This window comes from Podarcis muralis, chromosome 4, assembly GCF_964188315.1.
Source record: "Podarcis muralis chromosome 4, rPodMur119.hap1.1, whole genome shotgun sequence".
Classification (NCBI taxonomy): Eukaryota; Metazoa; Chordata; class Lepidosauria; order Squamata; family Lacertidae; genus Podarcis; species Podarcis muralis.
Genome location: NC_135658.1, coordinates 100,038,253 through 100,182,431, shown reverse-complemented (window position 1 = coordinate 100,182,431; position 144,179 = coordinate 100,038,253).

Here is a 144,179-nt window from a genome sequence, read left to right as displayed (position 1 = left end):
TAAATTTTTTTGTTTTGACTACGGCAGACCAACATGGCTACCTACCTGTAAATAAGGGAGCAGACAAACTCCAGCTGTTTGGATATCTGAATCAGTCATTTGTGTCATAAGGTTTGGGTATAATTCTTTGTGTTCAGATAACAGATGTCAGATAATGAATGTTCCAATAGTGGGACCTGCACGTATAAAGCTGTTTCATGTGTGCACATAGACAGTTCAAATATTACATTTGAGACTTCTGGGTAGTGCATAGTATGACTGTCTTACCAACTTTTCTAGCATCTTTGCTGAGTGAATTGTGATTTGTTCCTTTCCTTAGGATAGCAGTTAATTGATAAGCTGAGAGTGCATTTCTTTTATAAGCTATTTGCACATTTTATTGGGCATTAAATGACATCATGGTACCGAAATGAAAATGAGCATTTGTAAATATGCTTTGAGATTAAATAAAAGTGCCGCATTAACAGCTTAAATAAATTACCTGTTTCTTTTTAGAACATTCACGTGAGGGCAAAAGAGGTAGCAGATAGTGACACTGAATGTCAAATCAGTCCTGCAAGTGATACATTTCATGCTTTTTGTTTTGATGCCGTTACATGCTCCCCACTCCCCTAAGTGGTAGGGGGTTCCGGGGCAACATTACAAGGTTTAGAAGTTTCCTTTGTATGAGAAAGCCTCTGGAGAAGATGGGTATCATTTTTAGAGCAGTTGCTTATTTACAAATATACAAGCAGAGCATCTTGGAAGCAAAGATGCACTCCGACAGCAGGCAGTGAATCCCAGAATCGCAGCACACTACACAAATTTTCATGGCAATTTCCAGCCAGCTCCAACTAGAACTCTCTCTGTGTCAGTTCAAATGCCAAACCTACAGCCCCCCCCCTCTCTCTCACACACACGCAAACACAGTCTTTTTCTCAAACCCCACCCATGCAGGTATATTGCCCATTTGGAGAACTATCAGTAGCCATTAGCAATCTTTTGTCAACACTCTGATCACCATTTTCCATTGTGACCAGGCTAGTCGAATTCACAGCAATACTTAATTTTCTTCAATCTTTTATTTTCATTTTCATCAAATTATGTCTTCTGGCTAGCTCAGGTCTGTGCAACTTACAGCTCTCAAAGTTGAACTCAGCCCATCAGCCATATTGTGTGGCATTCCAAGGTCCTGAACGCTTCTCACAACCCAAATCTCACTGTATCTCACTGCTAGGAAGGCAGCAAAAGCTCCTGTTGGACAAATTTTGTGGTTGGTGGGTCACAAATTATGCAAGTCTGAAATAGGAGAACCAGGCGTTGAAGACTCTGAATGAGACACTTTCCATTACTGCAAATGGAAATGGAATATGTGAAGCTATTGTGATTCTGAGGACTATGGTCAAATCCAAACAAACCAATAGGGAGATAGCTTGTCTCTAGCACAGGATTTCAACCTGTCATTTCTGAGTCACAGTGCTTGCTGATTACACTGAAACTGCTTTTAAAATCCCTTCACTGGACAAGGTCCAAAGGCTGAAGCTCCATGTATGTTTCTTTGAGGACCAAGATGAAAAATGGTGAAATATCTTTAAAAATGTAGTAAACAGTAATAAATATTTGTAAAATTAAAGTAGGGTTTGGATAGGTAACTTTTGTTCCATAAAATACTGTACCAGCTACCTGACACAAACTAGGGAAATGCTATCTAAAATCCCAAATGATTTTTTAAAATTTAAGATATTTGTTAGGTGTGTGTGTCAATATAGATCTTATGGAAGAGTTATGTGTGTGATGGCAGGTAGATAAAGCTGCTAATTCACATGCCTGCCTCCTGCAAAAGTCCTACTAGTCCCAGAGAGCTGCTCTGTGTGCTGCAGTCATAAGCAGTGCAACACTGATTTCTCTAGCCTGGTACAGTTGTGCCCTCTCCTGCTCTGCTCTTTTAACAAACGAAGTTGTCTTTGTGACACTGGTTCACCTTTAAGAAGTATGTGCATAGCGGAGGTGATGTTGACTTTGTATAACATAGCTAGTTAGATCTCCTTCTGGCTCCTTCCATCTTCAAGATTTTTCTATTATTTATCCCTGACAGGTAGGCTTGATTTTGTTCACCCTGGCACAATTAACATGTAGATCCTGCTCACATCCCCACATGCAAGTCACACATCACAAAATATAAGTAGAATTGCTGTCTCAAACCTGGGACCTTTCCACCTGTGGTTGAAGCAGGAAAGAAAGCAGCCAGAGTTCTTCCAATCTGTTCCTGCACTGAACCTGTTGTCCAGATCCATTATTGCTCGCTGAGATGGGCATCACCCCAGGTTACTCCTATATAGCAAGTGACCAAGGTATAGTGCTATGGCCCAAGGTTAGTCATTCTGCATGTATAAATTATGTACATTAATCATGTACCTTTGGATTATATGTTTCAAATCTGTATCTTTTTAGAGTTTTCTTCCTCTCTAAATAGTACCAGAAAAGTTCTCTACTGGAACATGATAGTGGTCCATCTTAATTTAAGTGGGAAACAAACATCATAAACTTTGAATTAAGAACCCCGGATTCAACAAGGATAAATTAATTACCGCATACTATAATTCATAGGTAAATCCATAGTGCCCTACAATTAATGTACACAAAGTATTGGAGGGTTACAAAGGGTACAGACCATGAAATTATACTCATATACTCAATTAACACTCACATCACAGTTAATTATGGTGAGGACATTTTAACAATGCCCTTTTCAACCACCCTGTGAAGGTTCCTTGATATGTGTGAAATAAATGATCCCCCAAGGGTGATTAAGGAAGGTCTCTCTTAAGTTTGCCGATGCTGACAACTTTTCTAATGGATGTTATCAAGCATGGAATGGCAGCATACGTCCATTTGACTGGGTGGAGGGATCAGCCAGTCCTTCAGCATCGATTATCTGCTTACTGGCATACACACATAGAAGAAACATTCTTATGTAGCAGAAGCTTTTAATGACCTGAAACGTGAAGTTCCATTGATTAGGACCTATTAACAGAAGCAAATTGAAAATCTGAAGGTGGATTGTGTATGTGTGCTTTGAATTGTGCTCCTGGAAAGTGGTTGGAGAAATGGCTTCCATGAGAAACGACAATTCACAACTCAATCCATGCTTGTAGCATCATATTGAAAAGTGCTGAAATCTGTGAGTTGATAAATGGCATTGGCCAGGTTAAGATGGTGAAGCAGCCATTTCCTCCTTCTATGATGGCCACAATTTGGCCTCATTTCACACTTTTTTGTGTACTGGCTTTACTTCTTTCCTTTTATAGAGGCGTGCTTAAGGGGGTTTGCCAATTTTAGAAATGTTTCCTTCATTTTTCATTTAAATGTCACATGAACTCTAAATCATTACCCTAACCCAAAAATCTAATAGCTGGTGTTGGATAGCAATTTAGGTTTTCGTACATTTTGCGATAATTTTATGAATTCATTAAATCAATGACTAGTTTTAAAAAGCAGACATGTTTATGTCTAAATCTGATATCATGTGCCAAAATCCAGACTGCAAATATTGTGAATTCTTCAAATTAAAATTTCTCAAAATACGATTAGAGATCGAAATGTAAATGGGTATGACAAGCAAATACAACAGCAACAAACACATCTGTTTATGTATGAATAGTAGGGGTGGGGAAAATTTGGGTTGCACAGTTCCTGGAAAGGTAAGCGAATCAAAGTGAAATTTTCACTTCTTTAGTTTTTGTGATACAGTTGTGTACAGTGTGTGTGTGTGTGTGCCCGTGTGTATATAACACATACAAAATTGCATCATGTTAGGAGACATTGCTTGCAAAAATGTGGATCTTAGGCAAAAGTGTATATATACATAAATGTGTGTATTGGGGAAATGTGTACTACAATGTTGATGATTATTTTATGAGGAAGTTTTTTTATTGAAAAAACCCCCACAAAAATCAGAATGTGGGAAACCGGTGACTGGAAAATTTAAGAACTGGGAGGAACAAAAAATTGTCCCTCTGTGGTGAATAGTACATAAGGTAAAGGGTAAAGGGACCCCTGACCATTAGGTCCAGTCATGACCGACTCGGGGGTTGCGGTGCTCATCTCGCTTTATTGGCCGAGGGAGCCGGCGTACAGCTTCTGGGTCATGTGGCCAGCATGACTAAGCCACTTCTGGCGAACCAGAGCAGCACACGGAAATGCCGTTTACCTTCCCGCCGGAGTGGTGCCTATTTATCTACTTGCATTTTGATGGGCTTTCAAACTGCTAGGTTGGCAGGAACAGGGACTGAACAACGGGAGCTCACCCCATTGCGGGGATTCGAACCGCCGACCTTCCGATCGGCAAGTCCTAGGCTCTGTGGTTTAACCCACAGCGCCACCCGCGTCCCAGGAATAGTACATACATGGGTCCAAAAAACATTTCATCCTTACAACTAAGTTCTCAATTGCTCTTTATTTCCATTTTACACAAGGAGAACCGAAGCTGAAAAAAATTAACTTACCTTGTTTCTACCTGGGAAATTGTGCCTCTGTTGTTTTTTCAACACTTGTCTCCCAGCCAAAATCTTCCAGATCTGTGTCTTAGCCTTCACATTTCGAATCCGTCAAAATGGACCCCTTTTTTGTTCTCTGGAGTCTTGGAAAGACTTTTCATTATGCCATACATGCTACAAAGGACTACAGGAAGTAAAGTCACCTGCCAAAGAGGCTAAAAAAGGAGAGTCTATTTTGTCTTAACAGATGCTGCCGGTGATTAATTAGCTCCTTTCCATAGCTGTCAAGTTATGCAGTTTGACTCTATGACACATGACTTTGAACCTATTCACCTGAGTATATATGCACAGCTCTGCTGTTCAGTTGATATATTCCTTTCTTTTTCATTCTTGTGAGAGAGGGGAAATGAAATGAATATTTTCATCAAGGTAATGGCTTACAGTTCATGGCTGGCTTGCAGAGGTTGCACACCTGACCTATTTTCCAATAAGACTAAAAGCAAATAAGGTTCTTTAGTCCTTCAGCGCATGACAATCATGCAAAAGAGTATCAAATCGATAACAGGAATCTAATAATTTAATTGACTGTAGGCAAAATGAGAAAATAAAAATTTCCAGTTTCCTTTGTCAAAATTTTGTGAGGACAGTTTATGTTTCTACATTAAAAAAAAATAAAAATCAATATTTTCCCCGACAAATGTATTGAGCAAATCCTCATTGGAGGGAAAAATGAGACTAACAAAACAAGCAGCCAACATGGAGGTTGATAATGAAACCAGTCACACTTGTCATAAAAAAAAATATCAATCTCCTTTTATCACTAGCATGATTTATTATATGTAAAACCCTACTAAGATATTTTCCCCATTTAATAGCCTTCAGTTTTCACTGAATTTCCTCAAGGTGAATTTCTGCTCAAGCTGACTCACCTTGATTTGATTATTATTATTTTTTAGGCCAGTGATATGCAGGACCTCACCCACAAAGTTTCATTAGTTTGATCAAACATCTCCCCAAAAGTTTCTCTCAGTCATTTAAAATGAGGAAGAATCTCTGTATCTGCCTCAAATTCAGTTGGAAGGAAATGAAGTGGTAACTCCAGACAGAAAAAAACTAAGTCTGCTCCACGAGCAAATAGTGTAGTTTGGGCATTTATATCAGCACAGAGTACATACTATGGAGAAGAATTGCTAAGAGAAATACTGCTTGACTCATAATACAGCAGAGAATTACAACCCGGACAAATTCATATATTGAACCAGATATTAATCAAATGGTGTTGTGGCCATCAAATGATAAACTTGCATGTGTGAACCAGGCATTAGTCATTGGCATTTCTATTTCTGAATTTTCATGCAGCGCAGCAGCATTGTGAAGAGATGATATCTAGTGGGAGAGATTTAGAAAAAGCAACCAATAACTCAGTGGCAGATGGAAGGCAGCAACTTCCAGGAAGTGACTCAGCTCAACAGCAGGGAAAACAGAAGAGACTCAGAGCAGAGGAAATTAAGTATGAAATGAACCAAATAAACCTTTGCTTCATATAGGGATGCGTCAATTCACCTCAAGGGGGCTCAACTCTTTTTCGTGCCTCAGACAAGGGTGCTCAAAGGACCAATGATTTGCTGGAAGACACCATGCTCAAAATGTTGGGGAATCCCCAACTGCTGGCCACTGAGTTCTGCAGCTGCTGTCTCCGCATCCTTCCCTCTCAAGGGCCAGCAAGGGGGTGCTTCTGGTGCCAGTTTCAGTGAGAAGCACATTCAGCCAGGAGCTGGAACTGCTTCTGTTGCCTCCTCTTCCCTCGAGTAAGTTGAGAGGCTCCTTGCTCAGGTGATAGCAACTGTGGAGGCACTGAGGGACGCTTGAAGTGCGGTTGACTAGGACTTGGAGCATAACGCTCACCAAGCATGACTATATTAGGCCCATAACTCCCTGCAAACTCCTTGATAAAGTAGCTGTGATGTCCCTATCTCTCTATAATTCCTGAATTATTCTTGCAATATGAATAGAGCATCTGCGCCCTCTCAGCGTGAAGAGATTCCGACTGCCTTTTGCCTTTTGTTGTTAGTCAGGCTGGAGCTGAGAGGCCTATCTGTTCCGTTCTGGGCTTCTTCTCCTTCCCACCAAACACAAAGGCTAAAGGAAGTCAAACTTAAGAGTTCAGTTGCCACCTCCCTGCAAGGTTGAGGAGGGATGGCAGGGAGAGAAGCTGCCAGAGTGGACTTAGTAGGATCTGCATCTGTGTCTCCTAGAATGGAAAGTCAGATTGGTAATAGCCTGATAACGGAAATCATCAAAAGTTCCTAAGAAGGAAGCTGGGCTTACTAATGCATGGCACATTGCTTTATTGGAACATATGTTCAGACAAAGACACACAGCTTAGGGTGAAGCCCAATCAGAAAGTCTGGGTGTGGACTGATTTCAATTTTTAAATTATATAAATAGTGAGAGTCATGTAAGTCCTCCTTCCGTGACTCACTCCTTAAAACAACCAAAATGCTTGGGCTGCATAGACCCATCTTAAAATCTTGGCTATATGTAACTGCACCTCTGTAATTTGTTTGTTTGTTTATGATAAATCAATAAAAAAAATCAAAAAATAGATTGGAAATGAAGAAGGGGAAGTCAGAATAGATTTTTTTAATAACAAAAATATATATCATCATTTCTTTCATTTTCATGGGAGTTCGCATGCTCATAAGCACACGAATTTCACACCTGAAGTTTTTCATGTGGATAGAACATAGGATCCTGGGAAGGAATTTAGCATTTAAATTTCTAACCCACTAGGAATATGTCCCACTGTTTCTATGACACCGATTAATGACACTTTCAGATAATTACAGCTAAGCTAAGTTCCCTTTCTCTAGCACGCTTAGCAAAGGGTTCATCAACCGCTTCGTTAGTGGTGAGAGGAATGATAGATTTGTATTCCATTATTCAGACTCCCAGAAAACTTTTTTAAAAATAATAATAATAATAATTAAAAAATAAAATCTTGATTGAGCCTGCTCACCCCTCCTTCAAGATCTCACAGTATCCGGCCAATTCCCCCCCCCCCCCCAATCTCTGTAAGCGTTACAGAAGTTAGCTTACTGGTGCTGTGTGATTTTACATGCAAATCTACTTTAGCCATGAACTTCCAGATAGCAGTTTGCAAAGCTGTAAGAAAAGATAAACAGTTTATCCAGTTTAATGATATTTAATGCAGATGTCACCACAATGGTGGCTGGTTGGATCTGTGTCATTAGAATCAAAAGATATGCATGGAGGGGTTTTTTTTTAACTGCTCTCATTACTGATGCTAAGTCCAAAGAGTGTTGATATTACATTGCTAAAGCAGAAACTAGAAATGAAGACTGGGGTGGGGGGTGGAATGAAGATTTCAGTTAGAACCTTAACATAAACTAAAGGGAGGGAGGAACTAGCCCAGAGCCAAAGTTAACCTTTTGTCTTTTAGTCATTCCATTGTGGCAGCTACTGCTATACAAAAATCATTTCTTTGGATTTTCGATGTACTTTTGAAATCTAGGCCGTTGTATTAGAGTACAAAGAAGGTAATAAACAGCAGCTTTATCTTTCTGTTTTTTACAAGAAGTAAATGAAGTCCTTTGAAATTAGACATATGAAAAGCAGCATCAAATACGTGCCTTTTGTGTTTATGTAACCCAAGACTTGATGTAATTTGCACATGAGCAATTGCCTGTACTTTCTCAAGGTCCTTCTATTTTAGAATGTTCAGTTTCTAGAGATTTGATAAAGCTGTTAAAAGATGTCAAACAGCTTCTTATGCAACTTGAATGCTGGAAAGATGAATAAGAGGCAAACTGCAAATTGCATAAAGTTTGGGTTCAAACAGGGTGCTTTGAAGTCCATCTGGTTGCAATGTTCAGGACCCTTGCAAGACATTTCCTTAATCTGCTTGAAGTTCTTTTTTTTACTCCCCTCTAAGATCCTCTGAATTTATTTTACTCTCCCCTCCCATAAATTCACCTCAATATTTTGATTTAGGAGAAATTCATTGGTAATGTCAGGATGTTGCTCAATTCAGAACCTGAGGAAACCTCTGCGAAAGTGGTCCTGAAAAACTAGAAGAATCTGGCATAGTTTCAAGGCTTAATCTCATGGATGTCTCACCTACAGATGTAAAATTTCTGGAAATGTTGAAGCCGGGAGGAAAAAAAGCTTTGGGTTTTTCCTGGTACCTTGGTTTAAAACCATAATCCGTTCTGGAGGTCTGTTTGTAAACCAAAACAGGTTGTAACCCAAGGCACGCTTTCGCCAATGGGGCCTCCCAAAAAAATTTGTTCGTAATCCCCCCAAAATGGGTTGTAATCCAAAAAAAAGGGTGCAAACCGGGACACGCACTTCTGGGTTTGATGTGTTTGTAATCCAAAACGTATGCAAACCAAGACGTATGCAAACCAAGGTACCACTGTATATGGAAATTTTCAGAAGAAGGGGGTGGGGTGGGGTGCAATCTTTTTTTAAAAGTACTCTTCACACATAAAAAATCACTGTTACTTTTAGAACTTAAAACACATTCTGTAAAACTTGGTTTGCTTTACAGTTATCATGTCTGGTATATTAAAAGTCCAGTTTATTCTATGCCAAACGAAGTGTAGAACTTTGGAAGCAACTTAGAAGAGGATATTTTAAAGGTCTGACAGCCTAAATTTCCACACTTTGCTGCATGTTTTGCGATTTTAAATCTCTGCTGGGGCTCTCTCTAGGCAACCAGGGAATTCTCCTTTTATTATAGCTAGCACTGATACTTTTAACCAAATAACAATTACAAAAACCAACAACAGCAAACAATGGGGTGTGTCTGAGTTTTTGATCAGCTGACTTCCACTGGTGCTGGGTGGCCTTCTATGCTGATTCCTCCTTTCCTCTGCAGCTTCCTGCGCTCTCTTAAAAACTGCTCTGGATGTGGTGCAGGAAGAGGGGGGGGCTGCAAGAAGACAGGGGAGTTGGCAGAAATCACCACCCTGACCCCTTCCTTCTTGAGAAGACTGTTGGATCCTGGTTCCCTGCATAAATGGAAGTAGCCTTACCATTTGCTCAAGAGGATGGCTGGATCCCATCAACTGGTTATTCAAACCAGGTAAGAGAAGAAGAGTATGTGCCTGCAGCATGACCCCGGTCTTTCAAACCATGATTTGGGGAACTGGAGATGTCACATTCATGGGAATTAAATGTTTTGGTTTAGTTGGGTCACTATGAGCTATTGGCTATGTGCACTTATTTATGATAAACTTTTTAAAAAGTTATTCCACCCAAAACTTATTAGGAGTTGTTACCCCAAAAGTCTGCAAAAAAAAAAAAAAAAAAAAAAGGCTGCTGGAATTCAACTGTATATTTCCATTGAAATGTGGAATAATTAGTATCCATATAATACAAAAGGCCCATTTTGTGCACACCTTAAAGCAAAGAGATTCACAAAGAATAAGTTTGTAATTTGATACCTTAGGTAATATACTATTGCCCTACTTGTTACTATTTTTCCACAAAAGCATTTTTAAACTCTTCCTTTACACATCAAGAAGATTAACTCCCAAATATATTTTCAAAATCACAGATAACTTCTTCTTCTTCTTCACCCAAATCACAGTTATTTGAGACGAAGGGGAGAAAATGAAAACTGCATAATAATTATATGTAGATTGAAATCTCCTTCTCATAAAATTGTTAATGCTTGAAGAGAGACAGAGCTTATTCTTGGGAAGAAAAAGCACAGAAAATCAATCAGTCCAATTTAGTAACAAAGTTCCTTATCAACTCCTACTTTTGGAATTAAAATATATAATACCAGTCAAGCAAAACTAGTCAATAAAGATTTGTAGATTCCTTTTCTAATTGCACCAAGGCCACAAAGAGCCACCATACATGGATCTCTTAAACACAGGATAGGGAATGGCTGTTGTCTGTGAAAAATTGATTGTGCCCAGTCCATTCCCAGAGCAAGCACACAATCCGCACCCGCTACCTTAACTGTTTTGTTACATTTAGGGGTATGCCAGTGGTAGAGATGAACAAATCTGTCAATCTTGGTTCATCTCAATTTCTCCTTTTTCCAATTTTAAGTTCAGCTCTCCACATTTCCGCGGCACTTTCTGATTTTTTTTTAACGTCCTCGTGAAAATTTATAAGTGATTTACTGCAAATGTCTCCTAATACACACATTTGTGTGTACAATTCTGCTCAATATAAACATTTTTGCAAAGTAATTTCCCCTCATGTATTGCATTTTTGCATGATATTTTCATTTGTTGTTGTTTAATCGTTTAGTCATGTCTGACTCTTCATGACCCCATGGACCAGAGCACGCCAGGCACTCCTGTCTTCCACTGCCTCCTGCAGTTTGGTCAAACTCATGCTGGTAGCTTCAAGAACACTGTCCAACCATCTCGTCCTCTGTCGTCCCCTTCTCCTTGTGCCCTCCATCTTTCCCAACATCAGGGTCTTCTCCAGGGAGTCTTCTCTTCTCATGAGGTGGCCCAAGTACTGGAGCCTCAGCTTCACGATCTGTCCTTCCAGTGATTAGCATGTGCATTTTTAGGCACAATTTACCCCAGTATATGATTATTGGTAAACTTTGGTTGGGTGACAAACAGCATTGCAAAATTAGGAGAAGTGCAAATTTCAAAGGATGGCTGTATTTCAGTTCTCATATTGTTTCAGAAAGTGCAAATTAGATAGGTTCACTTTTAAATGTGAACTGAATTCAATTTCTCCTCATCCATAGTCACGACTAATATTACATGTAGGTGGAGCTTCTGGTTTAGCCATAATTTGGAAACAGGTAGAAACATCTCTGAAAACCATGGTTTATAGAAATCACATTTAGGCCTATCCATGCCTAAATTTATTTATTCATGTTATTAGATTTTGTATACCACTCAAATTAATATTATTATTATTATTATTCCCTGGTTCACATTCAGACTCAAGCCAAAAGCCTTCCCAAAGGCCTTCCATCCCTTAAAACAACGCCTTCCTTTTCTTTCAAGTAGGGAGAGACAGTGTGCATGAGGAGTAGATTTGAGAGAGGTTATTATTATTATTATTTCTCATTCTTTTTGTCTGCCATTCTCATGCTTTGAATAATGGAGGAGAAGGGTGCCAAAGCAGGGATGCAGCTGCCCTGAAGACTGCTGCAGGAGCTTTTAAATTGGAAATTGGCAGTATATATAAAGTAAGATTCCCCTTCCCACCCGCCTCATTTGCAGATGAGCCCTCCAGAATGGAACAGAAAGACAGACAGTGGAAATGGAATACAAGTTATTGCTAGATTTCTGTGCGATCCATGTAAATAAACATGGATTTTGAGGAAGTTCTCTCCACATGCAGTGTGTGTGTGTGTGTGTGTGTGTGAGAGAGAGAGAGAGAGAGAGAGAGAGAGAGAGAGAGAGAGAGAGATACCATTTGTCTCTGTGTCACTCAGGTTTCCAACCCAGAAACTGTGGAGTTTACCACTGTCATTGCTAACAAAAGCATCTAAATTCAGAAATTCTAAAAAAAAAAGAAAACCCCACAGGGCACAATCAGGAGTCTGTAAAGACTTCTAGCTAATTCCTTTCCTTCTTTTCAGCTAGCAGTGGCAATGCATAGTTAAATGATGAAATTTGCTGCTGCAAGATGTGGTGAGGACCACCAGCTTAGATGAATTTATATAGAAACAAACACATGGCAATAAAGGCTGTTGACTACTGTTTATGAGGGTTTTGTACTAACTTCCTACGGAATAAGAGGCCCCATGCCTCTACATACCAGTTACTGCATAACAACAGCAGGGGAGGCTATTAGGGGCTTCCTATGGGCATCTCGGTGGCCACTGTGAGATACAGGATGCTGGACTAAATGGACCTTTAGTTTGATCAGCGGAGCTTTTCTTAGGTTAGCACCACACCTGCCAACAGTAAATGTTTGATGTTCCTAGTCACTTCAAAATCAGTAAGCAGTGGACATCTTCAGATTGTTTTATTTCTTAAACAAAGTTATCTGACACATTTCAGAAGATAAATAAGAAAGCACTTTCCAATGTTATCTCAACTATATTTACACTGATTCCAGGTAGTAAAATTCAAGGTTTTCAGTATCAAGAAAAGCATCTTAACAGGCATCTATCTGCCTGTTAAGACGGTTTTGTTTTCAGAACTCTTCTCTGCCTCCGTGGCACTTCAATCAGCTCTCACCCCAGTTGTGTTTTTAAGGAATCAGAACTCTGTATTTTAATCTCCCACATTCCAAATTCAGTCTCTCTTTTATTCAAAAGAAGATCACCACTGTGTGGTCCAAAAACTCATGGAAAATGACTTTCTTATTACAGGTGAGCATAAGTATTTGATTAGTTAGAACTGCTGGGTTCCCTTTCTCTGTGGGCACTTAAAGCTGCTGAGTGACATTCAGAAAAGAAACAGGCAAGCCCTTTTCTTAGAGATATCAATACTTTCTCCGTATGCAATACATTTAGAATGATGCATTTACTCTCACAAAGCCATGTGGCCTAAAGGAAGAATGGTTTTCCATGATCGTGTATTACTAAGATTTAGAAAACTTTGAACTTATTCTTACCTACTCAGCCTCTAAAGGTTTATTTCTTTATATAAAAGACAGTTGTGAATTAACCATTGGATTTATATTGAATGATTAAATGATAAGATTTTAAAATATTTTTTAGCAGAACTGAAAAAGGTGGAATATGTCATAACTGAAGATACCTGCTATGAACTGGGAGGATCTCTGATGATTCAGAAAAAATATAATTTTAAGCTGTTTTTCAGTGATGAGAACTTTCAATGAGGAGACACATTACTCATATGCTACTTATGTGCAGGGTACAATTGTGTTTATTTATAGTGAGGCAGTGCTTTTAGTCCTGTCCTGGACTTTGTGTCTCCTTTCTCAAAAAAACACATACTAGTTTGATGTGAAACTGCAGTTGCTTGAAGCGGAAGCTAAACACATGATCTCTTGCTGTCACGTAGAGTCTCTGCATGATCAGGACACCTGCACAGAACACCAGGATCTCACGTGTTGGGGTCTCTACCGTTGTTTGAGGAGATCTGACATTGAGGAGCAGGGCTAAAAGTGCAGCCCCACTCCAAGGAAGCAGACGTGCACCGTAGATGCAAGCAATGTGTTGGAAAACTCCAGGGCGGAGGTGCTAGGAGACTTCAACCTTTACACTGAGGCTTCCCTTACTGGCCTATCTCAGGACCTCATAACCTCTAGGACACGCATATCCAGCTCCCAAGAGACTGTGATCTACTTCCCAGTATAAAAAAACTGGCAGTGATCTACCCATTGTCTTTGGAGGAAGGAGGAGCGTTTGTGGGGTGGGTGGATTGCCCAGAGTTGTTGAGCTTTTGGGGGGAGGATTGCACAGAGCTTTTTTTATTTTTCCCTGTAACTTTTTGTACATGATAAGGATCCCACGATCTACTGGGATCAGCCAGGGATCTACCAGTAGATCACAATCTACTGGTTGGACATCCCTGCTCTAGGACAACTATGGTGCTCTTTCAAATTGATATCCAGAAAGTGAATGAGACATGTTACACTTTCTCAAATTGCCCCAGGGCTTGATTTCCTAAAGGCTGGAGAGTGGATGTGGAAATACTATTTCCTAGTGAGCTCCCGTCTTTCAGCACTAGTTGCCCCATACCCTCTCCTCAACCCTCAGGCATGAGCGTTCAAATAAAATGGTCAATTTCTGAAGTTCTTCGAATCTGATGGATTCTTGAACTCTGGGGGATTTTGCAAATTCTGCCTAAACATTCTTACAAGTCTTCCTGGAATTTGGAACCCTGCATGATTGGTCTTCTTAGTCATGAGTCTTTTAAGTGTGTTCATGCTAGCAAGTGTCTTCAGACCTTGCCGGCCAACATGGAAGGGACAGGCTATATACCCTGAGTCTTCTACACATTTAAAATCTTCAGACTTTGCTACGTGGAACATGCATCTATCTTGGGAAGGCTCCTCACCTGGAATGTTTGCTTTTTGCATTTTGATGTGAAGGATAGCCCTACTTGTATTTAGCTCTGTCCTGAAGGAAGATTGGCCACTTTCCACTGCTGCAGCACTTCAAATGGACACAAAATTGAATTGTAGACATATGTTCTCAACTCAAAATAATGTAGACTGAGGTTTGGTGATGTGGAAACAACATCCCTGTACATTCCTCCTGCTGCAGTTTAAGTGCATGTTCATACTCTAAGAAACCAGTAGATGGAATCAGTGGTTCCAGTGGTTCCATCTCATGTGGAATGGGACAGTGCTGCAGGGAAGAAGGAGAAGGAATGTTTTTCTTCTTTCTGTTGCTAGCAGGGGCGAAAGAAGGCTAACCGGCACCTGGTGCAGGGTGTCGGAGGCGGGGCAAACCACCTGGTGGTGCATGTGCGTGCACCGTATGTACGGCAGATGCACGGTGCTGCTGCATATGGCACATGCACATGCGCCGTACATAGTGGCTCTGCACATGCACCGCTGGGTGGTTTGCTGACGGCACCACTCGAGCGCCATACAGACAGTGGCGGGATCCTCTGCTCGCGGCTGCAGTGGCGGGATCCTCTGCACGCAGCTGCGGCAGTGCAATGGCGGCTCACGCTACCATGCCCGGGGTTGGCGGGCAAGCCTCCCACGAGGTGCCTTCTTGTCATCCCCTCAGAGATGGCTCCCATCCCCTTCCTCCGTCACTGGTTGCTAGCACCTCATTTGAAGTTAAGGAAAAGGGGAAATCTGTAAGGGGGGGGCAGATAGACATACAGACAGGGAATGGAAGCTAGGTCTGTATTATAAAATACCTGTGCCTGAAACAGATGTTTCACATCAGTTCTTCCAATATCAGCTGCTATGATTACCTTCCTCCTGGATATCTTAAGTCCTTCTATGGGCTACCAATGTGAACCTTGTTTTAGCGCAAAGTCATGAACGGCATGTGTTGGTATACTCATAACCAGCATTCACTTTCAGTGTAAACTTTTGAAGAAAATAGACCACCACAGAGAAAGAGACTAGATAGGCCTTTTTAATGAGATCATCATGATTACATTGAAAAGGTTGGGAAGTTAATTAATCAGAACAAGCATAACAATGCAAAGCATTCAGGAAAATCAATTAGAGATTAGGAGAACACTAAAGTAGACCCGTAAACCGCTTAAAAGCCTGGATGTGAGCTGAATCCATGAAAGGTGAAACTGCTCTCTGCCTTTGGCTATATCAACCACCTTCAATGAAATCTACAAAAGTCAGAAAAATAAAACATTTAAATATAAATGTCATTTTGTGCATACATGCTATGGAGATACCATCAGCATTAACATATGAACACAAAAAGCTGTGGTATAATACTTTGTCCCATCTAATTCTCTCTCTACCCTGCTATATTGCAACCAGTTCATTTTTTAAAGAACATTATTTCTTATTATATCAATACAAAATAATAATATTAGCATTATAGTTATTGGTTGCTTTAGTCGCAGAAATGACTCAAAGCAACTTACAAACATGATAGAATCATTAAAACCAATTACAATAAACCACCAATAAAAACCTTCAAAAATCAATACAAATAAAAGACAGAATTAGCAGATCCTGCTCTACAAAAACAGGCAATAGCTACTTGAAAGGACATCAAATCAATGGCCTTTTTTCTTGGTGCCTAAAACTACACAAAGATGGTTCCACGCAAGCCTCCCTGGAGAGAGAATTCCATGAGTGGGGAGACATCAGTGTAAAGGCCTTTCTCCTACTGCCAGCTTCCAGGCCTCTTATGGAGAGGCCCACAAAAACAAGGGCCTCAGATGACGATTGCAAAGTTCAGGTTGGTTCATGTCAGTAGAGACAGCCTTTGAGATGGTACCACAAATATTAACAGTACTAGATTATTTCTAGTAAGCATAATACAGTGAACGTCTGAATGACAGAGCATTATGTTGTTGTTTAGTTGTTTAGTCGTGTCTGACTCTTCATGACCCCATGGACCAGAGCACGCCAGGTACTCCTGTCTTCCACTGCCTCCCACAGTTTGGTCAAACTCATGCTGGTAGCTTCAAGAACACTGTCCAACCATCTCGTCCTCTGTCGTCCCCTTCTCCTTGTGCCCTCAATCTTTCCCAACATCAGAATCTTTTCCAGGGAGTCTTCTCTTCTCATGAGGTGGCCAAAGTCTTGGAGCCTCAGCTTCAGGATCTGTCCTTCCAGTGAGCACTCAGGCCTGATTTCCTTCAGAATGGAGAGGTTTGATCTTCTTGCAGTCCATGGGACTCTCAAGAGTCTCCTCCAGCACCATAATTCAAAAGTATCAATTCTTCGGCGATCAGCCTTCTTTATGGCCCAGCTCTCACTTCCATACATCACTACTGGGAAAACCATAGCTTTAACTATACAGACCTTTGTCGGGAAGGTGATGTCTCTGCTTTTTAAGATGCTGTCTAGGTTTGTCATCACTTTTCTCGCAAGGAGCAGGTGTCTTTTAATTTTGTGGCTGCTGTCACCATCTGCAGTGATCATGGAACCCAAGAAAGTAAAATCTCTCACTGCCTCCATTTCTTCTCCTTCTATTTGCCAGGAGGTGATGGGACCAGTGGCCATGATCTTCGTTTTTTTGATGTTGAGCTTCAGACCATATTTTGCGCTCTCCTCTTTCACCCTCATTAAAAGGTTCTTTAATTCCTCCTCACTTTCTGCCATCAAGGTTGTGTCATCTGCAGGTGTCATCTGAGGTTGTTGATATTTCTTCTGGCAATCTTAATTCTGGCTTGGGATTCATCCAGCCCAGCCTTTCTCATGATGAATTCTGTTTAGCTTAGTGGGAGTTAAATGCACACCATCTTACATCAGGTTTTCCATATACAATAACAATAACAAATAGAAAATATGCTAATAATTTTAAAACTTTTCACGAAACATTACGTGAAACGACAGTTATGGGAAGCCTATATCCCATATTATTTTATATGAAACTTTTTCTTTTGTTTTTGCTTCAGAATTTAGTATTGGTTTATTTACTGGTGATAAGGCAATACATTTTCTAAAGTCACTCTGAGGATTCAAGTTCATAAAATGTTGCCATTGAGGAAGGCAGCAAAGGAATCCCCCTCCCTGTTTTGTGATTATTGGGGGTGGTGGGGGAATCAAACGTCACTGGCTACAGCAATCCCTGTAAAAACCCATGGAGAACTTTCCCATTATCTTTGAAGGTAGCCTGAATTTTTCAGGAATAGTTTCAACAAAGAAACAGAGAACAAAATATGATAAGTACCTAAAGTATCAGATTAAAGAGCCCTCCATTCATATATATATATATAGAGAGAGAGAGAGAGAGAGAGAGATTTTCCTTGTTTACAAAAGCACATGCACCGTCTCTTTCTTCAAGTTGTGTTTTCTACAGATCAGTTACATTTGTTGTGAGACATTGGTGTTCTATGCACTGTAGCGAAACATAGCAAGTGAATAGAAAGAGAACCTACCTAAGTGATACTGACACAAAAACCCCATGCATACTCTTACTTACATCAGCTTCACCACCCCACCCTCTCTCTCCCATCCCATAACACTTGTCCTTTACTGAAGCCCATGCCTATTTCATGGGTGATTGTTTTATGATCAGAGGTTGCTTCTGATGAAGTTGATCTTTGATTTGTTTGCTTGTTGTACAATTCTTTCAGAATTCAAGCAGCCCTTCAACACCATCTTGACACGTACTCATCTTTAGAAATGTTCTACTGAAAATAGGCCAATAGTACATCAAGCATCTAGGAAGCTTATTAACTGAAGTACTGACATGCAGGGATACCAACAGGATTTCCCAGGCCTGGTATAATGATGGATGCTAATCTGGACAATTCACATGGTTTATATCTATGGATCATGGCACTGTAACAGCTGGCATGAATTTAATATAAAATATATCCCTTATGAACTATTTCTGATCCTGGTATTTGTGATCTCCAGTGTGACCTGGAAAGATCAGCGAACATCCTGACCCTAATAGTTGCAGGAAAAAATCAGAGCACTAATCCTTGTATTTGCAAGGAAAGTCTGTTTACTATTTCTCAGCCTCCTGTAAGCAGGAACCAGACTCCAAACAGACAAGTAAGAGCTCTTTTAAGGTAAGTTTATGAGTCAGGAATTACAGAGATAAAGTCATTGTCTTCCTTAAATCAGGGCATTGTACTCTTTATTTTAAACTTAGACCCTAGGTTTTCAATGATTAGTTACCGCACAGCTGAAATGGGACGCCTCTTTGCTAAACTCTCTCAAGGATCAGCCCTACATGTCTCTGAACCACAGACACAAAGAGCGGTTGAGAGACTCTGCTACGTTGCCATCATGGGTGTTTTTTTTTTTTTTAAATAATATTTATTAGAGTTTCAAATAGTACAAAAAGAAAAAAAGAAAAAAAAGAAGAAAGAAAAAGAAAGAGAAAAGAAAAAAAAGAGAAGAATAAAGATTCAACCTTTACAATCCAAATTTTCAATAACTTTTTTCCACAACTTCCCCTCACCTCCCCTTCTTGTATTCCATGTCCAAATATTTATTCAACAAGTTCTTGTCCCTAGATTTTTAACCTTAATTTGTTATTATATTTAATTCAATTTATATATCAACCTTTAGCTTATATACATCAATCATTTATACTTAAAAACCTTTTCTAAGGTCGACCCAGTTTCCCTTCCACGAATTCCCCATTTTTATACTAATAACAACACAAAAATAAAAAAAGAATAGAAAAAATCAGCCGCCCTTTGGATTTCCAAACCCCACCCTCCCTTCCCCGGTTTCGATCCCCAGACCATTGTTCATTAGTCCATCTACCATCAGCCTGGCAACCTCACGTCTGAGGCCCTTAAATCTCTCTCAGTCCCTCTCTGCCGGTTTCTTTGGAAGTCCTTTATATTTAACACCAAGTCTTGGAGGGGCACTATCCCTATAGTGTCCATGTTCCTTCCAGCCAGACCTCCATATTTAAAGGTGGAGCTCAAAACTTGTTTCTTAATCCTTTTAAGTCCAAATAACCCAAAGGCTCCAACTTCCACCTTGATCAGATTTATAGTCCATAGATCTTCAGATCCCCACAAAAGGAGATCTTTCCATTCCTCATTTTTAAATTCAAACCAAATTTTCCTCATCCAGTCCTTATTTTCTTTTATATCCATCTTGACAGGCCTCCGGCTCTCCTTTGCCTTCTGCTGCATTGCAGCCCCTCCTTCCTGCTCCTCCTGTTCAGCATATATCTCTTTCTCCACTTCCTCAATTTTCTCAAATTTCTTTTCTTGTTCAGCTGCCTGAGTTTTGTACATCAAGTCCTTTTCCAACTCAGAAGATACATTTGCTGTTGACTTCAAAGTTATGGCACATGTAGACAAAACATGACCTTGCTCATGCAACTTTCACAACTTTCCCAAGAGAAAAGCAACCTCGTCCAGGTCAGCTAGTATTTTCCGACTATTTCCATTCTTGTAATGTCCCTGAACCCCCTCTAGAGGGATTCTGGTTATTTAGTATTCCTTTCACTTCCAACCCAAAAGTCAAGTTAATTTGTTTCAGTTCTTTATTTTCAACAACTTGTAGCTATATTGTATCTAGTGTAACCGGCAAGAACATCAGAAACAAAGTTCTCTATTTTTCCGACTTTGACAGCTAATTTGACAGCTGTCAAAATCTTCTGTGTCTCCTCAGCAGGCTCCTCTCGCGGATCACTCCCGTTCCCGGGAGGGGTGGCACTTTAACTCAGAAAGTTAGCTCTTATCCTCCAGCACAATTACTTATACTATCAATCCGTGCAATTAATAACTTTTATCCAATAAAGAAAAGGCTCTTCTCTCGACCTTAGTTGTCAAATCCTTGCTTTAAATTGTTTACAATGGGGGGGAGACGGACTTCCTCTTTGCACCTCCCCCGCTCATACCGAATCCAAGAAAATTTTTAGTCCAATTTCCAAATTACTCACAGGTTGTTGTTTTTAGTTTTTAGTCCAAATTTTCAGAAGAAGAAGTCAGCGCTCTCCGTCGAATGGCATGCGGCTTCGCTCGGCAGGGGAAGCAGAAGACTCACAGCACCGCACCACTCCCCGTCCCCCACTCCGTAGCCTTTAAAAAGGCTCCTTCGCGGGTTGGGGGGGCGCAAACAGTGCCCGCCGAGTCACCAGGTCCACGGGCTTCCGCGCCCGTGGTTTTTGAGGGTCCTCGCGTCGCCGGCGCGGCAGGACCCGACCCTTGCCGAGCAAATTCCCTCCGGAGCTCGGAGGGAATCCGCCATTCAGCGATGGCGCCAACCCGGAAGTCGTCCTTGCCATCATGGGGTTTTGAAGGGGGAGCTTAACTCTCACAGAAGACACAGATCTCAGATCCATGGCTTGCTTTTTCTACTTCGTGGTATGACAAGTTCTTTATTAAGCATAAAGGTTAAATGTGTGTGTGTCTTCTTAATGTACACATCCTGACTCCTTACAAAAGGCTCCATAACTCTCACTTGTATATGTAGGATTTATGTGCACAGTGGACATGCATGTGGGTTTAGATGTATACCTTGCAATACTGGTGTAGAACATGAATTGGGCCCCTTGCATACACACCCAGCACTGTGTTGGAAAGAAACCAGGGTTGGCTCCAGTTTTCTGGGGGTCCTTTGGCACTGGGTATCCATGGGCCTAGACAGCATCTTAAAAAGTAGAGACATCACCTTGCTGACAAAGGTCCATATAGTAAAAGCTATGGTTTTCCCAGTAGTGATGTATGGAAATGAGAGCTGAACCATAAAGAAGGCTGATTGCCGAAGAATTGATGCTTTTGAATTATGGTGCTGGAGGAGACTATTGAGAGTCCCATGGACTGCAAGAAGATCAAACCTATCCATTCTGAAGGAAATTAGCTCTGAGTGCTCACTGGAAGGACAGATCCTGAAGCAGAGGCTCCAATACTTTGGCCACCTCATGAGAAGAGAAGACTCCCTGGAAAAGACCCTGATGTTGGGAAAGATGGAGGGCACAAGGAGAAGGGTACGACAAGGGACAAGATGGTTGGACAGTGTTCTCGAAGCTACCAGCATGAGTTTGACCAAACTGCAGGAGGCAGTGGAAGACAGAAGTGCCTGGTGTGCTCTGGTCCATGGGGTCACAAAGAGTCAGACACGACTAAACGACTAAACAACAACAACAAATCCATGGGCCCCTTGTTTCCTCCTCAAACCACACGCCTCCTCCATCATGGTCTCACCCTTTTAAAATAAAAGAAATCTTGACCAATATGGTAATTCCTGCTTCTCAGGGAATAATATAAAATTTTGAAAATCTTAATTCCTTGGGGTAAATTTATACAGAGGAGTGGAGAAAGGGTCTGGGCCCCAGAGAGACAGTGACCATTGCTTCCACTACTGGCTTTCTCGAACAGGGCTGGGCTGGCTTCCTCCTGCACACAGCATTTAGCAGGAAGATGCACTGGACCCCTAGAAGCTCCTTGGTCCTTGGTCCACAACTTATAATTTACTTTTAAAAATAAAAGAAAGCTAAAAGTCCAGGCCCTCTGCTGGTTTGGAGCCCCGTAGAACTCTCTCCATTCTGCCTGTTTGTTGCGCCATGTCTTTTAGCATCCTGTTGCTATTGTTTCAAGCACAAATGTAAAGAAAAACCCCTCATTCCATTGTCAGTTGACTGAGTTTGTTTTCTACACCCAACCAAAGATAACAATGCTGCCCCTGGCAATTCCTCTGTGGATACAGAAGTAAGGTGAAGGCCACCTCAGTCTAACTTCCATCCCTGGCTGTAGGCCTTTAAAGGCTGAAGGGATGTTGCATCCCCTCACTGCCAGAGAGAAAACCTGCAATGGGAAACAAGCTCCCACTTGTGAGTCAGAGGACTAACAAAGGCTCTGTCACAAAGCAATGAGGTCATCCGCACATGGTGACACCTTCCTGATGAAAATCATGTGATACCAGTAATGGAACACTCTTGCAGGCCCCATGGTCCCCTCCGGCAACTGGAACAGCTACACAGCATTCCCAGGAAGGGGTCCTGGTGTTCTGGGGCTCACAGCTGCTCTCTTGTGAGCACCCGGTCGTTGTAGAGTAAAAGCAGCGCAGACGGAGGTGAGGAGGTATCTGGGCATACCTACTTTATTTCTACTAATTACAGATTAAAGAACATAACAAACATGTATGAGAGGAGCAGCTCTCATATGGACATCCTGTCTCGTCGCAAGACAGAGCAGAAAGGAAAAATACAATAGTACCAGAGATGGAGGTCACACAGACAGGCTTCCTTTCTCACAGAACAGAAAGTAAACAATAGGATCAGATGATCCTTGCAATAGGAGGAGTGAAATACTAACAACTAGCTGCCCACTATATTGTCAAGAACTTGGGCTTCGTGAGGAATTTTGTCCTATCTGTGATGGACAACTCTAGGAAGAGAGGTATAATGTGTTAGGATATAGTTCCATTCCACCTTAAAAGGAACAGGCATGTTGTGTGTCACATGCCTGTTTACTTCCAGCACAGTCTGCTGGGAATTTCCGTTTTGTGGGCAGGTAGTGCCTCCCCTGCCTGGCCTGGTCTCCTTGGCAACACTTCCCCCAGGTGGGATTGGGCAAATGACTGAGGTAGGCGGAGACCTCCAGGTATCCCACCTGAGGGAAGGCAAGGCCAAGCCTATGCTGTTGGAGCCGCTCCAGATCTAGGGGCTGCACGCGTCCACGCAAAGGGTGCCCCCCGTTTTAAGCGGGGAGTGGTCATTGCTATATTGCTGTGTGCTTGGACACAAAGGGAAGCAGACATGTTTTTTCCTTTGTTCCTGAACTATGCTGAATAAACGCCTGTAAATAATGCTTACACATGTCTCTGTCCGCCACTTCTGATGTGAAGATTTATTCACTCTGCTGATAGAGCATGCTCAGGTTTCTGAAGGCTTCTGAAGCTATGAGTTGCTGACTGATGCTGCTCCAAGGGAGACCGGAGTTCGTCCGGCTGCCGGCCGGTGGCTGGGGGCCTGCCTGATGCAGCATCCCAACATGGTGGGATCTTTAGCCTTCTTTCCATATTCAAAGTGCATAGGCTAAATGGACAGGAGGTGAATGGAAACACTCTGAGAGCCAGTGTGGTGTAGTGGTTAAGAGCGGTAGACTCCTAATCTGGGGAACCGGGTTCGTGTCTCCGCTCCTCCACTTGCAGCTGCTGGGTGACCTTGGGCCAGTCACACTTCCTTGAAGTCTCTCAGCCCCACTCACCTCACAGAGTGTTTGTTGTGGGGGAGGAAGGGAAAGGAGAATGTTAGCCGCTTTGAGACTCCTTAAAAGGGAGTGAAAGGCGGGATATCAAATCCAAACTCTTCTTCTTCTTCTCTGGCAGTTCTACCATGTTGTTTCTAAGGACAGAACACCAGCAAGACATAAACTGTGTGTGTATAGGATTCTCTCTGCACATTTGGAAACCATGTTTTTAAAGAGGTAAGGAAATGGGACATTACACACAGACCTACTTGCAGGCCCATGTTTTCATAGAATGTGTGAAAGGAGTGCCACTCATCTCATTTTTTACATTTGACTTGTCCTACCCGTAGTCCAAAATGGGATTTATTTTACTGCATCCAAAGCAGCCGTCAGATAATCTCTGTGTTTCCAGAATGTGATAATATTTGTAATGTGCTAGATCATGAGCATTTAAATGTATTTTCCCTTTGACCTACATTAATCCTAACATAATGCAATATACAATTTTGAGAATTTTGTAGAAAATGATCACCCAATTTAGATGGGATAAGAAAAGTCAGAGGATTATTTATTCCTCAGTAAAAGTGGTGTTTTATTTAATTTCCGTTAACTTACGGCTAAATTTTGGAACCAATAGTCATTATGTTTTGTTGTTTGAAGTATGGGGAGTGTTAAAAGATTGAAACAAATGTTTTATCTCATTTCAGGCATGGTTGACTAAATGTTGTGGGTTACTGAACTGAATGAAAAAAGTCAGTGTCTATCAATCACATGCAGCTCTTAATGAACCAGATAGTGCAGAAATAGCAAAATGTGTGAATTACATTTTGGGGATACTGACATCGTAATGATACAATCTTATTAGAAAGTTGTTCTAAGAATGTAAGAATGTTGTATTTTGTTATTAGAGGTTTTGTGTTGTTGTTTTTAAAACAATTTAAAGAATAGGCTAAAACTCTGCCTAAGGAGGAGGAAGTGATCCTGTTCTCAATCCTTCTGCTGATCTTTATTAGACATTCAGCCACTTAACAATAATAGTTTTAGAGAGTAATCAGAACGAAGGCCAGGGCCAGTTGTAGTGGAAGCACCCCTCTCTGCCTGGTTTATTAGAGGACAGGGTTGCTCTCCTGTAACTAGGCTGCACTAGCTCTTGACAAAGTGGCATTTGGTGGCAGAAAGGGTGGCAGAATTCACCAACACTAAAGCCTGGGTGAAGAAGGGTTTGGGGGAGAATTCTGCATTGCTATCTTCATGAATAGGAAGCTTTGCTGAGGAGAGACAGTGTTTGACTGGAGCTACTGAATTAGGCAATCCTTCCACGGTCTTTAATCATGGAAAACTCAGTTGCTATTGCCACAACGAAAATTGTCCTGTACTCTATAGCCACAATGCACAAGTCTAGTGACTTATATTAGCCCAATATTTGAACACCTGGAGTGATGATGACTGATTGCTGTACACAACAAAATGGTTCCAGGTACTCAGTAAGCGTGCCAAACGCTGAAATCCCTTGCTTGAATTTTCAGTGGTAACGTCAGAAAACTGTATGTATGAGCACAGAAGGGCAAGATTGCATTTCTGGTGATGGACTGTGGGTGTGAGTGTTATTTTAATTTGATGAAAGAGATATAACCAATATATTTCAAATTAACATTCACATCCTCAGGTGGGCTCCTGAGTTGCTCGTCTGGTTGGGCACTTACCTCCTGTGCCACCATCCCACCAGTTAAAACTAGTTTTCAGGTTGTTTGGTCTGTGTTGATGACATTGTTGCAGCTGTTATAGGGTATATATAGTAAATGCTTTTGACGTAGGTACAATAGTTATGGCAGAATGATTGCCTTTCCTTGGGTGCTCTACTGTTTTATCTCCCTCACTTCTGAGCTGGTGGCTTTGCAGTTGCCCCTCCTCCTTCCCTCCCCTTCAGCAGATGCCTGAGGCGCCACATGCATTTTGAGTCTCTAATCACTAGCACATATTCAAAATGCATGATGAAGTATGTTGAGGTAATGCTAATCTGCATTCATGATTGTGAGAAAATGTTCTTGACTGGCCAAAAGAACAAAATTTATATGCTTGGAGGGAGGGGTAGGGACACACGCATGCATAACTTAACAGCAGCAACAGCAGCAACAACCGAAAAACCTTTCACAGTGGACAGCCCTGATCAAAACTTTGTGACTAACTCAACAATTAATACACGAATAAATCTTATTAATGTTTTCTGCTCCAGTTAAAATGATATACTTTCTGGTAAAGCAGGTGTTGGAAGAACCAAAGGGCCATAATGGGGTAAGATAAATCCCTTCTTTGTTTTCCAGTGATTAATGGGGATAGGGGGAATTATGTGGTGAAGGGAAGCAGAGACAAGAGAGTTAGGACTGTCCCCTGACCCTCTTCCTAAGCTGGAGGAATAACGTCTGATGCATGGAGTCTTCTGGTACTTGTCAAGGCTTCCTACCTGGTTTAGAATTCCGATCTGATGTTGTGCCACGTAAGCACAGGTCCAAGCTTTAAAGCTCTAGGAATATCCACACTTCCTCTTGTCTTCCTGCTTTTCCCCAGGGAAAACCACTCTATGGCGCTCAGTTGGAGCCAACAGCAATTCATATTTTCTCCAGCTTAATGTTGGCTCCAACCTAGCGCTAAAGGGTGGGTTTTCCTGGGAAATGAGTGGGGCAAGGGGAAAGGCACTTGGACCCATGTCTAGAAAGCATGTGTTAAGCAGAAAACAGCTTAGTCCCATGCTTTCTAGGGACAAGCAGAAGTGTGGATGAGCCCACTGTGCCCAAGCATATAAAAGGTAAAGGTACCCCTGCCCGTACAGGCCAGTCTTGACAGACTCTAGGGTTGTGCGCCCATCTCACTCAAGAGGCCGGGAGCCAGCGCTGTCCGGAGAAACTTCCGGGTCACGTGGCCAGCATGACAAAGCTGCATCTGGCGAGCCAGCGCAGCACACGGAAACGCCGTTTACCTTCCCGCCAGTAAGCGGTCCCTATTTATCTACTTGCACCGGGGGTGCTTTCGAACTGCTAGGTTGGCAGGCGCTGGGACCGAACAATGGGAGCGCACCCCGCCGCGGGGATTCGAACCGCCGACCTTTCAATCGGCAAGCCCTAGGCGCTGAGGCTTTTACCCACAGCGCCACCCGCGTCCCTGCCCAAGCATATGTTTAAGCTTAAATAATCATCTTTTCATCTCTTATATTGGGTGACTCCTCTGTTGTCATTTTTTAATTATTTGTACTTTTACACTTTTGTATGAAGATGACACTTTTCTGGTGATTTCATGCTAAATCCGTAGGAGTTTATCACCAATGTAAGGTTAGCCTATAAACATCATGTTATTTAGTGCCACCACCACATGTCGGCCATTTATGTGTTTCCAGAATGGCCATAAAAGGAAAATAAGATGAATAAAACTGTAAATTGGTGAAGTTTCTCTTGAATTTCACAGTGGTGGCAAAAATAACGATTGTTTTGAGAATAACATCCAGTTTTTTTCTGTACGCAGGTTTGCGAAGACAAAGGCTTAGAAATTGCCTGTCTTTGCTATAAAAGAAGATGGCAGGGAATGAAATTTTCAAATGCACTGAGCACCCACAACTAGTCGAAGACTCTTTAAACTAGGTCATTTGTAGCTTGCTTATGATCACACAGAAGCTAGGAAGAAACTCCAAATTTCCAAAGTCATATTTCAAATATATAACCATGGGCTCATTTTACCTCTTTTGCTGCAGTACCACATCAACTCTATCATAGTCTGCTCCCTGGATAATAACACCTCCAGGAACCATAACTGCAGCTCTGCTCTTTAAAGAACTCACCACCACCACCCCTTGTTTGTAAATGTTCTTAAAATATGGGCAATTTTAAAGGGGGAGCAGAGAGTCCATGCAGAACCATCAAAGCTGTGTTAGCAGAGGGCCATTTTATTAGCAAGAGAAAGCTAGACATTTCCTGCAGGAATATTTGCCCTAACAAAAAATGTCAAGGAGTAGGGGAGATAGAGATGAAGAAATACAAAAGGAAGGTTACAACCCTATACATGCATATTGTACACTGTTAACTATGAAAAATGGCTTGCAACACAATTTTTATGAGTGTGTGTTTACTTCTAAAGAAACTGAGAATCCGACATAAAGTCATTCTTGTTTAATTGAAATCCCCTTTTAAAAAAGAACATCGCTAATGCACACTTCAAAGCAAATGCAGTTCACTACCTCGATATTGCAAGTTGGAAGGGACCATGGCCAGGTGATTTACAACAACCTTGCAGAGTTGTCCAATGGTATTTAAAGCCTACGGCAGGTTGGGCTGATACTGGGAGAGTAGCTTGCAGCCTACTGCAACCATTTTAGAGAGGCTCTGCATTTCACCAACATATGAAGTATGGCTGGTGTTGATGTGGCACAGGGCCTTTTTGGTTGTGGTGTCTAAACTCTAGAACACAGATGGGGAACCTCAGGCCCAGGGCTTCTTTATCTTGCCTGTGGGCAAGATGCACCCTCTTGAACCAAACTGCTTTGCCTGGCTGAATTGTGCCTGGAACTCTGATAAAGCTTCTTGCTCACCTGGATAAAGGACAAGGAAGTAAGTGTGACTGTGAAGACGCGAGCCTACCAGAAAAATGATAACATTCATTGCTCTGCGCAATTTTGTATCTGGCCCTGCCAACCAATGGCATGTGCCCCTTCAATATTTTTTTTAATTGCCCCAAAAGGCACAACAGTTCTCATGCTAGAAAATATTCCTCACCCTTGCTCTAGAACTCTTTCTCTTCTGATTCTCCACTAACCATTTAATACTTAACGACTAGAAAAATGTGAATGCCATCTTGTTTCAGCAGGCTTTTAATACCAGATTATGGGTTTTGCTGCCCGATCTTGTAGCTGATTGTGCTCTCTTCTGCATAGCAAGCTGTTGATTCCTTATTGTTTTTGATTATATTTTGTCTTTTATGATTGCATGTCACTTTGGCTGAAAAACAATGGATATATTTGAAAAATAATTTAATTTTAAAAAACTCCTAGCATTTGCTTACCCCATGTGGAGACTGACAAACATAGCATGCATAGAGGCAGAAATGTGAGACTGCATCAAGAGCTTAGCATTTGCTATTGTCTTGTCACGTGACTCGGGTATTTCCCCGTGGGGGGGGGCATACAATTAAATGATGTATAGGCTGACTAGGTCAGGCACACCTTGGAAGGGAGGGCATACCACAGACCTTGCACTTTGCAGCCTTATCTTTGCACTTTTCATAACATTCATCATATGAGAAGGAACCTCGTACTTCTGCTGAATCTCACTTCAGGCCGCACATCAATAGAAATTCTAATTTTAATTCTGCTGCTTGTATATTGGGAAGTTAGTAAACATTGTGCTTTTGGGGGACAAATACTCTCTCTCACACACAAGACTATTCACTTCTTCCCTGGTCTGCTCTTTAGTTTTCTGCCCCCGTTTTTAAGAGGACCTGATGCACGGGAGAGAACTTTCAGAGATACATGAAGCTGAAGGCATAACCTCTGCATAGATTTCTGGAACAGAGCAATTATTCATTGCAATAAATGGTTGTATTAACATTCATTGTACCAATTGCGGATTTGAGTGAATGATTTATTATGCTCACTTGAACTGTGCGTTAAGACATATATACATGAAGTTAATTAAGAAAATAAGTCAAATAAGAGGAGGATATTTATAGAGTAATGGTTGTTGCAGAGATTAAATAGATTTTCTCTCTCCTTTGTATAATTTAAAAACTTGTGGGTTATGCACTGAAGTTAAGTGGCACAGATTCAGAACAGAAATTATAACTACTGCTTCACTCAGGACACCATTCACGTTTGTTTATTGTCTGTACTTACAGCTCCCCTTCACCAGGTGGCCCTAGGAGGGCTTACAAAAATGTCTCAGTTAAAACAACTTGCATTAAAATAACAAAACCACAAAACTACTAATGACAAAAAACAAAAACCACCAGCAGCATGGCTGCTATGGGGGCGGGGATGGCATAGCACATAATTAGAGTGTTACAGTCATGGTTAAACTTTTCCCGTAAATGCTAGTAAAGGCTTAACTCGTTGACTTATGCTTGTCATGCAACTGTGAAAGGCACAAGAATCCCCTTCCCTCATGCCAACCCAGAAGTTTCAAACTATTTTTTCAGGGGAAGAACCACCAATATATTTTTCAGGGCCCTCCTGTCCAGGAGGTGCAGCTACATGACAAGTGACTGGAAGTTCTGCAGCACATGTTAGGTGAAAATGAAGTGATGGTTGATATACGTGCTTTGATCCTAATACGTGCTTTAGTCCTCGGAAAAAAGTGAAGCACAGAATGTGATGGTAACACTAAATGAGTCTCCTTTCAGCACCATACCTTTTTATACGTTCAAGACTCTGAAGATTATATTAGTTTGAACTATAGATTCACTTGTAAAGCTCAATGGTCTCTGCACACAAGTTTAGTACTGACTTCTAGGGCAGTATCTTCTCATTCTGGCTCTATATTTATAAGGCTTTCTACTGGGAAGGAAGCCATCAAACAGCATTTCATCTAGCAATAGATGGGTTGTAACTTATGTTCCTCTTCTGTCAGAGTTCATCTAGGCCTTGCAACACTTTCTTCCTGCCAAATATTTATAGCTGAGTTATAAGAGTCACTGACAGGAACTTCAAGCTTCCTCCAAAAAGTCCAGACAAGGGTATATAGAGTTGAGGTGTCCTGAATCTTCACTAGTTTCGTGTGTTTTTATGTTTTTTAAGAAACCAGCACTTTGGGTACATAGAAGTATTTTCCATAAATTAAACGGGGGCCCCAATTTCAGAAGTTTTGTCTGACTACCAGTTGCTTAGTAGACACCTAATTGAGGGAGGGCTGATGCCTCCATATCCAACTTGTAGCTTCTAGGTAAGAAAAAGAGGATGCAACTTTTTCCTCACCGAGAAATGCTGAAATTTTTTAAAGCTTCAGCATGTCTTTCTGTTTTCAGTTCTTACCAAGGATTGTTTTAAAGAAGGCTGTCATGGCCACGATGGGGTTACCATAGAGATAAGGTGCTTGCTACGTAAAACCAGTTGTTCCATCATTGGCTTTATAACTGACCTGCAAGAAGAAAGGGATAGAGTGTAGGGGTTTGAGATGTATGGTAGCTAGATCTATTTGATCTGTGTATTTAAGAGCTTTCAGCGGGGCGGAGAAAGTGGTGTTGAACAATCAGAGCTACAGAAGGAGTATAAGCAAGCACATATGGGGATTTCATTCCTTCCCACTGCTGATGTGTGATTGTTTTCATCACATGTCTGTGTTGACATTCCACACTGTTGGAGTCATGAGAACATAAGCTGAGTTAGACTGTTCCGTTATGTTATGCTTTTGCATTTTCTGTTCTCTCTCGGACGAGAAGGAGATAAGAGCCATGATTTCTTTGTTCTGTAACACTTGATCGTGTACATAATAAATTAGCTTAGTATTCTACACCTCATGTCCAGCTTCTCCTTTGAACTCGGCTATGTTTGTGTGTGCATATATCTTCAGATATATGTCGCAGTAGCAACTCGGGACAGAAGAGTGATGAATCATCCCGAGGGCTGCTTCGGAGGGAAAGACGCAGTTCCCTGGCATTTTCCTAACAATGGGGAGCTGAGTTTCTAGAAATGAAGCAACAAAGCAGACTGGAACCAGGATTGCTGAAGAACTAGGTTATGGCACCCCCCCCCCCCCCAATTTGAGGAGTTGGCACAGAGAGCAGTGAACTTCCTTCCTCCCCTTCCTTGATTGCATAAATGCACCTGCCATCATTCAGAATATGGGGCCTTGCTTTGCAAGCTGCTTCCCTCCAATCACTGGCAGAGGAAGGAGTGTGTGGGGGGGAGCACACCGGCCCTGGCAGCGTGATCCCTAGGGTGCCATCATGGCTGCTCCCCCACCCACGCTGGGTGCCCCGCCCCCGCAGGCAGCATGCTCCACCCATGGGACGCGCGCCAGCCCCGCCCCCGCCTGCCCTCTGCCCCCCGGTGCCGGAGCATGAAGCTCCGCCCCTGCCTCCAATGATGGTATCTGCTGCCCTGCACTGAGGTCATGCAATTTCAGGCTTCTTCAGAGTCTGAAAACAGTTACTGAAAGGTGGTTGCATTGAAATGGATAGGATTCACTTTCAAGGGCCGGCGCTAGGTGTAATTAAAGTTAGAGCTGTAAATCAAAGAAGCTTCAGTTGACCATCTGGCGGGAAAGTTCCTTTTAAAAAAGAACTAGTTTCATCCTGTCCAAAAAGGAACTAGTTCAAGTTTGTCCTTTTGCAGAAAAACCTAGCATTCCCACCCCCAGAAATCAGAACGTTACAAGCTGCTGTGCTAAGGTATAAGGTCCTAAGGTAAATCAGGGAGCTCACAGAGGTAATAAAATGTCTGACAGACATAATGCCAACTGGTGAAGCTTTCCATATACTGTAGTATTCTAGTATTTTCATACTAGAAAAGGCTTGCCTTGTTTAATTTGCATTAGCTACACAGCTTTTAAAGGCACAACATATTGTTTGTTTGTTTGTTTCCTGTACCTGTACTTGCTGCAAGTGGTTCCTGTTTGAAGAGAGTGAAAACCTTCAGCAGGAAAAATGTTTCAATCCCAATTAAAATAACAAAGTAATGTGCCTACTAATTACAATTTATATTTACTGAAAACTGGTTCCCACCAATGAAGGATGTGACATTAAGCAGTAGAGAGCAATAGTAAGAAAAAGTGGGCTGGTGGCATATATTTTTAGTGATTAACATTTTCCTGCTCCATTTAAAATTCCATGTTGATATTTCTTGTTGATGTATTTAAAATCATTTAGTAAATCCTAAGTTGAAAACAAGGGTAAATTTAATATTACATGCTCCAGATTCAAAGGGCAAACCAATGTAACTGCTTGTATATGTTTTGCTATCTGGGGTTTTGTATGCATGTAGGAATATAAAATACATATTCATGCAAACATAATTTTGAGACAATTTACTGGAGAGAAATCTAACTTGTAACAAAGAATTGCCTTGTGTTAGAATGCCATACGTGATGCCCAAAGGTCATACCATAATTTGAAAACCAAATTAATCCAGTGGAGTACTGTTACCTTCCTTATTAATATGATTTAGTGTGACCTTGTTTCACCATTGTTTCAAGATAACTTTGTTATTATTCCTCCTTTGCATTTTTGCCTCTATGTTCCCACCTCCCCCAGACAAGAACTAAAATTCCAGCTGTACCCATCTGTTGAACATTTGGATTCATTTGCTAATACTGGCATCTTTCGTCTGCAGGGAATTTTTCCTGCCAAATGACCACTTTCCCCCCACACATCATCTTAAAGGTTAGACTCCTCTGTGGGCAGTCAATCTATTGGATACCATTTGTGTTATTTACTTTAGTTCGGGAAACAATGCTTGATATAAACAACTAGGCACTCAGGATTTATTAAGGCTTACCATGCAGATAAGTGCATGTCAAAGCTAAAGCTACTGAAAAAGATTGCTCCCCGTCTTCTGTCACATAAATCAGAATTGCAGTGGCTTCTCTTGAACAATATTAATAAAATTTGCAGTTAAAAAATAATCAAAGTATGTGAGAAGCTGCCGGTTTAAAAGCCTTGTTTATGTGAAGTTACAGTGACCTTTATTTGCTGCCCTCACAAAAGGGCCTCATTTCCCCCTCTTCTGTTAGTATTTCCCTCCTCACACCCCCCCCAGTAGGACGCATACAGGAATCATGCAATGTTGTGAAAAATATTGTTGAATATGTACTACAATATATATGGAATACTAGGCATGAGCAAATCATTTTGAAAGTCTTCAGTGGACAGAACGGTGCTTTATAGAACAGCTGAGCTGCCATGGAAAAGCCACGCCATGTTCCCCCTTTGTTCCACATTATGAAGTCATTAAATCGAGTTAGTCATTAATTAGGTTGTCAAGCCAAATTATGCAATGTTGTCAATGGTGAATACCGGTATTTATTTTATTTGAAATATATTATTCAACTCATAATTTCCAGAGCAAATTCCAACAACTAATAAATGTAGCAATGCCATTTTCAGTGGTAAGAGGCGGTATTCAGCAGAGAGTTAAAAATATATATGTGAGGGTAAAAGTCTGGGGAGATATAAAGGGTCATTGCTGGAGCCTAAAAAGCATCTACATGGGGGCCAGCCCCTCTTAACCACCTACCACAAACTCTTGGTGTATGGTTACCATTTGGTAAAAGTTGAACTCAGAGTATTGATAAGAAAACACAAGTAAGTTAAGTCGCATGACAACTTTTATGTCAGATTGGGGCAGAAGAAGTGTGATGCTGTAAAACTCAGGTGTGGAAAGTGGCTGCATTGGGTAGTCGGCGGTTGCGGCCCCTTGTGGGCTGCCATCCATTCCTTGGTAGCAAGGAGTCACATACTATGTAATGAAAGCAAAAGGTGCAGAAAATGTCTTTTTCCACAAATGGAAGGGCTGTTTTACTCCCTGCATTACAGCACAGTGCAAGTACAACTAAACTCTGCAAGGATTTTATTCCATTCTCACAAGAACCTATGCAGTTGAAACAATGAGAAATGCTGCAAAATCTACCTGTTGTAGCGATGTCTGTCCTCTTGTGCAAGCTCTTAAGAATCTCTAAAACAGTGCTATAAACTGTTCTCCTCCATTCACAGAACTTTGAATCTGAACCAAAGTCTTTGAACTGGCCTGACTCACCTTTTTTTTTTTTTTATTTAGAGTTGGAAACCTTGCTGAATTAAATTGCTAGGCAGATCGACATCTTGGGCATCAATTATTTAGCAAAGGCAGTGAGTAATGCTTAGCTTCCATAAAAGCCAAATCTAAATGGTTGCCATGTGTAGGCTATGAATATGGTGATGTATCGTCTAATGCAACAAAACAGCCTGACTTTAGTCAGCCAATTTGTAAAAGAATTAATGCTTTCCAGCTCATTTCATACAGCTACGGCACATGGATATGACAACTCTAGCTATTTCTTTAATTAGGGAAATTGCTACTGCTATTCAAACTGTTTGCCTTGTGTTCCATTTCGCTAAGGTGACCCAGGAGACTTGAGAAAACAGAGAGACCCCATGGCACCCTCCTAAACAACTACATACAGTTCTCAGTTGAATTGAAATACCTGGAACTGTGTGAATCGTTTTGGAGGAGGAAGATAAAAATACGCCGCACAACAATAAAAGATGAATTACATTCAGTTTTGCTTTCAGCTAACAAACCTAGAATTACTCGCGCTGACGAGGCCTTACCTTGAAATGAACCCATAGAAACAGCATGTATGAAGGCAGCCAGGAACTTAAGCTATCAATTATCTAAGTACAAAACACCTCAATGCAGCTTTAATACCTGGATAGGGCATTTAGAACTGGAATTTAAGGCACAGCATGCTCAGTTTAAACAAAGTTTAAATGTAGATTTGGAAGGAAACACACCGCTGATGATACTTCAATGATTACGAATGTAGCTGGGAAATAAAAGATAAGCTTGACAATGGGACAGTAGGCAGTTGGAAGAAAGGAGAAAAACACTTTAAAAGGAAAGATGGTATAGAAGACTACAGAGATTTAAAGCCACTGAGGGCTGGACAAATAGGCATCAATATAGCCTAATTATATACACAGAGCAGCAGATGAAGCTTATACAACTCAACCCCTGAAGAACTGGGCCACCTATACAAGCATTATTGAAGCAAACATAGCTACAGCTTCTGTCTATTCTTTTAATGCTATATTGAGAACTGTTGTGTAGATGTTGTACACAGCATCTGCTGATATTCAGTAACCAGCCTTCTGTAAGATCAAGTTGCAGAAGTCAAGTTCTAGGCAGAAATAAATCGCAACGTGGTCCAATTCCTTTGATCCTCTACACCACTGAAACTTTGGATATTGTTTTGCTTTTGAGGCAAAGATTGTACAGTAGTCTTTTCCAACCCTAGAAAAGATGCCACATTTCCTGAGTAATAGCAACGTATATGACTCTTAAACCAAGACTTTAAAATCTTTCCTGAATGATTAATTTCTATTATCTGTGAATATGTATAGCCTAAGTATGTTTTCTCAAAGTATGGCCTAGTTCTATTACTGTATGCCCTCTGACTTGCGTTGGAGAAATTTAAAAGGGGGTTTCCAGACTGGAGCGTACACTCACAGAATCCCAGAAGAAAAGGATGCAAGCTCCAAGTGAAAAGATAGGTCTTTATTGAAATGCAAATGTGCACAGGGACAGCCTCAAAAATAAGGAGGAGGCTGCAAAGAACCCCATACAAAGCAATTTTTAAAAATACATTACTAGAATACACATATCATTTCTATTCACCAATCAAAGGATCACAGCAAACTTAATACTTGCAACCCAATGTCATCATCCTGAACCAATCAAAATCATTTGGCTCTTCAGATCAGCCCTTATCATAATATCATGTGACTACATATAACCATTTTTCAGTGTCTTTATTTATTAAGACTTTGACTAATTTTCCTGTTCACTACATGTCCCCCCAATGTCCTCTTTCATCTGTCTACAAAACAATTCAAAAATAATCACAATTATTTTTTATTCTCTTTTCATGCTTACAATAGCCATCATAGAGTCTAACAGTTTATTTTTTTCAGTGTTCTGGATTAGACATTCACTATATACAGTACCTGTTGTCTTTGTCCATGGAGTTTTCTTGGCAGGGATACTGGAGTGGCTTGCCGGTTCCTGCTCCAGGTGGATCATGTTTGGTCAAAACTCTCCATTATGACCTGTCCATCTTGGGTGGCCCTGCACAGCATAGCTCATAGCTTCTCTGAGTTATTCAAGCCTCTTCGCCACGGCAAGGCAGTGATCCATGAAGGATTCTACTTTCTTGGGCTCCATGATCACTGCAGATGGTGAAAGCAGTCACGAAATTAAAAGACGCCTGCTCCTTGGGAGAAAGGCGATGGCAAACCTAGACAGCATCTTAAAAAGCAGAGATATCACCTTACCAACAAAGGTCTGTATAGTTAAAGCCATGGTTTTCCCAGTAGTGATGTATGGAAGTGAGAGCTGGACCATAAAGAAGGCTGATCACTGAAGAATTGATGCTTTTGAATTATGGTGCTGGAGGAGACTCTTGAGAGTCCCATGGACTGCAAGAAGATCAAACGTATCCATTCTTAAGGAAATCAGCCCTGAGTGATTACTGGAAGGACAGATCCTGAAGCTTAGGCATCAATACTTTGGCCACCTCATGAGAAGAGAAGACTCCCTGGAAAAGACCCTGATGTTGGGAAAGATGGAGGGCACAAGGAGAAGGGGACGACAGAGGATGAGATGGTTGGACAGTGTTCTCGAAGCTACCAGTATGAGTTTGACCAAACTGCAGGAGGCAGTGGAAGACAGGCGTGCCTGGCGTTCTCTGGTCCATGGGGTCACGAAGAGTTGGACATGACTAAACGACTAAACAACAACAACAACAATATACAGTACCTAAAAGCAGCTCATTCTGTACTGTAAAAGGCAGGTACAGGCCCTTTTAGTTTATCTAGGTCAGAGACTCAAGAGAAAATGGAATAATGAAAATACAGTTTTATGAAATTATTATTTTCTCCAACATTTGTGACTCTCAGAGAACATAAGAAGAGCTGTGCTGGATCAGTGTAATGGCCCATCTAGTCCAGCAAACTGTTCTCACAGAGATCAACCAGATGCCTATGGGAATCCTGTGAGCAGGACCTGAGTGTGACAACCCTCTCTTGGCTGCATACATCTTCAATTCATCAATCACTCCCCACCCCATACCACTCATCATCACTAGGACATCACTATTCTATGTTATCCAACATAAAGAGAAAGCAGGGGACCATTATGCAGCTCATTAGCTACTGCCCTCACGGTATCCTAATCTTCAGTGAAAGAACTGGGACTGAAAGACCAATAAAACATGGGGATGTACTGGAGCTAAGTTATAAGCAAGCACAATATGTGAGTCTGCATAATCTATTTTCTGCTTCTGTTAAGCCGGGGGACCTTAATTTATAATTACTGTGCTTTTTGGAGAACACGTCATTCTGTAAGCACCTGATCCCTCCACTTTAATCCTAGGTATTTTGGTCCTAGAATAACCTTGGTTTCAGTTGAGTTAGAATACTGACAAAGTGTTAAGCTGAATTTTCCCATCGAAACAAGTGCATTAAACTATGCAGTGAGATGCAAGAATAAACCACGTCAAAAATATTATTATGATCCATGGGCTTTCATATTATAGGGACATTCACTTAAAACAAAGAGTAAAAAAACCCCAAAACTCTTCAGAACAGGATGTACTGTATAGTCAAGGAACTATCTTGAATATAAACACTATTACTACGATAGATTCTGTTTGTGAAACTGGATCACATTTGAGCCTACTCACAGCAAGTAAGACCACGCCTTTCTTTCGATCACCTTGTTTCACTAAATCATTGTGTTTTGTTTTTGAGTACTAGAAGCCAGCTTTAAAGTTATATATATGTAACCACTCTTCAAGCTTAGGTTATGAAAACAAAATTAAACCTTGAACTAGCTGTCATGCTGATGGTTACCTCCTTGCAGCAGTTTATTGGCAACTGCTGTTGGCATGGAAACAGCTTAGTTGAATGCAAACATAACATCCTGATATCATTCATGATGTCACAAACAGTGTAAGCTCCAAGTCTTGGCAAAGTCTGATATAGCTAACAGTTGGACCAAGTCTACACACTGTCATGATGGATGCTCATAGCAGGTGATGAAGGGGCTTATTTTGGAGCTATATTAAGTTTTCATATGGGTGTAGTTTTGATCTGATCTGCAGATTGGTTTGTCAGCCAGTACCCATAAAAACTGAGGTCAAGGTCAATCAATACTAAAAAGCTTTGCCACTGATTCAAGACATAGCTCTGCCAATGTCATGGAACAGTCAGTGCAGGAACAGTTACCAGCCCATATTAAGAAAAGCTGGAAAGGAAAACACCTTTATGGCTATCTCCTATCAAGGCTATTACTATTAAGAGAGTTAATATGGACAAACAGTGGGCAGCTTACAGGGAATTGCTGTGGGACACAAACTGAAATCAATGGAAAATATAAGGAGCCATGTTACGGACTGGTTACAATATCATCAGTTACACGAAATGTTTAAATTAGATAGGAAAAAAATGATTTTTCGGACCAAAGCTCACAATTCAAAAAAGAACTTCTACAAAACAAAGAAAGGTTTTTGTCTAAAATGTATAATCTGTTATTAGACTGGGAAACAAAAGATGGGCAATAGATATAGGACACAATATAGATTTTAACCACTGGGAAAAACTCTGAAAAAGTGACTTGAAGTTTACAGCATGTTATTTTTTGAAGGAGAACTACTTGAAAATGATTCACATGTGGCATTTAACTCTGAGTAGGCTTGCTAAGATGTATAAGACTGAACCAGGTAAGTGTTGTAGATGCAAAGAGGTGGAGGGAACATTCTTTCATATGTGGTGGACTTGTAAAAGGGTAAAAGAGTATTGGGAAATGATCCATAATGAATTGGAAAAAGAATTGTTTAAATGTACATTCCCTCCCAAAATAGAATCCTTTCTGTTGGTGATAATTCAGACTGAAATTCCCAGGTGTCAAAAAAGGTTATTTATGTATGCTACTACTGCGGTCCGTGTTTTGTTAGCCCGAAGATGGAAAACAAGCGAGGTCCCTACCAAAGAAAAATGGCAACGTAAGTTGATAGAATATGAACAACTTGCAGGCTTAACATATAGAATAAGAGAACAAGAACATATGTTTAAAAAAGATTGGGAAAATTGCTAAAATGTACAAAACAAATTCTAAAATGTGTTGGAAATGTAAAGAGAAAGAGGGCACTTTCTATCATATGTGGTGGACATGTACGTTGGTAAAGGCTTTCTGAGAAATGATATATAACGAGTTAAAGAAAATATTTAAAAATACATTTGTCAAAAAACCAGAAGCCTTTTTACTAGGTATAATAGGTGAAGAGTTCCCAAGAGAAGATAAAAAACTTTTTATGTATGCAACGACGACAGCGAGAATGCTACTAGCCCAGAGATGAAAAGAAGGAGAAGTACCAGCAAAAGAAGAATGGCAGGTAAACTGATGGAGTATGCGGAAATGACAAAACTGACATTTCTAAAGACTGGAGTAAATTTGTAATTTATTTAAAAGGCCACTGTAAACAGTTAAAATCTTTGGCAGGGATGTAAAGAAACTTATAATGTGAAATTTAAAATGGTAATTATGGTTACATAATAGACAAGGGTAAAGGATGCAGTAAATTTAATATTAAAGATGGAACCCATGGAGGGAGGGAAGGAGGTCTAAGGGTTTGAAAGAACTCTGTATTTTAATGTTTGACATGGTTTTGTTTTATATGTATAATTTTTTTTCAAAAACTTAATATAAATTATTTTAAAAAGGAAAATGTTTATTGAATATATGGGAAATAATTGTGTACAGCTGAAAACGCTGGCAGCATTAAGATAAATTCAACAGTATAAATAAGTTTTGATGGATTCAATAATGGAATACTGAATGGTATAGCGTTTGTAAAATATGCAGGGATTTATGATATGTAAAATGAACCATGGAAAGAGAAGAAGGGAAGTCACTGATATCTTAAGGATGTAAAATGAGTATTTAAAATTGTAAAACAGAATATATATATAGAGAGAGAGAGAGGAGAACAGGAAGTATGGAGAAAGAACTTGCTTAATTCCCCATTGTTCCAAAACAAAGGTGAGCTGTTTTAGGTGAGATATTCAGGGAGAATGAGCTATAGGACTGTTATGAGTTTCTCAGATACAAATGACATAATATTGTATATACAAATAGTTTATGTTATATATATATATATATATATATTCTTGAGGAAAAAAGAAAATGAAAAGTGAGAAAAATAATTAATTCACAATGAGTTGGCAGAAATGTCGTCGTCCCCCCCCCCCCGCCCCCAAGTGCGGCTGCAAGCATTTTGCAGCTGTCTTATCTGTGTTGCTGGTCAAACCTGCATGTACCACTGGGTAGAAAAGAACTCCAGTTACAGCATTCATAGTCGGGAAGCACAGCAAAATCTGTTGGAGATGGGAGACTGATGGAATGACCCTGTGAAAGCATGGAATACTTTGTGGAGAGCTTGTCTGAGGGATGCTGGACAACTTGCAAGACTTCTGGACTCAGAGAGCCAAGGCAGCTGCAAAACCTAGCCACCGGGCTTTGCACTTGCTGTGTGGACTAAGGAAGGACTTTGTAAACTAGAACCCTCTCTGGGCTCAGAGAGTAAAGCCTTGTAGCAACTGTAAATAGTGTGGATTATAGCATCTGTGTTTCTGTTTGCCAAGTAAACACCACAGTTGCTTCCTGTGGTGAGCTTAACTGCTTGACTGAATGTCTGTGATGCCAACAGGCCATTCTGGGCAGCCAAGCCACTACCTGAAAGGGCAGCAAGACTTCTTAAATGGTGGTAGAGTGGAAAACCCTTGACTGCCTTATATTTATTAAAGGTGAGACAGGTTTTTAATGTTTTAATTAGTTTTTTTAAAGTATTGTTTTGTTGCTTTGTTGTTCATTGACTGGAGCTTCTTTGGCAGGAAGGGAAGAATAAAAAAATTGATTGATAGATTTAAAAGGTATTTAGATTCTTGCCGTCTGCTGAAACCCCAATGTTCTCCTATCCTTGCTACTTACTCTCTGCCTGCCCCCACTGAAAATTCTTCAATATCTAGTGACTGACATAACCAGTGGCTAGAAGTCAAGAAAAGAAAAACTTCCTTAGGTGGCAGGCTTCAACCTAGTTATAACAAGCTGTAATGAAATAAAACAGTGAAATCTTTGCATTACATTGCAATTTCAATCAGATGTAACCTAATGAGTGAGTTGAGTTCCTCGGCACCAGTGAGGATCAGCTGAGCTTCAATTAATGCACTGATTCAATTAAATAAAGCTTGAAACTCAGAACGTAATCCATGCTCAACCCTTGAGATTGAGTGGGAAGAAAACTAAATAAATAGTTTGTAGCTCTTGGAAAGAAAAGTAATTAATTGAATGTTAAAGGTGATTCTTTCCTACCTTGGCTTTTCACAACTTTAAAGTTACATTTAGTTGCATTTGAACTAAGTATAATCGTGTTTCAGATTACACAGAAAAGAAGAAGAAACAGCAAAGATTTATGCAAGATGAGCTGATTGGCCCAATTCACACCCATCAGTTCTACAAGGGAAAATGAATTGCTGTTCAATTACTATTGCCACCAGTTGAAGGAAGGAAAGCTGAGGCTTCACTTTTAAAATAAATATACTGATTTTGATGTTTTGAAGTAAAGCCTTTCCCTACAACTGCATAATTTTTTTTAATTTTTTTAGGAGCAATGCCCCAGAAAAAAAAAAAATGGAAAAGGCAACCCCCCCCCCCAAATGAGGCGAGAAATACTAACAATTTTAAAGCTATTATTAAGAAGACACTTCAGCAGCTGATGGACTTTGTAAGTGGCTATTAACTTTTTGTCTCTGCTAAAAGGCTTTTTATAAAAAATGGAGGCAGAATAAAGCGAGAGAAGAGTGATGAAAGTAACGTATTAGAAACTACCTAAGAAGCAATGACTAGCAATGAAGGGTCATTTTGAAAAAAAGCAAAGGTTAACAGACTCTCATCCTCAGGTCCTTGCTTTTGAAAATTTGAAAACATTTTGACACCGTCGCCCCTGCCCCCAACTCGCTTTGCATAGGTTTCACTTCACTCTACTATGGGTTTACCGTTAGTTCCTTGTGTAAAGGAGATTTTGGCAAATGAGGTCTGTAACAGTTGTTGATTTCAAAACACCTGGGAGCAAGGTGAGCTTACTGCAAGCCTGCATAGCTTAGAACCCAGTGACACTAGTAGCTGGTGGCATGTTATGGTGGAGATGCTAACTTCTCAGGAAGGTTGTGATGGTGCTCATTTGGGGAGGAAGGCAACCACAAGGTCAGCATGGTGCAAACACAGCATTGCAATCCATCCGGCACTCTTCCTAATGCTTTTCTAGATTATTATTTTCTTTTGCGGCGAAACAGAAAGAGAACATTGTGAAACCAGTGGGCACCAGTGCAGATCCAAACCAGAACCTCACTTCTGCCTCTCCACATTCTTAATGAAGGCAGGGGCTGGAAACCATTTTTCCCAGCACAGGACAGGTTAAAAGAAGGTTATCAGATATTTTTCAAAGAATCCGGGGACACCTTTTTTAAAAAAAAAAAAAGAGAAAAAAGAAGTTATTTAAAAAGTTATTTTTTAAAAAAAAAATTAATAAGTAATACCTTCTCTTCTGTGGTCTCCTCTGTTGCATGGCCTTCTTCTGGGCCCTGGCCTGCTCTCTTGGAGCACTAGCTGCCATGGAGTAGGCTCGGGTCGGGCCTGGGCTCAGCCACATGTCCATGCCCTCCCAGTGCTCTCCTACTTCTCCTCCTCAGCGGCAGCGGTGGCAGTGGCGTGGCAAGGTTGGGCCCCCCCTCTTTTTTCTCCTTCATCTTTCTCTCTCTTCCTTCTCCTCCTCCTCTCCAATGTCTCCCAGCGTCGGCTCTGGGCTTTTCCTGGCCCCGGAGCACCACTGGGCAATCGCCGGGCACCCGGCTCAATTTGGGTCAAGGGGGGGGGTGCCAGCAGTTCCCCCAGTTGATGTGCCAGGTGTCCCTGGTTCCCCCTCGCCAGTGGTGGTGGCAGCGGCACCCTCAGCAGCCCGGAGCCAGCCTGGTAGCGCAGTTGGCTCTGGCTGGCTTCAGGAGCTGCTCACTGCCATGGCGCCCACCATTTTGCCTTTCCGGAAGTCCCCATATGATGTGTCTTGTGTCGTTGAACCAATCACGCAACATTCATTCCCAACTAATAAATCTACAACACTTAAAATATTAATCCGGGTGATATATAATGAGATGAAAAAAATGTTGAAATATACATTTATTAAGAAACCAGAAGCATTTTTACTTGGCATTGTAGGTGATGATATAAACAGAAAGGATTGTAAGTTATTTTTATATGCAATGACGGCAGCAAGAATATTATTGGCACAAAATTGGAAGAAAGAAGAATTACCAACAAAAGAAGAATGGAGGACAAAATTCATGGACTATGCAGAATTAGACAAACTAACAGGAAGAATTCGAAACCTGGGGGACCAGAGATTCTCAGAAGACTGGAGTAAATTTACGGACTATTTGAAAAGTAATTGTAATGATTAGATTACGTTAGTAGGTTTGCAAGTTTTGTAAGGTGAATTATTTGAAATATTGCAAAAAAGACAATGAGGAGGATTGTTAGTCAAGATAATTAAAGGTAATATGAAATTAAGAAATGCATAATAAGTGATAAGAACGGAAAATCATCAGAGGTGTATACAATAAAAAATGTTGTATAAGATGAGAAGTTTTGTTGTATGAATGATAATTAATATGCTAAAAACTAATAAAAATGATTTAAAAAATAAAATATAAATCCGGGGGCATTAAATGAAATCCGGGGACATTCCGGGGTTGGATTTTTCCTGGGGACAGATTTGTAAATCCGAGGACTGTCCCCGGGAAGCGGGGATGTCTGGTAACCATATGTTAAAAGGCAATTGAAAGTGATATGTTTGGAAAATAAAATAGTATTTTCTGCTTTGAAAGCTATTACTCTGAAGCATATAATGGCAGACATGGTGATGAATATATAAAGACAGCCTGAGAAATGTGATATTTAGCCCTCATTATATACCTGCATGAATGGTGTCACTACAGAATGTAATATTTTAGTGTTTATCAAATTGAAGTGTGGCGTATGCTCAAGGGCTGTTTTGTAAAACAAATCTTGTTATTGCTTTTCACTTAGCATCTGAATCATTGAGAAGGCACTTCAGATCATCCTAAACATAGTATATTTCACAAACCATGAACATCCTCCTCTATTATTTTAATTTGTATGTTGAATGCAAATCAAAGATGTTCAATAAAAAATGAATAAAATATTACTCAAGAGGCTGGAATTTCAAATCAACACTTTAAAGCAGGGATGGTGATCCTGCAGGCCTCCATATGTTCTTGGACTTCAACTGCCATGAGCCTTGACCAGTATGGCCAGTGATCAGGGATGCTGGGAGTTGCAGTTCGGTAACATCTGGGATGGTCACAGGTTTCCCATCCCTGCTTTAAAAGATGCACATTTTTCATAATAACAGGGTAAAATAAGACAGGGCAACAAACAATGAATTGGACAACTTCATATTTTACTTCTTCCACCCATAACAGTAGTCGAGGGGCTGCAATTGAAAGAACTGAACAACAGGACACTGGGAGTGCTGGGAGTTTATGGAGCCCTCCCCAATTTGTGCCTGCAACCATGAGAGATAATTCAAGCAGGATTCAGGCGTATTATACATGCCGGTGCTCTTGATATAGAACCATAGAGGGGAAGAACTGTGGAACTGGAAAGAGATCCAGTGATAGAAGGTGGAGGTTTTCAGACTTTCAATTGTTTTGTGAGACCCCTCCACACAAAAACCACCCACCCTTATACACATTTCTGTTTGGCCCTTATGCCCTTTAAGCACCTGGCAATCTTATCTTATCTGCATGGTGACAGGTAAAGGAGGGATTGTTCAAAGGACAACCATGTGTGAAAAGGGTGGTAACCATAAAAGCTGAGGAGGCTGGGAAGAAACATACCATTCAGGGCTCATCCAGACTTAGGTCTCAGCTATACAGATGCAAATAAAACATTGAAAGTTTGTTGTAAAGTGCATTATACAAATGTGACACTAGATGGCGATGGTGAGCTATGACAAATTCAATCTATTTTTCAAAACTTTTTTTTAAAAAGCATTTTCATCGTGTTTTTTATATGTGTCTAGATTCCACCTTACACATGTCCCACCCTTTTCCCTCTGGAAAAACCCAATCTTCACCATTGAATCAGAGCAATTGTCAACTGGGTTTTCCATGGGTTGATGTTTGCTTCGATTCAGCGCTAAAGAACAGGTTTTCCCAGGCAAAGTGGAAGTGCAAACAGAAAACCACTCGAACCCATGCTTTAAAAAAAAAAAAAAAAATTTATTCAAGATTTTCAACCACTCGAACCCATGCTTCCCAGGCATGGGACTAGCGGAAGTGAGGACAAGCCCTTAGTCACCCATTGTAAGTTTGGCAGGTTAAAGAGACGCGGTTGTTAAAAATAATCACCCTTTTAAGTTTACTCATTCTTCCTGTCAACTCCTTGCAGTACTCACAATCGTATTTTAAGAGTATGGGATCCTTCCTTTAAACAGGTGATCCTAGGTGGGGCTCAGGGATGGAATATGGATTACTGGCACGGGGATGGGGCACAATATTGCACTGATAACTCTCTTTCTCTTTCCTATTCTAAGGCCCAATTCTCGAAATGGAAACCCTTGTTTTTGGAGCTACAATGTTTTGCAATTAAAAACATGCCTCCGTTTTGTTAGTCTCTGTAATGCATATATACCCCCCGCCCCATTTTTACAGTGGGAAAAACCACTGTTCCACGTGAGGTGAGGTGGTTACATCCACTTGTCCTTCCCCAATTACAGCCCTGCATCCTACACAGGATTCTATTAATTAAAAATTGAACCTCAGTTATCAGGCAATTATGTAAAATGCATTCATTGCCAAAGGCAATTGGGGGAGAAACGTAATTTGTGATAATGAGTCTTTCCACTTATCACCTATGATTAATAAACACAATAGAAATATCATAGGTCACTAAATAGCATCGGGGTGTTTTTACAGTAGAATGACTAGCAATCTACAGGTGAGGGGGAAATGCTAAAAACTGAAACCTATTCAAGTGTCACTCCACCAGGTGAATTACAGTAATCAGTGAATTTTGAATTTGGTCTTTATGTATTTGCAAGGCCTTAAAGAGGAACATCTTGCGGGAAGAAAAGATTTCACACAGAGAGCAAACTCTGAACGAGGAAGGCTTAGAAGTAATCTGCAGACTGCTGATCTTTAATTGCCACACAGCGACACACAAATGTTCACAGAAACTATAGATAATTTTGCAAATCTCTCTTTTTTCATTCTCTTCCATTGTACCATCCTTAGCAAACTACAGCTCCCATAGTTCTATGGGGGAAACCATGGCTATTTTAAAATGGTACCATAGTGCTTTAAATATATGATGTGGATGTGGACAGAATCTATCCACCCTTTCCCCTTACTACCCCCTCTTGGGCCTCCATATCACACATAGATGTATGCTGATGGCACCCATCTTTTCCAAGTCCCCAGTATGCAGGCTATATATCTCTGTTTATATTTCTGTTCAGGCAAAGTATGTGAGGCTGGCAGCGAAGAGAATAAGAGAATGAGCAGGGTATTTCCTTTTGCCTGTACAAGTCTTGCTTTGGGATGCTTGAGGAATCTGCACAGCAAAAAGTCATTTTCAGATGTTATGAATTTACACTATATGCAATTATCCATGAATCAGACTGTCTATTCCCACAAGTCCATGTGCCATTTCAAATCCTAAAATGCAGTTTCAGATATCTGTGGTTAAACTATACCTATATAATAGTGCAACAACAATAAATCGTAGAATTGTAGGCCAACGATGGTCATCTAGTCCAACCTCCTGCAATGCAAGAATCTTATGCCCAACATGAGGTGTGCACCTATGACTATGAGATTACCATAAGAGTCTCTTGCTCTACCAGCTGAGGCTTGCCGATCAGAAGGTCGGCGGTTTGAATCCCCGCAATGGGGTGAGCTCCCATTGCTCGGTCCCTGCTCCTGCAGTTCAAAAGCACATAGTGCAAGTAGATAAATAGGTACCGCTCTGGCGGAAAGGTAAATGGCATTTCCATGTGCTGCTCTGGTTCGCCAGAAGTGGCTTAGTCATGCTGACCACATGACCTGGAAAAACTGTCTGCAGACAAATGTTGGCTCCCTTGACCAATAAAGCGAGATGAGTGCCGCAACCCCAGAGTCGTCCGCGACTGGACCTAATGGTCAGGGGTCCCTTTACGGATCTTCAAAGACAGGCCTTTGGTTACACTAGAAATTATCAGGTTAAACCCATTGAGAAAGGAGGCACCCTAGCTGGTCAGGAGGAGAGGAAGAGAAAACAGGAAATGCAGAATTTTATTCAAGGGCATTCAATTTGATTCCTTAAAAGGAGGGAACAGGAGAGAAGAAAGTTAGAGAGCCAAGGAGGATGCCGGATTGAATCAAAGGAGAGATCAGGATTAAAAGATGGTGAAAATACGTGCCTATAAAAACGTGTTAATTATTGCACAAGGTTTGTGTAAATACCATGCATATTCAAATATAGTGGTATCTCCGGTTACGAACTTAATTCGTTCCGGAGGTCTGTTCTTAACCTGAAACCGTTCTTAACCCGAGGTACCACTTTAGCTAATGGGGCCTCCGCGCCCCCGGAGCACGACTTCCGCTCGCATCCTGGGGCAAAGTTCGCTACCAGGAGCATCTACCTCCGGGTGAGCGGAGCTCATTACCTGAAGTGTTCGTAAGGAGGACGGTACGTAGCACGAGGTTCCACTGTAGATGTAATGAAAAGGAAGAGATTGGTTGATCCGTACTCTGGCTGAAGGCAAGGAAGAAAGAGTGAGAAATGGCTTAATAGCATCTCAGTTGGGATCCCCCCCCCCCATGCACTGCTGGCCTGTGAGGAGATGCTTCACCAGCCACCTTTTGACTATTGGAGATTTCAATAGCAGCTCTTGTTCTTAAGCAATGTAAAGTGGAGCTTAGTGAAGGACACTTTCCAGTATTTGTGCTCCCATAAATGCATCCTTCCAGGTGCCTTTCAGCCTTGAGCTGAAAATAAAGCATTTGCTAGTCACGTCTTTCACTTCTAGGAACAAGCGCAGAATGTTTATCACAGTGTTGACATCTGCTCATAAACTTGAGGTTACTTCTTCAGAGATGCCTGTTTTGGCTCTCTCAGTAGAGTCAGGCTGTTTGTAGTGACCACCCCATTCTCTCACTCGCACTCTTACCTGAGATTCACGCATAGCTGTCAAGTGTCCCTTATTTGAAGGGACAGTCCCTTATTCCAGCGCCATGTCCCGCTGCTGTCCCTTATTGATGGATGTCCCTTAAATGTCCCTTAAATGATGTCCCTTAAATTTCAAATGAAGCAGCTTCTCTCCCTCCCTCCCTGCCGGCCAGGGAGGAGGGAGGCTCCAACTGTGTTGCTTGGCTGTGTTGCTCACCCAATAAGAAGTCTAAAAACGACTGGGGGGTGGAGCTTGCATGCCTTGTGTGTAGCTAGTTAATGCAAGCTGAGGGGTTTTTGAATGCTGGACGCCATTTTGTTGCACATACTGCTGCAAACTTTGCAGTGCAAAGCCAGGCCGGGGAGCCATCTTAAGTTGAGGCTGCATAGGCCTTGTGGTGCATGTGATTCAGATTCTATTCAGTTGAACCTCTGGTTACAAAGTTGGTTGGACAGTGTTCTCGAAGCTACCAGCATGAGTTTGACCAGACTGCAGGAGGACAGGAAGACTGGAGTGCCTGGAACAGGTTAGGCTGCAGGTCCCTTATTTTGGCTGCTGGTCCCTTATTTTCAAGGCTGCTGGTCCCTTATTTTCAAATCTATAAGTTGACAGCTATGGATTCATGCACCACACTGCAGACTGGCCCTGCGCTGCTCATTAGCACTTTGGTGCAAAGTCCTGGATTTTTAAAATATTTATTATGGAAAGGTTTCATAGCTAGAACAGAGGACCTTGATTCCTGGACACATATCGTTATCCTCACATATCTTGCAACAGTACAGTGGTACCTTGGTTTGTATACATCTTGGTTTGCATACGTTTTGGATTACAAACACGTCAAACCCAGAAGTGCGTGTCCCAGTTTGCAAACTTTTTTTGGATTACAACCCATTTTTTTGGATAACAATTTTTGGGGGAAGGCCCCATTGGTGAAAGTGCGCCTTGGGTTACAACCTGTTTTGGTTTACAAATGGACCTCCGGAATGGATTATGGTTGTAAACCAAGGTAAAGGTAAAGATACCCCTGACCATTAGGTCCAGTCGCGGACGACTCTGGGGTTGTGCGCTCATCTGGCTCTATAGGCCGAGGGAGCCAGTGTTTGTCTGCAGACAGTTTTTCCGGGTCATGTGGCCAGTATAAGTAAGCCGCTTCTGGCGAACCAGAGCAGCACACGGAAATGCCGTTTACCTCTCCGCCGGAGCGGTACCTATTTATCTATTTGCACTGCGTGCTTTTGAACTGCTAGGTGGGCAGGAGCAGGGACCAAGCAACGGGCGCTCGCCCCGTTGCGGAGATTTGAACCGCGACCTTCCGACCGGCAAGCCCTAGGCTCTGTGGTTTACACCACAGCACCACCTGCGTCCCCAATGTACCACTGTACTAAAGAAGGGCAAACTTCTGAATGTTGCCGTGGCTTTTGCCTCACCAAAAAAATCCACATATGGCACCCTTTTATAAAAGGAGAAGGCACGATAAGCTCAGCAAAGCACACAGAGCTGGAGTGGGCAGTACAGGAGAAAGCTGTATTTGACTAGAACTGGAGGAGTTGCTGAGTCTTCTCCCAATGACACGAGAGCAGCACACATGCTGTTAGGCAGCAAGGTGAATGCAATAAAGTTTAAGTAGCATTGGTAATGGCCGTGTAGCCCTAATAAATCCTAAGCAGACCTTCAGGTTCGTACTCTGATAATGATGTTACAACTACAGTTACGGTTTATTTATTTAACCAAGGGCAAAGTTGTTGAGTCAGAGTTTCATTTTCAAGAAAGGCCTGACAAGCCAAGTGGCATTAATGATGCCGTACATAAGGAAGGACTTTGCAAAATCAAACAGTCATCACGTACGTCTTTAAGAAAACAAACAAACAAACCAAAACACCCTCACCTTAAGAAGGGCACTTTAGTTTTAAATTAGGATAAATTGAAGTAATGCAATGTGGAACATTAGGGCAGCCATTAAACAAGAAAATGAAACAGGCCTGCACACCTTGGGCCACATTCAAGTCAGGCATTTAAAGCACTAGGAGGCCACCTTAAACAGTCATGGCTTCCCCTAAATAATTCTGGGAGCTGAGAGTTGTTAAGAGGCCCCTATTCCTCCTGCAGAACTACAGTTCCCAGAATTCCATGTGACGAGGTGTTGCTTGTTAAACCGCTCTGGGAACTGTAGCTCTGGAAATGGAATAGCAGTGCCCTAACAAGTCTCAGTGAGGGACGCGGGTGGCGCTGTGGGTTAAAGCCTCAGCGACTAGGACTTGCCGATCGAAAGGTCGGCGGTTCGAATCCCCGCGGCAGGGTGCGCTCCCGTCGTTCGGTCCCAGCACCTGCCAACCTAGCAGTTCGAAAGCACCCCCAGGTGCAAGTAGATAAATAGGGACCGCTTACTGGCGGGAAGGTAAACGGCGTTCCGTGTGCTGCGCTGGCTCGCCAGATGCAGCTTTGTCATGCTGGCCACGTGACCCGGAAGTGTCTCCGGACAGCGCTGGCCCCCGGCCTCTTAAGTGAGATGGGCACACAACCCTAGAGTCTGTCAAGACTGGCCCGTACGGGCAGGGGTACCTTTACCGTTAACAAGTCTCAGCACGCTTAACCAACGGCAGCACTCATAATTTTTTAGAGGGAAGGCATGACTGTTTAAAGGGATATCACAGTGAGATAATGTACGGTGTGACCATGGCATTGGTGACTCTCCAGTTGAATTGTGTGTGGTGACTCTGCCAGATGCATGCTAGGACTCTTGTTTTCCCAGTTCTATTCAGCAGAACAGGAAAATTCAATATCTAGTTTTGTGTGGACCACCATATATGGCAGGGATGGGGGTTGAATTTGTTTAATTTCTCTCTCCCCCCCCCCATGGTGGATCGATCTGATTCAACACTCCCAAATGTGCTTGCAGATTGGAACACAGCATGTACTCAAATTATGCACTTCTCTGGATTTTGCAATGCAGTTTCAGTGTGGGGAAAGTGTTCACAAAAATATGTATTTTATCCAAAAGAGCCAAATGTAAAGTGGCATAGAAATTATATAAATAAACAGAACATAACCAACTCTTGATGACAATCTTAAGAGATTTGTTCATTTATCTACATACCAGCAGATTCAACCAAGTTAATCACCGAGGTACCTTAAAATTATTAAAACAATGCAATATAAAATAATATGAACATGCCATGATAAAAAAGAGCAAAAAATAGAAGCACCAGAACACATACTCATGGCAGGGGAACAACACTTACATCATCCCAAAGGCTTGGTGCAATAAATATGTCTTTACAATTTGCTCATAAATCGTTACAGATAGAACCAATTGGGTTTTCGTGGAGAGAAAGGGATTATCTATTGTTGCACAATTGCAGCAAGGAAAACAATAGGGGGTGTGCTAATGATATTTAAAAGTGAGTTTAAAATAAAAATAATCTCTAAGAGTTGTATATAACAAAGCCATTATGCTTGCAGAACAATTTCCAGTTGTGAAACCAAATTTATTATCCCACGCCTCCTCCTATGCCCTGCTCAAACTGTTGTGGAGGGCTGGGGCGGGGGAACCCTCAAGCAGGGAGAGGAGAAGGAGGGGATGTTTTGTTGCATGAGGAGAAGTTGTTGCACAAGGTCAATTACTTTCATGGACACAAAAATAAAAGTCCAAAGTGTATGGGCCTCTCAAGAGAAAACAAAAAGGGTTTTCACTATTATTTAGGAAAATGGCGGGGGAGGGGGGAGATGGCTAGGTCTCAATCTTTAACAAACTTTAGTGGACAAATTTATCTAGCTAGTGAGTTCACTAAACCTCTTGTTTTTGCTGTCTAGGCTATAATATATGGCTGGTAGGTTGTGTTTTGCTTGATGGGACCCAAGTTAGTTTGATGTTTACACAGGCCTTCGAAAGCATTTTGCCAGCGCAATGAAGGGGTGCTGATTTCTTATAAGAGCAGACTATCCCCAGTTGCCATGGTAAAAATCCCCAGGAATCATTTCTCTTTTCTACAACCAGTTTGTTGTATGATAACATCTGATTAGAAATTCCACCACCTTCACCAGTGTAAATTTTTAATGTAGTCACATTTGGCAGGATTTTATATCCCTATATGCATGCATACATACATACATACAAAATACACAGGAAGATAACTCTGATGCTGTTGCAGATCTGAAGTCAATGAATCTCAGAGATTTTGGGGAGAAGTTAGGTGAGAAAGAGAATAAATCCATGAATTTTACATTGAGTTCAAATAATTTATATGCTTCCTAGAGTGCTCAGAACCTTCCACTCAGCCTAAGCATGACTCACTCAACAGAGCCAAGCTAAATAATTTCCAGTGAATAATGTATGTGGTGAATTGCAGTTCTTTCTCGGTTTGTAAGCTGTGAGCAAAAAAGAGAAAGAAAAGTTGTGATTTTCCTCATTTTATTTCAGTGTAGTGCTTAGAATCTGATTCCCAGGTTGCTTCCACCTTTCAGAATTCCTCCATGAATTTCTGCAAATGCTGAAGAATTTTACATTTTTTTTCCAAGTAGCAGGAAAGTCTCCCCTTCCATTGTTTTCTTACCCCATAAGCAGTTTAATAAGAGCATGGTCAGTGCACACAACCCTTTGACAGATTGCATGCATGCATAAATCTGTTATAGTTTATTATTTTCCATTGTAGACCAGACATAAAAACACTCTGACCTTTGGTATGAGGGGCATTTTTGAGAAACTTCCTAAATTTAACTGTAAAGTTAGATTGAAGAGTGTGGTGTTCAGTTTTTTGGTTCATCTTCACAGCTGGGGGAAGTACTGAGGGAAATTTGAGGAAGGAGTTTTTGCAGTGCTCGAAATGCACCTCCCCCCTTTTCACTCATTTGCGTGTTCAGACCCAGAGACCTCCCCCCTAAATAAAGACACGTTTGACTCAAATTTTAGTTTTGGTTTTTGGCAGAATTTAGGCTACAACTTTATTGATTACAGAAAAGTGAGTGGTTGCATAGGCTCTGGTTCGACTAGCTCCCTAACCCTTGCAGGTAGCGCTGACCCAGAGCTCTATCATAGGTCAGCCAAGGGTGAACACCTGAGGCAGGTGAAAAGCCTGGGAACAGACTCTGTTCACTTCCCAGATGCTCCCCTGGACTCAGGCATGGGCACAACCCCCTTTTGGGGGTTGACCAAACCAAGTTGAGTCCCTGGATTCCTTTAATGGAATGCCCTTCACATAGGGATGGCGAGACCGTTCTCCCATCCCTATCACATGAACCAGTGCCTATCCGCAACCTTACAAGTTGTGATGAATTGCTACATGGTAGGCGAGACCCAAATGGCAACAGCCAAGTGGGGAAAATTCCTGCCGTGCCCCTGTCCCAACGACAGATGACACACAATGGCATAGCAAGGTCAATCGCAAAATGCCCTAAAATTAGGGAGAGGTGGGCAGGTGTTCCGAAGCACGAGCTGAAAGAGGAAGCTCTGGGACATGTGCAAGGGTTTATATAGGTCCCTCAATCCATTTAGACTGTACCCCATTGGCCAGATTAAATCCAGCAATGAGGGACCTACCAATCAGGTGTTGTGGCTATTCAATAGACCCACCCACAATCAGTCTGCAGGTCTCACCGCAACACGTGCCCTCTTTTAGGGAGGATACGATTTATTAGGGAATACTCGAAGTGGCACCAAGAGGAGAAAAGGGGCAAGCACATACCCATTGCCCTAGAGAGACTTTGACCCCAACACATACAGAGTGGGGCTGAAGTTCTGTGGCAGAGCACTGGCTTTTCATTCAGAAGGTCACAGGTCCTGTCTAAATCCCTGGAAAGCTGCAGCCAGTGAGCAGAGACAATACTGAACTAGATGGACCAATGGCGTGACTCAATATAATGCAACTTCCTCATTTCCTGAGAGAGTTAAAGAGCATAGCAGAAGGGCCCATGTGCATTTATATACTGATAACCCTGTGTGATCTGAAGAAAGCCCTATGCATATACAGGGGGCTATGCATTATTTCTCTGCAGATGTTTAATTGAATGCATTTAGGTCAGAGGGGTGGGCCTGCTGCCCAGATCCTCTTTCCCCCTCTATGCACATTAATTTGCCATAATTATATCATTTCAGTGCTCGGTGACAGAGTGCATGTTTCACAGCAGAAGGTTCCCAGCTCAATTCTAGGCATTTGCAGCTAGAGCTGGGAAGGTTTCTTCTCAGGAAAGAATATTCTGACATGTTTTTGAAAGTTTCGCTTTTTTGTGCTCCTTCACCCCTGGAGAATATTTAGTGAAATAGCTTTACCTGTTTTGCCATCTGTGAATTTTGGGTTCAGTTGAGGATTCATTTTCAATATCTTCCTATATACATAAAAGTGTAAGGCTGTCATCGCACAGCCCCCATTGGGGAATTTGTAGTGCCACATCACAGTACTGGATTTGCATGAAGTCAGAGCATTGCTCCCATTGGATAACCTGCAGTGCTTCATGACAATCCTGGATTTGATGCAGGAAGTTACCATGGAGGTGGCTTGTGGGTAAGGGGATTGCACAAAAGGAGTAGGAGGCATAGACATGGAGGTGAAGGTAGAAATGGGTGCAAAGTGAAGCTGCTGAAAAGAAAGGAGAATTGGCTTCAGAAATGGGATTGAGAAGGGAAGCTCTGGTGGTTTAATATAGTGGGGGGTGGCAGGGGTTGCTGAGTGGAATGAGCAGGGGCCCAGCCCCTAGTTGTTTAGTATTAGTGTAATATCATTAAAAGGGATGCGGGTGGCGCTGTGGGGTAAACCACAGAGCCTAGGACTTGCCGATCAGAAGGTTGGTGGTTTGAATCCCCGCTACGGGGTGAGCCCCTGTTGCTCGGTCCCTGCTCCTGCCAACCTAGCAGTTCAAAAGCACATCAAAGTGCAAGTAGATAAATAGGTACCGCACCAGCGGGAAGGTAAACGGTGTTTCCGTGCGCTGCTCTGGTTTGCCAGAGCTTAGTCATGCTGGCCACATGACCCGGAAGCTGTACGCCGGCTCCCTCGGCCAATAAAACAACCCCAGAGTCGGTCATGACTGGACCTAATGGTCAGGGGTCCCTTTACCTTTACCTTTAATATCATTAAAATAAGCATTAGGCTTATTTTCTCTTTCCTCCTTCCAGTCTACCTCTCTCAGCCCGTTGCTTCCTCGATCAGTATAAACCTTGGATATTTAATCCCATCTCTATCTTGTGTCCATTTTCAGTGTGCTCAGCCATAGGTCTGTTATATTGTATTTGGGGGGGGGGTATGGAAAATACATTTAAATTGAACACATTTTATATGCCATTTCCCCCTAAAATACTCATTCTTGTAAATTTATCAATATATTTCCCTGTGAAATTCACATTTTTGTGTACCGTCTTCAAACCCAAACTTGAAGACTGGTGAATCAGGTCTGTTTGCTATAAAATTTGGACAGGGCATATTTGTCCTCTGATAAGTGAGTTGAAATTTCTCAAAAGAGAATTTTCCGAGGGGGGGGGGAACCTATTGGAGGATTATACCTTCTCCTCCCTACCAAAAATATTTGTCAAAATGCTTTCTAATTTTGCAAGGAGAATGTTTTGAAAGGCATTTTTGTTCAGCCCTGCTTTGAACCATTGAGAAAGGCAAAACTGTTGTGCCTCCCATTGAAGTCTTTCTGCAGTCTCCTTGGGTACCATCCTCCCAGCTTGTTAGGGACAGCAAGATTATGATTTTAGCCACATCGTTTGGGAGAGAAAATAGGGATGAAAGAGCAGGGAAGACGGCCGGGCAGGCCACAATTTAATGACTCCTGGGAGCAGGCCCAAGCGTTCCTATTGGCCACCACCAGGCAAACACCCGTCCAAGGTCTGCTGGCATTGGCTAATAGTCAGCAGCCAGATGATCCTACCTGCCAGTTGCTGGATCACTTGCATGGCCCAATACTTGGCCGCAACACTGCCCACTGTAGATTGTGAACAGACTTGGAGGACAGAGCCCACCTGGCCACATTCCTTCTGCTGCTGCAGAGGATTACGCAATACATTTGGGTCTTGAAAGGTGTTTGAGTCACTGGAGAGATAGCATAGTCCTTTGCTCCTTGGCTGTTACTGCTGCTTATTGCTTTAGTGGATTTCGACTTCGTTGAGGTTTTCATGGCTGTATTTTATAGTGCAGTACTTTAAATGCCCTGTTGGTTTGAGAGCCTGGTGTAGACATGTAATTAAATAATTAACTAACTAATTAAAAGGTATCATGAAACGACTGTGTGATCACTGGTCAAACCGGCCATTTCCCCCTACTAAAGAATCCACTTGCATAATATAAGCAAGATGTAAGTTCTGAAGATCAAAGAACACATTTCATTTGCTTTGATGTATCTTGGGATACTAGAGTCTTTATGCTTTGAACTCACAAAACTCCTACTATTAAATGTGGAGGGAGAATTCTTTATTTATTTATTTATTTATTTATTTATTTATTTATTTATGGAGTTCAAGTGTTATACCTTAATCTTGTTGGTTTCACAGCAACAGTAACTTGAAAGATGGGAAACATTGCTAGCTATTGTGTAAAGGAGAGAGAAATAGTAGTTTTCAGAATTCACAAAGCACAATGAATGAAACACTGCTGAACACCAGGCACTAATTAGACTATAGTTCCAAAACAAATCTAGGTATGTTTAAGTCCACCAGTTTCAGCAAACTGATATGTGACTATTAGGGCAAGTGACTTTTGGGGGGGAGGGTGGGTGGAACGGAACAAATAACCAAATGTAGACAAATTGTCTTTTCCTGTGTCCTGTCTGGCTTATGCTAGTATGATGGAAGGGGGGGGGGCATGTCTTTTACTGTTCGTGTGTGTGTGTGTGTGTGTGTGTGTGTGTGCATGCATGAGAAAAAGTTTCTTTTCCATTTACTGTACTTTTCCATGTACAAGACTAGGTTTTGTTCCTTAAAAATCATTCTAAAAAGTGGTGGTTGTCTTATACATGGGTAGTGCATAGGGAGGACGTTTGATTGGTTGCTGCCATGGCTTTTAGAGGCTATTGTGTGTGTTATTGGTTGCTGCGTCAGTGGGTGGTGTTGATTGGCTGGTGCTGCGGCAATTGGGCAGGCGATTGGCAGCTTCTGCTGGTGAGGGGACAGACAGGAAGCAGGTTTTGTGACGCGTGTGCGTGAGTGATTTGTGGCATCCCCCCCCCTTAAAAAAAACTCAACAACCCTCGGTAATCCACCCCAAACAAAACTCTGGGCAATCCTCCACAAATAAAGCTCAACAACTTTTTGCCATCTCCCCCCATTTTCTGAAATTCCAGTCCCCCAAAATAGGGGGCGTCTTATACATGGAGACGTCTTATACATGGAAAAGTACGGTATTTCAATAAGGGAAAGATATTACACCAGCTCTAAGGCTGGTAAGTCCCAGCAGTACGTTGAGGAAAGAGAAAGACTGTGAATACCTTCTTTGCTTTCTTTCTGTTTGATTTGTTTAGACATTTTCACTGGCACACTTAAAGAACAAGAGAATTTGGGCTTGCAGTGTTCGAAACCTCATTTTATATTTGAACTACAACCTTCCAACATCATTCTTGCAATTACATATATCAGTTAGCTCAATGAATATGGACCGTGAATACCCCACTGACCTGTAATAGGAGGCTGTGTGACATTTGGCTCTGACCTTTGCTTGCTTGCTTGCTTTCTCCCCCTCCCTCGGTGAAAAAGAAATATTCACCAGCCTCAGCTGGACTTCCACTGAAACAAGAACAGAACTCAAGCAGATAGTTGAATGAGCCTTGGGCAAAGCCAAAATAAACTGCAAGGTCTTCCATCTTCTAAGCCATTGCTTTATGCAGTCTTCAACTTGCACCCTGCTGCATCCAGTCTCAGCCGCCAGTGATGGAGTGACTACCTGCCTAGAATTGGATGAAATTACCTGGGGCATTCTGAGGGGTACATCTCTGATAAAAAACAGTTGCAATGATTAATGATTATTTTATGGATAAATAATAGATTGGGCACCATTGGATACACACAGAAAAATTAATCCAAAATGCCCTTTGGCTATGGTTCCTGGAAATATAAATTACTGAACTATTGGTGTTAGGAAAGGTTGGCATTCTTTTGAAGATAAGTTCATCGCTATCTATCTTCTGAATAGAATGTCATCCTCAAACTTGTCTCAGCCGCTGCCAAAACTAAGAAGTGTCACTGTGCTTATAAAATGAGGAACCTTCACCAGTTCTCATGAATATCTTGTGCTGCAGCCACCAAGTATGAGGCAAACACACACTGCCTTCTGCACAAGGCAGGTTTAGGAATTATTCCATGGCAAATTATGGATATCAGTTGGTCAGTTGCTTGAGTAAAAAGTTAAGGGAACAGAGGAAGGAAAATAATATTTTCTGCAAAAAGTATAAAAAGTTTTTTGTTTTTTTTAGGTCAAGATCAAAACTAAATGTAGTTTGAGTAGTTATTATTTCAAGATCCTTCTGTGAAAAGCTTGGATCTATGAAGGGATTCAACCCTACTCATCTACCCATAACAATGTAATGTCACTGTATTGTGACTTCTCTACACCCACCCCACATTATTGGCTTCCACATGGTGGACACACACAGGTTGTTCAGGCAATGTCCTCATGTTCTAGATCCATTTCATTGTGGTTTCAGACATACTTTTGTACTGAAGCAACTTTTGCTATCCTATTGATGACTTGAGCCAGGGGGAATGTGACCCACCAACTGCTACTGGTGTAATACTTTCTTATAACCTGTTATCAGCAGTTCACGGTGGGCTTCACAGAATATGAACTGGCAGGTTTGTACTTGATGCCCACATGTGTCTTTTAAAGAGCCCTATACATGGCTTACTGAGTTCAATGGGTCATTCTCCCAGGGCCTTGTGTATAGCACTGCAGCCATAGAAACCCTTTCTAGGAGTCCACCAACATACAATAACAATTTTAACAAAAAGGCCGAAAGCGGGCGAGTAATTCACTAGGGAGCCATCAAAACGTCAATGAAGCGGATCCAAAAAGAAGTATTTTACTCTACTAATTAGGGTGCCATGTTTTAAAACTGTTATTCAAGACCAAACACAATTGACACAATCAAACAAAACAAAAAACTATTTTGAAAATTAGTACATTTGCTTCTTACATATTTCCCTAAAACATTTCTAACTGACTTTTACACAAATATATACAATATATTTTTTAAACAAACAAACAAACACCAAAAACAAAATAAGTAGGAAAATGGGGTTATTTGTACAACAATTAAAAAAAAATAAAATCCAAACAGTAATTAGCAGCATTATAAACATCACAAGAAAATGGTGTTTCCATGGTACCTAAATGACACCAAGTTCATCTCTCTGGGGGTGGGGAGCATGTTATGTGGCACAACGGAAGGACTTCTCAGGGCGGAGGGAACAGGTCCTACTCATTCAGCCTGGTGGTGCAGTGGGTAGAATCACTGTGCTTGTAACCTGAACTCATTGGAGGGGGAGAAGAGAAAGAACAAAGCAGTTGGTAATGCCATTGTATGTAGAGTTGCTTTGGGCTTGAGACCCAAGGGAGAACCGTGATGCTAGGTGAATGGGCAAGGGTGGATGAGAAGGCAGTGCTGCATGTTGTAAACATGATTGCAGTTCAGAATCAAGTAATTGCAGGTTGTCCGAGCTTTCACAAATTCATTTTGATTAATTAGATATAAAGGAGTGGGAGGAAAGTATTACACCAGCAAAAAGGATTAACTTGTAGGCTTCCAAATTAACTAACCCATATTATAAATATGAATAGTAAGCTGTTTTGTAAAATCATACATGGATAAAAGGATAGATTGCAATAAGTATTATCTTAGAGACAAAACAATTTACTTAAGAGGATAGGCATTATTCTTGATAACAAGGCAGAATTGCTTGCTATAATCATAGTTGTTGTTCCACTCAGAAGGACTATTGAAGAACTATTAAATGAAATGAAGTATCAGAATTAGGCAATGATGGGGTAAGCCATTTGGCCAAAATGAAGTAGTAAAACAACAGGCATATCCCAATAATTTTTTCCTATTATTTTCCCTGCTGGAAAAGTAAAGATTCATGTAGAGCAAAGCATCATTACTTCAATGCATCCTTCCTAATCTGCCATTTTGCTGGTGTGAGCAATCAAGAAAAAATAAAAATAAAATAGTTCTAATCAATAAAAAGTGAGAAAATTAAACTATATGCAGATAATGTGGTAATGACTTTAACTCATAAATTGAAATTGAGATACATATAACAAAATATTGATAAAATGATGATGAAACAGGCTTTTTAAAGCCTTTTTGGAACATAAAGGTGATATATAAAGGAAATAAATAAAGAAATAAATGCTAACAGAGAAATGTAACCATCAGCATGTGTTGCTGAGACCTGAACAGTTGAGATGGGTGGGCTTCAGCTAACTCAGCTGTTCCCACTAAGATATGCTTTGTAATACCAGTCCTAACCAGAGGGTCAGGGTGGAGGCATAGCCATTGTCCACAGGAGTTCCAGTTCGATCCTGGGACAGATTTAGGTAGTGTTGGAACATAGAGAGAGATTCTGGGGAGAAGAAAGTTAAAAGGCTGGGTAGCTGCAAACCGGATTTTTTCTCCTGAAGGTCAGTGTATAAAAATATACACAGAGAGAAATACTACCCTATCTAGAAACAATCAGGTGGGGCAGGAAATCTTGGGAGGAAACCAAGGGAGGTGATGGGCACCATATTGACGACCCCAACAATAGTCCATGCAATTGTTGGGTGCCCTGCTTTCTTTAATACAGAACATCCTATCAGACAATATTAGGTTGCAGTAATTATTCATGGCCTGCCAGGTATTTGATACCAACTGATCAGTTCAGATCCAAACCCTTGCTACAAAAATAATTATAGCCTTCCTTCCTAGCCCATTCTTGAGAATAATGAACACTTCTTATATTGGAATAAATCTATTATAACAACAGGTAGAAGAATACAGTAGAGCAGATATAATGATCTTAAACAGCCAGATACTGTAACATATGGAGTAAGTTCATTGCTGATGATCTGAGTTTTGAAGGGATTAATTTAGCAATGGTGGTGGGTAGGTGCTGCATTGGCACCTAATGGGACCTTTTTTCCTATCGCTAACCGCAGTGTGGGGGCAATTTCCATGGAAATCGTGGCTGGTGACAAAAGAGGAATATCATTTCTCTGCATGCTGTGGGCTTGATAAAAGTTTCCTCCACTTCCTAGTAATAATTAAAACAAATTAAAACAAAACCCTGATGGCAGCATTGCATTTAGTGTCGTGAAGTTAGGCCCTTTAGTTTGGCCTTTTAGTGTAGTTAGCTATATAACACTGTAAAAAAACCCTGAGAATGAACAAGTAAACAAATTCAAAACCTAGCCTTGAAACTAAAGCATGTCTGGAAACTCAGAACCAATTCATATTCCACCCCTTTGAAAATCAGTTGCAGGATTGATTCCAGGTACCCTGAGGGAAGCCTTAGAATAGATTTGCCATCATTTCTATACAAGCTGTATTTTTCCAAAATGGCCACATAACTAGGAATGTCCTAAATAACAAGCGAGGCTCCTTGAAGAAAGAGACCTGCTTTGTTGGAACAGGGCCAGCTCTAGATTTGGGGAGAGGCATCCTCTGCCCTCTTCCTCGCCCTCCTTTTGTCTCCTTGACGCCACAGGGCAGGCAATGGTGGCAAAGAGATACCTTCTCTCACTTGCCTGCCTTCTTCCTCTGAAAGGTGTGGCAGTGAGGCTCACCCACCCAAGGGGGCTCCATACCTCTTAGGTGCCAATGTTCATTGATAGGAGTGCTGGCTGCTCCCCAGGCACAATTTGCTAAGAGCCTCCTGTGAAGCAGTGGCGTAGCGTGGGGGGTGCAGGAGGGGCTGGCTGCACCGGGCACAACATCTGGGGGGGGCACGCTCGCCGCCTCCGGAGTCGCCGAAGAGCCTCGGGCGCAGGCTGTAGCAGAGCCCCATGTCTCGCGGAACCGACGAGCTGGCAGCGGCTCTCAGCGCTTGTCGCAGTCCCCGTGCGTCAGGGCCGTGGAGGGCGCGCCAGGCAGCCCCTCCTCACAGCCCCGCGGCGGCGGCGGCTGCTGCAGCTGCTGGGCCATGTTGCATTTTCCTCACCTCTCTGCCCTCCTCCTCCGGGCAAGTGGCGTCGTTTGGGCGGCAGCGCCAGCGGCAACTCGCCTCAGATCACCTGACACGGACCCGCCGCCGCGGCTACCTTACCCTAAATACCCCAGCCCAGGCAGCAGCAAGAAGAAGCTGGCAGCGGCGGCAGGTTAGGGGTTAGGGGGCGCAAATTACTTGCCTTGCCCCAGGTTAGGGAGCGCAAATTACTTGCCTTGCCCCGGGTGCTGACAACCCACGCTACGCTGCTGGAAGCAGCACATCCATGCTTCAGGTCTCTTCTCCTTTGTGAACTTCCTAGCAAGCCTTAAGCAAGTCACTCTCTCTCAGAAAGTCATGCTATCTCAGTCCCTCACCTGCAACACAAGGAGAAACAGACTCACCTATTTTAATAGGGGTGTTGTAAGGATTACCATGAGGTAGCCCATGTGAATGAACTAAAGATTCTAAAGTGCTATATAAATGCTGATCATTTTTGTAACTGTCCAAATAGCTGTTCTTCTTCGCACAAGGACAATTTTCAAATGGTTTTTGCTGCTTTCGTTTTATATATAGTGAGTCAGTGCTTCAGGGACTCCTTGAACAAATGCTGTTTGTGCACCCAAGGTATTTATCTGGTGGACATTCTAGCAAACCTATCAAATGAAACACTTTGGAAATTCACATAGCCATAATACTGATCAGCAACGGTCCATTTACTGTCCTATAATTGCAGAGAATGTTTATTCATTCTTGCCCCCGTATTTTACTCAATCTTCTGTAATGTTACAGGTCATTGCATGGGTAGAGCTGGGATTCTGGAATATTTGTGAACTTAATTGTGCAAACAAAAGCTGCTCAGGAAACAAAACTGTTTGAAGGGCAATAAGGGTAAGGTTAGAACTTAGGAAAAATAAATATTCCATGCAATAGTGAAGGCTGCTAATTATTACTGTAACATTTAAAATGTTATTGTTGTATAGGACCCTGTTGTTTCATTGAGTTAGACAAGTATATCACTTGCAAAATAGTTTTACTTTTTTAAAAATAGGAAAATACATTTTACAGTTTGAAAATGAATTATGTTTATGAAAACTTGGAAGCATTCGTTTGGAAATATGTTTCTTGCTCAAAAGCAGGGTCTTTTCAGTGGCAGCACTCTCATCGTGGAACACCCATTACCCAAAGGGCTTATAATCATTTGTATTTAGAAAATTATTAAGGTCTTTCTTCATTTTTTTTTTATTTTGCACACACACACACAGAGAGAGAGAGAGAGAGAGAGAGAGAGAGAGAGAGAGAGAGAGAGAGACTTGAGGGTCTTACTTAAAAGTTACCTTAATCCTGTTGTGAACTTCTTTAGTGTAATTTTGTACATGCCCTTGACAATTTTACTGCTGCTTTTAACATCTCTTCTAGTCTGGTTGTGTGTGGGGTAAGTTTGGGGGCTGGGGTATGATAATATAAACTGATGTGAGTTTTAGTAATGTGTATTGTTTGAAACACCTGCTATTAACTTGGTTTTAAAAATTGTATTATAGATTATTTATTTGTGTATATTTTTATTTTAAAAAACACTTTGGGAAATAGTTGGGAAAGTGGTTTCTAAAAATGTAAATAGGCAAATGAAGAACAGAAGAAACGAACTTCTTAGTGCACTGGCAAAAATTGAATGTGATCTCACATATCAAGGTATTAGTAAATCCTATCTGGACTCCGAGAGACACAGGTGGCGCTGTGGGTTAAACCACAGAGCCTAGGACCTGCCGATCAGAAGGTCGGCAGTTCGAATCCCCGCGACGGGGTGAGCTGCTGTTGTTCGGTCCCAGCTCCTGCCAACCTAGCAATTCGAAAGCACAAAGCGCAAGTAGATAAATAGGTACCGCTCCGGCGGGAAGGTAAACAGCGTTTCCGTGTGCTGCTCTGGTTCGCCAGAAGCGGCTTAGTCATGCTGGCCACATGACCTGGAAGCTGTCTGCGGACAAACGCCGGCTCCCTCGGCCAATAAAGCGAGATGAGCGCCGCAACCCCAGAGTCGGTCACGACTGGACCTAATGGTCAGGGGCCACTTTACTTTTCTTTATCTGGACTACAGATATGTGAGCTGGGGCATTACATTTTGGTGACTTAAACTGGGAGGTGACCACTACAGAAGGGAACTGAGCTTGGCTCCTGTTCAAAAACAGCAGTACAGTCTGTTGCTGAAAATGGTGGTATGGCCCGGGCAGTAAGGGGCCCTTCAGAACCATGGCCAGTTCCTAACCTGCTAGTGCCTGATCTGCCTTCCTCCCTTTCAGTGATTACACAGATGGAGAGAAATGCAAGGGTGCATGTTGAGGTCTATCAAATAGCAATCAGAAGGCAACAGGCAGTGATCCATCATTAGGTAGCTGTGCTACAAGCCCAGACATCAAAGTACTGCAGAATAAAGTCTCATATTTGATGGGGAGTCCTTTACTGCATTCCTCCTGAGTGTCTTTATTTTGCACCATGATCAGATATGAGAATGACCTGCTGAGAAACACTTTTTAATCCCTGCCATCTAAGGCATCTCTTGCATCTTTGAAAGCATCCAGATGAATTTATTGCAGCCTTGGGTTGTAGCCAGGAAGGACATGCAATTGCCTCAGCTGGTGTTTTGTGATTTATTGTAGTGGCAGGCGGAGGGGGGGGGAACAGTTCACTGTTTCTAAGTAATTTTAGTTAATGTGAAGATTTCAGAATTTCTAAGAGAGTTTCGTTAAAAGAAGCATGACCGTGATGGTAGATTTGATGTGGGTGCAAAAATTGTTTTGTTTTGCTTTATATTACTTTCGAAAGAACCAATACCACATGTGGTTCTGTAGAAATGAGCAACTTGTTATGATTGTCAGACACTCCACGCTTCTGCCTCTATGGCAGTGATTTTCATTTAATGGAATTGCATATTCCACTTTGTAATTGAGTGTTCCAATTTGAATGTGTTGCTCTTGGTGGAATACAATATTAGGAATTAGATACTTAAAGGGTTATGATGATATACCTTTGGATTCTGGCTAATGCCTTGTGAAATTATTTTCTTTTGCTTTTATACCATAGGGCAGAACAGGAGCCTAAAGGTTTTAATTGTATTTGTAGGGTTCCTTGTCTTTCATACGGAATGGCAACGGTTCAGTGGTAGCAGAGCACATGGTTTGCATGCCTAGGGTTCAGTCCCCTACATTGCCAGTTAGGAGCCCATCAACCACTTTTAACAATGATGAGTTTTACCTAAAGCAGCTTCTTATATTCCAGACAAATGACATTAGTTCTCTGCTTAGTGGTAAGCAAAAGTTCTGAGATATGGAATACCCAAATCAGATTGAAGGATGTGCTACACTACATATAGAGGGGCTGGGATATATATTGCCCAACGCATGATATGTGTTCATATTAGGGGTCATTTTAGGCTATTTCAAAACCGCCACCTTAAATGTGGAAGGTTAGAAAGCCTGCCTCATATAGTCCACACACTAAGAACAACTTTGTAATCTTTCTGAGCCAATGGAGAATTTGGGGGAAGAGGGTAGCACTTAATTCATAAATCATTCATGCAATATAAGCCGGTCAAATTCATTCTATAATCCAGATAATTGTAAATATTTGTGCCATGACGGGTTCATAATATTAGGTAGCTACATAGCTGGCATCAATAAAATGTAATACCTAAGGACCAGTTGGAATAATAATAATAATAATAATAATAATAATAATAATAATAATAATAATAATAAATCATTCCATCATCTAGCTTTATGGAGTATTCAGTGTTTTCATATATATTGTCTCTATGATACTAACCTAAACTCTGCATTGTGCATTAAAACTATTGTTTCCATATTGCAGATAGGAGGTGGAATTGATAGTAGCCTCAAGTTGATAAGAATATTGCTCAAGGCCACTGAATGAGTTTCGTGGCAGAAGGGATGTTCTGGTTCACAGCTCAGTCTCTTAAACTTTATATATTAAAAAAAGCCCATTCTAAAACATGGCACATTATAAAGCTCATTAAAATAATTTGTCAAGAGACTGGAGAAACCTTCCCAAACTACACTCAACAGAACCATCTTTTACTTTCCTCTGGAAAGAGTTTTGGTGTTGTCTATTTATAAATCAAGGGAAATAAAAGTTTTTTAAACACACACACACACATCCCTGCAGGCAGACATCAGAACTTGAAAGCAATAGCTTGAACTTGGTCTTACATCAAGTAACAGACTCTGCAAAGTGCTTCTCTCACTTGTATCACATATTAACAATTGTGCTCAGTTGTTCTGGCTGCAACTTTAATTATGATCTTGGTAGTTTTAGTAACATCTTTCTCTTCTCGTCTTCTTCTCTCTTTTTTTACCTCAAGGTTGATCATTTTCCAAAAAGCTCTGTAAGTAGCAATGGGGTGGACTTAGTTGTTGTCAAGCTGTGAGAGCTTTTAATTACACAGAGTTCATTAGGTTTCCTCCTTTTAATAGAGGAGAAATCAGAGGAGGAGAGATTGATACAGGTTTTGGATTCATTGCTGTCTGGGTAGAAGCATTTTTCATCCTAAATTAATTTGAGCCACCACACTGATGGATACCTGGCAATGGAAGAACATATTAGAGCTAATGAATTCAGAATAGGTGAAAACATTTGCATTATTCTGCTCAGAGTCTACGTAATGATATTTCTGTGCTTTAACTAGCACATATTCTTCACATGCATGTTTGTTGTTGTTTAGTCATTTAGTCGTGTCTGACTCTTCGTGACTCCATGGACCAGAGCATGCCAGGCACTCCTGTCTTCCACTGCCTCCCACAGTTTGGTCAAACTCATGATTGTAGCTTCAAGAACATTGTCCAGCCATCTCATCCTCTGTCGTCCCCTTCTCCTTGTGCCCTCCATCTTTCCCAACATCAGAGTCTTTTCCAGGGAGTCTTCTCTTCTCATGAGGTGGCCAAAGTATTGGAGCCTCAGCTTCTGGATCTGTCCTTCCAGTGAGCACTCAGGGCTGATTTCCTTCAGAATTGATAGGTTTGATCTTCTTGCAGTCCAGGGGACTCTCAAGAGTCTCCTTCAGCACCAGAATTCAAAAGCATCAATTCTTCAGCAATCAGCCCTCTTTATGGTCCAGCTCTCACTTCCATATATCACTACTGAGAAAACATGCATGTTTACTCAGAAGTAAATTCCAACAAGCTTACTTTGAGTGACTTCTACACAAGCATTATTGGGATCAGTTAGTACCGTTGCTCGGTCCCAGCGCCTGCCAACCTAGCAGTTCGAAAGCACCCCCAGGTGCAAGTAGATAAATAGGGACCGCTTACTAGCGGGAAGGTAAACGGCGTTCTGTGTGCTGCGCTGGCTCGCCAGATGCAGCTTGTCACGCTGGCCACGTGACCCGGAAGTGTCTGCGGACAGCGCTGGCTCCCGGCCTATAGAGTGAGATGAGCGCACAACCCTAGAGTCTGGCAAGACTGGCCCGTACGGGCAGGGGTACCTTTACCTTTACCTAGTATGGTGAATTCAGGTAGTACGGTGAATTTTTGTTTGAATTCAGTGTTGTGAAGAATGTATTGTAACTATATCTGAAACATTAAAGTAGATGGCAACATCATATTAGAAAACCTTTCTTATGCAATTAAACAAAAGGTATAGATTTCCCTTGTCTGGTTATAAAAGTCAACTTCAGGCAACTACACAGGCCTTCACTCTCTTCAGTGTTTTGTTCTTAGACGAGAGAAGAAATAGATGGTGTCCATTTCTGTTTTGCTGGTGCTCAATCACAGGTCTTTTCCATCCCATTTTTGCAGATTTCTGAAAGCACTCCCCAAAAGTCCATATTTAGAGTGCATGCATTTTTATGAACTTTTAATGTAAAATATACGTTATCAGTGCTTTTCAGTGCATTCCTTCATAAAAGATACATTTTGTATTCATATTTTATGTAAAATCCATATTTGTGCGCCCTTTTTGAATAATGAAATGGCATTGCATAATCTAGAGACGTGAGTTGGAAGTTGTGTCCAGATCCACAAAGAAGCTTAGGAATATTGGGGTTCCGTGTTGGTCTGCTGCAGAAAGCAGACTGAATGAATTTCCCTACAACCCTAGGCTAGAGTTTCTGCCTTTTATGAAATGGACTCTAGGCCTTTCTTAGGTACAGAAGCAGCAGCAATAGAAAAAGCTGAAGCTTTTTCTAACATGTGCATCTCCATGCTGGGAGATCCTGCAAACCTACTTACGATCAATTTGTACACTTATAAAAGTCACTGGATTTTTTAAATTTAAAAATATATCCACTAGACTGTTCTTAAAATATACTAGTCATTAGTAGTCTCTTTGTGCAGTCAGCAAATCTATGGCTGGTTGAAAAGTTTTTACGTCAAAAATAAGGAGCAACCTACCGTTTAATGGAAGGGTACTGTTAAATCAACATATAACCCTATTCAAAGGGAAGTTAATTCAGAGGAGGTTTGATCCTGGCTTGTAATGTGACTGAGATTTCTGAATCAGAATTTCCTCCCCCCAGTTCTGAAATTGGTCACCACCACTAATTAGAAACATTAACAAGATTTGTAGGAGAGATTGAGTTCACCAGTGCTACAACACTCCCACAATGCCACCCCACTCTGAAGTCATTGCTTTAGATGATAATTGGTAATTAAATAGATGCATCTCACCAAGATAATCAATAACATTAAGTGAAAATGTGTATTGTTTAGCTTACATTATGAACAACACCAGTGGATATTTATTTCAAATGAATCTTGTTGAACCATGTCCCAATGGGCTTATAGCTAAAAGGTGGAGAGCTTTTATCTTGTTCAGGTTAGTAGAAAATAAATTGCTGAAGTGTTGTCAGGTAGTCAGCAGTAGGGAATGCTGTTCATTTTAAGGGCACCGTGAGCTAAATTGCCCAGGTTAATGGCATTATCTGCTTGGTAAACCTAGAAGTGATGGTAGAGGGCTTTAAAGTGTTAACACTGGCTGAATGCAGATACTGGATGCAACAATATGATTCTGTTTAAAACACGCACGTTCGTATTCACAAAACAAACACAAAAAGGCATATAAGATAATGAACTGCATTATACTGAGTTTATCCATGCTGTTTATCCATCAAGCTATATTTTGGGTGGAATTAAATGTTGCATTGCGTGGCGAGTTCCCGCCCCCCCAGCGAGGAGAAATAATGACACGGGACACCAAGTATTAAGGTTAAATGGGCGAATTAGGCCACAACTTTATTGATTTCAGGAATGAGAGGTATTGGCTTAGGCATTGGTCCTATCAACTAACCGGCTCCAGCCCGATTGCATGAAGACCGGCATGGGTTAACACCAAAAGGGGGAGTCTCCTGCTGAGGCACGTCAACTAGGAGCTCCCCCGGGTCACCGCTCAGGGGCATGCCTTAGGCCCACACCTCCATAGGTTTAGGACAGGGCCATGCCCCCCCCCCCGAATCCTCTAACGGACTACCCTTAGCTTTTGGGAGGAGGTGATGGCGTTTCCTCCCCCCCATCCTCTTAACCCCTTCTTACCAATGCCTAACCGCCAAAGCCGAGGAGTTGTGACAAGTTGCTACAAGGTAGGCGAAAAACCGATCGGCTGAAATTGCCAATTGGGAAAAATTCCTACCAGGCCCCTTGTGGCGATCGACCAAAGCCCATAGCAAAGTCAGGAGCCTGCCTAAAGGGAGGGAGGGTGGGAAAATCAGCTGGCTGGCACGGTGAAAAGAGGGCAAGCCCCGGCTGTGCCGGCCCTAAATAGGGCAGGCCACACCCCCAGCTACCTGATTGGCTGGCTGGGTGGGTGATGCGGCTGGGATTCCTCATTCTCGCGGGGGCTGAAGCCAGCCCCTGCGCACGTGGGGTGGGCGTGAAGCCCGCAACCCCACCTCCTTCCCAGGTTCAGAAGTGGCTCTATTATGAACCTTCCATTTGTGCAAGCATTTCAGCTTGCCAGGTGGAACAATCCTCTCTCCCCACCATACAGTGTTCTAGAGGTTCCCCTGACCCCAAGAGCCATTGGGGGGGGGGGGGGGGAGAAGCGCTGATGAGCAAGTGAAAGTCCTCACTCAGGACTTACTCTGATGTAGTTTCTTTGGTGAATCCCACCCTTTCTCTTTGCCAGTGGCTGTGTCGCTCTACATTTTTCAGGTAATTATCTTTCACTGCTCCTACATCCTGAGCTCCTTTTTAATGCAAGGTGTGAGAGCAACCTTCTCTAGGTAAAATGTGTGTTCTGCAGCTAAACCTGAGGCAAAACTCCTTGATTTCCTCCAGCAACAGGGGAGGGACCACTAAGTCTCATGGTGGTCTCCGTGAGGCATGCCAGCTTGGCCCCCTCACCCATAATGAAGTCACAGATGAGTCATGTTGTATCAAGGCATGGGTAGGCAAACTAAGGCCTGGGGGCCGAATCCGGCCCAATTGCCTTCCAAATCCGGCCCACGGATGGTCCAGGAATCAGCTTATTTTTACATGAGTAGAATGTGTCCTTTTATTTAAAATGCATCTCTGGGTTATTTGTGGGGCACAGGAATTCATTCATTCCCCCCACCCAAAATATAGTCTGTCCCCCCACAAGGTCTGAGGTACAGTGGACCGGCCCCCTGCTGAAAAAGGTTGCTGGCCCCTGTATTAAGGGCTGAATTGGCATTCAGCAGCAGATTGGAGAGTAAACTGAGATGGTATTACTACTAAAGACTCACAGATTCTGGAGTGGAGTAGAGAAAAAAATAGGTACCTCTCTTCTCCAATAGTGGAAGACACCCTGAAAACCATATTTACCCAGAACCTGTGCCTAGAACTGAATCAGGAAAATTCAAGGACTGTGAGGCTGCCTTGATTCCAAGGCTCAGGCTTATTAACTGTGTCCTATGCATTAACTCGGCGACTATACAATTCTCTAGATTCTGAAAGGCTTGTGCATGTGTTTTTACCCGAGCAGTGATTCCCCCCACACAATGTGGACAGAAAACAGAAGAACACCTGTAGTTTTCATCTGTTCAAAGAAATGTTTTCTTTCAGTACACATATAAATTTCATCACAAATATTGTAATTTACAAAAAAAAATGTTACTACCTCTGGCAAAACATTGCCTTGGACCATATGCAGAGAAATATATGCAGGGAAACCTTCAACAGAAATCTGGATTTAGATTCACACAAAGGTTGTTCAATTCTGTAGCAAACGAGTAAAAATACATGAGCAGATTACTCTGTCTGAGCCTAAAGGTTTTTATGGACTTGTATAACCCATATTTTACATACATATGTGTTCACAGAATTATTAATATATAGATCTATGCTGGAGACGAGTGTGTTCCATAGATGTCTGCAGTGCACATTCTTAGCTCAGTATTACCTTGAGGAATTTAGTCTCAACAAATGCCATTATGAGCTTGCTTAGTGGAATTAGCAAGAACCATGCAATTGTTATGATTAGAATGGTTATTTAGACAAAATATATGACAGAGAGTAAAAATGGATTTTGTGGATTGGTAGATTCAAGTACCAGCACAGAACGTGAAATTGCACTATTACTGGTTTTCACAAATCACATAGGCCAACCACCCCACGTTGCCTGGATCTTATGCCTGATCAACTCCTAAAAGAGCTGTAGCAATAGATGGAGATATGTCTGATCTGGGGCTCTGTTCTGCCTGCTTTTGCATCTGCCCTGTGCCTGAGAAAGTTTCCAGAAGGGAATGTGGCACTCGGGTTTAAAGGGTCTTGTGATGTGACATCCTTTATTTTAGTACTTCTTAAAAAGCATTTCTAAACTGCCTAATGTTTAAAATTGCCTGAGCAGTGTTAAAAATAATGCAGCATAAAGCCAGTAAGGCAGTATCATAACAGACATACAACATAAAAATAGTAAAACAGTATTATAAAACAGAATATAGCCACATACTGAACTGTCTCAGAGAATTTGTTGAAATTTCATTTTAAAATGGAGAATAAGACACTTAAGTGAATGTTTCAACAAATGCCACTAACTTTGTGCCCCAGTCTTGTGGAAATATATAGTGCAACATCCAGTTGCCAGCAATAAACATAAATGCTCATTTGTCCTGTTGCATTCAGAATTGTGTTTACAGATCTGCACCTTAGAGAAGTGCCTACCCAAAGCATTTCTGTCAATTGAGGGAATGTATACATATAACATGAACACTGTAATCTTCCCAACTGCAGTATCAAATATTTACCTTTTCTTTTTATATAACTGCCTTTATTCCCCTCACCCAAGGATGAATAAATCCCTCAGAGTCTTCTATGTAAAGACGCCATTAGAAGACTTTCAGGAAAATTACAGAAAATAATGAGCATGTTTCCATCTATAACCAATTCTGTCACTTGTTCTAAGAGATATATAATAGGCCCAGGTTATGGAAAGCTTGGGTAGCCCTTTCTAATGGTTGTCTTATAGGTGGAAGGGAGACAGAAGTTTTCAGGGAAAGAAATCGAGAGAGAAAGGGTGGGGCAGAGACAAAGACTCCCCAAAGGAAACATCCCCACTGGAGCTAAATAAAAGATGTGCTGTGCAATCCCACACATGCCTATTCAGAAATAATCCCAGGGAATTAAATGGGAGCTATTCAATAATACATGTGCTTAGGACTGCAGCCTTAAACTCACATTTGCAGAATTATTTTTGGAACCCTGGGAAGTAATTTTCTCTTTTTCAAAAACCACACACAGGTGCAAGATGAGAGTCTCGGGACTCTAATAATGCCTATTATCTGTCAAAAGGGGAAAAAATGAGTAAGATTATTTCACTATAATTTCATGCTGCGTCCATTGCAGGCATTCCCGAGAGCTCTTTCTCTTCCCCGATAAAGATCTCATGAAGAGATCCCCAATTGTATTGGCTTATCTGGCATCCACAATGGTACACTGAGGGCAGTTTCATGTAGTCAGAATGTAAAATGTTTCTCAGTTCAAGTCAGGATAGTCTGACCACAAATGCCCATGCTCTGGTAAACTCCAGGTTGGATTACAGCAATGCATTTTATGTGGGGCTGTCTTTTGGTTTATCCAGGGATCTGCAACTCGTGCGAAGTGTGGCAGCTCCACTGCTCACTGTTACAGGAAATCACCACCACGTTATGAAATAATGGCACAGTTAGCTACCCAGCTAATTGGTATATAAAGTCCTATACAGCTTGTGACTAGGATACCTGGAAGAAAGTAAAGGTAAAGGTATCCCTGACCGTTAGGCCCAGTCGCAGACAACTCTGGGGTTGCGCGTTCATCTCACTCTATAGGCCGAGGGAGCCAGCGTTTGTTCGCAGACAGCTTCCAGGTCATGTGGCCAGCATGACTAAGCCGCTTCTGGCAAATCAGAGCAGTGCCCGGAATGCCATTTACCTTCCTGCCAGAGCGGTACCTATTTATCTACTTGCATTTGACGTGCTTTCGAATTGCTAGGTTGGCAGAAGCTGGGACCGAACAACGGGAGCTCACCCCGTCATGGGGATTCGAACTGCTGACCTTCTGATCGGCAAGCCCTAGGCTCTGTGGTTTAGACAGCGCCACCTGTGTTCCTTGTGATACCCCTTGTAGACCCAATCAACTCTGAAGGTGCTCTGAAGGCCTCCTGCAGCCACCTCTTATCAGAAGGTCCATTCTGCACACTATAGGAATCAGGCCTTTCATGTTGTTGTGGCAGCTCTCTGTTCTCTCTTTGGTGTCTGCTGAATACCTTCCTCGTGTTTTAATCATCATTATATTTGTTTTATCATTTGTTTCTTTGCCACCCTGGAAGGAAGGGCAAGATATTGATATAATGAGTAAATAAATAATTTACTGGAGATATTGCATAGACTAGCATGCACATTGCAGAGGAGGACTTTACACCTGGACTCTGGCTCTGAAGGGCTTTGGGTAGTTTCCCTCAGTTCTGCAAAGCCTGATTGGAGATCTCAAAGTGCCAAATGGTGCAGACTGTTGCCTTTGTGGAACTGATCAAGCCTTCTGTGCTGCCTCCTAGGAGAGCAGCAAGGTAATAATAATAATAATAATAATAATAATAATAATAATAATAATAATCCCAGTCCCTGCCTTACAGGTCACAGGGTGACCAGACACTTCTAGACTTCAAGGCCAGGCAATAAAATCATCAGTCTGTGACTGTGGCTAGACTTGTCTGGCTGAATCAAGCATAAATGACAGCTACAGAACAGGAAGAATGCAAAGCAATGTGTATTTATTATTTTATTTTTAAATAATAATTTATACCACTTCATATAGATGCTTCCCAAGTGGTTTACTTTGAGAATTTATAAGTGGGGCTTGAATCATGTCAATGTTTCCTGATTGTTCTGGATGATAGCAGATTCTGATTGGCTGGAAGTTCTGACAAGTTGGGAGTGAACTGACAGTGAAAGAGATAGTTGGGATTTGTCACCGGAGGAGTTTAGGAAATCTGGCATGAGGTAAAAGCCACGTAGAGGCTCATGTCAGCAACATTGTCTGTTAAGTCTTCAGAAACATCAAGCACCCTAGATGGACCAAGATCGGACCTGTTTTAAGGCTACTTCCTGTGTCCTTATGTCTTTTTCAGAAATAAATAAATCATAAAAGTTCATTAGATGCACCAGATTGCAAATTCATATTTTTAAAAAATAATTTTTATTAACCAGCCAATCAAATCAAATTAAATCACATCACATAAATTCCGAATTACAAAGCCAAATTTTAAATTTTGTTGGGGGGACCCATATTTCAAGATCCAGATTGCAAATTCAAGCCCATTAAAGTATTGTAGCATTAATTATCCTGGATTTCTAATCTGTTACATGTCAATTGAATTGACCATGTTGACAACGCAGCGCAGTTTCCGCCATTGGCTTGCCTTTTAAAATAAAAGTAGGGGCAAGTTCTTTGGAAGAATGTGTAAGAGTAAACAGATGAACAAAATATGCTTGGTTTTCTATCTGCTTCTTACAACTAGCTGGATTTAATCCTCCGTCATTATATTCAATTTTGAAAGCAGAGGTCACACAGTTGTGCAGATGTTTCCAAGGTAAGCTACCAGAGCATAAAGTTCTTAATTCTTGAGCTGTATTTCATGCTACTTGTCTAGCTTTTTATTATGTTCTGAAGTACAAATGGTTGATGGCCACATTGAAAGAAATGTAGCAAGCTCAAAGTGACCTTGTCAGTGGGCTCAGTGACTTCAGAATTTAATCAATCAGCCATTTGAAAGAATATGACAACCACGATCTTTTTTGGCTTTGAAACTGACGCTGTTATAAACAGAGAGAAAGAAGCAGAGGAGAACTGCAAAACGATAAATACCACCCGAGCATTTTCAACTGAAAGAAATACTTAAAACATACTTTTCAATGCACTGAAGTATTTTGCATAACTTACACTGTCAGCATATCAACCTAGAATCTGTTAGTTTATAACCTAGCTGACATTAATGAGCTTAATGCACTTGGTCTCTTGTGTTTTACATCTCGGGCTGCGAAAAGAAAAATAGGAAGATAAAAAGGCTAGTAAATAGAGAATAAAAATGGAATGTGACTGGAGAAACATTTTCAAGAATAGATTTATGGCTGAAATGCCCATAATTATAGCACTGCAGCTGTTGTTTTCCATTATGTTCAAGCAAAATGCACTAACCAAGGAGAGATTTCCTTTTCCAAAAATTTGCAACAGCAAAGCAACTGCACTATGTCACTTTTGCCCATTTGCAAAGTCTAGGTATTAGTCATGCCTTCCCCTATCTCTTAATCATAGCAGTCTAATCTTCAACACTTATTTATAATTAAATTTTGGGTGGTGGGTGCATGATATTGATTTGGTTACACCAATCCACCCCCACATTTGAAACTGTGACTGCTCCCTGTCTTGGATAGTTAATATGGTTGCTGCTTAATGAATCCAAGTGTGATTGGAAAATTGTAGAGAGTGTGGGGAGAAAACGGGTTTCCCATTAAGTAAGTTATGCTTGGGGGTAATTTGGCCAAGGGCACTCAGTGACATTCATGACTGACGATTGGTTACAAGCATAGCTGTCAACTTTCCCCTTTTCTTGCGAGGAATCCTATTTGGAATAAGGGCATTTCCCTTAAAAAAGGGAAACCGTTGACAGCTATGGTTACAAGTATGTAAATGAATTCCTGTTTCAAAAAAGTGCTATAAACAGTGAAAATATCAAACACAGCACAATTTTGAAAAACCACACCACTCCAGAATGCGTTCTAAACATGGAGAATGGTATCTAACTGAGTTTTATTCAGAATAAAGGTAAAGGGACCCCTGACCGTTAAGTCCAGTCACGGACGACTCTGGAGTTGCGGCACTCATCTCGCTTTTATTCAGAATAGCCCCATTGAAATTATTTAACCTAATTTAAAGGTAAAGGTAAAGGTACCCCTGCCCGTACGGGCCAGTCTTGACAGACTCTAGGGTTGTGCACCCATCTCACTCAAGAGGCCGGGGGCCAGTGCTGCCCGGAGACACTTCCGGGTCACGTGGCCAGCGTGGCATCGCTGCTCTGGCGAGCCAGAGCCGCACACGGAAACGCCGTTTACCTTCCCGCTAGTAAGCGGTCCCTATTTATCTACTTGCACCCGAGGGTGCTTTCGAACTGCTAGGTTGGCAGGCGCTGGGACCGAACAATGGGAGCGCACCCTGCCGCGGGGATTCGAACCGCCAACCTTTTGATCGGCAAGCCCTAGGCGCTGAGGCTTTTACCCACAGCGCCACCCGCGTCCCCTTAACCTAATTTAGTCATTTGTTAAATTCAATAGGTCTATGCTAAGTAAAACTTAGTTGACTACAACTTAAAATGTTTTCACCACCTTTTGGCATGTACAGTGGTACCTCGCAAGACGAATGCCTCGCAAGACAAAAAACTCGCTAGACGAAAGGGTTTTTTTTTTTTTTTTTGAGCTGCTTCGCAAGACGATTTTCCCTATGGGCTTGCTTCGCAAGACGGAAACGTCTTGCAAGTTTGTTTCCTTTTTCTTAACACCGTTAATACAGTTGCGGCTTGACTTCGAGGAGCAACTCATAGAACGCGGTGTGGTAGCCTTTTTTGAGGTTTTTAAAGACTTTGGTGATTTTTGAAGCTTTTCCAAAACTTTCCCGACACCTTGCTTCGCAAGACGAAAAAAATCGCAAGACGACAAAACTCGCGGAACGAATTAATTTCGTCTTGCGAGGCACCACTGTAACCAAGGACAGAGCAAAACAAGCAGTTTGTCAGACGAGTTTCTATAGCTGTATTTCCAGAAAGCCTTTCCCTTTGTAACAAGGCAACGTGACCACAGAATGGCATGTGGAGCCTATCCCCCAAAGATTCAAGAGTTTGAGGGAAGTCATATGGGCCATGGACACTTCAGTATGTAGACTGTTAAGTGTACATGGAAACACCATTGTTTCCAAGGGATTTATTTGAGTGAAGCCATGCCTAGTGGCAAATCATTCAGACATCTCCTGGAGTTGCTCTTCCCTGCTTCCATTTTTATTTTACTTCCATTTTGAATACAGGAAATATAGATGCAAATGGTGACAGCATCATAAAATGTGCAAAACAACAACAGGTTATGCCAGGTAATGAGATAATTTTAAGCCCTAAACAAACTAGAAAACCAGACAAAGAAAACAACTGTCTTTAAAACATCTCACTGCGGGCATATTTTTCCGTGTCGTTACTGTGCTGAGCTGACATAATCATCCTGGCTAATTATTCCCAGAGTCCCTTTCTGAAAAAAGTGGATGGAAGGCCTTTAGAGAAAACTTGAAAAGCAGGTGTCGACAGAAATCTACTGTGCCATGGCATCTCGAGATATAAGCACTTGCATCTATTTATCCAAATCCAAACTCTTCTATTTCCATGTCTAGAAAGTTGGAGCTGAGGTACACATTCCACGAGTAAGCAGATGCATGTACAGTGGTACCTTGGGTTAAGTACTTAATTCGTTCCAGAGGTCTGTCTTAACCTGAAACTGTTCTTAACCTGAAGCACCACTTTAGCTAATGGGGCCTCCTGCTGCTGCCGTGCCACCGGAGCACGATTTCTATTCTTATCCTGAAACAAAGTTCTTAACCTGAAGCACTATTTCTGGGTTAGCGGAGTCTGTAACCTGAAGCGTATGTAACCTGAAGCGTATGTAACCCGAGGTACCACTGTATAGTACATGTCTCTGTATATCATGGGAACTCCCAATGTTTCTTATAATATTTGCTGTCTTCCCTTTATGTGTGTACACTGTGTACCTCTATACCCAATTAAAAGGATGACTCTAGCTGGCCCTGCTGGAGCATTCAATGCCCTCACATGATGACAACCACATGAAAGAGAGTGGAGATGGGTTTGCTCTCTTCCCTCTCTCCATTCCATCATCATGCTAGCCTCTTGTCACCCTCAATGCATTGGAGGGCAAACGTCTGCAGCAAGGAGACAGCTGTGCTTGTGGAAGCTCCCATGCAATTTAGATCCCTGCACAATCTGCGTGCCAAGTCACACAGGGAGCACCCGTGAGTGCAGCCAGCTCCCTGGTGCAGACCGCTGCTGTTCCATGACTGTGATGGAGCCATTTTATGGAATAATGGTTTTACAATTGTAGTCATGGTTTTACTGGTTTTGGAACTGGAATCTTTGGTCATGTTATATCGTAAAATAAATACATTGGTTAATTAATTTAAAAGTGTGTGGAGGGCAGCAGAGACACCAACAGGGATGGCACTGCAACTACCTAGTTCTTCCCTACTTCCCGACTTATCAATTCAGGAGAAAATTGAGATAGGGCTATTGACTCAAATACATTATAGAGAGAACAGCACAACAACCACATTTTATAGAAGGTGTTTACTCTAATTGCTATAATGTGTTAATTAACCCACATGGCTGCTTTATTCTTGACATTTTGGAAGCAAAACTGCTATTCATTTCCCTATTCCTAGTCTGGGACTCGGAGTGTAATTAATAGTGTTGGTACTACTGGCAGAAGCCTTTTATTTGGGATAGGAATATTTCAGATTACATAAGTCTGTTCTTTGCTGTTAAAGCCATATCCAGCCTGGCAGCAGATCAAAGATGGTGGTGTACATGATGTCAGACATCTCAAGTGCTTGTTGTAACTCTAGCTGGGTAGCTCTGACTTTTTGAAGATGGTTCAGAAAAAATCTCAATGGCGCTTCCTGAATAGCATACTGTGGAGAACAAGTCCTCTTTTCCAATTTACTTTCTGTGAGACGCATGCTTATTTCCAGGCCATTGATTAACAAGATACATGTTGGAAGACTTCTTAGTACTTTGTTTAAAAATGTTTTGAGAAAATATTCTTTCCATGAAGACATTATAGCCTCTTTCCAGCCCATCAGAACCTAGTACTCTGTGAAAACTGAATTCATCTTTTCGACTGCTATTTGGCTCAGCTATGAAGAAATTACTGTCAAGGTTAATTATCCTATTCAAATCTGTTTTCACCTGAAGGCTTTCCAAAATATTTTAGAAGTACCAACGGTATTTTTTTTTTTTTTGCTTTGTTTTGCTTTGTTTTTGCCAGACAAGATGTGTGATAGGCAAAAAAAAAAAATATGTTGGAATGCAGAAGGAAGAATATCTGGCTTCCTAAAGTTAATCTTTCATATACAAATTGAAGGCACAGATTTTCAATATTTTGAGCAGTTCATAATGTAAGGTGAGGATGGGCGGGTGGATGGATGATGATGATGATGATAGCCTTTACTGAGCATCACTGGTGTTCTGCTAATAACTCAGACATTGCATAGTCCACATTCATTTGACTTACAAAGTAACACAGATGGCACAAAACATTCACTGTAGTAATGAATGGGAATTCCACAGGCCTTTAAAAAAGTTGGCTTCACCCAAACAAAAACCTCTCAATTTGCCTCATTTGTTTTGCTTTCAATCAAAAGACTACTGCAAAGTGCTAGTGAGGAACTTTCAGATGTTCTGCCTGAGGAGGTACCTCCAAATCTGGTTCAAATTCTATTGAAACAGCAAGGTGCTAAGGAAAGGTTATTGATAAGAGATAAAAAAGGTAAGCCAGCAGTGCATGATGTCCTCATTAGGCCTGACAGGCTTCCACATTTGGCCCACACTGCCACTTTTGCTAAGCAGTGCCTACTTGTTCCAGCAGTGGCTCCAAAGCCTTTGTCTCAGTGATCAGCTGATTGTTGGTGTTTGCAAAGCCCTTGATTGACATGTTACTTGGCTTCAAAGGAGCTCCCTTGTAACCGCCAATCAGCTGATTGCTAGCCACAGCTTCAGGGCCCATTGGACTCAAACTGTGCCCACAAATGCATGCATATCTTGTAATCCATTAAGCCGTCAATGGCCCAGGAGCCATCAAGAGCTCAGTAAATACCCTCTTTTTCTTACCTTCCACAAACATGCATGGTGGTCTGTGTTTGGCCTGTTGGATCACAAATTGTAAAGACTTGATTAATATAATGTTATGTGTTGCAAGGGGGGTTCTACAAAGAAAAAGAATGTTGCTTGACAGAGTTGATAACAAAACAAACATAGAGGGGATTCTGAAAGAAGAAAGTTTTCTATTGCTGTACCAGCTAGATGCTGTCCAGTCCACAGATCACATGAGCAACTGAACAGCTATCTTTATCCCTTTGATGCCAAAAATAAGAGCAATAAAACTCAGATCAAAAGTGATAAGGATGCACGTGTTGGAAATAGCATACAGCACACTGATTGCACTAAATGATTTTCTGATCATGGTGATGGTGGTGATGGAAAAGTTAAAGGAAAGTTATTGCCTTGGTGAATAATATGCTGATGGAAACCAAGGTCAGAATTTAACTCTGGACTCAGCTAGATGGGGAAAGAAAAATCATTTTATATGCATTCTAACACTGTGGCAGCAGAAGGCGATGTGGACTTTCATCTTTGCCAACATGATTTCTCAACAAAGTTTACAACATGTTTTTCTGAAATGCTTCTTTGATGTGTCTAGATCCAGCCTTGGACAACAAATGAGTAAAATGGAAATGCAAGAGGACAAAGAAATAAGTTAGAGATGAACTAATACATGGTGGCTTTTTTAATCCCATAAGATAGAAGAAGAAATAACTGAGTAAAATAATGATTTTCACTTGAACATAACTATCATAGGGGAAGAAAACGTTGCACTTTATAACAACAACCTGTGAAAATAGTGAATGTGAACATTTTCTACTTTGACCATGCAATTAAAAAAGCAATGATTCATACATAAAAATAAAATTAACAGATTGAGTGTTTCCCTCTCCACTTGTAACTTTTCCCATTCTAAATTATCCATGTAACATGTTGAACTGACCTCATATTTCCCGCCCATTCAGCCTTGAAAATTCATCACAGCTGCCTACAATATGCCTTTAATGTCCTCATCTTATTCTTCTGACTTTCAAGACATTGTAAAGAAACCGAGGCTTTCATATTTTTGTTAAGGATTCACATACAACACAAGCAAGAACAAATGGCTCTTGGCTTTTGTTCCTTTTTGTAGTGTCTCTCCCCCCCCCCCTTGCAATAACATTTTCACGACAAATGTACCCCCACCCCGAAGTTCAGCTGATACCTGTGCCTTGCGTGGGCAGGTTGTATTTCCATTATTTCTTGTTATTTTGTCTTACTTGGCTTCTCCTTGAACTCCCATCTTGCATTTTTTATAAACCATACCCTTTACTTGGTCTCGAAATGTTTATCCTTTACAATTACGTTGTTGCTTCTCTGCCCTGACTATTCTTTCTTTCTCCATTTTCCCTTGGTTTATCTAAAGTTCGCAATTCTTGGGATCAGTGTTTTGAACTGTCTTTAATTGTGTATTTTGAATTGTTGTGACCTTCCCTGGGTAGGGTAAGGGGCAGCAAGTTAATTAATTCATACTTGCTTGATGGCTGAAACATCAAGTGACAATTTACATTTGGGAATGGGCCATCACGGATTAAAGGCCCAAGGCTGAACTTCTATACTGCCTCAAATGTTTGTCATAATCAGAGTAGACCCATTGACATGGCTAACATGGCTCCACTGATTTCCCTGGGTCCAGTCTGAGGAGAATTTCATTGGACACAGCTGGAAGAGTTACAATGGAGTCACTTCACACATTCAGGTGTGAGAAAATGTCAACTAAGCCAGTGTAGAATATGAATAGATGCAGAAAATACAAGGTCGTTTCAATATGAAACCATTACTTATTCCTGCAAATTTTACCTTCATGGTTTAGAGTAGGAAAGGAGCCACATTTCTTTGATTCTGCTCGGGAAGGTAGATTTTGACTGAGAGAAAAGAAACTCTTTGATGGTTTGACAATGGAATCTATTACTTAGCAGAATAGTGGGTTCTCTCTTAAAGGAGAGAGCCTTCGGATAGAGGCTGGGCAGCCATTTGTGGGGGATACTGTAGCTATATTAAGTGGGAGGTTGGAGTAAGTGGCTTAACAACTCTTTGATTCTACCATGGACTGCCTACATGAAACAAGGGGTTGGTCAGTATGGTCTCCTCTAGTTCTATGATGGTAGATCATTTGAGGCTTCTGGTGTTGATTTAGTTCTCACAGACAGCAGCTGAGGTCTTAATTATGTGCCTGGTTTCTCCCTCTTCCAACTGAGGGTTGGAGTACATATCGCTGAAGACTCCTTCATGAAAACATTCAGTATACAAGTCTCCCACCTTATCCACTTTTCTGAGCACAGGAAGAAGCTGTGCCAATGTCACTCAGGGAGGGGCGTTTAGCTGCAGCTAACATTTGCCATTGTGCCCATGGTTTGTGAAGTGCTTTGCACCTATGGACTACTTAGCAGAATAAATACCACATTAGGTTTTGTCCTTTGGTTGTTGGGAGAGCAGCACAGGGCTATAAAAGAGAACACACAGACATAGATGTAAACACCACATGGTTATTCCCAAGAAAGCTTTTGGTTGTAAGCAGTTCCTGGTAAGAATGCAAAGGAGAAACCACCCAAATGTGCTGGTTTCATAATATTAAGATTGACAGCTGCCTAAAATAGGAACCAAGTTAAAAAGGGATTCATCTCAGCGGCCCACATTTATGGGCTCCTATGAGAAGTCCCCCCCCCCACCTTTGTACATGAAGCTAATATCTCCATTCATGAATACAGAATCTATTTCTAGTTCCCATAATACTGTTACTTGTCTGTATGCGTCTGCAAGAGGCATGTTTATTGATATCTAGAGGAATTATTTGTAGCCTTTATTCATCACAGCTTGGGAAAGGAGCTCAGCAGCCTAGTATTTAAACTCTCCATTCCCCACAGTGGTTCAAGAGTCTTTGTTTTCATCAGGCACTTGCACTATAAGTAATACATACACGCATGAACACAAACAAATAATGCCACCTGCAGTCTTCTGGTGTGCCATTTCTATCAATAATGAGGTCCAGTGAATTAGACTTTCCTAAAAAGGTAAAGGTACCCCTGCCCGTACGGGCCAGTCTTGCCAGACTCTAGGGTTGTGCGCTCATCTCACTCAAGAGGCCGGGGGCCAGCGCTGTCCGGAGACACTTCTGGGTCACGTGGCCAGCGTGACAAGCTGCATCTGGCGAGCCAGCGCAGCACACGGAACGCCGTTTACCTTCCCGCTGGTAAGCGGTCCCTATTTATTTACTTGCACCCGGAGGTGCTTTCGAACTGCTGGCGCTGGGACCGAATGACAGGAGCGCACCCCGCCGTGGGGATTCGAACCGCCGACCATGCGATTGGCAAGTCCTAGGCGCTGAGGTTTTACCCACAGCGCCACCCGCGTCCCATAGACTTTCCTAGCATTCTCTTAAAAACAAAACAAAAAATTGGGCTTCATATTCTTCCAAGCCAAGGTGACAGAAACTGGATTCATAAGCATCACTGAAATCAATTGGATTGATTGATTGATTGATTGATTGATTGGACATTTGTGTTCATTGCATATCACACATGACCCAAAGTGGTTTACCTGCAACAGTCACAACAATAACACCTGCAGAATTCATAAAATACCACTCAAGCCAACAAAAAAGCAAATTCGATATAAAATAGAGTAATGGCTGATATTTATTCATTTCAAGTTATCCAATTATATTAAATTTATATTCTGCTGTTCAGCCTGAAGTTTCTCAGGGTGGCACATGACAAAATATAAAATATGTAATACCAATACAACAGTATAAATCAGATATTAAAAAACTCAGAAACATTAAAAAGAACAAAACCAGAAATTACAAGGAGTCCACCAGACAGTATTAATCTAAACACGGTATCTGAGAGCTTGGGAAAACAAGTGGCTTTTCATCACGTGATGGAAACCCATTGTAGACACCTATGTCTCTGAGTGGAGGGGGTTTTGCAATTGGAACACCGCCGCAGAAAATGTGCTAGTTTGGATCTTAGTCTAGGTCCCCCAGTTGTAAGCAACGCTCATCACTGGGATCACAAGCAGCAGCAACACCTTCCACTTCAGAGTATAAGATGTTTAAGACTGTGCTGTAAACTAAGCGGACAATTGACTCCAAGAACCTCCCAGGACTGGCTATCAGGTCAGGGGCCAACAGAATCTTTGTTCTGGGTAGCCTTTGAGTGCAGTCGGGGGAACAGAACTTGATAAGTAGTAAAAAGAATGAATCCTTCTACGAAAGGAGACCTGGGCTGCCCTTGCTGTGTTCAAGCTGTCAGCCAGCCAGTGTGGTAACTGGGCTCCTACTCTGAAACCCTGCGCAACTGTCAAGTAAGGATGAGGCCAGGAGATTCTGTGGGAGATTCTTAGGCCAGGAGATTCTGTGGGAAAGCATCATGTTGTGAAACCACTGATACACAGGGCAGCCCTGTCATTTCCTATGGAAGACGGAGTGTTTGATGTTGCCTAAGAGCGGCTACTGGGATTCTGTCCTGAATGCCTCACTGCAGGAGTCAGAGCTAAGCAAGGCAGGCAGTGATTTTAATGACCCCGCTAGTCAAGGGAAGCTTAAAGCCTTGAAAAATGTGCCACAGCCAAAACATTTGTAAAGTGGCAACCTTCGTCACAAAAGATTGCAACTTTTAAATGGAGCTGTGTGTAGGTTAGATATTATGAATGAGTTTACCTATGCAATTTCATGATATGGACATGGGCTAGGGGAGCAACTTTCCTATTGCTTGCAATTAGGATGAGGAAGAAATTTGATTCAGTTTGCCTTTAAAAGAGATCCTACCTTTTTCACATTAGGTGAACCGAAACAGAGCTATCAAAAGTTGAAACTCTCCAGATGTTGCAACGCTGATCTCTACAAAAAATGCATATGCTGAGGTAAAGTGTGCCCAACAATGCATCATTTAGTGAAAACAGCATACAAAAATGTATTATTTTAGGGGGAAATGCTTTGCAAAAATATAGTAAAGGTAAAGGTACCCCTGCCTGTACGGGCCAGTCTTGACAGACTCTAGGGTTGTGCGCTCATCTCACTCTATAGGCCGGGGGCCAGCGCTGTCCGGAGACACTTCCGGGTCACGTGGCCAGCGTGACATCGCTGCTCTGGCGAGCCAGAGCCGCACACGGAAACGCCGTTTACCTTCCCGCCAGTAAGCGGTCCCTATTTATCTACTTGCACCCGGGGGTGCTTTCGAACTGCTAGGTTGGCAGGCGCTGGGACCGAGCAACGGGAGCGCACCCCGTCGCGGGGATTCGAACCGCCGACCTTTCGATCGGCAAGCCCTAGGCGCTGAGGCTTTTACCCACAGTGCCACCCGCGTCCTGCAAAAATATACATTAGGATAAATTTGCCCTAAAATGCTGGTGAATTTTCATGATGACTTATTATTACTTTTTAAATACAAATCAATGAGGAAGTGTGAAGAACCAAATTTACAACTGGAAAATGACAAATGGAGGGAGCTCAAAATTGACCAAGTCACTTATCCCTACATATATTATGTAAATTAAAAAACTGGATTTCCCCCATCAACTGAAGCTAAGTAAATGGCTTTATTTCTGCAGGGGAGGGTTTCAAAATGTGCATGCAACAAATGAAGACATAGAACTGTGATTCCTTGAGATGCATTGACTCCCTAGCAGCAAAGTTCCTTTCCCATTACTGTGACTTCTTACTATAGACTTGCCCAGCTTATGAACTACCAGCCATGGATGGTGGACTGCAGCAGAACTGTAGTCCCAAGGCAGCCAGTAACAAGAGGCTTATTGAGATTCCAGGGGACCACTATTCGTGGTTGGGAGATGGTGTTCAGTTTGATGAGACACAGCTTGTGTAGACATATCTTATTATAACAAGTAAGGTAAAGGTAAAGGACCCCTGGACTGTTAAGGCCAGTCAAAGGCGACTATGGGGTGCAGCGCTCAGGCCAAGGGAGCCAGTGTTTGTCCTCAGACAGCTTTCCAGGTCATGTGGCCAGCAGGACTAAACTGCCTCTGGTGCAACGGGACACCGGACAGAAGCCAGAGTGCATGGAAATGCTGTTTACCTTCCCACCTTAGCGGTACCTATTTATCTACTTGCACTGGAGTGCTTTCAAACTGCTAGCTTGGCAGGAGCTGGGACTGAGCAATGGGAGCTCACCCCGTCGCGGGGATTCGAACTGCCCGACCTTCTGATCAGCAAGCCCAAGAGGCTCAGTGGTTAAGACCACAGCGCCACCTGCTCCTTACATTATAAGAAGTAAGCCCTTTTCAGGCATTGCCTCCATATGCACAGTAAATTTATGGAAGGAGAAGCACTGGCCTTCCACTGACTGACATTGTTGCCCTCTGCTGCACATGGAATCCAGTGCGCTTCAGACAAATGAAAACATGAGCAATTCACCTTCACCTTTTATATAAGACATCACCGTCCCAACAAAAAAGTGGCAATAATTGAGCCATCTATTTATCAGGGGTGTTCAATTGGCTTTGGCAACAGCCAAAAATAATCAGATAGTAATACACAAATGATATGACACCAGAGCTATATGCTCACTCTAAAGAAACCTACCGTACTGTACAGTTGATTGACTGTAATCAACTAAAAATAGCATGTGGTGGGTGAGGCTGGTTCCAGTAGTACGAGAGCCACTGGTTGCGAATTAGTGCCTTCAGGACTGCCCACCCCACCCCCTGACATATTGTCACTATCCTGCAATGGCATTTTGTATCTGCCTTTGTCCATTTCCCTTTTCTGCCCTGAAGGGAGCCATGCTGAACACAAACCACACAGTTCCCATCTGCGTATAATCTGAACTGTATTCAACTGCTCTCCACAGCTATCACTTTTCTTTTCTCATTTCCTTCACAGCTGAAATTATTTACCTCCTGGAGGTTGCATTTTGTTTTGTCTGATTTTAGCTTGTCTTAACTGACTTTGTAGATTTATGCAGCTTAATGATTTCTGTATTGAAATGTAAAAGTGTATCCACAGAAGGCAGGAACCCACAGGCAACCGTTGCATTATTAAGCCTTAGGTGAGCCGGGGCAATCAAATTTGGAGTCCAAAATCCAAATAGCTCCTCCAACGAAGGACTCTGATTGTTTAGCACAGCAGCACTCATTGCAGAAACTCTTAATGACAATCTAATAGGTGGCACAGGTTGTGTGAGACAGAAAATATTAAAATAACAAATGGATGCCCATAATGAAACTAGGGGGGAGGGGGTTAAGTTCCATCCTACTGTGTCCCAAGCAAGACTAAACACCTGTTCCTCTTATTTCCCTCTCTGCAGAAGGGTAGAGTAGCTTGATTCCTTGATTTCTCTCATGTAAAAACTTCCATTCATCTTCATACTTCCTTGTACAAGAAGGGGAAGGGAGCAATGCACCAAAGTACATCCTGTCAGATATCCCTGGTGGTGTCATCATCCTCCACCCCACTTTTCTTCCTTTTTAGAAGGCCCTCCTAAGACAATGGCAAAGACAGCATACAATAACGCTTCAAAACAACCTGAAATTAAAAATCCATTAAAAAATCCCCTTCAAAACAATTCAAAACCTTGAACTTTAGAACATTCCAAAGGCTAAAAATGAACCAGCACATCTGACCAGTCACTCTGGAAGCGGCAGAGAACAAGTGTGACTTTAGATCTCACTTGGAGGCCAGTTCCATAGATATAGGGCCACCACGGTGGAGACTCTGTCCCATGTGCCCATCAGCATTCCTTCCACAAGGCAGGCACCCACAGAGAGCCTTTGCTGTGGATTAGAAGCTATGGACAGGTTTGGCATGAGTGAAGCCTTTCAACTGACTCAGTCCCACACAGTTTAGGGTGGGTTTTTTACGTGCTATTCTTGCTATTATACACTTCCCAGGAATACAGACATATAACAAGCAATTTAGGCATTTAATAATAATAACAATAAACAAATTAGCTAACAAATTTATTATGGCATAAACACTTGTGAACTACAGCCTACATTGTTAGATGTATGATTTGCTATCCTTAGATGGCAGGTGCATATTGACACTGCAGTTTACCAGCTTAGCTCATCCCTTTGCTTATGGCGTTCTATCTGAATCTCATTCCCACATTATGGGAAGAAGCTAGGAGATAAGTGGTTTCTTCCCTTCTTCTCACACCTTATTCTAGAGCTCCTACGGATGCACAATTTTCTCATGAGAGACCCATATATATATAAACATAAACAAAACTATCAGAGAAGAAACAAATTCATTATGGCCTCAGCAGCAAGGTGTTCACATCCCGAAGCAAAGAATTTGATTAGTTTTACCTTCTTGGGCACTTGCTAATGTTGTTACCTGTAATACAATCTTCCATTCACCTCATAAAAATAAGTTCAAATTCTAGCTATGACCTCCTTCCCCTACTTATGGAGTAAATTCCATCAGCCAGCTACAGGCTGTGCAAAGAGCATTTCTCTTTAATTTGTCTCAAATGCTCTTGTCATTAATTTAATCAAATGCCCCCTCTTAGAGATTGGTCTGAAAGCACATGCTGAAGAGAGAGGGGGAAATCAAGGCTTCTTTTGCAGTACAGTTGACTATGGCTAGATTTTTTAAAAAGACAATTAAGCACTTCTTGGAGCTCTAGACATCTCTTTGTTTGCTTTTTTACAGCCTTTTTATGTCTTTAACTAGATGTCCTTGGACAACCTGAATCAATTCAAGACAGCAGGCCCTGATGGACTTCACCCCCGGACCTTGAAGGAGTCATCTGGGCAAATAGTGCTGCCACTACCTATTATATTTGAGAAGAACAGGTGTACTCCCAGATGACCAGAGAAGAGCAAATACTGTTTCAGTTGATCAGAGGATCAAGGGGGAATCCCAAGGATGTAAAGATTCCTTAGCAAGCCTTTAATACTGGTAATGTATAAGTTCCACCATGGCAAAATTAATTTGTAACAACTAACTTGGTGGTTTGTGCCTAGCTGTTGAATCTTGTGGTGGTTTTATATTTTAAACATATGTCCTCTTTCAGGGGTGGGGCCAACATGTGCTTGGATTTTTCCATCCCTTACCACTTTTTGGGTTGCCTTTATAAGACTGTGCATGAGCAACCAGCATCGCCAGGAAACTGCTGAGATATGTTGTGCCGCTACAGCTGCCTGCGCCCCAATCACCCCCCGTGAAGACATATACAGTGGTACCTCGGGTTACAGACGCATCAGGTTACAGACTCCACTAACCCAAGAATAGCACCTTGGGTTAAGAACTTTGCTTCAGGATGAGAACAGAAATCGCATGGCGGCAGCAGGAGGCCCCATTAGCTAAAGTGGTACCTCAGGTTAAGAACAGTTTCAGGTTAAGAACGGACCTCCAGGATGAATTAAGTTCTTAACCCAAGGTACCACTGTACTCTGCCTCGGTCCCCTGTGCGGCTGCTGATTGTGCAACGTATACTTTGCTAATGGAGAGTTGATAGGCAGCAGGGAAGAAGCACAATGTCAGGAGCCCAAGGAAACTAGTTGCTAGGCTTGAGATGATGCAATGTCTATGTTCTGTCACTAGGTGTCACTATAGTGTGACATGTAATGGTGGAGTTGAAGCACTGGTTTTCACATGGGGATATATTGATTTAGCTTCCACAACTCCTGCTCTTTCCATTATTTATTACTTTACTGTAGGGATGGATCAAACAATTCATTTCTGTCCTCTTTCAGTTTTGCTGACACAGGTCCATTTCATCCCACTTCAATTTTTTTCTTACGGACACACAAAAAGTCCACATTTATATTGTGTGCATTTTGTGCACACTTTTTATGTAAACTACAAACATTTTGCATAAAATACAAGCTTTGTTTCCTCAATGCAATTTTCGGTACAATACCTTTCATTTTAAAAAGAAAGAAAAAAAATATGGTTTGTTTTTGTGTGCACTTGTAGTGCCCCCAAACTTACAAAATCCAGTAACCAAAATGGTTGTTGTGCTCCAAACCACAAGCGAGTTTGGGAGCCTTGGTTTGAGTCAGCCCACTGTGAAAATGTGAACCATACAAATTCTTTCTCCACTCCGGCTTGAAGAAAAATAAGAAGTTCATTTTATACAATCAGGTACTGTGGGAAAGAAGCAGAAAAAAGGAATTGTGAGCAAAACCTTTTCTATAATGCTCAACATGTGTTTCATTATTAGGGTCCCACATGGAATAGAAAAACATCCCTATGCGTCTATTTGTTTGTATGAAGACTCACTCTAAAAAAACTTGAAGAGTGCATTAGAAACTCTCTTTAGACTTCAATGGCCCTTATGGCATCCTTCTATAAGAGCTTTAAAAATATGAGCAATAAGGGCCTACCATAAGATGAAAACAAAATGGTTGGGGGGAAATAACACTTAATACAGTATTAATTAATGATCAGACTTGACAAAAATAGCAGCAAATGGCTTACTGGATTCAATTTTCTCTGACGTTTTCATAGATTGCTTTGACTGAAGAATAGGACTGTACATTTATTCTGTCACATCGACACATAATATAGAATTGGGAAGGGATGCAAATATTGTAGAGGTTTTTTTAAAATGAAATGAAACTGGTAACGTGACAAAGTTAGGAGGTGGCTGTAGGTTAAAAAGCATTTCTGGTCGAACACAGTAATTTCTAGGTTGTTCTGCACCTACAAATATGATACCAGTTCAGTTTTGACATTTCTTCATTGGGTGCTGTTTTGGGGACCATGGGCTCAAATAAATGTGTGCAGCATAGAGACTTTGTAGACTTGTCTGGTGTATTGTCCCCGCTGTTGCACTCTGATGGACATTGTGGCAGATTTGCAGTTTATTTGAGGTAATCTTAATGGCATGCCTTAGTTTTCCTTATTACTTAAAAGAGGCTTCTGAGCACTATTATCAAAGATTTAAAAAGTATAGTGTAGATATGCAGACGGGGTAGCTTTATTATACAGGCTTTTAAAAAGTTGTTGGGTGAGAGTGATGTGTTGCAGCTGCACAGCAAGGGACTCTGAAGAATGTTAAAATAAACTTTTTAAAAGGAAGTCCCCAGAACTATTTGGGAAGTGCAGAGTAAAGGAGCCATTGAGTTACCTAATTTGGTTCAAACATTACCCTCCATGTATCCCCATAGATGGGGCAAGATAGTGAAAGCATGTTTGACGTGAAAAAATCATGTTGGAAGCTGCCCATGTTCACCTGAAAGGGGCAGTTTCCAGTGTGGTCCCTCTAGATTAGACATTACTCCTTCCACGTCATTATGGCCATGAAGATGCTCAGTTTGGAATGTTTTCAGCATTGGTGCCAGCCATGCCTGTCCCAAATCTGCACTTACCTATTGTTACTTGGGTCTATGTGGGTCTATGTCATTCTCATTACTTCCCATAAATTTGTCACTCACAAGAACTAGGGATGAATCACATTCAGTCACTCAGCACATGAGATTGTGATGCAAAGAAGTAAAGAAAATGGATTGTGTCAAAGACCCCACAAAGCAATGGTGAAGAATCATAAGAAGGATTATGAAAACATTGCACATTAGCAGCGGCTATGACCTAATTGCATTGACCTAATTAACATTCACTGCTAATTAACAACAAATATTTCATGCATAATGGTGCCGCCAACTATTGCTAGGAAAACTGTTACATTTCTGGTTGACTCTGGGAATATTTAGATAGTATTGTTTTAAAAAATGCTTGGCACCTGTACAACTTACTGTATCTTTGAATCTCTAAACTGTTGCTGTAATAATAACAATAATAATGCGCCACTAATCCTCTGAAAAACCAGAGCTGACAAGAGATGACCCTGAAAACTGCCATGTAATTTCCAAAACCGCTGCTATCATCAAAGGGTATTGAAAAGTGGTTGCCACTCAGCTATAGTTTACTCGGCAAAGTACTGGTATGATTTATATAATCAATTTCAGACTGGCTTTCATCCAGTGCAGAATATGGAGACATTTTGCCGGCAACTTTGTAATGACCTAGCTTGTTGTGTCTGCTAACAGGAGTGACTTTCTGACTTTCTCCTACTGGACTAATCAATGGAATTAGCTGGTCCCGACTGTGAAAGTGTCATTGCACTTTGCAAATATTGTCAGTCAAACTCACTTGTTTGCCCAGGCTCTGTAAAATCCAAGTTTGATGCTTGTTCACTGAACGCCTATTCCAGCTGACTTGTATGAACAATTTTAAAACCCAACTAGAAAATGAATCACTATTGCATACTGTGCTGTGTAACAGTCAAAATAAATAGTTTAGTGTGATAAATGCCAGCAACATATGAAGATCAGCAGTGGCCGATCCAAAGAGAACCAATTTAGACAGACTTCATTGGCATGTTTTAAAAGTATTGTTGGAATTAGACTCATTAGTATTTCGTTCCAATTTGTACAGTGATACTAAATGATTTGTGCACCAGTTATAGGTACACTATCATTATAATTCTAGTATATACCCCAAAGAGAACAATTTTGACTGAAGTGCATTGGTATAAAGCAACTCCAACACAATATATATCGTGGGTTACTCATTGCAGTGCCCACAGGTGGTGCTGTGGTCTAAACCACTGAGCCTCTTGGGCATGCTGATCAGAAGGTCGGCAGTTCGAATCCCCATGACAGAGTGAGCTCTTGTTGCTCTGACCCAGTTCCTGCCAACCTAACAGTTTGAAAGCACGCCAGTGCAAGTAGATAAATAGGTACCGCTGTGGCGGGAAGGTAAATGGCATTTCCGTGCACTCTGGTTTCTGTCATGGTGTTCCATTGCTCCAGAAGTGATTATAATAGTTACCTTTGACTGGACTTAACTATCCAGGGGTCTTTTAACTTTTTACCTTTACACCTGCCGATACATCCCATGGTGCTCATTAAAGATCTCACTAAATACCCCAGCAAAAATCCACAATGCAGGAGAAACTGTTTGTCGTTCCCACCAACTTGGACTGCTTTTGAACTCACATGCCATAAGCATGTCCACATTCCATTTGGATTTCAGGCTTGGATGACACCGCCCCCCCCCCCCAAAAAAAAACTTTTCAGAACTGGGAAGAGGTGCAAACACTGTTTTTCCGTGAGCAAGTGTGGCAGTGACTGGTGTAGGTGCTTTTTTAAATTGATGGAGACAGCACACAGCATTTTGTGGTTCTGTCTCCTTTTCTGCTCTTTCAGGTTTGGTAGCCATTTTGTTTTATGCCACACTCCACACCTAACATTGTGTGTGGTGGCACACCCCCAGATATTTTTAACTGGCATCTTATTGACTAAAGTGTGTCATTGCCCCCCCCCCCCAATATTGAACAAGGGGGAGAGTTGCTAGTGACTATCATTAATAACAGTCACTTTTGGAAAATGATGGCATAGCATACCCTCCAACATTTCTCCAATGAAAATAAGGACACCCCTATCCATAATGACAATTTTATTATTTATACCCACACATCTTATTGGGTTGCCCCAACACTCTGGGCAGCTTCCAACATATATAAAAAACATAATGGAACATAAAACATTTTTTTAAAAAACCTTCCCTATACAGGATTGCCTTCAGACGACTCAGGGGTCGGATAACTCCATACCCTCCAACATTTCTCCAATGCAAATAGGGACATCCTAAGGAACATCCAAGGGATGCGGGTGGTGCTGTGGTCTAAACCACAGAGCCTAGGGCTTGCTGATCAGAAGGTCGGTGGTTTGAATCCCCACAACGGAGTGAGTTCCCATTGTTCAATCCCAGCTCCTGCCAACCTAGCAGTTTGAAAGCACATCAAAGTGCAAGTAGATAAATACGTACTGCTCCGGTGGGAAGGTAAACAGTGTTTCTGTGTGCTGCTCTGGTTTGCCAGAAGCGGCTTAGTCATGCTGGCCACATGACCTAGAAGCTGTACGCTGGCTCCCTCGGCCAGTAAAGCGAGATGAGCACCGCAACCCCAAAGTCATCTGCGGCTGGACCTAACGATCAGGGGTCCCTTTACCTTTGCCTTAAGGAACAGCCAAGCAGAAATCGGGATGGCTTCTCTAAATCAGGGATGTCCCTGGAAAATAGGGACACTTGGAGGGCCTGGTTTGGCCTGCATTTATGTTTAATAGATTTCTAACCAACCAACTAAATGTTTGCTCATGAATTAGTGCAGCTTGAGTTTTACCACAATCCATTCTGATTTAAGCTGCAGATATAGTAATACACATACACTCTAATCAAACTCTAGACTGTGGTTGCTGAAACAGTAGCTGGGCAGTTGTTGGGGTACTCATTTGTATGTAGATGCCACTGGGAGCAATGAAGTGCAGTTGGAATGCACTTCCGATGTCTCCTTCCCACTCCTGATCCATCAAGCCAGTGACCTCCAGTGACGCCTGCCAAATTTTGCAGTAGATTTCCACCTGTGCAACAGAACTCCTCCTCCTCCTCTTCTCCTCTGTAGACCTCTGCATGCACACCCACTCAAAAGAAATCGCCTCCAAAGTGGCCCTCGACCTCTTGAATTTTGTTGATGCCACATAATCAAATACGAGGGGGGAGGGAATGCTTTGAGGTTTGCAGAAGGCAAGATTTATTCATTTGGACTTGCATTGCTGCAGTCTTATTCCTGTCTTTTTCATTTTACGGCTTTGCATTGTCCAAAGCACAATAGTGCCACAGAAGGTCACCTCTGGCTTTCAGCCTGAAACAGAAGGAAAACTAATATCAAAGCAAAAGGGAATGTAAGTGGCAAATGGCAAATACTTTGAAGAATTTATAGATTTGTCCCCAAACTGATCTGACTGAAACTGACACTAAAACTGGACTGCAAGACTTGAAGGCTGTAAAAGCAACAGAAGCTCCTACGTGCGCATATATATATATATATATATATATATATATATATATATAGTTTCATTAGAACTGTTAACTGCTTCAGTGCATATTTCAGCAGAGAGGGTCACATGATCATTTAAACAGAAGCTTTAAAAGGAAAATATATCATGTTATAAGAAGACATAAAAAGCAAACAGCACAGAGGACTTTTTTTATTGAGAACTATTTTCTAAAGTTTAAAATGAATATGTTGATAGTAATAACCACCCAGCAACGGCTTCTGGAGATATATGTGTGCTTACAATCTTGAGATGTGTTCTAAAGTAGATGTAAATTCTCTTCCAGATTAACCAAAATATCTGTTCCCTTCTTATGATTTTATTGGAGAGCTGAGAAATGCTGATACTCAAATTAATGAGCACAATTCATATTTTTCATTCATTTATCCTGAAGCACATCTGCATGAATATACATACCCGTAGAAATGGGGGCTATTGACTTCAACAGGGGGAAAACAGTTTCCAAACAAGTTTGTCCAGAAGTGGAATGTCCCTAATTATATGCTTAAACTTTCAAAGCAAGCCCGTTCTAATATGAGTCAAGAGGTTCTTGCCTATCTTTAAGTCTCATTCCATGCTGGGCACCTTTGCCTGGTGGCACCGTGGTACACAGGTAAAGGTAAAGGTACCCCTGCCCGTACGGGCCAGTCTTGACAGACTCTAGCGTTGTGCGCTCATCTCACTCTAGAGGCCGGGGGCCAGCGCTGTCTGCAGACACTTCCGGGTCACGTGGCCAGCGTGACGAACCTGCTCTGGCGAGCCAGAGCCGCACACGGAAACGCCGTTTACCTTCCCGCTAGTAAGCGGTCCCTATTTATCTACTTGCACCCAGGGGTGCTTTCAAACTGCTAGGTTCATAGGTACATAGACAGCAGCAAACAAATAGCATCATTTTGTTTGTAAGCTAGCCAGGGAATATTTAAAGATAGCTATATAAATTATTCTCCTGCCAACCTAGCAGTTCAAAAGCACGTCAAAGTGCAAGTAGATAAATAGGTACCGCTCCGGCGGGAAGGTAAACGGCATTTCCGTGCACTCTGGTTTCTGTCATGGTGTTCCATTGCTCCAGAAGTGATTATAATAGTTACCTTTGACTGGACTTAACTATCCAGGGGTCTTTTAACTTTTTACCTTTACACCTGCCGATACATCCCATGGTGCTCATTAAAGATCTCACTAAATACCCCAGCAAAAATCCACAATGCAGGAGAAACTGTTTGTCGTTCCCACCAACTTGGACTGCTTTTGAACTCACATGCCATAAGCATGTCCACATTCCATTTGGATTTCAGGCTTGGATGACACCGCCCCCCCCCCAAAAAAAAAAACTTTTCAGAACTGGGAAGAGGTGCAAACACTGTTTTTCCGTGAGCAAGTGTGGCAGTGACTGGTGTAGGTGCTTTTTTAAATTGATGGAGACAGCGCACAGCATTCTGGTTCGCCAGAAGCGGCGTAGTCATGCTGGCCACATGACCCGGAAGCTGTACGCCGGTTCCCTCGGCCAATAAAGCGAGATGAGCACCGCAACCCCAGAGTCGGCCACGACTGGACCTAATGGTCTGGGGTCCCTTTACCTTTATATAAATTATTAAATAATAAAAAGCTAAAGTAAACTAATAATAATCTGCTTTTACCATTGGTAGAGGTAATCATGGAATCACATCTCTGAGGCTGATCAATTATGTCGTTATTAATTAGCCTTAGGCGACTGATCCTAGGACATGTAAGAACTCATTCTGCATAAATTGCTATATCTGCTATCAGCCATCCCAGTACCACCTCAATCCATGGTTGTTCTGATGGATAAAAATGGATGAATTTGTCAATTTCACATTCTGATTTTTCCAGCCTTAAGTTGTACTTCATTTTGCACATGATTTCTTTTCTTTAAAAACACACAAAAAACCTGCATGACAATTCATATGCATTTGGGGTCTAGCTCTCCTAATGTATATATTAATGTATGCAGTTCTGCCTACTGTCCATATTCTGCAAACAATTTTCAATTAGCTTATTGGTTTAGGAAATGAGAATTATGTAGCTTCATATTAACCTGTGGACTTTATAAATTTCTCCCAAACCAATGGCTCATTTTCAGCACCAGTGGTAGCTATGAGCAAGACTTATATGTGAAAAAGGAATCTTGGCACACACATGTTCCGGGAACTTACTTTATACCAAATCATTATTCCCTCCTTTGTAACTTTTCCAGCTCTCTCATACGCTTGCTTCTAGAAAAAGGTGACCAGGTGGTATATTACCCACATTAATATTAATTGCCCTGTGGTCCTTGGACGAAGGCAGTATAGCAAATAAATAAATAAAATTAATGAATGAGTAGCCAAACCATTGTCTCATACAAGGTCAGCAGGAGATTATCCTTTCCCTGAGTGTCCCTTTTGGTCTCTTTGCTTTGAAGATAGCTGCAACACAATACATGGATTTTTCAAGGAGCTAAGAAAGGCCAGTAATTCCAGTGAGTCTTTACTGAAAACTTATAGCAAGTTTGGATTAAAAATCTTCAGAGTATAGTGAGGTGGTTATTCTTTTTCCGATACACATGATTTTGTCTTTTCCAACATTGAATTTTATCTGCCATTTCATTGCCTATGCTCTTGGTGTTATGAGATCCTTCGGTAATTTCTCGCAGGCTGCCTCTCACTTGACTGTCTTGAATAATTTAGCATTATCTGTAAATCCTGAAATTTCACTGCATCATCTGCCAAACCATTAATGAACATGCTAAAGTGGAGTTTCTAGGTAGGTTGAGTGAGGATCACAGACGTATTTTTTCTTGTCTGAAGATAGCACAGTTGGCTGCCAATCTCTCCCCAAATGAGAAGATGCCCGTGTGTTTGTGTGTGCGAAAGGTTGATGTTCTTGGAACTCTTTGCAGTCTCAAGTCTTGCAACTACTGTAGCAGCAAATGAAAAAAGGCTCTGTGACTTGTAACTAAAACTTGCATTTTTATAACAGCCCTCTAGCTTCCAAATATATATATACACACACACAAACATATATACTCCCACTTAGAGAATGCTAAGATTTGTTTCTCATAAAAGCCATTTGTAAATTTCCAAACAAAAATGGATTGTTGGAGAACTCTTTTAAGTATTTGGCATGATTTTTCTTTACTGCTGATGTGGAAGCTATAACGGGTACATTTGATACTATTATTTGATTATATATTCTGGAGATATCTTTATATTGACACTTAAATGAGGCTGCTGGTAAGAAGTAATTGTGCATTTCTGGCTCTATGAAGAGTCATTTACAGATATAGCAGGAAATGAGGTCCTGACAACCCATTTTGACAAATTTAAAAGGAAGTCAACGACCTCTGCAGAGGATGGGGAGAGGAGGAGAAGAAAATAAACAGAATGAACTTGAATTTTTTTTTCATGGATCCACATATAACGTAAATACAACTTTATAACTTTGGGCATCTCCAAAAGTGCAACGTTTAAAGGACTAATCTTAATGTTTATATGCCTTACTCTGTTTTCTTAGCTCTACAAATGATTTGTATGATGGTGGTTCTTGCTCAGCCATATGTTTGAATCCTGGTAGCAACCACTATGCTGTAAAAACCTTAGAATCATAGAATAGTTGGAAGGTACCTCCTGATGTCATCTAGGCAAACCTCCCGTGGTGTAGGAACCATGCAGGAAGTGACAGGATCAGTAATGAAGCATTAGGTCTGCCCTGGAACCTTTGCAGGCATATAATGTATTGAAAGTGGGATTGTGTATTACAACCTCCATATAATCATCACGAATGCACAATAAAACACATGTCTGCAGGCGCCCTTGAGTAAAAAGTGCACTCTCCCCATTCCACAGAGGGACTTTGGGGGATGATAATGCTCTTATAGCATTACAACATCACATAATGTAGACAAATCAGTGCAATCCTATTTATATGCGCAAATCCTACGTGGTTCTGCTAAGAAATGGGTCTACCCAAACCCAAGAGAAAACTCGATTGAACACTATGGGACTTACTTCTGAGTAAGCATGCAGAGGAATTGCATAGCTAACGTTGCAAAAGAATTACAGTGGTTGACAGCACCTTTATGCCATGGTATTAAGCAGTAAAAGAAAACTCTGCCATGCATCCATAGGCAGTGAGAATTACAGGGAATTCTAGAGAATCGTGCAAGGGACAAAATATTTCTCACCATTTGCTAGGAAATTTAGACATAGATCACCAAATAATTACATTCATTTGTGATACCTTAATTACATCCTCTCTGTGATAACTTATTGCTGCTCCAAATTTGGCAAATCACTCCAAGGCAATATCTGAAAGTAAACCCTGCTCCAGGTATTGTTGTTGTTTAGTTGTTTAGTTGTGTCCGACTCTTCGAGGCCCCATGGGCCAGAGCACGCCAGGCCCTTCTGTCTTCCAATGCCTCCCGCAGTTTGGATATACACCTATTTAATTTCCATGGCCTACTAACTCCTAAAATACAAAACCTGCTCGATTTCCACTCTGTTCTAACAGTGGCATACATATGTGGTATGGATATTTTGAAAATACTGTTGGAAATTAACTTTTCCCCCTCCTCCCATCTATAGTACAAGGAGAATAATATTGACCAATGTTGTTGAAATCCAGCACATCGTTGGTATCTGTCTGTCTTGCGAAACCATGGAAGAGTGTGCCTTTAAGGGTCAAGTTAGAAAGTTAGAACTCCTGGTGTCATAGCTGCCAACGTTTCCCTTTTTTAAAGGGAAAGTCCCTTATTCCGAATAGGATTCCTCGCAAGAAAAGGGAAGAGTTGACAGTTATGCCTGGTGTGATTGTAGAGACCAATAAAGGAGAGATATGTTTGTTGTTGAAATAGTTAATGAGATAATGTACGTGTAACACAGCTAATGGTCTGGCAACTGCAGTCCCTAATACTCTGAGGTCAGTTGTTGTTTTGCAAGGGCCACAGTCCTTTCTCGGCAACCTTCCAAGGTCCACACAGCAGTGGTGGATGAGGCCAGAGGCAAAAATGGGTACAGCCCAAATGTCTAGTGGGCTGGTTTCAATACTCAGACTCCTTTCGGTCCTCCATCCAGGGCATTGTCAGAGTCCAAGGACAAATTCCAGTCAGGTGAAAAGCCAAACCAGGAGGGTGTGAGAAGGGGCAGTGTGAGGTGTGGCCTGAGATAATAATAATAATAATAATAATTTATTATTTATACCCCGCCCATCTGGCTGAGTTTCCCCAGCCACTCTGGGCGGCTCCCAATCAGTGTTAAAAACAGTACAGCATTACATATTAAAAACTTCCCTGAACAGGGCTGCCTTAAGATGTCTTCTGAATATCAGGTAATTATTTATCTCTTTGACATCTAATGGGAGGGCGTTCCACAGGGCGGGCGCCACTACCGAGAAGGCCCTCTGTCTGGTTCCCTGTAGCCTCACTTCTCGCAATGAGGGAACCGCCAGAAGGCCCTCGGCGCTGGATCTCAGTGTCCGGGCTGAATGATGGGGGTGGAGACGCTCCTTCAGGTATACAGGACCGAGGCCGTTTAGGGCTTTAAAGGTCAGCACCAACACTTTGAATTGTGCTCGGAAACGTACTGGGAGCCAATGCAGGTCTCTCAGAACCGGTGTTATATGGTCCCGGCGGCCACTCCCAGTCACCAGTCTAGCTGCCGCATTCTGGATTAATTGCAGTTTCCGGGTCACCTTCAAAGGTAGCCCCACGTAGAGCGCGTTGCAGTAGTCCAAGCGTGAGATAACTAGAGCATGCACCACTCTGGCGAGACAGTTCGCGGGCAGGTAGGGTCTTAGCCTGCGTACCAGGTGGAGCTGGTAGACAGCTGCCCTGGACACAGAGTTAACCTGCGCCTCCATGGACAGCTGTGAGTCCAAAATGACTCCCAGGCTACGCACCTGGTCCTTTAGGGGCACAGTTACCCCATTCAAGACCAGGGAATCCCCCACACCAACCCGCTCCCTCTCCCCCAAAAACAGTACTTCTGTCTTGTCAGGATTCAACCTCAGTCTGTTAGCCGCCATCCATCCTCCAACCGCCTCCAGGCACTCACACAGGACCTTCACCGCCCTCACTGGTTCTGATTTAAAGGAGAGGTAGAGCTGGGTGTCATCTGCGTACTGATGAACACCCAGTCCAAACCCCCTGATGATCTCTCCCAGCGGCTTCATATAGATATTAAAAAGCATGGGGGAGAGGACAGAACCCTGAGGCACCCCACAAGTGAGAGCCCAGGGGTCTGAGCACTCATCCCCCACCACCACTTTCTGGACACGACCCAGGAGGAAGGAGCGGAACCACTGTATGACAGTGCCCCCAGCTCCCAGCCCCTCTAGACGGTCCAGAAGGATGTTATGGTCGATGGTGTCAAAGGCCGCTGAGAGATCCAGCAGAACTAGGAAACAGCTCTCACCTTTGTCCCTAGCCCGCCGGAGATCATCAACCAGCGCGACCAAGGCAGTTTCAGTCCCATGGTGAGACCTGAATCCCGATTGGAAGGGATCCAAATGGTCCGTTTCCTCCAGGCGTGCTTGGAGTTGTTCAGCAACCACCCGCTCAATCACCTTGCCCAAGAATGGTAGATTTGAGACTGGGCGATAGTTGGCCAAATTGGCCGGGTCTAAAGATGTTTTTTTAAGAAGCGGTTTAATGACCGCCTCTTTCAGCGGGTCTGGGAAGGCTCCCTCACAGAGGGAAGCATTCACCACCCCGCAGAGCCCATCGCCCAGCCCTTCCCGGCTCGCTTTTATCAGCCAGGATGGGCAAGGATCAAGGAGACAGGTGGTCGGTTTCACTTTTCCAAGCAGCCTGTCCACATCCTCGGAGGTAACAGACTGGAATTGATCCCATGTAACAGGACCAGACAGAACTCTAGCACTCTCCCGCCCTGGCCCTGCTCCCACGGTGGAGTCTACCTCCTTCTGAATCTGAGCGATTTTATCTGCAAAAAACTTTGCAAAAGCATTGCAGGAGATCTTGGGGTCCCTACCAGGCCCCGGTGGTACAGGTGGTTCCGATAGATTGCGAACCACCTGAAAAAGTCTCCTGCTGCTGTTTTCTGCAGATGCTATGGAGGCAGCGAAGAAGGCCCTCTTCGCCGTCGCCATTGCCACTTGGTAGGCTCGACGTTGAGCTCTAGCCCGTGTCCGGTCTGATTCAGAATGAGTTTTCCGCCACCGGCGCTCTAGCCGTCTCAACGATTGTTTCATCACCCTCAGCTCCGGGGAAAACCACGGGGCTGTCCGGGCTCCATGCAATCGGAGAGGGCGCTTCGGAGCCAGACAGTCAATAGCCCTGGTTAACTCCGCATTCCAGCGTGCCACCAGGGAATCAGCTGAAAGGCCATCAACTTGGGATAAAGCATCCCCTACCACTCTCTGGAAGCCAATTGGATCCATTAAGTGGCGGGGGCGGACCATCTGAATTGGTCCCACCTCCCTGCAGAGGGGAAGGGTTGCGGAGAAGTCCAGTTGCACCAGGAAGTGATCTGACCATGGCACTTCTTTTGTTTCGCTTTTAGTTAGTGTCAGATCACCAGCATCCATAGAGGTGAACACCAAGTCTAAGGCATGTCCATGGCTATGAGTTGGGCCAAACTTATTCAGGGACAGCCCCATGGAGGCCATGCTTTCCACGAAGTCCCGAGCGGCCCCTTGTAAGGTCGTGTCGGCATGGATGTTAAAATCCCCCAGGACAACCAAGCTAGGTGTCTCCAGGAGCATATCCGCCACGACCTGAAGCAGCTCGGGCAGGGAATCCTTGGTGCAGCGGGGAGGTCGGTACACCAGTAGGAATCCTGTACTGCCCCTATTGCCCAACTTCCAGAACATGCACTCAGAGAACTGGGTCTTCCCAATAGGACGCCTGGTGCAGACTAATGCAGTGTGGATAGGGTAATGGGCATGTGGTGTGGCAAGAGTCCTGAGGGCCGGATACAGAGGCTTGGCCTAGAGACTCCATGACTCTTGCTGGTTGGAGAACCCCATCTTGCACTCTAATCTCTTCTATGCTCAAAGAGTACTCTGAGGCTAGGCATGTACAACCCAAGAAAATGTTAATTGGTCAATGCACAGTGAAATGGAAAATAGCTCTGCAATGTGTCTGTATGCGTACTGTGGAACATGGCACAGAAGCTAAAAAAAGAGCTGAGAAGAGAGCATAACAGGTTAATGATTAAGCAGGCCTGCATCATGGGACTGCATCTATGTGCTTCACTCACAAGGAGAAGAATCACATGACAGAGATACTATTACAAGTCTATGCATAAACTAATTTGTGGACATGCTAATCTTTCTCTAACAAAGCAGTCTTGGGCTCATGGAGGCTGGAATGAAGGAGAGATAGAGCTTTGATTTTTAGCCCTGGATGTACGATTGTAATAATCTAAGATATTTTACCTATGCTGGGATCAGTATATTCAGGGCTTTTTTCAGGAGGAACTCACAGGAACTCAGTTCCAGCATCCCTCAGGTGGGTTCAGCACCTTTCTTGTGGGTGCCATTCTAAGAGAATGAGGGAGGTGTTCATGCTGAAAAATAGCACTAAATAGATGCAACTATCTGAATGTAACTTTGTTATTTTAAGATGTTTTGGAATAAAGTTCTGCAGTAAAGCTCTCAAACCATATTTTTGGACTGGAGAATTTGTCTTTCGAAGAAGAGTCAGTTTTTATTCATCCAATTTGCTTCCATATGTGCAATATTAATAACCTCAATAGATAATTCACCTGACCCAGTCCTGGTTTTCAATTTGACATTCCTGATAAGTACTTAGAGCATTCAAAAGTGCTACATAAATGTTAAGCAGCGTTATTATAACGTTCAAATGTTTGTACTTTTTGCAGTGCAATAATGTCTCATGAACAGTATGAGAAATAATATGCAGTAGTGGTGGAATGTAATACTGCTACAAAACCTTGCAAAATCTGAAATAAAATGCAGCTTTCATTCACTTCAATGGGGCTTGCAGAGAAGAACTTGCTACATAGCATCAATCCCAGAAAAGTGAAACCTTCATATCTGAGTAAGAAATGCTGATTGGAAGTATATCCATTTTTCATGCTTTGCATGAGACTCAATATCTGGAAGAGTACATAAGAAACAATCAGATGAAAAATGACTGGCAGGGTCAGAAGAAAGTGTAACTTTCCAAGAGATTCCTTCACCGAAGAAGACACGCTTAATCAGAATTACTATTTTAAAAAATCAATAATTAGATAAGACTGTGTAGAATATGTGAAAACGAACAAATGAATTTCACTGCCTCATGGGAAAGGTGGACAATAATTTACTACAGCCCCATTTGATCATAATCATTTTGCATGAAGTTTATAGAAAGTCTCCAATTCTTTGACTGCTAATGCTCATAATTCTTAGTAGAATGGGCGTGGATATCACATGATACATATTGCATACATACCTGTTCCTCCACCATGGCCAGAGGATAAGTGGCAGGTAAGCTTAGGAACTAGGCAGCAGAGTGTGTGAGGACCTGAGCCATTCCTAGTGACAGGGATTTCACCTAAGGATTCAACAGAACATCAGCACCCGCCACTGTCTGAAGGAGGGAATGACAGGGAGACCAAAGGAGAAATTACACGGAGACCAGCCACATCAGCAACGAAACCATTCTCCATTTCCACCATTAAGTGGAAGCTATTTTGCTGTGTGATGTGAAAGACAGGGTGATGCCCCTCATTCCACATGCAGAAACTCACAACATACAGAAATTCTTGCACCGTGATCTCGCGTAGTGCTCCCAAATATGTGTTTGGGGGCGCTACGCTCTCATCTGAGAGCACAGCCCCCAAAGAACATGTTTTTTGAGGCCACGATCTCATGCGGGTCTTGTGACTTGCACAGGAGCCCGGCCCCGGCAGATGCACATCCTGTTTTTTTCTACGTGTGGAAAGGATGGCACTGTTATGGAGTGCAGCGGAATGGCTGTCATAGCTCTCCTGTCAGGCTTTGGCTAATGGGGAAGATGGGACTGGACCTGGGGAAAATTTGTAGTCATATTGGACGGGAAGGGCCTGCAGCAAACTGTTGCGATGTGTGCTCCTTTTCAGTGTTCCTGGTAGCCAGCCATTTTGTCCCTCTCCCACCTGGTTTTACACCCCCGCCGAAGCCATTAGTCAGCATTCTGTGGCTCCTTAGTACACTCAGTCTTTACTAGGCTGTTTGAGGATTTCTCTCCCATTAGCCTTCCCCACAAAGGTGTAGCCCAGGGGTCTGCAACCTTTAAGACAAAAAGAGCCACTTGGACCTGTTTCCGAAGGGGGGAAAAAACTGGGAGCCGCAAAACTCGTCATTATAAAAATAACTTTTTTGTCACTTTTTTATTATTTCTTTGTTTGACCCCTCAGAATTACTCCTCCTCATAGAAATAAACGTTAAATTAACAAGTTACCTTTTTTTGTGTGTGTGTTCTTCACTCCCCTTCAAAACAGTGACCAGCGTACATGCCCCCTTTCAATGCAGTGACCAGCGTACATGCCCCTTACAATGTAGCGGGCGGGCGGGCGGGAAGGTGACGTCGGGACGGTGCGTGACTAACGCACGCACAGCCCCCATGCAACATCACAGCCAGTACAGCGCCCGCCACAGTGGGGAGTGTCAGGGCGCACAATGCGCCTCCTCCCCTCGCTAGTATCCACCCCGGAGCTGCGGCAAAGGTGTAAAAGAGCCACATGTGACTCCGGAGCCGCAGGTTGCAGACCCCTGGTGTAGCCCTTTAGGTTCTCCCAACCTTGCTGAGACCTTCTTCTTGAGTGACATGGATGGTGTGGTTTTGGCTACATAAGGATCTACATTTACTGCTGAACTTTGGAAATTGTGGAAAGTAGTTCACAGATCAGTCGTTCATATACCATTCATACCAGCTGCAATGCCAAATTCCTGAATCATAGATCTGCATATACACTTCAAGGTTACTTTGGCAGTTTATGTTCATCTGTTTGCATGTGATTTTTTTTAAAACAATGTATATCTCAAGTCTCACGACCGAAGCAGTTATTGCCACCTCGTGTCCAGTTCATCGTTGACTCTTTATTACCCTGAGATCACACAAATTCCTGTGTTTAAGATTAAAACTTAAATGATAAAGCAGATGCAGCTTAGAAAGAAAATTAGAAAATAAACGTAATTCTGATGGGCAGATGGGTACTGTGTATATGAAAGGGACATTCCTTTGAAAAGCGAAATTTGAAAGTGTGCATTCAATTATTAGCTGCATCAAATACATGTTCACCAAGCCCTTTTCCCATGTTGCTCTGATACATTCTAGAATCTTCTTCCTAGAAACTACAAGCTGGAACCAAATGCTATTGAGGGTGTGTGGCTCTTCCTCCCTGTGGTACATTCATGCATACGTACATTATTTTATTTGTATGCTGCTTTTCCACAGTTGAAACCATGCTCAAGGTGGCATACAGCATGGAAAAAATATACATAACTACAACAACAAACGTAGTCATGAACAATAAATTAAACATTAAAAACACACAACAAAACTGAACGATTTCCACAAAAATTACACCATCTGAAATAAAGATATAAAAAACCACCATCGACAACTTTCCTCCCCACAACAATACCCCAGCCCAAGAGTCTGTTCAGCAGCCTCAGCTTTTGTAGCTGGAGTCAGTCTAGTCCTGCTCTCCCAGGCCAGGTGGAAAAGGCCTGCAAGACATGGAACAGGTCCCCCCCCTCCCCACTTCTGGGTTTCCAGAGCCACCTATATGAACAGCCTCACATTACTTGAATGCACTGAAATTTTGTACAACACCTCAGAACAGATGTGGATGGAGAAGAATACAGGCATGGCCAAACTTGGCCCTCCAGCTGTTTTGGGACTACATTTCCCATAATCCCTGACCACTGGTCCTGCTAGCTAGGGATGATGGGAGTTGTAATCCTAAAACAGCTGGAGGGCCAAGTTTGGCCATTCCTGCTCTACTACAATGAATGTTGCTACACAGTTCTCAGTAGATTACGTGTATCAAACTATACATTTAAATATGTCTTTTAAGGGGGATATGTGCATTTTAATTTGTATTTGAGGAAAAAATACATATGCAAATACATGTTATTTAATTATTTTTAAAAGCACATGTCCTACTTTCCCCCTCCACAAAGGAGTCATATAACGTGGCTTTACACACACAAAAGCAAGACTCATCTATCCATTAGAGCACAAAATATCAAATTAAAAGCAGCAGCAGCAGCACCCCACTGCAAAGTTCGCAACGAGCAGCATTAACAATAAGTACGTTAAGAAGCAACAGAACCAAACGCTTGTTTAAAAATAAATGCTCTCAATTGCTGGCAGAATACAAATGAAGAGGAAGATAATCTAACTTCTTGTGGCAGGGATTTCCAAGTGCAGGGCATTTTAAAATAAGATACTTATTTTACTATGTGTTTTGAGAGGATTTTTGTTTTGAAGTGCTGATTAATGTGGAAGCAAAACAGAATGGAATTATTGGTTTTTTAAAAAAAAACAGGAAAAAATGGCATGGAGCAGATATAGACACATTTGCCCAGCCCTATACGTTCTCATGCTCTCCAACATTTTCCCCATGAAAACAGGGACGTCCTAAGGCAAAGTGGGACATTCTGGGATCAAATCAGAAACCGGAGCAGCTTCTGAGAATCTGGGTCTGTCCCTGGAAAATAGGGACACTTGGAGGGGCTGCATTGCATTCCTCTCCATATCTACTATTTCACCCATAATGCTTAAAGTATCTTGTGATTCCGTGCCTATAGGATGCTTTCTTCAGTTGTTTGGAATCTTAGTTCTGTTTTACTGAATTACATATGAATTCAGATTCTTTTAAAATGCTCATGTCACTTCAGCCAACTCTCATTTCTCCTCTTTTTCAGCAGAATTCCAAGCCAGGAATGTTGCTCAAGAAAGAATATTCAGCAATTTTAACTGATCCTGTTAGTAAACAATGTTAACCACCATGACAAACGCTACATTATAGGGTTTTTCTTCTGGCAACAATATACCCTTTTGGTATGCAAACCCTTCTGTATTGTTGAGATATTGTAAGTTCAGCAAATGCAGAAACTGCTAGCACCACCTGCTGTTGGAAAAAAATACTTGAACATGATCATATTTTCTATGAACCAAACACAGCTTGATGTAGAAACTGACTCTACATGATAATAACTCTGAGATATGGTTTAAATCTAGATTTATTTTATTTTTCTATATCTTAAAACGTGTTGATTTTGCCAACTATCTCCAAAGGATCAGGAACAGGACTGGAAGAAGAGAATATGAAAGTGATCTCCATAATATATTCTTGTGGTTATGTATGAAAATAATGTATTCTATTTCTATAATGTGGTTGTTCTTATGCAAAGGGGGGAAAATGAGGATAAGCATACAGATTGGCCTAATGATAAAATAAGATGTATCCAACACATTACAAAGTACTAATCTGAGATGGGTATATTGGAGATGAACCGTTAATGGAACACTCAAAACAGCAATAAAAACAACACAACCTATCATGGGTTGATCCACTGGTGATCCACTAATGGAGCAATCTAAACCTAAAATCCAGTGGGAATTGGTTTGCAATAGGTGGGTCTCTGGTTGAGCCCCCACATCGCAGACCCTGCTGTGAGTGCTCCAGCTCAGATGAAGCCGGCTCACTCTTTTTATATGGCCTCTAGTAGCCAATAAGCTGGAAGAGAGCTTGCCTACAAAAGATAGACTGTCCTCAAAGTCTATCCTTCCTGCTCCAACCCTTTGAGCAGTGATTTTTCACTGAAACCTACTTGACCTTTTTTCTGCTTGCTTCACACTGCACTTAATTTGATCAGTTTATGGCGGGCTTGGGCTTTATCCTGATTGTTTGGTTTATTTGGTTTGGTTTACTGGGCATTTAATGAGGACAGGGAAGTAGAGTGGTATATGGTCAGCACCATGAGACAAGTTGGGTAGAAGCCACTTCCTATTATTGGCCCTGGACCATAAAGAAGGCTGATCACCGAAGAATTGATGCTTTTGAATTATGGTGCTGGAGAAGACTCTTGAGAGTCCCATGGACTGCAAGAAGATCAAACGCATCCATTCTTAAGGAAATCAGCCCTGAGTGCTCACTGGAAGGACAGATCGTGAAGCTGAGGCTCCAGTACTTTGGCCACCTCATGAGAAGAGAAGACTCCCTGGAGAAGACACTGATGCTGGGAAAGATGGAGGGCACAAGGAGAAGGGGGCGACAGAGGACGAGATGGTTGGATAGTGTTTTCGAGGTTACCAGCATGAGTTTGACCAAACTGCGGGAAGTAGTGGAGGACAGAGGTGCCTGGCGTGCTCTGGTCCATGGGGTCATGAAGAGTCGGACACAACTAAATGACTAAACAACAACAACAATTGTTGGCCAGCTGGGGGTGGGGGGTAAGGACTTCTTGATATGGTGCACTCGGGGCCTGGCATGGGCCAGCAGCTGAATGCTGAATAGCAGGGGTGTTTGGCACTGGTGAGGTCACAAATGCACAACTGTCCTTTATCAGAGCATGCTATTTGCTTTCTGTCATGTCTGCATGGGTAAGAGAGTCTATCTCAGGTGACCTGGTCTTTCATAGTAGGCAGGAGATTTTCTACCTGCCTGTGCAGTTTATACCTACCTGCACTCATTAGATGTAGTTGGAACAAGAGAGCCAGTGTGGTGCAGTGGTTAAGAGTGGTGGACTCGTAATCTGGTGAACCGGGTTCGCTTCCCTGCTCCTCCACATGCAGCTGCTGGGTGACCTTCGGCCAGTCACACTTCTCTGAAGTCTCTCAGCCCCACTCACCTCACAGAGTGTTTGTTGTGGGGGAGGAAGGGAAAGGAGAATGTTAGCCGCTTTGAGACTCCTTAGGGTAGTGATAAAGAGGGATATCAAATCCAAACTCCTCCTCCTCCTCCTCCTCCTCCTCCTCCTCCTCCTCCTCCTCCTCCTCCTCCTCCTCCTCCTCTGTTGTTTTATTTCAATAAATACAACCCGTTACTAATTCCTGTCTTGTGGAGTCTTCATTCTGGGTGTGGAACAAATAGTCACCCAGGACTGGATCATGCCCATAGCTTGAATAGTCTTTGTTATGTCTATCAGCATTTCTTTCTTTATTTAAAGACTTTATAATGTGCTTTTTTGAGAACCATTCTCTACAAAGCAGCTCACAACACATACCAAGTCCAAGTCCGAACAAAATATAGTATAAAAACGATCTATGATATCCATTTCATAACAATTTAAATACCCATTTCATGCAACACTAAAAACCTAATATTCAGTGTAGAAGGGGAGGAAACAACCTTAGACCTAAGTCAGACCCAGCTCTGGTTTATAGCTCCTTACTATATAAAGCAGAAAAGCCCTTAAGGAGAGGGGTAAGTTTTTAATACCCCTGATAGGACAGTAATGGATGTGTCCTGCCTAATCTCCATAGGAACTGAATATTGAACAGAAATCTATAGTTTGAGCTTCATTCGAGAGACACCTAGACTTGAAGGGGAGACATAACTTAGAGGCTTTGTGAAGTGAAGTCCCAAAATGGAATATCTAAAGTATTGTTCATTAAATCCTTTTCAAAACTTAACATTTACCACTGATGTAAATTTCTTTAAAGTTTTGCCTTAACCCGTAATCTCTTATATGGAACCTTGTTAAATACTTTTTGGCAGCCTCAATGTTCCACCATCCACTGAATTTTCTTCATCTCACATAGAAGGGATATCTTAGAGAACTCCAGCTGGTTAGTTAAGCGTGATCTCTCCTGCCTGGATCTGTGCCAGTATCCTGACTCAAACTGTGCCATTCTTGCATTTCCCCTCACATAACACTCACCTCACTTGAGGTCTCCCTCATTTTTTCCTAACGTGGATATAAGCTCTCCTGGTCTATTTTTGATGAATTATTAAGAGCAAATAATGAGAGACTTCAAGCCACATGATTCCTGGGTGGGAGCCTTGAAAAAGGCCTTTTTAAAAAATGTAACGGTCCAACTATTGTATTGTTCACTTTTAAAAATGCTCTTTAGAAAAATAATATTAATTGTGAGCCAGAAAGTCTACACCACTTATATTACAAATATGCTCTTTGAGTACACATTTCTTCAATAGCAAATGGTGGCCTCAATCCATAGACAGTGACAATGTGTTGTGTGTGACTAACTAACTAACTCACAAGGGATCCCATATGAATCTGTCTGCTCTTTAAGAACTTCTAACAACTCATATACAGGTTCCCCAATCCATCTTGATCCATTAAGTGAGGACCAGAAAATTGGCCTTTTTGCAGTTGCACCCTGTCCTTATATATGCCTGACACAAAAATATTTATTTCTCCAATATCACATAAATATTTATTTTTATTGACCAAGACTCTTAAGGGACTTTCTTGCTGCTGTTTGGTGGGAGTTTTCTGAGAATTTTATCTGGATTATTTTCACCTGGCAGCATGCTGAGGTGTCATAGCCTAACCCATTCATCCCAACGGATATAGGATTCCTCCTGCAGTCAATGAACATTTCATAAAGGCAACCCAAACTATAGAAAGAGGCTTCTGAGAACTCAGAGATGTGCACATTTTGAAGGATAGCTGAGTTTCAGTTCACATATTGTTTCAGAAAGTGCACGTTAGCTTTGCCTTTGAATGCAAACTGAATTGAATTTAGCTCCCATCCTTACAGGGAAAAATACCAGCATCTAGCCACTAGTGGGGGGGGGGCACTGATGATGCTCTTTGATTGCTGATGGCACCAGTTATCTGTTGGGGTAAGACTTGCACCAGGTCTCCCCCCCCCCCTTTAGCCCTCTGTCTTCTACAGAGTTGATTATGTCTACCATGTTTTCCACAGTGCATCCCACATTGAATTATTTCTGGACTGAAGCCATGCTATTCTGCTGCGTCCAGTTCAGCACTGTATATCGGGTCCTCCCTTAAAGAGGGCATGTATTGAGGTGAGACCTGGAATCCGACACCCTGTGTTGTGGGTGGGTACAATTGGTCAGCCACAACACTCGATTGGTAGGTCCCTTGTAGCTGGGTGCAATCTGGCCAATGGGACGCAGTTCAAACGGTTCGAGGGACCTATTTATACCCATGCATGTGACCCAGAGCTTCCTCTTTCAGCGCGTGCATTCAGAACACCCGCCCACCTCTCCCTACTTTTAGGGCTTTGTGCTTGACCTTGCTATGCCATCATGGGGTCGTCTGTCCTTGGGACAGGGGCACGGCAGGAATTTTCCCCACTTGGCTGATTGGCTGGTGCCATTTGGGTTTCGCCTGCCGTGTAGGAAATCGTCACAACTTGTAAGGTTGAGGATAGGCTCTGGTTCAGGTGATAAGGATGGGAGAATGCTCCCAGGGTATTCTGTTAAAGGAATCCAGGGACTCGATGGTTTGGTCAACCCCTGAGAAGGGGTTGTGCCCGTGCCTGAGTCCAGGGGGACATTTGGGTGACGAAGATAGCCTGTTCCCAGCTTATTCAGGTGTTCACCCTTGGCTGACCTATGCTGGAACCCTGGGCCAGTGCTACCTGCATGGCAGGGAGCTAGTCGAACCAGAGCCTATGCAACCACTCACTTTCTGTAGTCAATACAGTTGTGGCCTAAATCCTGCCAAAAACCAAAACCAAAATTTGAGTCAAGTCTGAATTTATTTAGGGGGGAGGTTTCTGGGTCTGAACATGCAAATTATATCTGAGTAACATGACAATATGCAAGTATTTATAAAGCACCTTTTGGTGCTAAATATTCAGTGTCATGTAGGCTGCACTCTTATCAAATCAATCCATTCCTAACAATGAAAAAGCACAGACTGCATTCATCAGAAAGTAATTACTCCAATAATTTTCTCTTAAATCTTGATCTTCATAAAAAGGGTGTTTTAATTGCTTGCAAGAATCCATTAGGTTGAAAAATCAACAGCTCCTGCTAACCTTGAGAAAGGACGCAGAGGCTTACAAGGTTGATCTGCCATTCTAATGAATTCGCACAAGTAAATAAATTACCATTTTATGAAGATTAAGATTTAAATGATAATGGGCCAAATTCAGCACAGATAGACACCGGCTGGATTTGACTCGGCTACAGGACAGATGCCTTGGCTCATTAAATGCATAATTGTACCCTGCAAGTAGTCCAATCGTTTTTAATAACTCTGCTTACTGGCTCATTCGAGTCTAAGAAGAAATTAACAGGTTGTGTCTACCAGTTTCCTCAAAAATTTGTTCCAGTTATAATGTCAGATGAAAGGTTCTTTTTTTTGTTTGTTTTTGTTTACAAAGAAGGACTTGCAGAGCTGAGGGACTAGGGTTTGTAAGATCCTTCCTCACTCCCTTTCAGTCTCTCAAAAGATTAAAAACATAGGAACATCCAAAGACATTGACTAAATGTAGGTTCAGAACAAAAGGAAGTACCATATTTTTTCCGTCTATAAGATGCCCCCATGTATAAGAGGCCCCCTATTTTGGGGGGCTCAGATTTAAGAAAATGGGTGGAGATGTATCCATGTACAAGATGCCCCCTGATTTTCGACATTATTTTTTAGGAAAAAAGCCTAGTCTTATACATGGAAAAATACGGTATGTTTTCCTAGTTTAGCACTGTAGAAATGAACACATTGGAAGAGCAGAGCGAGATTGTGCCCAGTGGTTCCACTCCTAAACTCTGTAGGTTCAGCCAAACCTACCTGAGCATAGCCTACCTACATATAAGCTCCATACCTGTCGACTCTATACACACAGCCGCACCCTGTAGAATTCAGAGTCATTGATTACTCATGCACACATACACAGAGAAAGAGAGAGAGAGAGACAGATAGACAGAAAGAGACAGAGAGATTAAATGCACTGGGAGTGGCCGCTGAGACCATATATCACCAGTCCTGAAAGATCTACATTGGCTCCCAGTGCATTTCCGAGCACAATTCAAAGTGTTGGTGCTGACCTTTAAAGCTCTAAAGTGCCTCGGCCCAATATACCTGAAGGAGCGTCTCCAGCCCCATCGTTCAGCCCGGACACTGAGGTCCAGCTACTCAGCGGTGGCGCCCACCCTGTGGAACTCCCTCTCATCAGATGTCAAGGAAATAAGCAACTATCTGACTTTTAGAAGACACCTGAAGGCAGCCCTGTTTAGGGAAGTTTTTAATGTTTGATCGCATTATTATTATTACAGTGGTACCTCGGGTTAAGTACTTAATTCATTCCGGAGGTCCGTACTTAACCTGAAACTGTTCTTAACCTGAAGCACCACTTTAGCTAATGTGGCCTCCTGCTGCCACCGCGCCGCCAAAGCATGATTTCTGTTCTCATCCTGAAGCAAAGTTCTTAACCTGAAGCACTATTTCTGGGTTAGCGGAGTCTGTAACCTAAAGCAGAGTCTTTAACCACATTACCGGAGTCTGTAACCTAAAGCGTATATAACCTGAAGTGTATGTAACCCGAGGAACCACTGTATTATTCTGAAAATGCTTTTTAAAAAAGCGTTTTTAACAATACATTGAATTTTCCACAAGGCTCACCATTGCCATCTAGTGTCACATTGTATATTGCACTTAAAACACACTTAAAATGTTTTATTTGCAGTGGTATAGCTGAGTCCCATGCCTGTGATTAATTTATGGAATTCAATCTGTCAAAATATGATGGGAATGAGCTTATATAGCTTTTTAAAAAAAGAATAGCCAATTCATGGAGAAAAGCTCTACTTGCAAACATCAAAAATGGTGTGTCTAGCTGGGATCTAAGAACCAGACAACCAGTTCCATGTGTCCCAAGGGCACTTTGGTCTTGTCTATCTCAAATGGCCACTGGTTCTGCCACTTGGCAACTTGCTTCTGAAATTGAGGGGTTTTTCAAAAGCAGTTTGTGGTAGAGCATGGTTGGAGCTCTGCTGCTGAAAGCCAGGAGAAAGTGGAAATCTAACTGGAGAGTCTACTTCTTGTGCAAGACTACGGTACTGTAGTTCTTTGGCTTCCAGCCTCCATTTTCAAAGGCAGTATGTTTCTGAGTACTCAGTGCTAGTGGGTACTCCTTGCCGTGATCGGGCAAACTTCTCCAGGATGGTGACGCAGTGTTCTGCCCATCACAGTCCCCAGGGAACAAGGGTGACAGAATTTGCCCTTTGGGTTCCCAGCACTCCTTTCAGCATTGCCCTAAAAGCAAATCTAAAGACAAACGCACAAGCGCAAACATTTAACTGCTCACTGGGAAATAAGTCAGAACACGGCAGAAAGCCCTTTTTCAATAGGAGTCCAGTAAGTTAAATAATTATGAAACTGTTATTAATATCAATATTAATATTAATATTATTAATTATGAAACTGTTATTATGAAACTGTTATTATGTTATTTGCAGAGTTGATAGAGAAAAAATATTCCCGTCTTCATATTTAAATCACAAAATGGATGCGTATTTGGTGGAAAAGATACATTCTGTGGGAATTAAAATCCCATTTATGTGTGTGTTTTCCTTTTGGAATCTATTGTATGTTAATGGAATCCCCAGCATCAAAATCCAGATTGTCGGTTTTGTGAGCTGGTATATAATAAATTAACTGGGTGCCAGGCTGCTCCCTTCTTTATTTAGAAACCATAGTGCACTGTTGGCTCTCAGGAATCTCTGAAGAAATTGTATAGGATTTATATATTCAGTATTGTAGCAAGCTGAATTAAAGAAGTGAAGAAAACCTATTTCAGGAACATTGAAAGGGGCTGAAAAGTGAAATTTCATGTTGGATCCACCAGAAACAGTACATAAAGGAACTTGCTGTATTTTTAACAACATGGGCTTCTTAATGGTACCACAGCAGTCTGCATTCCCTCTGTGCCAACAATGATGTCAGCCTCCAAACTGCTTTTGCAAACTTCCATTACACTGATGCGTTTTCCTTTGGAAATACATTTTCATTCTGCAACTGCTCCATAACAGCCAGGATAATCTCCTTTTGCTCCTTTTAGAAAACTGACAAATTGAAATTACTGCACTGGTGTTCAGTAGGAAATAATTCTATATACATTATTAGTGTGCACAAGGTTAAAAAAGCATACGCTCTCACACTTTTCTTTAGACACACCCGTTCTATATACACCCCTTGGTCATGTTCAGAACGTCACAAAAATGTGAAGCCAGGATGGCTTCTTAACTATCCAGCAGATTAGGAACATTTTGTATCACCTCAAATTGCACGCTACTTTAAAAAAACATTTGGACATGATCCAGGCAAAGTGAAGCACTTTTAAGTCCCATTGATTTAAATATACATCTTTACCACAAAGAGGATGTGCTGTTTCTGCATCCAGACCCTGCAGATATTCTTTTGAGCAACTTCCCTTTGGGGCTACACATCTTTTACCAACATTTTAGACAGTACCTAATAAATATTTCTATTTCTCAGTGACTTTAAAAAGCACTTGCTTAAATTTTCTTAGTTACTTTGGCTTCCCTCATTTGCCATCCTTCAGCTGACTTCATTGAGGGCTTAAGCACACTTACTTTGCCCTGCTCATTCCAGGTACAGGCCTGCACTTAAAAGTTCAATTCCAAGCATGGTCTTTCTTTCTTTCTTTCTTTCTTTCTTTCTTTCTTTCTTTCTTTCTTTCTTTCTTTCTTTCTTTCTTTCTTTCTTTCTTTCCTTCCTTCCTTCCTTCCTTCCTTCCTTCCTTCCTTCCTTCCTTCCTTCCTTCCTTCCTTCACACTGAAATTGGAATGCCTCTGTATTGCTGAAAGGGTTTAACACAAGAAAATGCCACTGCAGTATTCTAAGGGATTCTGACATTTATCTAAGTTGATAATTAACTATTGTTGTTTTCTGTTAGCTTACATGTGAGTGTTTAACCTTAGATCACATGAGAGGTATTGAATTGCAAATTCGCCATCTTGGTAGGCTGCTTTTTTTTGTTCCCAGGCTTTGTGAAAGAGAGGATATAAATGAAGTTCTCCAAGTAAATAGCCTAAGGGAGAATGCAGGCTGGAATGCAAGCTATGGGGAGTGACAGACCTCTGCTTCTAAGTCTGTTGCAATTATTTCATATTTCATATTTCATATGGTGCAATATTAATATATGCAGTAGCGAAAACGCATTCTTTAGTGCTCTATCAGAGGAAATGTCAATTTGTGTTATTCACAGATTGTCATTTGCTCCAGCTGAGCTTTAAAGAGCAGGTTTTCATGGGAAGAGTTCTGGAACAACAACAACAAACGTGCTCAGACGCAGACCATGCCTGGAAAGTGGGGAGGAAGGTTAGTGTGGATAAGCCCTTATGCTTGGTGACATTATCATGTAGCTTAATCATATCTAATGATATCATCAGTTTAGGCACCGTATTTATTTATTTTAAATATTTTTTATTGAGTTTCTTTTCTTAGGTTCATAAACACAAGATAGCAGTAAGAAAGTACAAGAAACAAATACAAAAAAAGAAAGTAATAAAAACAAAAAAAGGTTACTTCTATCCAACTTCAATAGTTTTTTCAATATTCCAGGTGGACTTCCCCACATCCTCCAGACCCTGCGTTCTTTGCAATAAAAGTTTCAGCAATTTGTTACCTTGTTTCTTAATTTACTGTATCTTTCAGTTATTATGTTTCCAGTTTAGGCACAGTATTAAGACATGAGTTTTATTCTTTTGCTAATTATTCGGTTTTAAATGTGCATTTTATATTTGTCTTTCTTCAGTAATGCTTTTTTTCTGGATTGTTTTATTTGATGTTTTAATGTGTTAACTACTTTGAGGTTTTTTTCTTAAAAATACAGAGGTATAGAAATGAAATGAACAACAGCAGCAGCAACAAAGAATTCACTATGTGTGACCGGATTGGGTGGGGTCCACCATGTGACTAATTCAAAAAAGTAAGAAGTGCCTGCACCAGCCACAGTTTTGGGAAATGTTTTTTTAAAAGTGAGTATATGGGCTGCGTAGATGTCTCTTTTTTTTCTGGAATGATGTCTGCCATGCTGAAATAGTTTTGTTTCAAACATCAACATTGTTGAATATTTACTACAGCTCTAAAAGCCTCATGCCATAATGGAGATGACCACACTACCATGGGATTAAATGGTCATGGTAGAGCATGAGATTCTTAGTCCCAGGGTTGTGGGTTCGAACCCCAAGTTGGGTGAAAAATTCCAGTACTGTAGAGGTGCGGCCCCTGTCAACTCTACAATTCTATGATTCTTTTATTCTGTGTGAATGTGGGATCCTCGGACTTTACCAAGGCAACCCTGAACACCAAAAATATAAACAATGAGGGTTTTTTTAACACAGCTGTATAGCTTACACCAACGTAGACTAACTACATAATAAAATGTAATAGGATGTCTGTATCCATTCCTTACCCTCAAATGAGCCTATTTTCTTCTTGTATTGAAACATAAGCAAGAAAGATAACAGATATCTGCGTCTCATTCTTTCATTAAAAATACATCTTCTCAAGTGTATTTGAAATATATGCTTATCTTTTTATATACATATAGGCTGATTACATCCCCCGCCCCCCAAGTGTTCGTTTTTCATTCCCTTGCCTTTCTTGGTGGCTGGCAACACCAGCAGCATATTCATATACTTTAAATCTGGCGCACAGTCATTTGAATCATGTCACGAAAGGCCCTCCGACTGCATTCTCAGTATTCTGGGAAGGTGCCTTCTTTGCGAATTAGGCGTCTGGATGAAAGGCTGCAGGAGAGCGATCCGTGTGACACCCACCGCCGTTCATTCCCTCAATATCCGTAGACATTGCACATGGGCTCCTCTTGATGAAGTCTATCAAAGGGATGTGAATTTGTAGCTTTTAAAATTGGAGATTAATATAGCAGCTCCGTATTAATTATTTAACTCAGCCTGGCGCTGCCAGGGAAATTTGCCAAGAGGCTTCTACAGCTTCTGCTGCACCTTCAGATAACTGCTCCTGCCGTTGAAAAAATTCAATGTAGGCCTTGGGTTTTCTCCTCTCCGTGTGTGTTTTGGCTCCAGGCATATTTATTGACCTGGTACTGGAGGCATACAGAAAAACCTCTGCTTCTGAAAGTTTCTGCAGGTTATTGTCACTATAACAGATCCAAATCCATCACACTATGCTTAGCCAATGCAAATCTTGTAGATGTCTGTAGAAGCCACTGAGATTTTATAACAGGGTGGGGGACCTCTGACATGCAACCGTCCAGGCTTCTCTAGCAAGAATCTCAGGAGTCATCCCTGACCATGTCCACTCTCCACAAGTCATATACCTCATTGGTCTCACCATGTAGTCTCCTTGAGTGTTTCTTTCATGGCTAAAATGTGTTCCTATACTGTGATGATCCCTCTTGTTCGCCTGGCAGGGGATGGAGAGATGAACAGGTGCAATCAGTTTAATTGTTTTCCTCGTTTGCTGACTTCCGCTATACAGTGGTACCTTGGGTTAAGAACTTAATTCGTTCTGGAGGTCTGTTCTTAATCTGAAACTGTTCTTAACCTGAAGCACCACTTTAGCTAATGGGGCCTCCTGCTGCCACCATGCCACCAGAGCACAATTTCTGTTCTCATCCTGAAGCAAAGTTCTTAACCCAAGGTAATATTTCTGGGTTAGCGGAGTCTGTAACATGAAGCTTATGTAACCCGAGGTACCATTGTACTAAAACTTGAAAGTTGCTTTGTCAACTCATTCACTTTTCAGAGTAAGAGTAGTCGGTTAAACACCTCAGAAAAAAGCTTGTGGCCCACCAAGACTCCTGGATCCTTTCCACACATACTACTAGGAAGCCCCCCCCCCCCATCTTATATTTGTGCATCTGGTTCTTCCTGGCTAAGTGCGGAACCTTACATTCATCCTTATTGAAATTCATTTTGTTACTTTGGGCCCAGTTCTCCAATCTGTTACAGTCATCTTGAATCCCAATTCTGTCTTCAGCAGCATTAATTACCCCTCCCAGTTTGATGTCATCTGTGAATTTGATGAGCATCACCTCAATTCCTCCATGCAAGCTGTTTATAAAGATGTTGGACAACAACAGGCCCAGGACAGAACCCTGCAGCACCCCACTTGTCACTTTTTCCCAAGGTGGTAGTACCCAAAGGCTGCAATTCTATGAGCATTTACCTAGGAGTAAGCCACTGAGAACACATTAGGGCTTATTCCTGAGTAAACATGCAAAAGGCCTGTAAATGTTCATCCATGCATATGGGCCAGCTCTAAATGCCTGATTGTAAGACCCTTTTCGATTTCTACCCACGTTTGTATCCTGTAGGCAGATTTATTTTTTCTGATACATATTTCTTTATTTAAATTGAATTAAGTAGTTAAAATGATGTTATACCACTTTCCCAGATAATTCAAAGCAGATAGCAACGCAAACAATAAGACCATAAAAAGCACAAGTACTGTCACCCAGATGGTATTACAACCCCTCTGAAAACTTAATTAGGAGATTTTTCTTCTAACCACTTAAGAAAGAAGTTTTCATCATTGCAGCCATGACTGAAAATGCAGAACTTTTACTAGCTGTGGTCACAACATCTGAACAGTCAGCAATGCCCATTGGGAAGCTGTCAGTTCTAATAAAAACAAAAGCAAGTTCTGATAGAAAAACTGTGAAAATTAGCAAAAATAGCTAAAGAGAATTAACACATTAATTATGCAAAAATGTGTCAATGCCTTGCCCTTTCAAGTGCACAAATACAATAATTTGCATCCTGCTCTTTGATCTAGTTATTACTGGACACAATTTAAATGCAGTTATGCAAAATTTGGGTGTCTTATCATTCTCAAGAAGGCTCGCCAAGGCAAAGTTCAAAATGTTAATGGTACATAACGCCACTGCTTTTGTAGACCTTATAAAGCAAGTATAGCCATGACAAATAAGGGCAAGTGAATCAAGGCAGCTCAAGGCTTGAGTGTAAGAATGAGAAATTATTGTTGCTTTCTCATTTATACAAATGCTGCCATTTATTTTTGCTCGTGAGCTAACAGTTGCCTACCCACAGTGTTTCAGCTTAGTTTGCCAGTTCTGCTTCAACTATTTATGTCAGACTCAAATATTATCATGGGGAGTCACCTTATGTCAAGATAAAAACTTTCTGAGCCTCCCCCATGGTAGCAAATCTACAACTACAGGGCAAGCCGATCATAGGGTCCTACAAGCCGCACAGCCATGTGGGTTTGCATATGAACTTTATTTACTTATTCTAACATGTGTAACGCAATAGTGGGTTCCCAAAGCAGCGCACATTAACATTTCGATAAATGCATTATCAACAAAATCAAATCATGAGATGCCAACTCTCCACTGACAGGCCAGCAAGGTTTGGCTCCTCCTCTCCTTGCACTTTCAATCCATCACTTTGTAACTCAGTGTTCAATCCATCACTTTGTAACTCAGATCACATCTGCACCAGATACCTAAGGCTATGTACACATTAGTGACCTGAAAGACTTGTTTCCCACAACTGTGTTTCAAGTCACTTTTCAACATTGCTGTCTTCACCTTTTTAAAAAAATAAATCTATTTTATTATTTTTCTCAATAAACGGTCATTACATTGAAAAGAAAAAGGGAAAGAGAGAAAAAGAAGGGGGAAACACACACGAAATAAAACAATTAAAACATCTATATTCACTCTTAGTATTAATCCATATTTTGGGATTCATCAAATCCCCTGACTTCCCTCTACTCCCTCCCCTGGTTCCTTTGTGTTATTTTCATTTGTGCATGTCAACAAAAAATCTTTATCTCTAATTACCTTATTTAAACATTCACCATAACATTACAAGTGGTGTTTTTTAAAAAAATCCTGCTAATTCCTTACTTTGCTTTTGTATATATGCAATAAACATTTCCCATTCTTTTTTATATTTGTTGTTGTCTTGATTTCTAAGTTTCCCAGTTAATTAGCCATTTCCGCATATTCCATTAGTTTAATTTGCCAATCTTCTTTTGTAGGTACTTCTCCTTTCCAGTGCTGGGCTAGCAATATTTGCATGACCGTTGTTGCATACATAAACAGAGTTTTGTATTCTTTCGGTAGAACAGTTCCTGTAATTCTTAATAAGAAAGATTCTGGTTTTAGCAAAGGTTATTTTAAACATTCTTATTTTTTTCAATTTGTTATATATCATTTCCCATTTTTTTTTTATAACACTGCCACCACATGTGATAAAACATACCTTCTATTTCTTTACATTTCCAACACTTATTTCTCCTTGTTTTATACAGGAATGTCTTCACCTGGTGCCCATTACCTGATTTGCTTCCCTGGGCTGAATTCTGATTCAATGAAGCTTTCATCTGCACATGTGCAATGACCGCCTGAAATGTACACACCTCAGCTGAACTGTGGCTTCCGTTTTTGAATCAGATGGAAGCACAGCAAACAGGGAAAGCACAGCAAACAGGAGTGTTTCTTTAAAGTGACAGGATACTTGTGAATAGTGTCTGACATCATGTGCATGTGGCTTTGAAAACCAGCGGTGGGAGTGCACTGGAACTGGAGTAAGTTACAGGGCGGACTTTCATAATACGGTGCTTTGCGCAAGGCTAAAATTTTGTGCTCTCCCAAATGGATCTTCTCAGTTAGGAATCATCTCAAATTTGCACCCTCTCAGCTCAGTGTCTTCTGTGGGGGAACCACCCACACCACCCTAAATCCGGCGCTGTAAGAGTGTCTAAAGCACTCTCATACCACATTAACAGTCATATTATGACATTTCTTCATTGTGGATCAGACCATTGATTGATCAAGTGCCTCCTCAGACTGGCAGTGACTCTTGACTGGTGATGGAGTTCGCTGCTTGTCTGCACTTATATAGTGCTTGTAGTTCTCACCCCTCTAGCTTGGTTCATGTTGATGCTTAGTCTCTGCTTTAGCAGTAAAGGCTTGGCCCATACAGGTAACTTGACTATAAGCTCAGCTTTACTGTTGATCTTTCACCTGCTGAGCCAAAAATGGCAATCTGTATCTCAACAATGAAATCCTACAAGAGACGTTGTTGTTGTTCCTCTCATTTCTGCTTTCGGCAATGAATGTTGCAGATTGCTGACAGGAGTGGTGAGAATGTGCATTTTTAAAATTCACACACACACACACTGACAGTGAGCCAAACAGAGTTATGAGCTAGCTTGGAGATCAAGAGCAGAGATGAAAAGTTTGGGGTGGAAAGGTTATCAAAAGATCAGCAGCGAAGACTACTCACAAGTTCTCCCATGTAAGTCAGGAGATCAGTTTGTATACAAGCATGTAAGCTTTGACAGAGCTCACTCTTCAGCTTACTTTAAATGATTCAGGAGTACCCACAAGCTACGTCCTTGCTCCTAGAGGGAATGCAACCTTATCAAGGGCAGGCAACCTCTAGGAAACTGCCTACTAACAGTTCCTCAGCCTTGTCTGGATTGATACTACTAAAAATAGTCTCAATGCAACTTACAATATGAAAGTACTATAAAATATATACTGTATTACTTATATGCAGTACTTCTCAATGGGATATGCATGAACTAAATCAACAGTGATGTACTCTGTAGCTTCTGCCTGTAGCCTGTAAAACTTGAGAAGGCAGACGCTAACTCTCTTGAATAGCCTTTCCTTGTGAAAGGAGTAGGGAGTATACAAACAGAACAATAACAGCAACTGTAAACCCCCCAGCCCCCAAAGAGCCAAGTGCCTATAGAGAGATCTTGACACCACCATCATATATCATTCCAGTGTCATGTTAGAACAGGCACCCCCAAACTCAGCCCTCCAGATGTTTTGGGACTACAACTCCCATCATCCCTAGCTAACAGGACCAGTGGTCAGGGATGATGGGAATTGTAGTCCCAAAACATCTGGAGGACCAAGTTTGGGGATGCCTGTGTTAGAATGTCTTTCCAGAGCAAACAGTGGGGAGAGGGGCACTTATAAATAGGCTTCTTTTGTGATGAATGTTGAATAAGGCATTGCCAAACAGCATAAAAATTGTCCTCTTGAGTATTTTGTTCCCCACACATCAGTTACCTTATCAGCTTTTCCTAAGAGCCAGGAGCCACAATTGTTGGTACCAGCCCTCAAACAGGTTTAGGATTTCCAACATTTGCCAACAACCATCCTTGCCATGGTATATATGGAAGTTAGCAATTCTTCATGTGCGAAAAATATTGTGTCTCCGCCATATGTATCTATCAGAGGATCCAATCCACTATTTGAACTGTAACGGCTTCATTGAATATCTAATTTGAAAGTTACTAGTGGGCATTACCACCACATATGAAAGTACCTAGCCAGTTCCCAGCACCCCAACAGCAATTCAATGATTTTGTAGAAAAAATGTGACATAGGGTGAGGTGAGTCAGGTATGGACTACTTTCAAATTGTGTTTCCATATCTTAGCAAAAATATATCTAAATGTATTACCAGATCAGTATGAATTTCCACATATCTCTTCCAGCTCTGATGTAACAAACTCAAATTGCCCATTGATCCCTGAGGTTAATCTTATAAAGAAGATATATTAGAATTTGGTCAGTGAAATCAGAAGGTACTGGACTGTCAAGTGTTTTAACACCCTGGTAACTGTTCATGCCTCTCTTGAAATACACTACCTGGCCATTTTAAGTGCAATTATATATCTACTCAGAAGTAACCCCCCCCCCCTTTCAATGGAACTTAATCCTATGTAAGCATATATAAGATTGCAGCCTTTGGGAGTCAATGACAACTTGACAAGACAATAATTCTTTCCTTTAGAATAGAAATGTCAGTGTTAACTTATTTTATTAATGGAGTTTACCTCTCAAAAAGTGATTTCTGAAGCTCTTCATAGTAGAGAAGGATGATGCAGACACATGAAAGATAATTAGTCCCAATGACTTTGACAGTTTCTCTTGACTTAAATGGATTTGGGAGGAAACAGCATTATAAGCACACCAATAGGTAAATTAAATTTAAAATCCCCCCTCTCTCACACCCACCCCCCCACACTTCATTGTGTTCTTACACTAGGGAAGAAGATTATTTATTCCTGAGAATAAAAATAAATTAGCACTTGAATTCTGGAACTCCCAGTGAATATGACATCTCTTGTCAAAGTCCTTTGGCAAGTCTAAGTGATGGAATTCATGTTGTTTTACATAATTGTACACATTGGTTGCAATCCACCAAGCAAGCCCTATTTCAATAAATGGGGGGGGGGGTGAAGCAGCATGTGTTGGTTTGAATCCATTGTAAATAAGAAATGTAAATAGCAAGAGATGCAAAGAGATTTAATTTGTGTTGTGCAAACACCATAAATCATCCAAGGTTTCTCTCTCTCTCTCCCCCCCCCCCCCCAATGATGGAGAATGATCTGGGAAAATTTGTGTAATGTGATTGTCAAAATGTAAATGCATGCCAGTGTTAAAAGGTATCACCTTAAAATCATTATCTACACAAATTTAATAAACTATCTACTGGGGGGGGGTATTCAGTTGCATATAACAGATAGCAATCTCAGAGGAAGCCTATCTCAGTAACTCTTTTGCAAATTTAATATAGACACTATTTGGCTCTCATCCTGCACTGCTGTCTTATGTAGGCCTAGGAAATATTTTCAGTGCAACTCTGCTGGGATGAATGAATGAATAAAAGAAAGCCAACATCACAGAGCCTGCCAGTAATGGGGTATTATTTCAAATTTAAGCAGCAAGGCATCCTTACCTCCCATTTACTATTGTAGACTCAAAATGCCACTACAAGATGTAAATTTCATATGTGCTTTAGGGTGACATACGTCCAGAATTTCCCGGACATATCCGGAATACAGGTGGAAGCAGTTGAAAAATCTAGACGTATGGCAGCTCACGCTGGCAGTGTCATTTTTGGCAATTTTTCCTTAAAAATAGCTTTGGACAACTTTGGGCAAAACTAAAAAAAAATAGCTCAACAACTTTGCCAAAAAAAGCTCTGTCTGGATTTTCACTGTTTGAAATATGGCAACCCTATATGTGCTGCATCTTAAGAAACTTCACTCTAAATTCAGCTGACGTATATATGCCACATTTCTCTCTCACACACACTCTTCTCAGAAGAGGATTGTCATGTAGGGCAATATCTTTGACATTTTTACAAGTGAGGCAACATGGAGCTATCCGTACTATTGAACATTCTATAGGAAGAAACTTGCACACTTCCATCCTGCCCCTATATTGCCATGATCGTAATATCTACTTGTGCTTCGAGACCCCCAATCACCCCCCCCAAAAAATGAGACACAATGAAATGGGATTTTAGTTTAATTTATTGGGCAAAATTTTGGCCACAGTTTTATTAAATACAGAATGTGAGTGGTATTGGCTTAGGCATTGGAATCTCCCAGACTATATCAGACTCTCACCCACATCGCAGGGAGTCTATTAAGGGTGAACCACCACCAGAGGGAGCCCCGCTGGTGGAAACCGACTCGTGCTCTCCCTGGTGTCCCTGTGGGGTCCTGACATGGCCCTAGCCCCTACCATGGGGTTTCGGACAAGATCCAGGCCAACCCCTGGATTCCTTTAACCGAATACCCTTGACCTTGGAGGGGCAGGTGATGGCCGCACCTCCCCTCTCCACACATCGTTGATCCAATGCCTAACCTCCAAACCTTACAAAGTTGTGACGATTTCCAAGCAGTAGGCGAAAACCTAATGGCCCTGCCAATCTGCCAGATAGAAAAAAAATCCTACCAGGCCCCCATTGCAAAACAGGCGACCAACAAAGTCCATAGCAAGGCCAGATGCACCAAAGTAAAGGGTGGGTGGGTGGGTGATCCGGTGCGCGAAGGCAAAGAGGAAACTCTGGGTCAAGTGCATGGGTTTATATAGGTCCCTCGATCCGTTTAGACTGCACCCCATTGGCCAGATTAAACCCAGCAACGAGGGACCTTCCAATCAGGTTTTGTGGCTGTCCAATATACCCACCCACAACCAGGAGGTCAGTCTCCTGGTCTCACCGCAACACGTGCCCTCTTTGAGGGAGGACACGATTTCCCATAATGTTAATAATACTCTCACCATAGACTGAAATTTAGCAATTGATGTCTCCATTTCTTTTCTTCATAAAATCCATACACTGCTTTTAAAGCACATGGTTACAGCACTAACCATGTCTACTCAGAAGTAAGCCCTGTTGAACAGGGCATATTCCCAGATGAGTGTGGCTAAGATTTCTACCTTAGAATAGACCCCACTCAAAGTTCTTCACATTATTTATTGCAGGCAGAAGTGGGCAGCAGAAGGGACAGAGTCTCATCATTGGCTACAAGGGATACATACTGCAGAATATTTTCAGATTTATTTATTTATTTTTGCCCATGGATGGTGCATCTGAGTAGCACAGATGTATTTAATGACAAAATCTGAGAACATCTGTTTTCCAAAGTCTAGGAACTTGGGTAATTTGACTTGGTAACATGACACAATTTTTAATCCAATTGTCTTTCGTTTTGTGTAGCAGCAGAACGAGTATTTGGTGAACAATGATTTAACACAGAGCAGCCATTCCTTAACCAGACATATTTTCATTCTCCCTTTATATACAGCCAAGTGTCCACTGATCAATTCAGTTGATTTAATAGTCCCTGATTCTGTGTCTCTCTTAAATCTGTTTTCTGCTCTACTTTGCAATGGGTTGTGTCAAAGCTCTCATGGTTTCTATTGTTAGAATGGAAATTTGTTTCAGCACGCATAGCCAGCAACAGTGAGCTATAGAGGCAATAATAAAGAAACACTCACACGGTCCATTTACTGGATGAGGTTGCATAAAGTCCATCTGATTACATCTAAGTGGTTATTAGAAAAGGGCTTCAAATGAGAGACACAAGGGAGCTACCAATTCTCAAGTCATCTATTACAGCGATATTTTATAGGATTTGTGGTTTCAGGAGGATTGGACTGTTCATTGGCATTGACTTCTAGACAACAATAAATGACATTTTTACAGGCTAGCTGCAAACTCTACAAGAGAAGTGCCAAACAAGTCTGTATCCTAAGCTGAGAAATATTAAAAGGGTAAAATAGTTATTGATAACAGTCTACTCCCCTTGGGCTCCTTAGAATAGAAATGTTAAGGCTCTGTAGATTTCATGAGGTATTATGAAGTTCTGAAGACAGATATGTTTTCTTATAAGAACTGAATGCAGTAATTTATCAGCATAAAGCTTTGCTTCTGAAGATCCCTGGCCTGGAGCTGAGGAAAATGACAAAAGAAATTCATGTCAGGGGGCAATTTTGGAGCAAGTCGTTTGTGTTGCGCTAAAGCACAAAGGCCTGCTTTCTTTCAACCTTGTTTGCTCATTCATGCATTCCGTTTCAAGCTCTCGCTTCCCTACTGTGATCCAAAAGGCTACACCAGATCAGAGAGAGCTCCCAGAGGGGGCCGAAATAAATCCTATGGCACTCCAAAGGCTTTAGGAAAACACCTTCCTATCACGTAGCATTGATTGTTGACATCACGACGTGCTAAAAGGGAGCATGTTCACCTTCAATAGCTTTGCAGTTGACAAGTATGTTTAAGGGTCCTTTCTTGATGTCTTGCATGCAAACAGTGCATGTCAAACGTTCCCTGAAATGAGAGATGGCAGTGGAGTTATCTAAGCTTGGGCCCAGATTCAAACTTTTTGGGCAATAATAATAATAATAATAATAATAATAAATTTTATTTATATCCCGCCCTCCCCAGCCGAAGCCGGGCTCAGGGCGGCTAACAACAGTCAAATAGTCAAACAGTCAAATTCTAAAAACATTCTAAAAACATTTCATTATAAAAATTAATTAAAATCAAATTGTTGGCAACCGATTAGGCAAAATTCTGTGCAGGTTGCCAGAGGAGGGAGTCAGGCTGCGCCCTGACCAAAGGCCTGGTGGAACAACTCTGTCTTGCAGGCCCTGCGGAAAGATGTCAGGTCCCGCAGGGCCCTAGTCTCTTGTGACAGAGCATTCCACCAGATTGGAGCCGCAGCCGAGAAGGCCCTGGCTCTAGTTGAGGCCAGCCTAACCTCTCTGAGGCCTGGGACCTTGAGGATGTTGTTATTTGCAAACCGTAGGTTTCTCTGTGGGGCATACCAGGAGAGGCGGTCCCGTAGGTACTTGCAAAGTAGAGCAGAAAACAGATTTAAGAGAGACACAGAATCAGGGACTATTAAATCAACTGAATTGATCAGTGGACACTTGGCTGTATATAAAGGGAGAATGAAAATATGTCTGGTTAAAGCCACTTCTAAACGAGAGGCATGCTTAAAAGGCCCTGGAATCTTCTTCCACATGGATGAGAGGAAAGGAACCCCACTTTCCTCCTAGTAGGGCTTTACACTTGCTTTACTACAGTGGTACCTTGGTTGTCAAACTTAATCCATTCTGGGAGTCTGTTCGACTCCCGAAATGGTTCAAAACCAAGGCGCGGCTTCCGATTGGCTGCAGGAGCTTCCTGCACTCAATCAGAAGCCGTGGAAGCCGTGTCGGACGTTCGGGTTCCAAAAAAGGTTCACAAACCGGAACACTCACTTTTGGGTTTGCGGCATTTGGGAGCCAAAACGTCCGAGTACCAAGGCATTCAACAACCAAGGTACGACTGTACTGAGTTAAGAGAAGCAAAATGTGATTGTGTGCCTCCAGGCGGACTCAGGATTTTTTTTACAAAGTTTTCCTGACGCCCCCACCCCTGCCCTGGAAACTTTCACAATATGTTATCACCACCACCAAGATTATATCATACCAAAGCAAAAAACCTCCACCACCACCATACTATTGTATGAAATAGTTAGCATATCAAAAGGACATATTGTTCATTAGAGCACAACATGGGATTCAACAGATAGCAAATGTCACCTCTCACTTTCTATTATTCATGGGGTTTTCTTAATAATTTTGTTTCATTAGGGCAAGTTTTATGTCCACTGTAAAGGTCAGAGTTTCCATTAAAGCCTTTGCCGTTTCATTTTATTAATACCTGCAGCACATGCAATTTTACATAAATGCTGGTTTTCAGGAAGAGAAGTCTCCAATTTTTAAAACTTTGAACTAATGGAATGCTATAAAACACTACAGAGGTACGCCTTTCTTTCACAACAGCTTGAATATCAAATAATTGCTAATACAGCTCTTTTCGATTCTTCTATCCAAGAACCAATACATTTAACGCAAAACTACAATTCAAAACAAAAGGGCAAAATAAGATGTATAGCTTACAATGAACTAAATCATTCTCTGATTCCTACGAGGGAGGCAAAACCCATAAGCAGCCAATTTGTCTGCAAGGCAAATTCATATACATGCTCTGAATATGATAACTGAACATATTCATAGCAAGGTCAAGAGTGGGCCTGCCCACTTACCACTGAGCTGTTCCAAAGCCACAGCAATCTAGGGCAGCGAGTGGGAAAGCCCAGTGAAGACATGTCTCCCTTTGTGACTTCAGGGAGGACCAGAGAAGGCAAAGCCTCCTCTCTGGTCTGCTCAGAAGCTCCATGCGCAAAGAAGTCTGCTTGATCCCGCATTTGCTATTGAAGCCTTGCGAGCGCTCCCTGACTCCAGCATCACCAGGGAGGCAAGAAAGGACCTATCCTGCTGCACTGAAGCTGGAAGGAGACACCCACCTTCCCACAAGCGTTGCTCCCTTCCAGTCACTGGGAACTGGCACTGTGCTAGTAGAAGCCAGTGCAATGAGTCTCACTATTGCGTGTTGAGTCCCACAAGGCCACCCTCCACCAAAAATTCACACATCACACATGATTTTTTGTTTAAGGTTTTTGGCATACTTTTTGGCCACAACTTTATTCAAATACAAAAATGTGAGTGGTTGCTTAGGCATTGGTTATGACTATCTGTCCATGCCCAGGGACAGAGCTGACTTCCGGATTCCAGCGGAAGCCAGCGTGGGAAACAAGTATTGGGTGAGAAAAAATGAAGCTGGGTCACAGTCCCTCACTTCTCACCCTCATGTTCCGTTGGGGCTTGCACGGCCCAAGTCCGATTCCAGGGACAAGGACGAAAAGAATGGCAAGCCCCTGGATTCCTTTAACGGAATTCCCTTTTCCGCACCACCATTGGAGGGGTAGGCACTTACCCCTCCGCCAACCAATTTAACCAATGCCTAACCGCCAACCTTACAAGTTGTGACGATTTGCTACGCAGTAGGCGAAAACCAAATGGCACCAGCCAATCAGCCAAGTGGCAAAATTCCTACCAGGCCCCCGCTCCAAGGCGAACGACCCCTTGACAGGCATAGCAAGGTCAAATGATCCAACCAAAAAACTCCCCCCCCCCTATTAAAGGGAGGGTGGGCGGGTGATCCGGTGCGAAAAGGCCAAGAGGACGACCACGTTGGTCGTCCAGTATATATAGCCTGCGACTCCACCTCCCAATTGGCAACATTCAAAACTCCCCAGTAACCAAAATTAACTACTTAATGCTTGAGCTTACTAAATCTGCCCAGCAACAGCAGGGTGGCTTGTATCCCCCAACCGCAACACATGCTCTCATTTAGGGAGAACATGCTTTGCAACAGAGTTTCCCCTGCCCATGCACCCCCATATCCTCTCCAAACCCGCTCAAGGTTGGAAGTAGCCCCAGAACAGCTCATAGAAGTGTGGAGAGGGAGAGGAGATCATCCCATCTAGTAAGCAGTACTATTTGTGTGCTAATGGAAAGACCAACTTAGCACAACGTTGAATCCCACCCATTGAAATTAATGGACCTAACTGAGTCATGCTCATTCATTTCAATGGGTTTACACTGAGTAAAAACCTGCTTAATTCCACCTGGTGTATGTGCAGCTTTTCCTGTGCAAGTTTTTCAAACCTGGCTTCTGCAGAATAAACTTCCTTTCAAAATGTTCCTACAAGATTCTGTCCCATGCTTGTTCATATAATGGTGAAGTACGGTGAACTTTCTCCTTAAAATAGCCAGGAAGTGCTCCTGGCTCCACAGTTCTCAGACCAGAGAAGGGACGCTCTCGCTCGGAAGTTTGTAGACGCTAATTACCAGGAGGGTAGTGATATTTGAATTATTCCAAACTACCCAGCCAGGATGCCTAGCCCTCACCCTGAAAATATTGATTCTAAATTTGCTCATCTTATTCCAAGGTTTAAAAATAACTCCTTAGAGATATCGCACTGGACAATAAAGAAGAATGTGTCCTTGGCTGTTCTGCACAAAGTATACTTCCAGTGCACTTGTATAAAAGAAATGGAAAAATGCAATGACACTCAAGTCAATGTTGCAGTATTGCATGCTCTGAACAGCCGCACTTTTTTAAAGGATACTGTGTCCCTCCACCACCACCCAGTTTTCTGCAGTGTGTCTGGACATTTTGTTCCTCCCATCAGTCTTTCACTATTGAGCATGCTCAAGCCTCACTAGGCTTTCCCTTAGAAATTTTTTAACTGCAAACCTTTGGCCGCCCCTATACTTGCTGATACTTCTCTTTTGTGCATGGATGATGCCATTTTGATGATGACAACAGTTCTGTTTTGTTTTCTGTTTCTCCCCATTTTTGCAGTCACCAGCAGGCAACAAAACCAGGGGCTTTCTTGAGCTCCTGATGGTCTCCCATGCCTCACAGCTTCAGCTTAAACTTGGCAGGTCTCAAAGTTAAGAGACCTGTTTTAGGAACATCTTGCCCTTTTCATGATTTTTCTTAAAGTCTTAAATACAAAAACAACCACATTCAAATGCTCATTTTGTTACAAAATGCATGATTTCTTCTGGATCAGTTGGGCATTTGTTTTGGTTCATATAATTAATATTATCCAGTACCAAGATAGTCACAAATTGTTACACTTGGGATAAGATAAGAAGGCCATTTTATCTTACCACGTTTCGGCCGATGCTGTAACCCTATCTGGGCATTATGCTACTCAGCACAGAGGACATTTGAGAAGGGAAAGTAGAGGATACTCATCTTCACTCACTAACGCATGAGCATAAGGCATGAATAGGCCTCATGTTCCTGAAATAAGTCCATATGGTATAGTAACTCAGCTCCAGTGCACGGGGAGGTGCTACCAAAGAAATCAGTCTGTCATTTAAAATTTGCCCCTGGCACCTTGACTCGGAAAATCTAGACACCCAGGGCTAAAAGGCTGTAGACTAAATTTGCTCAATTTACAATGATCAGTGAGGGACTCTTGCATTGTGGTGTGAGAAGTCCAAAAATGGCAAATGTCTTTCTCTCCCGCCTGACATCTAGCCTAATCAAGTAATCCCAGGCACATCTTGATTTGATCTACTTCGAGCCCTGGCAGAGAAATCTCTTTGCCTGAGGCGCTGCCACCAACACAAGTCACATTAGAACTCGTTAACATGGCTTAAGGCTTAGGAAGCTTCACCAGACATTTGCATACTGAAATGTTTTTGCACAGTGCACACCTTTGCATATACAGTGGTACCTTGGGTTAAGAACTTAATTCGTTCTGGAGGTCGGTTCTTAACCTGAAACTGTTCTTAACCTGAGGTACCACTTTAGCTAATGGGGCCTCCCACTGCTGCCATGCCACCACCGCTTGATTTCTGTTCTCATCCTGAAGTAAAGTTCTTAACCTGAGGTACTATTTCTGGGTTAGCAGAGTCTGTAACCTGAAGCATCTGTAACACGAGGTACGGTGGTGCCTCGCAAGACGAAATTAATTCGTTCCGCGAGTTTTGTCGTCTTGCGATTTTTTTCGTCTTGCGAAGCACGGTGTTGGGAAAGTTTTGGAAAAGCTTCAAAAACCTCAAAAAGCTTTAAAAACCTCAAAAAAGGCTACCACACCGCGTTCTATGAGTTGCTCCTCGAAGTCAAGTCGCAACTGTATTAACGGTGTTAAGAAAAAGGAAACAAACTTGCAAGACGTTTCCGTCTTGCGAAGCAAGCCCATAGGGAAAATCGTCTTGCGAAGCAGCTCAAAAAACAAAAAACCCTTTCGTCTAGCGTGTTTTTTGTCTTGCGAGGCATTCGTCTTGCGAGGTACCACTGTATCACATATGACGGCAAACTTGTACATGCAATCCTTGGTTTGTCTGGGGTTCCATTCTGGACCTCCACACACACTGATGGAGCATGCGTAAGCCTGTCACACCCTGCTCCACCCCTTTCCATTATGTCTTTATGACGTTTTGGGGCTACTTCCGGGTTCAGTACCATGATCAGATGTCATTTAGATGTGTCTAAATTGGGAGTTGTCCTAATTCTATGCACAAGCCCTAGAACCCCTTTCAGTGCTCTAGTCTGCAGCTGGCACTGGTGACCATTCTGCCATTGCTCCTCACCTTCTGCTGCAGCTGCCATAAGTGGCTGGGATGGGGTGGTAACTCTGCCCCTCTGCAAAGCTCAACAGGTGAGGGGTTAGGAATGCAGCCTCAGTTATTGTTTCATTTTGCTGATGAATCTTACCTGCATGGTTCCGGGTGGATTTGCCATCCACATATGTTCCACGTATATTTTCCCCCGTAGGGAAAAATGCTAGATCAGAATCAACTTATTTGTGTTTCAATCTGCAGTAAACACTGGTGTTGCAGTCTCCAAACACCCCTGCAGTAATGATTTACAAATCAAATGCTTGTTTTACTTTTCTCCAGGATCCTCAATGGAACGGTGCAGATGGCAAGTAAGGGTCAGATGACAAATGAATGTGATGATTTGTTTGTTAGGTGACCAAAACAAGAGATCAGAGCTACGCTGCTTCAGTTCATTCCCTGCAGCTCTTCAGCTTCATGCATTCAAATAGCTTTTAGAAGAAAAGTGAGGGATTTGTTAGGAAGAGCTGGCTCTAGAAAATGCCCTGTCAAGCCCCTTTTCCTTGACATTTGGCCGAGGGATTTCCTGTCTCATTCTCCAGCTGGATCAAAGGGTCATCAGCCGCAGCTCTGAGAGTCTGGGAACATCGGAACTAACTGTTGATGATGACTGATTTGAGGTGAGAGCCAGGTTACATGAAATGCTCTGTAGTGCACTGTCTCCTCGCATGTTTACTTTCCCCTATTGGAAACACCTTCACAGGGTTGCTGACACATGATAATGTATATGATTTTGTTTCACATCCAGCCATTACAAGAAACCGAAAGCAAAAAGGTTTGAGTATCCTTCTGGCTTTATCTGGAAATTTATTTATTTCCCCAGTAGACTAGTCAATTAGATTATTATTATTTAAAAAAGAAAACTTAAACAAGAAAATGCAATATGCTATTTATTTTTGAAAAACGAATTCACATTTTCAATCCAGCAGCAATTATCATTAGTCATTGTCCCTTATTTCAGGGCATGAATTCACATTAGTGGAGTCACTATAGCAGAGACCAAATCTTTCCAGACTGTTGTTTTTAAAAGGCCTGTTCTGGCAACCTAAAACACTGTCTTTTCTTCTGTACATTTCATTATGTTCTCTCTTTTTCTTTCCTATGCAGAGACACACACCATTTAAAAAAATAACAATCAAACAGTAGGTTAGTAGCTTTGTGTGGTGCTGCATTTAAGCTACAATTTAAATCTGTCAAAAGTTCATTGGCATGCACAGCTTCTAATGTCATGCGTGCCATGACCTGCCATCAATACCCTTCAGGAACTTACACTAGCCAAAGAAGAATTTTTTTAAAAAAACTTTATGCATGAGGAAGAACTAACAAATATCAGAGCCATTCTACAAGTTACACAGATCGAGGTGGATTGGTAGTCTGCAATAATCAAACCATGCAGGATGTTGGCCATCTCTTTTCTATGCAAAAAAAGCTCCAGGGAGAGGACTACATTAAATTGGTAGGTTTTCTACATACAGAGGGATTTGTATTTAAGAAAGCATTCAAAATTGGTAATACTACCCACAATCTGACACTGCACACATCACACTGCAGTGTGGCTCCTTAACTACACTGTGAAAGTCACCGAAGATATGGAAGGTGATGCTGAGGGAGCCCATTGTCACGAATGAGCCAGCCACCAGGGAAGGTTTGCAACCAGCCCCCAGTGAAGGTGCAACTAGATCCCAGTGAAGGTTTGCAACAAGCTGAAGAAAGCTACTAGGAACAGAGAGGGTTAACTGCCAGGCAGGATGAGCATTGACTAGTGCCAACGCCCCCGCCCCTTGGAATGCCAGTTGATAAGAGAATGGCAGAGAGCTAGCCGGAACCCAGCCAACACTCTACTGGCGCGAACAGAGAAGGAAGCCGTTTGTCAGAACGGAAGGAGATTGGAGCTGAGCCAATCCCTCCTGAGAATAGGCTAAGGGGAGGGTTGTTAGACCAAAAACAAGGCAAAAGGTGCAAAATGAGAAAGTTCAATATCTCCTGTAACCGGAAGGAAAGCTCAGAAGGGTCATCATGATTGATGAGGTTGGCGGCATGTTAGAGCCAACCAGAGAACTCTGTTTGCTTTTGCAATAAATCTTCCTTTTTAATTAACCACACTTGCTGTGTTATGAAGTTGGAAACCAGGATTCCTGACACCCATCCTGTAGCTCCCCATGCCAGCGTTGCACCTCCCAGAAACTGGGGCAATATTTAGGGCAAAGCTACATCATGAGCAACACCCATGCACGTTACTTTGATGATACAAAAAAAAAAGCAGTGCTATAATTACTCCCATGCGGTCACTATGGGCTCATCCACACTCCCGCTTGTCCCATGCCTAGGAATCAGTTTTGCCCTTACCCCACCACTTTCCCCTGGAAAACCTGCTCTTTAGTGATAAATCAGAGCAGATGTCAATCTGAAGAAAATCCAGTTGACATTTGCTTCAATTCAGCAGTAAAGATCAGGCAAAGAAACCACCAGCATCAACAGCAGATGTGCCCATGCAACCCACCTCTGGATCTGAACCACAGACAAGCACGTCTTCTGGTTACTGGTCAATCCCCTTGGTCCTCATATCATCTGAAGCATCATTCAGGGAGGAGGAGGAAGAAGAAGAGTCACATTTGTCCCTCACCAATAAGTGCAGCAGCTTTTAAAATGGTTTTCTAGGGGGCATTCTGGCTTTATGCAACACATGATGGCCAGCAGCATAACCCCTGCCTAATTTGCAAGTTACCTGTAGTACAAAATCCAGAAATGAGTGACATCAAAGTGATAACTTTCCAATCTGTCTGCACATTAGTCTAGCAGGTGTGGACTGGGTCAGTTTGCATCAGTATTCACATGAATCAAATTCCTCAAACACCCTTTGTTTGAAGCAGAAACGGATACGTGAAACTAGATACAAACTTTTTGGATGTCAAAGATCACAGAACCTTGGGGCTTCCAGATACCTTGAGGTCTTCTTCTTCAAGCATCTGTTCCCAGAAGCAGAAAGATCCATAGATTAGTTCTTCTGTTCAATATAAAAGGAAGCTGAAACAAGAAACAAGAAATACCTTGGGAATGCCTCAGGTGCTTGAAGGGCAAGGGGAAAAAAATCTAGCGACAACGTAATGAGATGTTAAATAGAGTAGGAGTAACAACTTCTTATTGGAAACTTGAGAGCTTCTGGTGGGGGGGGGGTAGGACAAATTTCTGCACAATCTTCTGAACAGTTTAACAAAGTTATTATATTCATTCCACTGAAATTTATTTATGGAATGTATTTAACACAGTATTATTACTGCCTAACCTATGCAGCGCTTGCTTCATAGATTGCTAGACCAAAGATTACACATCTCATATTCCCAGGTGTATCAATTTAGCTGAAAGAGAGTGATAACATTTGGTAAGGACATTGACCTATTTTTACTCATTTGAATTGGCTAGAAATTATATAATTATTCTGCCTGAAGCACAAAAAAGTGTCTTGAAATCGAGTGCATATGTTATAATAAAAGACCCCCTTCTCAAGGGAAGAGGCAGGCAGGTAATGGGAGTGATGAACATATTAATCAGTTTTCCATAGCATAATTCATCTTTCAGTAATTGAAACACATTTATATCTGCAAATATTAGAAATCAAATTATTCTAGAAGAGTGGGGCTCCTGGAAATCTAGGCTAATTTCCTTGAGGTGGGGTGTGTGGAGGTGGGGGCGGAAAGGCAAATTCTAGTTCACTGAACTTAACCTTCCTCTTTCCATTCCTTTTGTTTTTCATTTCTTCTGTGCCATTCCTGAAAGTGTTAGATGCTACAGCAGAAAAAGGTGGGTGTGGACCAGTGGCTATAGTGGTACCTAAGTGGTCTCCTGCTGTGTCCTGTCACTTTTAGGATGGTCACTTTTAGCACTGCATGCACAAAGGACAAGCTGTTACAGTCTCTGCCCAGGAGAATAAATAGACACAAATTTGACATTAAGAAAGGTTACACACACAAAGTCTGTAGGGGGACATTTTAAACTTCCTGGCCATTCAATTCCAGGAGTCTTGTTTCTCCTTCATTCAGAAGAGTGACTTAGCAATGTGAAATTGACTAAATTAGAGTATCACGGGTGCCTTTATTTGGTAAAGGTATGGTTCTAGTCTCTGAGCCGATGCAGAATGCAAAACAGTTGCTGTGCACTAACACAGTTTCTGAGCAATGTAGAGAATTCAAGGTAGTGGCCATCTTCTTTTCATTTCAGACTCTTAAGCAAGTAATCTATAATTGAGTGCAAGAACATTTGGTGGGGAGGGACGCGGGTGGCGCTGTGGGTAAAACCTCAGCGCCTAGGGCTTGCCGATCGCATGGTCGGTGGTTCGAATCCCCATGGCAGGGTGAGCTCCCGTCTTTCAGTCCCAGCTCCTGCCCACCTAGCAGTTCGAAAGCACCCTTAAGTGCAAGTAGATAAATAGGTACCACTTTATAGCGGGAAGGTAAATGGCGTTTCCGTGTGCTGCGCTGGTGCTGGCCCACCAGAGCAGCTTCGTCACGCTGGCCACGTGACCCGGAAGTGTCTCCGGTCAGCGCTGGCCCCTGGCCTCTTAAGTGAGATGGGCGCACAACCCTAGAGTCGGACACGACTGGCCCGTACGGGCAGGGGTACCTTTACCTTTACCTTTACATTTGGTGGGGTGCGATTCCTAATTCTAAAGTACATCATGACAGCTCTCATTTCCCCAACATTCATGCCACTGGGATTTTATATATTTTGCTTTCTGGACACATAGCTTAAAGACTACTCATTTTCCTGTAAATATTTCTTTCCCCCTCCCTCTCTCTCTATTTGGACTATAAATGCAGATGCCATAAGAAAAACAGTTTGACAAGTCCCACAGACTCTTTATTGTTGTCTTTCATGGTGACCGAAACACCACTCCCAACTGTGACAAAATGTTTATTGTCCCTATAAAATAAGTAGAAGTTCATATTTACATTGAATATTGTGGAAGCTCTTGGACAAATCTCCTTTACAGCTTTGCAATTTGTTGGGCCCAACTGAGACCATGCAGTCTGTTATTCCAAAGAAATTGGGTGTCGCCTGGGTTTAGGACTAAACTGCCTTTTGAGGGCCATGGGTCCTTTAAGATAGGGTATAAAATCTTATTTTTAATATATATATATATATATATATATATATATATATATATATATATACACACACACACACACACACACACACACACACACACACACACACAAACACACACACACACACACACGCAAACTAATGCTGGCTAACAAGAATAATTGTGGAAATTGTAGTATGACACAAAGGAGAACAATGGGTCAGTCCAGTGCTGAAGCTGCTATTATAACCGACGTCATCATGTGAGCCTATCAATATGCTTGGCACCGGCTGCTGCCCAAGGAGCCTGAGTTGCCCAGGAAAATGAATCTGGGGGGCAAGGGATTGAGCTCCACAGCTTTCCTCCATGCCCGCCACCAGGTTTACACATGTGAGGTTGCAAATATGGTTGGTTCATAGAGCATTCTTCTGAACATTGTAAAGAAGCTTTGTAGCACATCATGTTCAATGCAGTTTACTAATCATCTATGGGACCTACTAGGGCTTTGGTAAATGCCTGCCAGGGACCATGAAAACAAGGGAGTTATGCTTAGCACAGTGAGCCATAAGATGTGCAGGCTCATTGTAAGAAATGGTAGGTAATAATAACAGAAGCAAATCCTATTTCTCAACCTAAAATGGAGATCTTGATTTATAGAACCACTACTATGCCAACAGGTTTTACCCTGAACTTCCTGACACGTATCTTTTTTCTGTTTTTAATGTGGTGATCTTGAGTCATTTTCACAGACTCGAATGACCAGATTTTATTGTCTTTAAACTAAACATTTCCCAAGCCAAAAAATAATTTTCTTTTTAAAGCTTCAGCTAAAACTTTCCAGTATTAGAAGCGAGGATTGTAGAGCAGTTTGTGGTGTGCTCAGCAAGATGCCTTATTTATCAGATCTATAGGTGACATTTATTGCTTCATACACTATGAGCTCCTCTGGGACTCTTCCTAAAATATATACCACTAAATCACCTTCAACCAATTGCTACATTTACAGCTGTGGGCTATTTGCCAAAGGCAACAACATAGGTTGAATATAATTGCAAACCATTGTGTTTGTCTCAGAATGTTGCCAACTAATGTACAGCATGTTCTTTTCTATAGATTCAATTTTGAACTTTCGGTTGGGCAGAATTAATTTTATTTTATGTGTAAATGAACATAAACAAGCTGTATATTATTTCTGATGCCTACCAGGACTGAACTGCAGGCAGTATTTATGACTACAACAAACTAAGATACCAATGGGCAAACCCCATGTTCATTTAAAAGTAACTCGTGATTCAAATGCAGGGATAAGCAATGGCAGCATGAGTTTGTCATTCTGGTTGTTGTTGTTTTTTCAGTTTAAGATAAAGAGTTAAGACATTTACAAATTCACTTATGCACCAAAAAGGCTGGAAGTCATATACTTATAGCATATAATACTTAATCTCTGCTCAAGTAAGTCCCTTTGAATTCAATGGGGCTTACTCCCAAGTAGGGAGTAATAGAATTGAAGCCGAAGGTCCCTTGGCCACATAAGTATCAAACATGTTCTGCAGCCTCCATGCACCTACATGTTCCCTTGGTGCCCCAGTGTCAGTCCTTTCCTGTGGTCAGGGGGTGGACCCAAAGCTGACCAGTGGAGAATGGAGGACAGAACTCAAGACTTGTAATGGTATATACTCAGAAATGGAGGAGTGGCGGATGAAGTTGGTGGAATGTGCAGAAATGGCTAATTTAAATAGTAGAATAAACGACCAGGGAGAAAGAATCTTTAAGGAAGACTGGAAGTGGTTTGTGGAGTTTTATGACTGGGTTATAGCTACTACATAAAGGTGAGACTAGCTGGGAGTGGGGCATCAAGCTGCTTCTGTGAAATTATAAATGCATATGTGTGATTTGCAATTGGGGGTCTGCCATCTTTACTATGAGGTTGGTGAGACACCATTCTTGTACAATAATAAAATCCTTTTGCTTTCCTGTTGGCTGTTTTCGGCTTTTGTTTCCACTAGACAACAAACCCGAAAGTGGCAGAGTTCCACCACAAAACACACAGACAAATCCTCATGCAAATTATACATGGGGTGGTGGTAATACATTTCTAAACATATTCCAGTGCTTTTCAGTGCATTTTCTCCCCAATATATGCATACATAAAAATGTATTTTGTGCACACTTTTTAGAACAAAAACTGTTATAAAATCTGGAGAACTGCATAATCTGGAGGATAGTTGCGTTCCAAATTGCAAACAGGTTTGGGAACATCAAATCAGGTTGATTCCCCACTGAAAATTCTCCCCCAGCCTTAGTTCCAGGACCTGTACTTCTGTTAGCTGAGATTAGTGCAATGTGGTTGCTAGTAGAAACAGAAAAACCACTCTATTTTCAGTCTGTGTCACTTTTGCCATTGTTAGCTCACAAGGCTTTCCAACTTCCACATTAACCTGCAATTTGCTAAAAAAAATATTTACAAATAAATAATTTAAATGTATAGTTCAAAGCATATTTTCTCTCAAAATACCCATTTCTATCAGTGCAATCCTATCCATGTCTATTCAAAAGCAAGTCGCACCAAGGTCAATGGAGATCACTTCCTGACAAGAGCCTAAGATTTCAGCCTAACGTAATTTTCTTCCAAAATAACTATTACTAAAATTTGTTTTTCTTTTCAAAAACACACTCATGCGTTTTATTATGTTTTATGTGCTGGGAACTATAATGGAATATTTAGGAAATGGAAAAGTCAACTAAATTTCAGTCTACACGTGAATCTGAGAGGAGTGGATAAGGTTAGAGTTCAGTTCATTTTAGACTTTGGAAAGATTGAATTCCTAAAGGATTCCTAATTACTTTTGAACCTTTTGAATCACCAGCATGATACATCCAGTGTTCACTTGCCACTCTCAGTGTTCTAATCATGCATCTAGGCGTGGCTAGTGGGAGATGGTTAATCTACCTGCTGCTGTTTTCAGAAATGCTCTTAGGCAGCCTTCCTATGGTTCTGCTAATTCAGATGCTAGCTGGATAGGGAGCTAAGCAAGATGCTATCTCCTAAGTAAAAGCCATGTGGCTACAGCAAAAGAGACAAGAGTATTAAAAGTTCCTGTAGGGGAAACGCCTCCAGGAATGTAGGTCTTCTACTCACACATCTAGCCACTCTGGTCATGCTTCCACACCAGACATTTTCTGCACACACGAAACAAAGCCAAAATACTTTTTGCATTCGCTCAGGTATTCTGTAAAATCCCAGTAATATTGCTGCCAAAACCTTTCCACTCCATCACTTTCTTTATGGTCCACCCATATTTTTAAAGGCCTGATTTTTTAGCTTCCCCAAAAAACTTGTAATGCAATTGCAAGACCAGCCTTTCATATGAGAATTATTGAGGTTATTAATATTGTACATATGGACGCTATTGGGTGAACCAAAACTGACTCTTGTATTGAAAATAAAAATTCTCCCATCCAAAAATATATTTAAAAAGCTTCAAAGGTTGCATTCATTTACTTGTATATTTCTTATACTGGTCCCAGCATAAGGCATGATAACATAATTACAAATATATTGCATTCTGAGCTAAAAATCAAAGCTCTTTCTCTTCTCCATTGCAGCCTCCATTAGCCTCATTCTGTTTGCTGGAGACAGAGATTCACACATCCATTCTCTCCTGTAGCTTGGAACAAAAGAGTTTACACACCCAACATAGATGCCTTCCATATTAGCATATCCATAGACCTGAAATATTATCTCTTTCCTGTGCCTCTAAGCACCTTGTGACTGAGCCAGCAAAGATATAGTCTCATGATACAGCCCCATTAAAGATTAACCTGGCAGATTCTTCTTCAGCTCCATGGAAATTCCCAGCCATGCTA